A 107,489-nucleotide genomic window follows, 5' to 3' on the forward strand; every position below is an offset into this window, starting at 1 on the left:
GCTGTGACTGGATCCTGGATGGGGTGTGAGCTGAAACTGACCCTAAAAGGCAAAGCTCCTGCAAAGATATCTCAACTCATCTTTTCCTGAGATACCTCAGTATATTTTTCAAGGTTTTCTCGGAGAAAATAGCATGTCTTAATGGTGCCAAAAAGTAACACTGCAGAATGAGTGGCAGAGAGTGAGGTACATGGCTGGGAGACAAAGACCCTGGGCCAAGGCAGATGGGGGGAGTTTGACTTGATCCCCGGACTGATTACACCCTCGGTTACCATGACCTGGCCAAGGTCCCCTGTCCTCTGATAGGCACCACTCATGGACAGGTCTGACCTTCACAGTACTTTGCCTACATAGTTTTGGAGAGCTACAGGGCAATGGGAGAAAGCATGTGCATTTTGGAAGATTTCTCTTCTTTTCTAGAGGGACACAAAGTAGCAATTCCAGGGCATGCAAGGAGGAGTTGACAAGAGCTGGCAGCAGAGCAGAAGGTGTGCAGGAGTCCTGCCACTAGCTCTGCAGAGCAAGGCAGCTACACAGCTGTGATGCCAAAAGTGGAAGCCAGGGCGTGTAGTCAAATAGGCATGCACAATAGGGAGCCAGATGCTCTGGGGCCAGGTCCTGCTCAGGGGTTACAGCAGGTAAAGTTAAGTGTTAGCTAGTTTCAGAAGACCAGCTCCATATCTAGCTAGTGACACTGGCAGCAAAGCTTGCTTCCTTGGGTTGGTGTGGTGCAGCAGATGAGGAAGAGGCACTGGAGAACCTCAGAGCACAAAAAAAGAAAGATCAGCTCAAGCGTGGCCAAGGCTAACTGCAAGATATTCATCCTCATCACCTGCTTTCTGTTTCCTTCTTGGTGCTGCGCTGCCCATCCCTCCCTGTCCTGGCTGCCCATGGCCTCCCTGGATCTCCTCTCACTGTGCCCTGAGCTTGTGCTCCTGTTGCTTCACTTTCTTTACCCAGGTTCATTGCTCATCTCAGGTCTTTGCCTGTTGTCTGCAAACGGTGGCTAACACGCGGCACTGGATGACCGAAAAGAGGAGCTAAGATCCCTTTGATTCCTCTGCTAAACCCATGCTAACAGAGGCAGCCAAGCAGCTGTATGCATGCAAAGCCCCCTCTTTCCAGCTGGCAGGGGAATGGCTGCACTCACTGGACTGTCACCCCATGTTGCAGAGATGTCCCTTGCTAGAGGGCCATGAGCAGCAGAGGCGTTTTGCCATGGGCTGGTGAACCCCACAACAGGTGCCATCAGCACATGCTGTCTGTATTCCTCCTCCTGCTGCTCTTCTTGGGGTACCTGGACACTCCTTGGCTACCCTCTGCTCAAGGCTGCCCCTGATGCCCTGTGGTGATCCCTGCCACCTCATGGTGGTTCCTGCCATCCCGTGGCAGTCCCTGCTGTCCTGTGGTGGCCCTTTCCTCCAGGCATTTTGGCAAGCTAGGGGTTGGTACTGGTTTCCAGGGAGGACCGAGGTCTGCGTCAGCCCAAGACTTAGATGTGCATCGCTCCTGGCTGGAGGGGTCCACTGGCCGTTGAGGTGGGGTCCGGTGGGGGACATCTCTGGTGGAGATGTAAGCACTCCCCAGGGGGGTAGATGGGGCACAGGGCAAGAGGTTGTGCAAAGGGAAGAAACACCTAACGGATAGTTGTCTGAACTGGGGAACCCACTCTGCTTCCCGCTCCGGCATTGCTCCAACATAGAGCATTTTACCCATTTTAACAGTGTAATGTGAAATCCATGGGCACTGTAGGACCCCACTTCACAGTTAGAGGCAGAGAAGCTGGCTGACAGCTGCAGTAGTCAGGGGGACAGCAACCCTCATATATCAAAACATACAGAGGCACTGCTTCCAGAAAACTTAACTGTAAGTATATCTATTTGGTGAGGTGGGGGAGCCTCAATGCCCAAAGGCAACCAGTGCTGTCCCCACGCCAGCCTCCGGCTCCTGCCATCTGTGCATCTCTGCAGCCCCAGGAGCCAACAGCTGCTGCCCCACACCACAGCACAGAAAGCTGCTCCCTCCTGGGTTCCTGCACAGCTCCTGCCAAAGCGCGTGCTGCCAGCGGAGGAGGAGGAGGACACTGAAGCAGAGCCGAGCTGGGAGGTAGGTAGTGCTCACACGTGTGGGAATTTGTTTTACCTACCCAGCATTGAGAAAAACTTGCCCAAACCCTGGCACTTTACTACAAGGGGACTGACTGGTGGCGGTATTTTATCTTTAGGACAGCCTGTTGTTTTCCTTCTCGTGCTCGCCTATTGTTCTTTGGATTCCATGAAGCCTAATTGCTGCTCCACATCTCCTCCTCCCACGGCTGCATTTGCACTGTCTCGGAAGCTGTGTTGAAAGTTGGTTGTTCCTTCCCCCCCCGCGTTGATTCCTGTATTTTTGCACCCATGGCTCTGAGTGACAGTGACCTGGTGCATCTGTCAACTGTGACTGCTTCTCACCTTTGGTAATCCGGTCCCTAGCACCTGTGCCGGAGATGAGAGAGGATTTGAAAAGCAAGCATGCTAGGGAGGGAGCAGCGTAGAGGATGTTTTCAGCTCAGGTTTGTGTGTTCACACTTCGGTGGTGGCCGAAGGGCTGATAGCTTCTGACCCAGCTAGTTCTCTGAAAACCTTTTCAAATGTATAGCCCCTGGTATCCCTGACTGCCAGCAGCGTTGGCTTTTTATGAGAGCGTGATCTTCTTCTCCCTGTGCTGGCAATTCCTTCCCTGCTGCTCTCACGCCGCAGGTGAGTCCCCTCCTTTCAGTGTACTTGTGGAGCAGGAGTGGGATGTCAGAGCAGGGGCAGCTTGCCCAGCCGTCTCTCCTCCCTCCAGGCCTGCAGCTCAGCCCTGCACCGTGTCTCCCTACCGCCGCTTCGCTGATGCTGCTGAAAACTTTTTGTTTACTGAAAGATTGGGTGACTTTTCTTTTTGCATAAGACTGATTCACAGCCAGAGCAGGCAGACCTCTCAGGACCAGCATTTTGGCGGAGGGTGGTAAATGAAAGAAGGCTCCTTCTGACGTGGTTCTGTAACACCTGAAGGCCATTTGCATGAACTTGTTGGCCGCCAGCACCCTCAGACTGTAGTTTACGATTCTGGACCTAAGATACACTAAACCCCAACTTTGTATTCAAAATGTTTCTGGATGTCGGGCTTGTAGATGATTCCTAGGCCCAAATTCTTAGCACAGCAAGTGATTTAATGACCTTTTTTTTTTTCTAGAGAGGCTGGAGACAAATGTGTGATTTCCCTATGCAGTCACTTCCTTGTCTTGTGCAAGGGGGGAGCAAACAGGTGTGTTTTCTACAAAGCTTAACACTGAAAGCATAAATGAAATCATGCTGGGAACAGACTTGCATTATTGAGTAGCATGCTTTACTGGGAAGTACATTGAATGTTAACCTGTGGTATATGTGGTCAGCAGCTGTTTGATGTCTTATCAGAATACATATTCACATTTCAAAAGGCAAAGAAAACCTTTGCATCTCTTTTTTTATGATGTGATTTCACCTTGCTGCCTTGGATAGTGGATCTATTTTATTACATTACAGTAGAGAATTTCTGTTTTAACTTTCTGTTTTTAATTTGTCAAAACTGAACTGAGACATAGCAAGAATAAACGAGGGTTGTTCTGTTCCCTCTTCAGACCTATGTTACTGATAAAAGTCCGAAGTAATTAGAACGGCAAGCATTCTTTGTCCCAGCTTATGACAATTATCGTTGACAAAGTGAAGTGCAAAGGTTTCTCAGAGCTGACTGCCCCCCCCCTATGCTCTGGGCTCTTCCTTAAGGAAACCTCACACTGGGAAGGGTTTTCTGAGTTTGAATTGCTGGTTTTGCACATATTTGGTAGAATAAAGATAAAGTAAGCAGAGCAGCATTTTGGGTAAAAGAAGTACAAACACCCAAGCCGCTATCTTGTGTTGTTGATTATTCAGTATTATTTAAGACTAATTTCAAGAGCTTTCTTTTTTTTCAAAGATTGCCTAAAGCACTGTGGCTCAACTATTGACTTCAGGGTTTCTCAGATGTCCATTGCTCTGTCCAAGAAATGTGGACGCATTACTATTAATCTTGTCTATAAAAGCTGGTCTTGTGTTTGGGCCTGGTCAGAAAGACATGTTCACACCTAGTAATTTCAATAAGTTAATGAAACGTTTGACTTTTTACTCTTCTGCCTACAAACTTATAAGAAGGGGACATATGAAATCTTGAAGGTTCTTGGAATTACTGGACTGTATCAAAAAAGAGTCAGCAAAATAAATTCTGTGCATTGTAAAAGGAAATACAGATTTTACCTATGCAGTGGCAAAAGTTCATCTGTTTTGTCCCACTCATTTGAAAACCACAGGAGCCCCTCTTGTGCTTTCAGTACACCAGAAAAACATGAAACTGCAGTTTGGTAATGAGAAGAAAACCTGCCCCAAGCATCTGCATACCGCAAAGACATTCCTCCTCTTCTTGAACCCAACTTCTTGCCGGATCTGGTATTTTTCAGAACTCGTATTTCTTATCTTCACTGAGCTGCTTGTCCATCGCCAGCCCACAGGAGAGGTCAGTGTAGGTGGTGGGAGCACGAGCTGCTTTACCCTGGCTAGCCTAAGGGATCCTCCTTGCTGCTAAGGCAAAGAGAGGGTGAGAAGGGCTGATGCATAAAGCAGACTCCCTCCTGTCAGTGCAAGGTCTGCCGTGCTGCATCCAAAGCCAGGCTTGCAGCCCCAGGCTGTGTTGGGAGGAATGCCTGCCTCCATGCTCTCCACACACCACCACCACCACCCAGCTCCCTATGGCTTCACTCTGTCCAGTATTACTGCTGGCAAACCTTGGCATGTCTCCCTGTAAGCAGCACCACGCGAGATCAGGAGAGAGTATAAAGATGGTCAGCATTGATTGATCCCTGCAGGTTTTGTACCTGCACTGCCGCCTACATCCTAGGACAAACTGTCCTGCTTGCTCCTGATGTGTCTGGATGACTTGCTGGGTCCACGCTAAGGTGCTGAGCATGAGTGGCCTTCCCTCTTCCCCAACAAGCTCTGGCATGTGGCCTCAGCATGGCTGCACTTGTTTGCAGCGGCATGCATGGTGGATGTGCCTGGTATGGACAGCATGCTCCCTGGTGGGTCTTTAAGGTTGAAAACGAGAAATGAGTTCCCCAAGAGCCTGGTGCTGCAGCTCTCCTGGCTGTCTTGATCAGAAACATTTGAAAGCTTCTTCTGATACCGGTGAAAAGCCCCTGAGTTGCAACATCTAATCATAGCACAAAAAGTATGTAAGCATCTTTATTCTGCATGGCCAAATTCTTTTAGACTTACTTTCACTCTTGTGAGCTTGACCCATGGGCTTCTAGCTTTTTCCAGTGCAATTGTGTTGCCTTTGTTGCCCTCCTTGCCAAGCCCTTTGACTCACCACCTCTCGTACAGCAGGTTGAGCTAACCATGAGGTTTTCAACACTTTTTGTATCTTGCACATTTCCTGCAAGAGGTGGCAGAAAAATGTTTCCTGAGATGAAGTAGGTGAAAAAGAATAGCTACAAAATCCAGACCAAAAGAACCTAAAAACCCAAGAAAAAGCGTAAAGCTGTTCAACAGGTTCCTGTTTACCAGTGGCTCAGATAAAGATTGATAAGTGGCATTGATGAACTCTCCTTGCACGTTCTCTCAGACCACAGCAGCACAGGAGGTGTGTGTTACCCCAGCAAAGACTCTCTTCACACATCTGGCGAGGGTAGAGGTCTGAGGGAAGATGTGAAAGACACGACAGCTCTGTGCAGATGCCTGCTTTGAGATCACAGCCACTGCAGTCTAGATGGGAAACACCATCAGGACCGGACCATTGCCCAGATTTTGCTGTGTGATGGTCTCAAGCTGAGAGCTGCCCTGGGGAGGCATTGCTAAAGGCACACGACCACTCTAAGGGGACCTGCTGCCAGTGGCAGGGTGCAGGCTTGAATCCAGGGTCCCTGAGTCACATTCCAGTCTTAAACCACACAGGCTTCCCTGTTTTAAGAGCATGATTTCATACGCTGAAAATATTTTTTCCTTTTAAAGTCTGGCAAGTGTGCAGAGCTGCTTCCAGGGGAGGCTCCTGTGGTGAGAGCTGAGCTGTGCTCACAAGGCAGACATGGGTGCCAGCGGCCACACAGGGAATTTCCTACCCTGCAGCACCCCAGTTCCTCACAGCCCCCAGGCTGGCATGACCCAAGGCCAGCCAGGAGGCAGAAGTGGCGTGGCCAACACAACATGGCAGTGAGCCCTCACAGGGGTACTGCTGGCACCCAGCCACGGGCAGGCACCAGGCTTGCCACCCAGGAGTAAGTCTGGCAGTCTGCACCATGCGCCACTGCTCCCAGGGGGCAGAGAGTGAGGACAGGGCCAAGCCCAAACCCTGCCAGGGACCACTCTAGCCTTTTCGCCAAGTAGCTCAGTGCCCTGGCCCATGCGCCAGCCACGTGTGGTTCATCTGCATTCACAGAGGCAAAAAGTGCTGTGCAGGGTTAGGTGGCATTGCTGCGGTGGGAGCAATCCTGCCTGGTTGCTGTGCTGCAGCCCACAGACTTCACACCTGAAGGGTCAGTGAGCCCTGAGTGCTGGCAGTAAGGTGTGCTGGGGTTTTTGGTGGTCTCCAGCTGGCGCCGCCTGGCCGGGCGCTGGGAGCAGAGCTGTGCTCTGGCTGGGCGGTGAATTTGCCCCCTCTGCAGACTGGGGCAGCTGGGACTGGGCACTACTGGGGCAGGGCATATGCTCCAGTGGCCCTCTGCTCCAAGCCACTGTGGCCAGTGCCAAGCTCAGGTGGTGAGTACTGGGCAGCCAGCCAGCACAGGTAGCTTTGATCATCTGGTGGGGAAGCATCAGTTTACACCAGAGAGGGAATCCTGTGCCAGTCAAACTAAGTTGCTGGAAAGCACTAGAAGAAATAAGCAGCCTGCAAGAATATAAAGAATTGGAGCCAGTACAGGTTTGTCAAGAAGCAGCTGTGTCAAATCGGCCTCAATTACAGCATCAGGCAAGCCGGGCATAGTGGAGGTATCCCATACCTTGGAGCTAGCAAGCTTTCTGAGCACATCAAATAACCTTAACATGGGTGCACAAGTGGTCAGACGGTCAAAATTCCTGAGCAGTTGTGGCTGGACAGAATTGCTGCCCAGAAGGGTCCTGCAGCCAGGGCTGTGCTTTGCCCCGGCACAGGCCAGCGTGCACATTACTGCTCTGGATAAAGGGCTGGTGCACATTTTTACTATTTTTACATACACCGTGACCTTGGGAGGGGGTACAAAAGTACTGGTGGACAGGGTGGCTGCTCAACTTGACCTTGACAGATTAAAAAGCCTGAGAGTGATGGGCTTTGGTTCATTAAGGACAAGCGCCCACTTCTGCACATGGGCGGGGTCAGCCAAGGCCACAAACACAGGATGGGGAAGGCAGCACTTCTGGGGAAAAGGATCTGGGGGCCGTCATCCAGCACCAGAGAAGCGTGAGTCACCAGTGCTGCGTGACTGCAAAAGAAGACAACTACCCCAAGACAGGTGGCTCCTCCAGTCTTCTTTGCCAGGGCTAAGGCCACAGCTGGGGCTGTATGTCTAGGTTTGGGCACTGCAATGCAAAAAAGATTAAGGAAAACTGGACAGCCACCAAAAGAGAACAGTGGTTATGATGAACAATTTAGAAAACATGACCTGAAAGGAAAAAGATGATGGAACATGGCCTATTAAGATTGAAGGGAAACATGGTCTTAGAAAATTTTAATGCAGCTAGAAGAAAGCAATTGTTCCTCCATGGATAATGTAAATAACCTACTCAAATCATACCAGAACAGTTTTAGATTAAGTCACAGTTACTAGGAATGAATCTGGAGAAGCACTGGCATGGTTTGTAAGGAGAAGCTGAGGGGAATGCAGAGGCTGTGGGAGCAGGCTGAACAACTGCGTGGCAAGAATAACAGTGGGACACTGCTGCTGCCTTCAAGACAGAGGATGGGCTACATGATCTCCCAGTGTCCCATCCAGCCCAGTTTCCTGTGATTTCTCCATTCCAACTCATTCTCTCTTGCATCTTTCTCTCTTCTCCACCCTTAGGCAAAGCAACATCAGATGGCAATCTGAGAGGTGCCCATGCACTGGTGGACTGAAGGTGTGGGACAGTAAAGACTTAAAAACCTAAGTGCTTTGGGGTGAGGAAAAAAGCATCAGATAAGGGACAGATGGAAAATACTCTTGTTCTCAAAGACTCCAGATGTATTTTTTTACTTCTATCCCACAAGTGCCCTGTGGTAAAACATGAGTGAGAAAAACCCACTCACTGCTGACATTGTTATGAATTAGTTACTGTGCTGGGAGTTTTGCAACACACTGATTTTTCTGCTTTAGTGAGACCAAGCGATTGTGCAAGGCCACAGCTGTCAAAGCCATAATCTGTGTGGCTTTGGTGCCAGCTGCGAACAGCAGAGCATGGAGTGGAGTGAGCTGATCCAGGCCTCACCAAGCACCTCCAGCTGCTTCTACTGTACAAACTCAGCAACAGTTTTTGGAGGACTCTCTAGCTCTCAGCATTTTTTTCCGCATTGAGCATCTGCTGCAGGAGAGACAGAGAAACACCAAATAGGTCTTTTGGATGCACATTTGTATATGTCTACATACACAAACATTTTGTTACAGTAATACCAGTCCACTTTGGTGGAGGGTATCAGTATTTGACCAAGCTGAAAAGAAAATAAAAAAAAAATCTGTCTGCTATCAGCAAAACAGACACATCCTAATTCTACTGGAAATTTGTTGAAGATATGAAGTCTGCCTGTTTTTGAGGAAGAAAGGTTAGAAGAAGAGGTTATTTAGTTAAAAAATGCGGTATTTGAAAATGACACATTTAAAAATGAAAAATGGCCACGTCTTGTCTGGAACTTTTCAGAATAAAGTATTGTGACTTCATTTCTTTTTCTCTAATTTGGAGGGGGGAAATCCTCCCCAAACAATTTGGCACTTTCAGAGATATTTTAGTCAATCTAAATATACTTTTTTGATGACAAAAAACCCAGATTACTCAAAATATCACCTGCTTACAAAATCTCACCCACCTCTTTGTACACAGGCATACAAATATGTTATCCCCGTTAAGAAAAGGAAATGAACCATTCTGCCATATGGCACATTTGTACCTCTACACTGGCAATGGTCTGATTAAACAGTTTTGATTGATGTGGTCCTACTAAGACGGTGTGTTGACAGCTGATGTTGATAGAGCCGAGCATTGTGGCATTAACTGAAACAGGCAAGGATTTCTCAAAAGATAGCTCCTATGTGGGGTTTCCTCTTGTATCCCCCAGGTGACTGCCAGCCCTGGGCACCCAGGTCTCGGTGTCCCCCTTACCCATCCCTCCTGCCCTTTGGGAGAGGGGTGCAAGGGATTCGCTGAGGGTACTACAGCCAGGGAAGAGACCTTCTGGTCCATGCAGGAAGCAGAGGCATTTGGGAGAGGGCTGCTGAGACAGAGATGGCCAGGAGGAATTCAGGGTGGGAGGTTCATCAAAGTGCTACCTGACACACTGCTCCCATGCTGCAGAGGCCATGCTCACTGTGACCTCCTGCCTCTACCTTCTCCTGCAAAGCCAAGCTGTCATCATTGTTCTTCCCATCAACAGTGACGACTGCTGGTATTTTACAAGCCATTTTATCTGAGCAATCCAGCCTGTCTGAAGATTGCGTACTCCCTACTGCAGTTAATCCCAGTTCTGTTTCCTCTGCTGAAGTAAGCCCTCTGAAATGTGAAGTGAGAGCTGATTTGGAAGGGAAAGGCCTCTTCTTGATGAAGAAGCTGCTCTTATTTTGCTGTTGGGCAAAGGCAGAGGAAAGTGCTCTTCTCAGATAAGAGCACCTGACTCAGTTGTTTACCATTGCTTTGAGATGGGTGGAAGCAGGGCATGGCATCGAGGCAAACTTGTCCTCCACTTTCCAGCCAGCTGCTATGATAGCGAGCAGATCCAAGAAATACTTTGTCTTTTCTTGGGAAATACTCTGCCAGGTAGGGTATTTTACTCTGCTTTCCCCCCCCACCCCGTCTTTTCCTAATGGCTGCTGCACCAACATTGGAGCCTGTGCTGTCAGAAAGGTGCCTCCCATCCACCTTACCAAACAGCCAGGGCCATACTAGGGCTCACAGCTGGTGCTCCTGAGGCTGAAGCAAGTTGCTGGTGGTGTCTTCTGTTGCAGCCACAGTTTCCTTTCTGTGTTCAAACTCAATTCATCTAAACCATCTGTAGGAGGAAGGAGAGGTTTCTACAAGAGCAGGCAGTTTTGCAGCAGCTAAGCTGGCCCTCGCCCCCAGGCTGAGGAGCTGCAGTGGTGGCATGGGGTAAGAAAACCCTCTGTGACTAATGTCAGAGGCTGAGCTAGCATGCATGGGTGGTTCTTCGGTGCAAGTGAATATGTCTAGCTGTAGAAGCTGCAGATGTGGCCATGTTGTTTCCCTCACAGCAAGATTCGTTTTGGTTGTGGCATTTGCCACAGCCTTTCCGTTTAACATGGGGCTTCAGTGGAGTATCACTCCCCTGACCTTGGGGCTTCAAGGAGTTCAGGGGAGTAGAAGTCTGCGTTACTCTGATGTGCTGGTCACTTTTAGGCTGACAGTGTCTTCAGCTATACGAAGTGTTGCATGTGTTTCTTCCCCACTGAAGCAATTTTACTGACAGAAGATAAAAGCAGAAACTAACTTCAAAGGTAAATACAAGAACCACTGTGGTAGCGATGGCAGCAGCTAAAGGGGAAGTGTGAATGAATGGCATAGTGCAGAGTTTTGTGGAGACTCCCCTGCACCCACCAGCTGCCTGGGGCCACTGTGGCCACTGCAGGCTGACCCTAACAAGCACCATCAAAACATAAAAGACAAACCAGAAGGCTCCTCCGACAGTGACATTTTCCCTGTGTTTTTTAACCTGAGTGGTGACTGAGGTGCCTGTGCACCGGCATTTTTACCAAGGTGGTGATGCCACATGGCTCTTCTCTCCTGCCGCCCACAGCCCTGACTGGGTGCATAGTGTGGCGTGTGGCACAGCTCCTGCACCCAATTCCAAATTGGCCATAGGCTGGAGCACTGGAGATACCAAATCAATTGCTTCTGTTTTGCTGTAAGGCATTTCTTTCTCACAGGAAAGTTTGCAAGAGTTTGGAGAGACACAACTAGCCCTGGTATCAGTGTCCAGCTAAAACTCAACCACAGGGACACTGCAAGGTAGCAGCCAGGGCTGCTGAAGGGAGCTCTAGGGTGGATTCTGGATGGGTTCTTAGCAAACAGATCTGAGACCTCCCTGCCCCCTGGCTCCCACCCAGCACCTTGGGAGCACCACTGAGGCCCTGGGAGAGAGTGCCCCGTGCCTGCCGTCCTGTCCCCAGCTACGAGAGCTCCTGGATCAGGTGTCCCCTTTGTACACTTAACCAAGGACCACTTTATACCCGCTGGCTTGCTCTCCTCCTGCAGGAAGGGTGCTCCACAGCCTCAGTGCCACACTGGCAAGCTCCCTTCAGCCCAAGGGACAACCTGTAAATATTGTTTTCATATGCCTGTGCTTTCTGTAAGGTGAGACAATCCTCCCTTTCCCCTGGCCATTTCCTCACTGCATTGTCTGTATGTGGCAAAAGTATCCCTTCCATGACTTTGCTTTACCAGGCTGAGCCCAGCTCTCTTGCACTGCTCCTGCCACCTCACAGCCCCTCTGCACCTCCTTCCACTTCAGCACTTCTGAGTGCTGGTGACCTTTAACTTCTGTGTTCATTTTTTTACCACCTCTTGCTGGTTTACCACATTTTCTACTTTGTTATCTTCCTCACATGAACTTCAAAGTGCTGTTTGTTGGCTCAGTAGAAAATCCCTGTTTGCCTGCACGGCCCTTGTGTAACTCAGGACAAGGTGAATGCTACTCACAGACTGAAAAAGTGTCAGGAAGGATACAGGTCACCACAGCCTGGATCATAGCTGGTGGTGGAGAAAATCCAGAATGCATATCGCCCGTCCTCCTCCTGCCAGATATCTTCCTCTGAGCTTTCAATGGAAATTTAGCATACCTAGAGCTTCCATCACCCCACATCTGTGAACACACCAGTGGTTACTTCTATCGCACTCCAGCCCAGCAGTGCTCTGACTGCCCATGCTCTCCTCCAATTACCTGTAGGAGAGCAACTAGGGATCCGCATGGAGAAAAGAATAAAAGCTGCCTCCAGTTCTTCCCTGTCCCCTAGTCCAGGCATCTTCCATTAGGTTTCCTCATTGTAATTATTGCTCTTTCAGGCAATAGTTCCTACAATCCACCCCTGTGCTGTGGGCCTCCCCTCCTGTCACACCCACATACACCCAGGGGCAGCACCTTTCCAAAGCCATATTTGTCATCTCCTAAACCCGTTTGCTCCCTTCCTTTCACTGCCTTCAATAAATCACATCCTTTCTTGCCTTTAATGAATTTTCTTCCTCTGTTGAGAAAAGCTCAGGTGACAGCTATGTGTCAGGAACACCGACTACCCCGAAAGTGGTGCAGGCGCGTAAACCTTTCTGAAAGACAGGCAGATCTAGGGACTTGAATGTGTATATCACTTCTCAAGCCACAGCAAAGCTGCTCCTGGAAACGTTACATCAGAGACTGTAATTCTGCTGTTTCCTTCCAAAACACTGATACCACCACAGTTTTTTCCTCCCTCTCCTTATTACCAGGCTGTTACCCATATCCAAAGTGCAGTCCTCTCTGGTCTTCCTAAAGTACAGCAGCCAGCTGTCTTCCAACCACAGCAGTTGTCAAGCCTGCTTACTTGTATCTTATCTTTTTTTCACTTGAATTCAAGCTCTTTTCCTTGCCTTTAAGATCCTCTGCATCTTCTTGCTTGCTCCAGCTTTTCACACAACAGCACTTCCTCTGATGTTTCCCTGTCACATCCTTCCAGCTTCATGCCTCACTTTGCCTGGGTGTGCAGAATTGTGGCTGGAATTCTGCTGGAAAAAAAACCCAACCAGCTGGAAATTTCTCAATTAAAAAAAAAATTAAATTAATGAACGGAAATCTTCTTGCAAAATCAGAATGTGTAACAGAAAATAAGAAAAAATATAAGATTTTTTTTAATTTTATAGTATGTATAAATGTTTTAAAATGCAGATCTGTTTCATTATTTTACAGGTTTCATGTCAAACTATTGTTTAAATTTTTGTTATATGTGTTAATAACTTATCAGACAAACTAATGCAAAAAGCATCCAATGGAAAAGCAGGAATCTTTAATAGATTGATGTTTTGTTCATAAGAAGAAATAATGAAAGTTGACCTTATTGACTTCTAAATGAAAAAAAATAATAGAATGGAGTTACATTATGTGGTACTGTATGTCTGTAACAGGATGTACTATTGACATACTAATGAGATAATTAATATATATAGACAGAATAAAATAAAGTTCTATTACAAAAATGTTCAAAAGTTAATTCTGAAAAAAACACCCCAACCAAAAAAAGAGGAGCTGGTGTCTCTTATGTAATAAGACCGAGTATTTAGAAGCAGGGTGATGCTGTGGTCATTGGTAGCGTTTTAAATACCTCAAGGGACAGGTCTTGGTAGCATTTTAAATACCTCAAGGGACAGGTCTTTTGTTTCTGACTGTGCTACTACACTAGTGCCAGGTCTTTCACTAGGTTACTTCTTTTCCCCAGCCCATTATCTCACTTTTTTTTTTTTTGTCTATCTGAAGTATTTAGCTCTTCTCTTCCTTGGGACTGTCTTTCACCATCCATTTAGGCAACAGCCACCAAGCTCGAAAGCTACTTCAAATTGGAGCTGATAGCTGCTACCAAAGAACAGGGCTGTAATTTTAATAACAGTCATGCTTTAGATCCACATGCCACACATTTATTTGGGGCTCTTGGACAAATCCCTTGTATTCTCTGTGCTCCTATAAAACAGGAACGGTGCTTGTTGAGAGTAATGAATGAAAAGCATATAATTTGGCTGACTTATAAAGCATCACAGTTTACAGTATTACACAAGACAAAAATAATTTAAAACTATTGAATAAGATAAAAAAATTCAAGCCTATTCTTGTTTCAATTTTTTTCCTTGACCGTGTACCCTAAATGCACTAAAATAGACTTTAAAAAAACCCAAAGTAGCAAAGAAATCCTGAAATATCTCCACTTGAATAAAAGCTGCTTAAAAAATGATTGTAAAGAGGTATCAGTAGGTGTGAGTCCTTATTTTGCTCAGAAAGTTAATACATTACTTAATAGGGAGGGACATAACTAGACTGCAGTATACAAGTTGATATCAGCTGAAGGAAATGAAAATCTAATATAATGCAACTCAGAAATTATATGTCAGCTGCTGTAAAAAGTTGCAAATTTATTAGGGTGTTTTCTGTGATGTAGACATCTGAACTTTTAAATTTTTCACTTAAATCTGGGGTGGCTGTGAAGAAGGGGGGGTTAGTAAACACATTAAAAGAACACCTGTCCATGTGCTACCTTTACCATCTTCAAAAAGAGCAGTGTTTGGTTTTTGTTTCACAGAATGTGTTTGTAAGCCCTCTCACTTCTTTTTCCTGTTTACTGCAGCTACAAAATTTTCTGTTTGCCTCAAAACCTATTCTGTAACTGGCAGATGCCCATTTGACACCTGCGTATCACCAAATCTCAGCCATCTCCACAAGTGAAGGAGTAAACTTGGAAACTCCCAAGAACGAGACACAGGACAAGAACGCAGAAGAAGGAGGAGGAGACTGAGGCCAACTGAGAGAGTAGAGGCTTCTTGCTGTCAAAGGTAAAGAGTCCATTTACATTTAATGTGCTGCTCTTGAAAGCAATAGGCTAACTTTGGCAACCAGAGGAAAGGGACCTGCAGCAGTTGTCTCTCATTTGATAGCTTCTGGAAAACTGCTTTTTTAGTTTGGCTGTTTTGCCAATTGATGTGGAGAGAAATGGAAAATGCTGGGCCCTGGTCAGAACCCGTCGAAGTTATAAAGGTGTAAAGGCAGTCTGAAGTGGAGCATCACCAGTCTCTGTTCAGCCTAGGAAAAACACTTCTGAATTTTGCCAAAATCAGATTCATCATATCTATAAATCTGTATCTATGTATCTGTATCTATCTACATATTTACGTATCTATATGTCTATGACTCAGTATTGAGTATTTTTTGAAAATTGTTTACTTTTGATTGTTGAATCTATGGACTGCTTTTATGGGGCCCCTGACAGGCAATTAAGAAAAGCAAGCCATTGCTGCCATGCTTACACTCAGTGTGTTGGGGTCACACATCAAAAGCATTAGTATGAAATATTTTCTGCCCATATCTGTTACTGCATGAACAGCCATTATGTAGCGACTCAGCATCTTGAAATTTAGGGGTTTATGCATGAAAACAAAGTTGAAATTAATAACGCAGGTGTCTGACCTACAGCTGAAAACTCAATATAAGAAAGTATTACGCCATCAATGTAGATTGCAGCACTGCTTTTCTCTCATTACTTATTTCTGAACAAGGAACTCCTTGGGGTTGAGTGCTGTATTTGTAACAGGTTTCTCCGCATTGCATGTGCCAATTGACTTTGACCAAGAAACAGTCCTGGTGCCTCAAGAAAAGCTGAGGCAGATCAGTGAGCCATGAGCAGCACCCACACCTGCAGTGGAGAACAAACACTGACTCTAGCACCCCCCTGTGCTGCACATACGGATCCTCCTGTTCCTCTGCACAAGGTGGCACAGACAGGCAAGAAGGGGTGAATTTTTATTCTTTCCTCGCCAATGTGAAAATTTTCACTGTTGTCTTTCTTTTCATATACCCAAGCAGCAATTTTTAACTCAGGGGAGCATGTCCTTTACTTTTAATGAATTGATCACCGTGATTCATATTATTGCTACAGCTTAATAGCAATGATTACTACAAATGATTCTTAACTCCTGGAAACCCTGTGCCTTTGAAGCTCTTTTCAAGATGTGACCAGCCTGTAAGCAAGCATAACATAAGTGCAGTGCATAATGATCATGCAGATGTTAGGGCAGCAACAAGGCAAACTCCTTTGAAATAGTGTTTTTTGAAAGAACCATTACTTCTTAAAATGTGAACACTTAATTCTGCAAACCAGAACCCCTTTTACAGGGGCCATGAGGTAATATCGGATTAAAAAAAGAGGTGGCTAAAGCACTGACTCACCTTTGGAGAGCAGGTCAGACTATTTTAAAGCTGTCTTCAAAGCGATTCTGAAATTCATTCCGAAATGACAGAAGGGAAACACCCTAGATTGTTTTGGGTTTCTCTAAACTAGAAAACTGAAGTTCAGCAGAACAGGCAGGAGCAATAAATTGCTGTGTTTTAGCAACAGGCACAGCCAAGCTGTTACCAGCTAACCTGGAGGTAAGTGGCAGCCTTGCAGCAGCAGCCCAGAGCTCAGCACTGCAATGCTGCTGTGTAACCCTGCTAACTCCTTGCTGCTGCCGAGGTTTTCTGTATGCAATCCTGCACTCACCCATGGAAAGCTAGCTTACATACCTCTGCACTCCATGACAGCATCTAGCTCGGATCAGCCCAGCTAAAAATGTGGCTATGCTGCTGGGTGATGGCTTCTTCAGTCAACACACTTTATAAGGGCTCTTACGCTACAGGCAAAAAGCTTCCCCGCCCCAGGGAGCACAAGAAAATCCAGATTCTAAGATCAGATGTAGGTTTTGTACCATTTTGCACCATTATGACAATTCAGAGCATGAATTTTTCCCTGTCACTATAATGATGAGGGGCTAACTTGCTGGCGCTGTGGTAGTTTCAGGGAAACTTGAGAGAATCCCAGTGCTCATACTTATGCATATATAGGAATGACTGGCAGGCTGCAGGTAAAGTTTTCGGGGTGGTACAGCTACTCTTGTCCAGCCAGTAAGACTGAGACTGCATTCTGCAGTCCTTCTCTGCCTGGAGGCTGACCCACAGGCTCAATCCAGCACAGAGAGAGGCAAAGACCCCTGGGAGTCCCGTGCCCAGCCAGCCATTTATTCCTTGCTTTTTCCTGCACAGGTATCAGATGAATCCCACAAGCCAGTTCCTTGGCACAACAGAGTATGACTACGGATATGATGAAAACACTGCTCCATGCAATGAAGGAAACAGCTTTCGCAGGTTTAAGTACCTCTTTCTGCCCATTCTTTACTGCCTTGTGTTTGTCTTCTGTCTTCTGGGAAATTCCTTGGTCCTTTGGGTTCTCCTGACCAGGAAAAGGCTGACAACGATGACTGACATCTGCCTGCTGAACCTCGCAGCCTCCGATCTCCTCTTTGTTGTGCCTCTCCCTTTCCAAGCCCACTATGCTTCAGACCAGTGGGTTTTTGGCAATGCTATGTGCAAGACAATGGCTGGCATTTATTATACAGGGTTTTATAGCAGTATTTTCTTTATAACCCTCATGAGCATAGACAGGTATATAGCAATTGTCCATGTTGTCAATGCCATGAGAATACGTACAGCCTCTCGTGGCATAATTACAAGTTTAATCCTGTGGCTGGTAGCTGGCTTGGCTTCTGTACCCAACATAATGTTCAACCAGCAGCTGGAAATTGAGCAGTCTGTCCACTGTGTCACCACATACCCCCCAGACAACAACACCTGGAAGGTAGCTTCTCAGTTTGCAGCCAATATCTTAGGTCTCTTGATTCCCCTTAGCATCCTCATTTGCTGCTATGCCCAGATACTGAAAAACCTGCAAAAATGCAAAAATCGGAACAAGATCAAGGTGGTCAAAATGATTTTCATAATTGTCATCGTTTTCTTCCTCTTCTGGACTCCCTTCCACATCGCGCTGTTCCTAGACTCTCTGCAGAGCCTGCACATCATCAATGACTGCAAGGCAAACTACCAGATAGCCCTGGCCCTGCAGCTGACAGAAACCATCTCCTTCATCCACTGCTGCCTGAACCCCGTGATCTACGCCTTTGCTGGGGTGACATTCAAGGCCCATCTTAAAGGACTACTGCAGTCCTGCATCCGCGTCCTCTCCAGCCCTGTCGGAGGTGCCAGGTGTCAGTCATTTTCAGTGCCCACCCAGCTCTCTGGCTGCTCTGACAGCACAGGGGTCCTGTAAGCCCACTTGACCTGCCTTCTGGTGTGAGTCATTGGCCTAAGGTCTGGCATGGCACTGGAGGTGGTACCACCTGCAGCATCCTCTTGGGAAAACCAGTATACCTGTATCTCCTTTCAGGATAGCTGTGAACTATGACATGAAAGCAGCAACATGAGTTTCCTGAGAAAGAGCACTGGTGCATTTGTAAATGGTGACCTTAGAAGCTTGCCACACAATGATTTTTAATTAAGTTTTAGAGTTCTTTTAATAAATTTCAGCAACCAGGGTGCTTCCTCTAGTACTTATTTTCGCCTTTGATGAAAGCATTGCTTACACCTCACCCCCAGATATGCTCTCCCTGGTGGAAGCTGTCCATACATGAATCACTACATCCCTGGGACAGGCATGGGGCAACCCTCCAGGAAGCAGGGAAGAGGACAGGCATTATTACTTCACACTGCAAAGAGGACAGGCATGATTACTTCACACTGCAAACAGGGAATAATCTCAGCCACTGTCACCATTCCCACTTTGCTTCAGCTCCCGGATAAAGAGGCTCCTCAGCTCAGGGCCCTGTTGCTTTGCTGTGGGGCATTCCCAGGGGCACAGCCATGGGGTCCCTGGAGCTGCCGCCACCCAAAGCATGCCTTCAAAAATAGCAGAACAACATCTCCAGGTGCCCCCTATACTGGTCACTTGTAGAGGCCCATACACTTGAATATGTCATCATCAAAGCAGCTTGGTAGTCTGCTTCACTGCTGAAGGCTTGGGACCTCCAGCTCTGTGCTCCTAGCTCTCTCTGCTAAATGTAACCACAAAACAGCATGTAGCACATAGGCTCTGTTTCTTCTTCCATACATCATTATTTTCTGCCATTTTAGAAATGTTTTCTTTGAATAAACATATTAATGCACCTTTTTGTCTTGGCTTCTGAAAGTCTTTCTAATGACTCACAAGCCTAGATTAGGATAAGAAAAGGATGTTTTTACAGATTTTTGAGGCAATATCATGCAAAATACATCTGATGGAATTGAGAGGCACCCTGGAGCTCTTCAGCAAAGTAAGTCTTGCCTCCACTCTCCTGTTGCGAAAGATTTATTCTTGAAACCCCAATAAAAATTCACAGTGAAAAAATAACATTTATGTTGAGGCAATATTACTGTAAACAAAATTTTAAGTTAAACAAGAGAGTACCTGAAACCAGGAAAAACACAGGCTGGATATTGTCAAAGATTGTATTTTCCAGGGCAATAAAAAAATCTTTTGTTTTCTTAGTTCTACCTTTCCTTCTGAAAATATAATTGCTTTTTTTTTGTTTATTTCCTAAACATTTCAAATACATTTCTAACCTCAGTACCAAAAAAAGCCTCATAGTATAGAAAATACTTTTTTCGTTTATGATAGCATAATTAAGATTTCTAGGTTTTACTCCTCAATGGATAAGAAATGCCCTGCAGCTCCATTATCATACTAGTTTACTTCTGAGAAGACTTCTAGGTATTTAGAAACAAACCCCTCTGTGTATTTTTGTGGGGTTTTTTATACTGCACTGGCATTTTAACAATTGAAAAGAAACATCAGTCAGCATCTCAGGGCAGTTATCTTGCCCCTGTGGTCAGACTTTTGGAGTTTGCATAGAAGTATTTCTGTTTAAGATGTTCAGTAACATTCACCATCATTTTACCTGTAATGTTTCAGATGAAAATGGAAGGGAGAAGACACAGAAGTGTTTTTTATATATATATATATATATATATATATATATATACACATTTTTTTTTTCGTTGGTTGGTTTGAGTTTTTAATTGGCATTTTGAGAAGAAGGAAAGATGGAAATGTTTTCCAGCCAGTTCTCACACACTGACACTTTCCCAATGAGCTGCATCGCTGCAGCTTAGAAAGCAGAAAACCTGGCAGTCAGGAGCCAAGTTTCCTGGCTGCAAGGAAGAGATGCAACTGACTGATCAAAGAGGGCCCCCCCCAGTCTAATCCAGACTGCATGGGGCTTAGGCCTTCAAGGATATAAAGTGTCTATGGAGAGGCCCCTGCACTTTTTTAGGCCTCTAGATTTCAGGGAATAACTATTTCATTCCTGGCAGCTTTTTTTTCAGAGTTTTTTCTTACTGAAATTGGGCATGTGTGAAACAGCAAAGAATTTGCCCTGATCACTTTGTTTTACACAACTGTCAAGAATTGTGTAAAAAAGACCAAAACCAAGCAGAGACTGCTTTTCGGTAAAGATAGTATTCAAGGACTTTCTGGTTTTAAGACACAGATTTGGATCATATCTGCAATCTTGTCAATCAGAACAAATAAGACATAAGGTCGCTAAATTCCTATTATTTGAGTAATTGTTTATGTGCCTTGCTGAATTTCAAATTTCAAAAAGACAAGATGGTCAAAAGCACTGCAAGTTTTCAAAGATTATGCCCGTTTTCAGGTTGCTATGTCATTCAAAGTGATATGCACCAGATATGCCCCAGCCATGCACAATCCTTTCCAATACCATGACAAAATTCAGGAGTCTCTCTGGGTTACAAGGGCCAAACTCTTTGGTTTCTATTTTCTTTTTGTCCAGCTCCCACTGAATCATGCTGCGTATGTGCATAATAGCAGAATTTCACCCAAATGTGTGAGGCATTAACCAAAGAAGTAAAAAAGTAGGTTTTGTTGGACTCACTTCAGAGTTTCTTCCTCCTCCTTGTCTTCCAATGCTGTGTTTGAAAGATTGGTATTTAAGAATCCAGAAGCATAGATCCAAACGCCTTGTCCTCTGCTCAAGCACAGTCGATCTCTCACAGGTTAAGATTGCAGATTCTTAGGACACTTTTCCTTCAGAAGGCTCTTTCTCTGTCTAATGTGGCTGCAAAAAGCAGTAATACAAGTAGCTATTTTGCCCCTTTTATGAACTACCAGAATAGAGACACAAACATAGCCAGCATCACCCCAAGTACTCATACACAGCAGAGCTCTCAGAAGTATTGTGCCTCTTCTCTGAATGTGAAATTCTATTTTTAATGTAGTAAATCCATAGGATTTTATGCTACTCTGATATGTGATAGGAAGAATCTACAGAGGTATGATTATATATGTAAGCAATGTTCAAAAATTTTTGCGCTTGTATGCACTGAAACAGTTCTGGATAACAGCACTACACTTGTAGGATACTATTAAGGAGCAGGTGCTGCCATTTTTTCCATTATACTTTTTTTTAAGGTAGAAACTTGTCAACAACAATCTGCTTTCTTCTGCAGACTTAATATTCTCTTTGGAATAAAACAGGTGGCAGATGCACTATTTCTGCAGTTTCAAGGATTCTGAAACAAAGTAAAATTGGTAAAAGAATTTTGCAATCTACTCATAACCAGATCAGCTAGTTTTCCTGTGCTGAGATGTTGTCCACTGCAAATACCACTGCAAAAGCACAAAGGAGCATTCAAGTTTGATGTCACCTGGATTTTCTGCTGCTGTGTGTGGTAACATGATGTCATGGTTTAACCCCAGCCAGTCACTAAGTACCATGCAGCCACTCACTCGCTCCCTCCACAGAGGAATGGGGAGAAGAATCAGAAGGGAATGGAAAACTCAAGGGTTGAGGTAAGAACAATTTAGTAATTGAAATAAAATAAAACCAATAATAATATTTATAACAATTATAATGAAAGGGAGGAAGAAGGACAGAAGAACAAAATCCGAAGGGAAGGGAGAAAACAAGTGATGCACAATACAGTTGCTTACCACCTCCTGACCAATGCCCAGCCAGTCCCTGAGCAGCAATCAGCAGGCCCTGGCCAACTCTCCCCAGTTACTGAGCGTGACATTCTATGGTATGGAATATCCCTTTGGCTTTGGCTAGTTCAGGTCAGTTGTCCTGGCTGTGTCCCCTCCAGTTTCTTGTGCCCCTCCAGTCTTCTTGCTGGCAGGTCATGAGAAACTGAAAATTCCTTGACTTAGTATAAACATTACCCAGTAACGTCTAAAAACATTAATTATCAACATTATTTTCACACCAAATCCAAAACATAGCACTGCACCAGCTACTAAGAAGAAAATGAACTCTATCCCAGCTGGAACCAGGACATGTGAACATACATGCCAAAATATCTAGCCCAATCTTGTTCCATTAAATTAGTTGAAAGTTGATTGCTATTCTGACGACGATGGTATATGGAAATTATTGCTATTCCTAGAACAGATCTCCTAATCAGATGTTGCACAACTAAAGCAATTAATATCTCTGGAAGGACCAAGATGTAACACCTACCATTGATATCAGATTGCCAGCTAACATTTCCCTAGCTAGTTCTAAAATGTGTCTGAATCTAATTGAACTTTCTAGCTATTTTCATCTAACATGTTTCACAATTCTCCACTTTCTTGTTTCATGTTTGCTTGCCCCTTTGTAGCATTATGCTTATGACACTACAATAGGAAAATCTAGACCTTATTCTAGTCCAAGACCACTTAGCAGTGTGCAACAAAACATCCAGATGTGCACATTCTCAAAAACACCTCCCAGACCTTTAAAATAAATAAAGTATAATAAAAGTGTGTGAAGCCATGCAAAGGAGAACTGGAAGAGTTTGAAAAGCAAGAGTATCATGTGAGATGTGGTGCTGTTGGTGATTCCTTCTGGCTTTTTTCCAGCCTGCAGTGGCCAAGTTCACAGCTTTTGTAATGTACCTCAGTCCTACTGACTCACCATGGGACAGCTCAACCTTAAGAAGACATGAGACTGAATTAGAGGCAAGTCACATTTGGCCCACCTCCCCAGGCTAGGGTCATGAGAAATCCGATTTGATGAGGGCTCCTGGGAGGCTAAAAAAGTGAACATAGGAGATTATTCTATAGGAAGAAAAATTCCTTGAAGTGACGTTCTGCTTATTGAGGAAAGTACTTGGAGGCTGTGCACACTCTTCCTCTCTACCTCTTTGGCCCCATGAAGCTCCCCTCTTTCCCTATGGAGGAATGACAAGCTGCACCTGGTGTGGGAGCAGGGTAAAGTGCTGGTTTGTTCTGTGTCGGCATCTGGATTTGCCCCCATCATCTAGCAGGTGTAGAGGTCTGTAACCTAACTAAGGGGCTATGCCCTCCCAATGGGAACAGTGACAGAAGGTCAAGGGAGACAGCCCAAAGAAGCTGTAGAAAAGGTCTATTTTCCTTGCCTTTTCCACTTCTAGGGAGGAAAACTGGATGTTAATTTCTGACTAAATACTAGAATTTCATTTATTCAGGGGCTTTTTGGGTGCTTCTGCTCAGGCTCCTAGATTAAAACTAAACAGAAAAACACAGGTAGAACTCTAATTTAATATGCTTAAGCACTATGGAAAAAGTGGGAATCAACCCATAGAAACCACCTGTTGAAATCAAGCAATCCTTCAGGATTATACAGCTCAGGAAAAAAACCCCACATTAAACTTCATTTTATAATACTGAATTACTGAAGCTAATCTTCTCAGTGAGTTTGGGAAAACATGAGCATATGCTTTGAAAGAGCTGAAAAACTTATTTACACTCCTACTGGTTGTTCTTTGCTGCCCATTAGATGCTGAGGGCAGTGGTCTCCAGGCAGAACCCTGTCACTGGCAGTTCCAGGCAGCCCTGGGACTACACACTCTCAAGAGGTTAGACTATTTGGAAAATGTGTGATATACAAAAGACATTTCAGATTATTTGATATCACAAGTCACACACAACACTAGATGGCAATGAGCTAGAAAAAGTGTGCTTTAGGTACTACAAATAACTTTTTTTTCAGTGCAGTTTCTACAATGGACAGTTCAGGGTCATGAAGAAATAACAAAGTCACTTTCAAAATAAGAAATGTGCCAGCACACTAAATAGAGTATCACATACAGAGACTGCTCCAGAGACACAAATCTGTGAAGTCAAAAAAGCATTCAGCTTGCTCAGGCTAAATAGTAGCTGAGAGCTATGACTCTATGTCATATATCTAGGTCATATGGCTGCTGGTCCTGGACCTAGCTCAGATCTATCTGTAACTGTGCAATATAAACAGCTTTCTCCACTTATTACAGCTTGTGCACCAAAACGTGCCCAGAACTAGCTTTTGGAGAGTCTCTCAGGTTCTCCAGCTGTTCAGGGACAGGGACATCAGTAGTCTGTGACAGTAGGGGAATGGGAGATATGAAGAAGCCTCAGAGTCTGTGACTGGGATGTGAGATTTGTGACAAAACCGTATAGTGCCGCCAACTGCTCGGAATCCAGCACAGGGTGTCTAAAAATATCATGGAAAAAAAATGTCAACAGTTGTATGGTAGAATATAAAATTGTAAAGTGAATTGTTATCTCATCTCTCAGTGGGAGGGGGAAATGTGAAGTTATGACTTGGCACTGCTCTTGATTCCAGGAGCTGTTTTAGCCACTCTCCTACTCAGAAATTTCAACCCACTGTAACATATTCTTGAGCTTTCAATTTCCTTGCCCCTTTTTCTTTCTTCTGGGGCAATTCCCTTAGCACAGCCTTCCTACTCCTAAGGACTACTTCCTCTCTTTCAGGAGCCTCTAGCACCTTGATTTTTTTTCTGCTGTAAACATGCTAGAGGTTAAGTCTGTGCCTTTGTCCCCAGTCCTTTCCTCACAGCACACCTCTTTGCTTCTCCATATCAACCTGTCAGTTTGTTGGCTCTCAAAATCTGGGGCTGAGCAAAGCTGCCCTGTGTGGAAGGCTGGTGAGTGAGAGACATTCTTGAATTCCTTTAGGCTCACTATCTCCAGCTCAGAAATTTAAAAATTTCTGGAAATATATTACTGTATCTTCTTAGTATTGTCTTCTGAAGCATTCACTGAGTATTACCTCTTGTTACAAGGGGATGTAACAAGGGAGAGACTTCTGTAACCCTGTAAACGGAGACTGCTTTCTGAGTGTCTTCTGTAGCCCAGTCACACAGCAATACAGTAGATGTATTGCTATTGCTAGGCCACAGTCTTTGTACCAAGTGTGCAAGGCCTCAAGGCTGAGGCTTGCCAGCCTGGCTGTGTCTGAACTCATCTTGACCTGCCTGAAGCTTTATTGCAACAGCAGTTCTTTTGAGCAGGTGTGTATATTTAATTTGTCCTAGTTTTGCTTATCTTTGTGTGGCACAACCACAGTTTTTATACATCTAGTAGTAAAAAGTTATTCTTTCTAACGTGACTCTAATGTGAGAAATACAGTCCCAGTATGACAGCAGAAGCCTTGAGAAGTAGGGACAGAGCATGAGGTGCAGAGGGACTCTTTCACGGGGGACCAACAGGCTGAAGCCATTTAACTTCAGACTCAGAGGAGCAGTGCAAGAATGAAAGCATTACACTTAGAAAAGGGGTATAAACTAGGAAGTGTATATACAACAAACTATTATTATTATTATTAAGATGTTTCTGCCCAGAAGTATTAATGTCTTTTTTTTTAATTTATTTATTTCTTTTCCTGAGATAATTAGATCTGAACTAATAACAATTGTTGGATTTGAGTGTTAAAAGTTCATTTATACTAACAATAAATATTTGGATTGATGTATAAGGTGTTTCCTTTTTGCCCATAACAGAATTGTGAGCATTACAATTGCCCCACAGACCAGGTCAACCAGGCGGCATTGAGCACCTTGGTAGACAGGCTAGGTTGTGGCACTGCAAATTTATGAGGTACTGCACCACTTTGGGGAAACCCTCACTCTGAAAGCCTGAGATTTCAGAGCTCTGTATATGATAATCACTTTAAAGCCAGATTCTGTCATATTTGAGATCCACCACTGAATTCAGTGAGGCAGGATGCAATAGTCACTGGGATTTGTAGAACATTTTCCTAGGGCACTTAACATCAGTGTTAAAAAGATCCAGGTAAGAACTACTTATTACCTTCTCCTGTTATTTAACACAAAGATATAAAGAAGAAAAGTTGGATCAGTCAAAATTCATATTGTTCATTCGTGGCCACACACTATAACTACCTGTAGTCCTTATTCTAGAATCTTGGCTACAGAAACACATCTCACACAGTCTTCTTTCTGATACCTTGTGTGGCTTTTGCTCTTCTTAATTAGAAATGCATTATAACCCAAATACATTATCCAATGCAAACCCCAAATGCATTATTAACCCAGAAGTGAGATACAAAACTTTCTGTGGTTTAAAATTTTCTGCTGAAATGACCTCATAATGCCAATAATTTCTGAAGCTTGCCTGAGTTCAACTTTCTTTAAGAATCTGAAAATCTCAGAGGTCTGCTGCAACTCTGGTGGCCCTTAAATAACTTCCATGCCCAACTTCTCTCTCTCTGTCAGCAGTTCCCTTGTTTCTCTTGAGCTGGAGAACATAATCAGGTGTCCTCTCTCATCCATCCCAGTGCACTCTGGTGTCAGGTGGTAGTCTGTGTCTGTTCCTAATAGGTTGGCTTGTTTTTCTCCTCCTTCACAGTGATTCTCTAGCTAGCTGATAAATTGTGTTTTCACTTGTCACAGCTTTCTGATACAGCTTTTCCAGGTTGTGGCTGATGTCCAGAGCCTTTGGCCCTAATTTTTCTAGGCTTTTTTCTCTGGTAGAGGAAGCTTTAGGCTATATCCCAGGAAAGTCTCCCTGATTTCAGGGAAAAAACCCACAGGCTTGTGGGGCTTGGACGTACCAGTCTTTTCAGTTAAATGAGGGGAGGGAGGGAAGCTGGAAGTGTCAATGGTGAGCACTGTGTAAGTATTTAATGTTTAATGCATTAAACATATGAACAACTAGGAGATAAAAAATGGTCCCTTGTCAGTGTTGAAAACAGTAACAGATAATAAACTACTCCACTATCCAAGGACAAGTGCTAAAACTGAAAATATATTGCAACTTGAAGAAGTCGTGTAAAATGGAGCATCAGTGTACGATGTTACTTCCCCAAAGAAACATGCCACTGATAGTTTGGTTTTGAGATTTCAGGTGAATCCAAGAGCACTTCAGGCAATGCAAATACACTTTTTTTTTACTTAAAGCTTTTTGTAGGACTTTATCCCAGCATACTTTAGTAGAACTTATGCTGAAATACCAGCTTTTCTTTGAATTCTCTTGTTTAGATGGCTTTTCAGTTGAAGTTATTTTTACCACTTACTTGTGGCTTGCTTTCGTCTTAACACTTACACAATCCCTTCCAAGAAAGGCAAACTAGTTTGCGTGTGCGAAATATACTGGCATAAAACTACTATTGCAATGTTCTCTGAGAGCTTCACAAATACCAATGGACTTGTCTTCACATCACACTTAATAAAACCGATACCGTTTTGCACAGTGAAACAAACAGCCTATCCACAACTGTTCAACTAACCATTCAACTATCAGAGCAGGTGTAAAATATCTCACTTGTGGAAAAAGCAGTAAGCTAGCTCTTCCATTTCCATTATGAGACAGAAATTAGTACTGCCTTTAAAAAGAGAGAGAATGCAATAAAATTTACCACAACATAGTACAGAAGTTGCTGGGGATGGAGAACAGCATGTACAGCCTGTGGTATTACAAACTCTGTGGTGTGGTTAGTTTGCTGTGGACTGAAAGAAAGGAGGTTTTGCTGACTTACCTAAACCCCAATGTTTTCAAATAGCTTCTCTACTGAAGTTACTAAGGAAACAGTGTCTCCACCCTGTAAATACCTGTCGGAAGATGATTAGGGTCAGATTCAGCATGTCTATTAGTTGGTATAGTATGGCTACCATGCTAGCTTCAGGCTGCTGGAGTCTCCATGTGGAGTTTTCTCAGAAATAAAACAGGCTTTACCAGACAGGTGCACAGGAATATGAGGCCAGTCTCTGAGAAGGCTGAAGACTATCTGGGACTGGTTGTGTCTGATTCAGTTTCACTGAGCAGTCCCACAGATACCTGGGAAGCAAAGTCAGGGAAGATTTACATTTTAGAGATGCACAAATACTACCGAAATCTGCAGTCTTGTCACAGGGCTAGCACAAGTTCCATCAAGGGATTTAGACACTAAGGCCTGAATTTATCCTACTTACTCCTAAGTATCTTCTTCTAGCACATAAATTAAGCACCTTCCCATGGCCTCTGAGGTTGTGTTCTTCATGTTTCAGGACCAAATACAAGGACCAGCAGCTACAACAGATGGGAACCATGCCCCAGCATAATACTCTGGTTTGCAGAATAACAGTTCATCCACCAGGTTCCTCAAATTAATAGATGCTTGACAGTATTATTCATAATCCTGGCACTTCAGCACCCTCACTGCAAAACTGAGGTAATTGTATTGATTCATCTTATAAATGTGGTGAGAAGACAAATGCTGTAATATCTGTGAAACACTCAGATATCACCCTAACAGAACTAGAGACATGGTCATGAAGGAAAAGAAAAATTCTGCAGTCCAAGAAGGGTCTGGATGGTGTATATTAAATAAGGCCTGGTCCTGCATGCTAGTGAAGTGCAATAAAAAGAATGCTGAATAACCAGTCCCTCAGCTGGGAGGATGGCTCCTGCAAACTGAATGAAGCATTGTGATGGGTGTACTCAAGAGGTTAACTTGAAGGGCAGACTGCATTGATATTTCCTCGTGTAGTTCTTCCTGTGAGCAACTCAGAGTATCTTAAGAATATGTTGAACTCCCAGTTTATTTACATCTCCGTTGTTGAGTCTTATTTCTCCTAGGTTCTGCAAAATGCCCCAAAGCTGTGAGGAAGTACTGTGACACCTGAGCAGCTGACAATGCAACTTTCATATGCCATCAACAGAAACTGTGTTTTGCTTTTATGTATCTTCCTACCTCTTCTAAAACACAGTGCCCCTTTGGAACACCTGCATGGGTATGAGGACATAGAGGAAGAGGAGGACAGCCTTTGCAGCCTTACTTCTGTGACACGATGGGGAGCATATACAGTTTTCATGGGTGTGAGCAGGTTGCAGTCCTCACTGCGCCAGTAAATCTGTTCCAGCTTCTGGGTGGGTCATCAGCAGGACTGGTCTACAGATCTACAGTATAGGTCTGTTCCTATTCAGCAAAGGATGTAAACAGCATTAGGATTACCTGCTGAAAGAAGACCTCAGCCCTGAAGAACAGCAAATCGGAAATATTTGGCTTGATTTTCTTCCAAAATAAAGAATGGTTTCTCATTACTAAAAGCCCCAAAGCTTTCATTCAGGTTACCTGAAGCATCTGATTGGGCTACAGCTCAGTTTTATCAATGTACAGGTTAGCTGTCTATCTGAACTGGCTGTCCAGGCTCTTTCTGTTGCTAATGAGAGCCCCCTTCATATGGTGATTCATTCTAGCCCAAGGTGGAGTAGCTTAAGATGGAGGCAGTTACTCTCTGTCATGGTTTAACCCCAGCTGTCAACCAAGCCCCATGCAGCCACTTGCTCACTCCCCCCCACCCAGATGGACAGGGAGGAGAATCAGAAAGAAATGTAAAGCTCAAGGGCTGAGATAAGAACAATTTAATAGGTAAAGCAAAAGCTGCCCACGAAAGCAAAGTAAAACAAGGAATTCATTCACTACATCCCATCAGCAGGCAGGTGTTCAGCCATCCCCAGGATAGCAGGGCTCCATCATGCTTAATGGTTACTTGGGAAGACAAACACCATAATGCCGAATGTCCCCCCCTTCCTCCTTCTTCCCCTAGTTTATATGCTCAGCATGATGTCATATGGTATGGAATACCCCTTTGGCTAGCTTGGGTCACCTGTCCTGGCTGTGTCCCCTCCCAATTTCCCATGCCCCTCCAGCCCTCTGGCTGGCAGGGCCCAAGAAACCAAAAAGTCCTTGATTTAGTATAAATATCACCCAGCAATAACTAAAAAAATTAGTGTCCTATCAACACTGTTCTCACATCATAGCCAAAACACCGCACTGTACTAATAGGAAGAAAATTAACTCTCCCAGCTAAACCCAGGGCACTCTCTCCAAATACTTACCTCTAGTTAGCTACCTCTGGCTAGCTAGCCAACTACCAGGTAAGGGTGGAAAAGATTATTCCTACAGCCTACAGCATAAAATTTGAAGGAATCTGGAATTATTTTCCTACTATCAGACTTTCAAAGTCCTCCTGTGTGCTCTTCCTTGTGCTCAACCAAAGTTGCCACATGCCCATCCCTGTAAGCTTGAGGGTCAACAAATTGTCTGAGAACTAATGTGGATAAGACACTTACAAGGATTCTACTGCACAGGACTCAGTAATAAGTTTACTGAACTCCCTTTTCAACAGAAAACATCCAATTTCACCATAAAAAGGCAAGCTGAAGCACATGACAGGAATAGGAAAGCAACTCCGTTGGTATGCACCTTCTTTCCTCGTGTCCTGCTTTGCCTGAAATTCTTAAAGATGTTTTGACACAGAGACTGTAGTCAGCATTTGCCCTTCCACGTGGGAGGCCTAGAATATGAGATAAACTGCAAGGCCATCACTTAATCTTTGCTATGGTTTTAGTGGTAAATGGCTGAGGCCCAGTCATTTCTACTTAGGTAATCTGCTGGGTAATTTTACCAATATTTCGGCTGACACTGAACTGTCTTTAGCTCTCCTTCCTCCACAGGAAGAGACCTCTTCAACAAATCAGGAAAATTATGTCAGTTCCCTTCGTGTATCCCCATGTCTTGACTTCAGTATCCACATAACGTTCTAAATTTAAGGCAATGGTGTTATTGTCAGAAAAAGCTAGTTCTCTCTTATGTGCAGCAGTTGATGCAGTAATAGAAGTACATCATGGTTTGGTTCCCTAGCTTCAGTTCTGTCGGTGGCAGTGTTGTGACAGCCTGTAGAAAGCCCCAGCTGAAGAAAGACAGTTTTGTTGCAGAAACTTTTTGTTCTTTTTTGATTCTTCTCTTTGGTACAACCAAGTGGTACTTCCCTGTTTATAGAATTTCAATTGCCTGGTGAAGTTTATATACTCTTTTCTTGCTCTTTCTAATTTTATAGATGGAGAACCTAAGCAGCTCTTTTAATTTTATAAGGCAAGCAGTCTTCACCTGGGAAACTCTCTAACTTTGGGAGGCTTTTCTCCCACTGCTTCCTCTGCTTCTATCTGCTAGGCAGTTCTTTTGATTGGTTAATGTTTATAAAGCTCACTAAACCCTTACAGGAGAGATGTTAAGAGTAACACCATAGAATGTAAGTCTGAGACAGCTCTCCAGAGATCATGAAATCCTTTACTGATCATTTCTCACAGGCCATTCTTCCTAGACCCATGAACACTTCATTCCTTTCCCCTGGATTTCTTCAGAGTCCCAACAGTCCTGAAAAAGGGAATTTCAGGTGGTTCTGTCCTTTCTAACAGGCCGTATCCTGTATAACATAATAATTATTTAGCTATGATTTGAAATGTAGCCTCAGGTGCCTAAAATTAAGTGTCCAATATGAGATATTTCTTCTCTTTTGAATCTCTTTATCTGTATTTTAATCTCAATCAAACTTTCTGAAGTAGCTTCTAATTATTTGCATTACCATTTTGGAAAGAAACTGTCCCTAATTTTCAAAGGTTAGAACAACTGGAGCTCAGGCAGCCCAAAACCATTGTCCACTTGTCTTCAATCTAAGCACCCAGAGTCGAGGCACAAAGAATTAAAACTCTTTCAAAACAGTGTATGCAAAACTGTGTTTTCTTTCTCAGAAGTGAGTCATGAGTCACTCATTCCCATCACACGGATCCAGCAAACCAATTATGCCAAACTCAAGACTGCTGCTTACCTCACAGATTACGAAACTAGCGTGTACGTCTTCCAAGGATGACTTCTTCTGTGATCTTTCCTAGGACCAACCGTTCTGTGTAAAGAGTGAAAATGAAAACAGTTTATTCATTCCTGAGAGACTTCAAATATTAGAAACTCTATCAATATATGGATGTTTTTCTCCCACATTTATTTAGAAAGTACTGTCTGCATAGGCTACTTGCTATACATGTAGGTCTTTTTTCCTTTCCTGTGTGGGAGGGATTCAGTCCCAAAGGACCACATTTGCCAAGTTTCCAAAACTTTTGCCGTCACTTACAGGTTGGCTCTGCTAGTTTCAGCTGTAACTGCTTTTTGCTTGGTCAAGCTAATAGAGCAAGCAAAAAGGAGCTTGGTGACTCCATAAAGGCCCTGAAAAAGGCAGAAGGAAGTCCCAGTATCACAAGACAGGGAGAGAAGAGGTCATGGATTACTTCTGGTACCCCCAGACAGTCACACCCACCCACAGGAGTCCCACTCTTGAGAGCTGAGACAAGCCCCTTCTCCAAGCAACTGCCCCTTTTTTTCCCATGAGGCAGTGAAAATGAAGTGCCTTAGGCAGGATTTTTGATCCTGCAAGCCAAGCGTGTCTTGTAGCTTAGTAGCACACAAAAAGATTAAACCTGCAAACAAAATTGCTGAACTAGCAGCCTGTACATTGATTCGTGAGAGATGTCCTGAGTGGTAAAACCCATAATTTTTCAAACACAGACAGCAACTCAGAGAGAGATGGTATAGAAAAAAAAAACGTGGATTGTATCTCCCTGTTACCCACTGTGTCCCTGTAGGGAAAGCCCTTTCTGCTCAGGCTTGAAGGTTTTCAGTGGCTTGCAGTCTATATTTAAAAGCAAAATCTACACAGCCCCTTCCAAATTAACAGGAAGTGTTTATGTTCTTTCAGCCATCAGAGACCACTCTTCCTAAAGGCTTACTTCAGCACTCCCTCTGAAACAGCTCTGTAAGTCTTTTTCATACTCTCTGGAACACATGTTCAGGTTATGTATGCCCGGTTTTATTGAAACTCCACATAAGGTTTCTAGGAAATGACACAATCCAGCTATAATTGTAGCACAAGCCAGTATTACAGCTTTTCAGGAATACTATAGGAGATCAAGCAGTCTTAAGAGAAAAGGGTGAACAGCCGCTGCCAAAACCCTGCAAATTTGAAAAATGTTGCCTTGCTATAAAATTGTAAAAACACTCCTCAGGGAGTGTTGCAGCACAAGCAAGCTATCAGGCTGCAACAAGGCTTCACCATTGGTCAGACTACTGTGCATGCTGTTTCTGCTTCCTCCAGAGGTCAGACCACACTGCTCCTCCTCCAAACAGCCACCCATTTCCCCCCCCCCCCCCTCCTTAGGGCTATTTAACCACTTAGCAGGAACAAGCCACAGCTGCACATCATCCATGTCAATCAACAAGGCCACAGCTGCATATTGTCAATGCTAATCAACCCACTGCCTTCATTCCTCTACAAGGGAGCAGCTAAGTGGCTATATTATTCATCAGTCCTGTTTATAATAGTCACTTACATAAGGCATCAATTTTCACTCCAACAGCTGGAGGCCATTGCAGCTGCAGTGTCAATGGCATTGGTGAAGTGTTTTAAAAAATTAAAGCCATAACACCAGCCTGTACACTCGACTATACTCCCTGCCTTTGAAGCAAAAATATGTTTCAACCTGTTATTTTAATCTTTATTTCTATTGCTTTCAGTCCTGCAATGTCACATGAAAAAGGCAATAAGCTGCAGGTCCCAGCTTGCCTCATACAATGGCTTCTTAGAAATGTAAGATTATTACAAATGGTTTTACAGAAATTGCAATAGATGTTCAAGGAGGATGTCTACACTACACAGTGCGTTGTGGTGTGGACTGCGTGAGCTGGTCACATAACTGCAAGCCAGATATCAGGCAGAGCACTGTGTTGCTAGAGCTTTTATTAGCTCTGAAACGTCTGGACCTTGTTTTGTCTCTCTTCACAATGCTCACTTAAGACAACTGTGATGTTGTCTAACATGACACTGCTTTGCATAGTATAAACATACCCTAATTTTTCTTACAGATTCTTTTTCACTAGTGACGATGAAAAGGAGAAATTATGTAGAAGCCAATGATAATAAATATGAAGAATACCTTGGTGGGGTTGTTTCAACAATAATTTTGGAGACCTGAATTTCATTTTAAAAGCACACATTCTCTATGCCAGGTATTTCACACCACTTTCTGTTGAGCTGCATAAGTGTCTACAGCAGCTAGAAATACTTATTGTCCTGAGAACAGGATTATATTGAATTTAACCACCCAGTCTTAACCCTGTAGAGATGCAGTAGGTCAGATACTGACTGCTCCAGTTCCAGCTGGAGCAGAACAAGTAGACACCCATAAAGTCCTCATCTCTCAGTTCTGAACTCAGCCTGGAAACTGAGTGTTTTCAGAAAAGAAGAACCATACCCTTGATTGTTGTAATAACATTTTGCAACAGATCACACAGGAAGTGCTGTTTCCTATTTTCAGATCTAGAGTTTAACTATGTGTTTGTTCACAAAGAAGAAGACACGCTCAGACAAAACAAGCTTGATAAATCAGTGAGTAGCTAATATTTTCCTTTTTTACGTGCAAATGTATATATATATGGATTCACTCAGTGGGGAGGTATATGTGGCAGCAGAGCTACCATTCAAGCAGACACTATCTTTAAGAAAAATTGGGTCTTCTGACTTAGCTTACAACTTGGGATAAGGCTAGATGTGCAAGTAGAGAACTGAACTGGACAAATGGTGTAGAAAATTGTATAATCTTTTTTGTACAAGACACTGGGTCTTGGTTTCAAAGCTATTCCAGGAGGTCGGTAGCTTGCAAATGCATTCTGCGAAGGATATAAACTGATCAGATGTGAAATCCTTCACACTTCATCTAACCTCTCTAAGCCATATCTTGCTCTATCAGATGGAGATAGCAGATATTCTTCATCACTATCCTATCATATGGTTTCTTTGTATTATTCAAGCCTTTAATCTGTTAAAGGTGCTGTTTCAGTATCATGTTATGAAGGGATATGTTCTTTGGGATTGGTTCCTCTTTTTAACGTGATGTCTCTGACCCACCACATTAGGAAGCCTGTACTCCATATCTCAACTAGAAATACCAGTTTTATGGTCAGTCACGATCTGGCTTGCAATTTTTGTTAATGAGGTTTTACATTAATAAAATTCATCAGTAGTACACTGGAATTGTACCATTCTCACCCACAAGGACTGGTGAGCTCCTCTGCTTGGATAAATGAGACTTGCTACTTGGGTATTAGCAAAAAAGCTACAACAGCCTAAGTTTTGGGTTTTGGGGTGGGTTTTTTTCGGGTGTGGTGGTTTTTTTTGTGGGTTTTTTTTTTTTGTAGTTCATCAAATATGCAGCTATAGCAATGTTTGCTTTCATGGAAGAATTGTACTGTCATTTGCCAGGAACAGTTGACAGTATCAGAATAGTGGGCTTGAACTTCTTGTGTGGAGACCGTTATAGCAATAACAAGATAGAGCCATGATCCTATGACATATGTTGGCAATCTCCACTCCAGACTATTATCCTTCTTTTTTATACTCAAGTTCATCCCTAGAATGGTTGTGACTACAACTGTTGTTGGAATTACTCTGAATTCACTGTTTTAGCTGAAGCAGTTTAAACAGAGGCACTGAAGAAAAAAACCCCAAACAGAACCGGGATACTAGTACAGGACTTAGCACAGAGAAGAGAAGAGCCCTCTTGCACATACACTTGTGATCTGGAGTAAGACATTGAATAGCTGTCTCAAGTTTCTCTTTCTCAGGGTGCTTATTTTCACTGCTTATGCTACTCTTTAACTGTACGTTTGTTTAGGTAAGACTACCTCCTAATTCTCTTGTCTTGCAACTACATAGATGACTCTATTTAACTGCAGAAAAGCTCAGAATTGTAAGACTGCCATTCTTTTTTTGGTGAGGAATGCAAACAACTGGATTCTGAGGGTTCACAGAGGATTAAGCCTGTTTTTTGCAGCCCAGAACATATTTTTCCTTGAAAGTTCTGCAGGGATGGGAAAAACTCATCAGTTAGGAGGCAAGCAATTCTGAAGAGATGTTTCTAATGCTCAGCTATTATAAAAGAGGAAGAGGTTTCCAAAGGAAGGTTTAATTTTGAAGGTACTGTCTTTCCCTAATCATATCCTGGAAAGAAATCCTGTGGTTACTACCACAGGAAAAGATGGGTGTGAGGGGAACTATCAGCTCAGAGCCTTACATACAGCATTTAGTTTATGCTTCCTTCTTTATTGGTAACTCAAGAAAAGTATGTACATATATGCTTGCTCTCCAAGATGTCTTTGGTGTCGGCGTACAGTCTTCTCTGCAGTTTTGCCTGTCCACAGACTCCTTCTGCAAATCCAAAGGCAAAGTTAAAGAGATAGAGCTGTTAGCAGGAAACATTGGGCACCTCTCTTCCAACACCTGCTATCAGGATATGGGGTATTATTTTTCTTCATTTAAGTTTCACTTTTACTCTGTGCTACATTGTACTTCTCTCTCTTCGTAAAGTTCCCTAGATGCTGCTGACACATGCTTTTAATCTGAATAAGAGTGATAAATCAGTTTCTTTTCCTGTATGACAAACACTGCCATTTGTGAAAACAAGGAGAGCGAGGGCAGGAGGAGTAGCACTGTGTTACCCGTTCATACATTTCAAAAGAGAAACCTTGTCTTAGACTGTAAAAAGAGGACTGGAGCTTTGGTCATCATTCAGTTTTGAGTAAGTGGCTCTGTTAATGCATGGATGCTCTTCTAACATGTAGTTATCAAGTGTTCTGATTTCCATGAGGAAACTTTGTCCAAATCCCCTTCAGGGCACAGCAGACTCACTGAGCTGTGACAACTGCCATCCCTGAATAAGTCAGTGTAGCAACTCAGGAGCCTTTTTGCTTGGGTCTGTTTGTCATACCAGCACCCAGACACTTCTATAGCTAAAGGTGACACACTATAGGTAAGAGCTACTACTAAAAAGCTAGCAAGGCTTCTCTCAAAGCAGCCAAAATACAATAATCTGCAAACACATGATTCACAACTACATCTTCATTACAAGAATCTCTGATGTTGTTGTGAAGTGCAGCTTTGTTAAAACTTAAAGAAATGAAATTACATTTATTTTGGCTTACATTACAATTTTTAAGAAAATAAAATTTTCTCCCATCCAAGCTGTAATCCCATTTTCTCTGCAAGAACTCTTCCTGGGGTGCAGGTATTTGGCCCTGGGTTTGGTCATACTTCTCTGTACCAACTTCTGGGGAGACTCAGAACATAACTAGTCCTCCAGGGGGAAACATGAGTAGCCTCTTCTTGGACCCCTCATATATTGAGATGCTTTTGCATGATAAGCACACAGGATAAATTAGAAGGGAAGGAGGGCACCAAAAATAAAGTTTGCCTTCTCTTATATTTCTACCTTAGGCTTGACTTGGTTGCCCATTTTTGCAGAAATCATCCAAATTTCTGTTAGCAAACAAAACTACCCTGTGCATGCAGAAACTGTGGGTGTGTGGGAAGGGGCAGGACAGTGGGCGCTGATGGCCGCATGCAGTCCATAAAGTAAACAAAAAAACCCCAGAAATGAAAAGCATTAAGACTTCCTGAACATTAATTTGTAATTTTGGAAGGCAAAGAAAAGAGAAATGAGCCAAATAATCGCAAGTTCTGAAATCAGAATCTCTCAGAAAAGCCTATTTATACTTATAGCACAAGGTCAGAGACAAATGTGGAGATTTCTTTGTTAACGCATTCCCACCTTTCTGAATGTTCATGCCTAGGTATTTTTTAGAGCCAAAACCAGAACCCTTGTCAAGGGCTACAGCTTCTGCAGAAAATGTTCCTTTCTGCATGAAAATTAAAATTGAAAAAATAATTAAAGACAAATAAAAAAAAGCACACAGTAGTTTCCAATAGAATTTGTTAGCCAGATCAGTTTTCTATAGCTCTTTGTGATTAACATTGCTTGTGTGCAAAGAGTAAGGATTTTTTTAGAAAGCATTTCAGAAAACACTTTTAATATTTTGTGCTCATTGTGAAGAGGAAGATCTGACTTCTATCCCATGCAAATGCTCAGAGATTTCCCATCAGGTCACTGACAGTTAAACAAGATAACCACAGTGCATACTATCTTTCTAGACAGCATCAGTGTGAATTGTACAGGGCAGGAGCTTAATTTTAGTTGTGGGAAGACATACTGAATCTGGCTGGGATGGACTTAATTTTCTTCATAGCAGCCCTTATGGTGCTGTCTTTTAGATTTGTGACCTTGGCTGGGACAGGTGACCCAAACTGACCAAAAGGATATTCTATTCTGTGCAATACAACATCATGCTCAGCATAAAACTTGGGAGGCGGGGCAGGGAGGGAAGTTTTTCAGAGTAGGTGTTGCTCAGAGACTAGCTGGCCATCTGTCTGTTTGGTGGGAGTTGGCAAACATTTGTCCTCGTATCATCTCTTATGCTTTTTTCCATTTCCTTTGCTTATTTGACTGTCTTTAGCTCAACCCACAAGTTTTTCTTGCTTTTGTCCTTCTGATTTTCTCAACTGTCCCACTGTGGGTGGAGTGACTAGATGGGGGACAAGCTGCTGCTGGTCCCATCCCATCACAGGAGATAAGACTTGGAGAGCAAAGGAGACAAACTGGTAAGAAATCAGTTACCTTTAGTTCTGTTACTCCAACAATTATTTCTGTTGTTTTCAAGACTCAAAATAAGTTCCAAACTAGATTTAAAAAGTTATTAATTTCTTTGTATAAAAATATAAAAATTCAAAAATGCTAAGTGTGCCAGAGGAGGCTTAGATTAGGCATTAGGAAAAATTGCTTAACCAAAAGGGTTGTCAAGCACTTGGAACAGGCTACCCAGGGAAGTAGCTGAGCCACCATCCCTACAGGTATTTAAAAGACATGTAGATGTGGTACTTAGGGACATGGTTTAGTGGTGAACTTGGTAGTGTGAGGATTATGATTGGATTCGATGAACTTAAGGATGCTTTCCAAACTAAATGATTCTATGGCTCTAAAATTCTGATTTTCTCTATATATGTATGTATACTTGTGCATATACACACACAGAAAATTGTTTTAAAACAGTATAATCAATAAAATCTGTTCAAGATGATTATTTGTATTATATATATATCCACTGAAAGACCCACATTAAAACTAGATCCTCTGGATCCTGAATGAACTGTAATTATGTATTAGGATGTATAACTTTCTTGATACAGCTTAGTACGCTGACACAAGCTGAAGACACTTCAGAAATTTAATGTACTAAGGCTCAGAATGGCCCACAACATAATTAAAGTGGGTTTATACCAAAAGGGAGACACCAGCTATGGGCTGAGTTTCTTCAGTTACATTTAGTCTTGCAGAACTCAAGTGCAGAGAGAATGAAGTGGTGTTTTTCAGAATGTGGGCTCTGAAAAAGATGCCTGCAGTCACACAGGCTAGAGGTTGCCATTGAAAAAAGCGTACGGCAGGGCTGTAAGCAGGAAAGGAGCAAACACAGCTGTGCTCATGTATGTATGAGTGGGCAGGGATCACACAGCAAGTTGGGGCAGATGTACCACCTGAAGTCTTCTGTGTCAGGAACGGTCCTTTGCTTTTGTCAAGAGAACATCCAACTGCCTTGGTGAAGGCATCAAACTGGCAGGAAGATGCAGAATTCAAACCCATAAGCCTGCTAGGAACAGCCACCAATCTGCAATGAAGTGTCTGATAAAAGCAGTCGTGGTGACACAGGAAGAAAGAGCAGCCCTTTTACCAGACAGCAAACAGCTCTATTTGAGTGGCTGCCACACGCATCAATTTCACTTCCCCACTAAAGTGACCAGGAAGCACATTGGTCCCTCTGAACACCCGTCTTCACAAAATCTTCTTCCCAGCTTCTTAGGGGACACACAGGAGTTCTTCCATTTTCTCCGGGGGTCTGTGAGAAGACAGTTCTCCTCAACTTGTTCACAGACCAAACTACACAATGTTATGCTCCTGCATCTGGCTCACAGTCCTACCCGGCACTTGGGAAAGGGGAAGAGTTTGGCAACAGGAAGGGCTGACACCAAAGTCATAAGCCTTCATCTGCTCCCACTATAACAGAACCCGCCTGAGGGCTTTCATAGCTCTGCTGCCCACTTACCTCCCAGGCTGGGACTCCTTCTTGCAGGGGTAGCCCAATCCCTCCAACAGTCCCCAAAACAAAAATGGAGGGACAGAGAGTTCGGGCAAGCCTTACACTTCCTCAGTTACTGTGTCACTTCACTGGAAACATCGATTGACAGGATGAAGGACGATACCAAACAGCCGCTACACGCAAAGAACTGCTAGTGCACACTCCTAGTGATGGCCATATCTGCCTTTTGCCTTTGTGCCCTCTCCAAGACACTTAACCAATCTAAACCTTGGAGCTCCTGAACCACAGCTGCTAAACAGCTACTGAAACATGGAATCAAAACTTTCTTCATCCCCAAGCACTGGGGAGGTCGTCCAGTTGGCAGGGAGATGCGCAACACTGATAGCAACTGTCATCTTTTATGCCATTTGACAAGGTGGTTACCTCTCTCTTCTTTCTACAGGACTGCGCACCACTTTCATTCCAGAACTCCCTAACACCAGCACGCTTCCATGGCCTGCGCCTGACCCAGACTCTGTAACGGCACACGGCGTTTGCCATTTTGACCCAGACCAACACGGCCATCTTGCTGCTCTGCAACACCCAGGACAGCAGGTCCACCAGGTGGGTATGCCTAGGACTGCGCAAAGGTCATTTCTATACCTCCAGTGACCTGATTCCCAGAGGCATTAAGACTCCCAGGAAGTCACAACCTGAACATGCACCACTCAGTTGTCTTTGACCCCTGTCACAGTGCCTTTGCAGGCACCAATTTATTGCCAAAGTGCCTGGCCGTCCCTGGGTGAGGGCTACACTACGGGTTGGCACGACGGGAAGGTGGCCAGGTCCCAGGGAGAAACATGGCTACGCTCTGCGAGCCAACTGCTCCGCGTTCCTGTTGCTGCCTTGCTGGCTTGCTCTGCCCCTTTGCAAAGCCACTGCTGAGCACAGCAGCCCTGAACTTCTCACTGCTGAGATGACATTCATCATTCCTCTGCTTCTGGCTGGGTCAGTTAGCTGACAGGCTCTGCTGAGGAGGAAGAACGCTTCAGACCGTGTACACGTAGGAAATGACACGCACCACACTTCCCAACATGCGGCAACGTGACTTCATAGGTATATAGATGGGTTTGCTGGGAGCTCTGCAACTTCATTCACTTCCAGACCTTGACGTAGTAATGCTTGTGTGCTCAAAAGCAAAAACCGTTCCAGATGAGGACGCCAGCATGTTTCATTCCCCTCACTGCCAAGCTTAGCGTTTCCTCTAGTTTAACATCCTTTTCTTCCTTTCCAGACAAACAAGCCATGGAAAACCATACCACAGACTTAGCCGACTGGTCACTGACAACAGAATTTGACTACGGTGATTCAGCACCATGCATGGGAACGGAGGAAAAGCACTTTGCAGCAAACCTTTTGCCACCGCTTTATTCTTTAGTGGTGATATTTGGCCTCATAGGCAACATGCTTGTTGTCCTTATCCTGGTAAAATACAAGAGACTGAAGAGCATGACTGACATCTACCTGCTTAATTTGGCAATATCTGATTTGCTGTTTGTATTTTCTCTCCCTTTTTGGGCTTATTACGCTGTTCATGACTGGATTTTTGGGGAGGCGCTGTGCAGAATTCTCTCAGGCGTCTACCTCCTTGGCTTCTACAGCGGCATCTTTTTCATAATCCTGTTGACCCTAGACAGGTACCTGGCCATAGTGCATGCAGTGTTTGCCTTAAAAGCTAGGACAGTTACCTATGGCATCCTCACTAGTGTTGTCACTTGGGCTGTTGCTATTTTTGCTTCTGTCCCTGGGATAGTATTTCACAAAACTCAAAAGGAAAATTCACGTTATACCTGCAGTGCTCATTATCCAAGTGATGCCACGATAAATTGGAAGTACTCCTTTACTTTAAACATGAACATTCTGGGACTTATTGTTCCTATGTTAATTATGATTTTCAGTTACTCACAAATTCTAAAAACATTACTGCAATGTAGGAATGAGAAAAAGCAGAAGGCAGTGAGACTTATTTTCGTGATCATGGTTTTTTACTTTATCTTCTGGACACCATTCCATATTTCTTCTTTTTTGCATACATTTCAAAGTTCACTTTTTGTCCCAAACTGTGAAATCAAAGGTGAACTGGAGAAAGCAATCCAAGTGACAGAAACAATATCAATGATCCACTGTTGTATCAATCCTGTGATTTATGCTTTTGTTGGAGAAAAATTTAGGAAGTATCTTTACGCCTTTTTCAGAAAGCATGTTGCAGCCCATCTCTGCAAAAAATGTCCAACTCTTTATCGCGAAAAATTAGAAAGAGTTAGTTCCACATTCACACCATCCACTGCAGAGCATGACATCTCTACTGGACTGTAAAAATACATCAAATTAGTTAGTAATATTGCATCACTTGCTTTGCCTTAAGGACTGCCTGATACTATTTAAGATCTTTATGTTAACTATTACTGAAAATTGTATGACCCTCAAATCTTTTGGTTAACTGTTCCTTGGGGTTACAGCATTTTCCATTCTTAAACTAATAGAATCAGTGAGCTCTCCAGGAAGCATTAACACCATAGCTGGATGACGTCAAGATCTGAATGGGGCCCAGAATAGTATGATTCTATCTCTTCACCCAAATTCTATTCAATGAACAAATGCCAGTGAGATATACCTGGGGGGAATACACTGTTTAAGAGACTAGGGAGTAATATGTCATCTCACAAGAGTCATTTATTGTTATGTAAACATTGTAAGAGAAACACTGGGAGGAAGCTTTGAGGATTGATGTACCTGTTTAGTATTCAACATTAATGGAGCACCTTTTGGAAGTGACTGTATTCTTTCTGCAACATGGTCAGGCATTTGATGAAGGGAAGCTTTTAGTTTTCTTCATTTTTCCCCCCTACCCCTAGTTTTCCCTACATGAATAAAAGGTATTTCCATACAAACAAATGTGAGGATGAGTATGACATATATCAGGATAGTATCTCCCCTCTGATAGGAGATAAGACTGACCTTTATCTTACTGGGGCCATTTAACGCAAGGATTTTTCTGTTAGCTAAGAATGTAGTAATTTTTAAACATAATCCTTTGGACTCTAGGCTATGTTATAGTATTTTAATTTTAGTTCTTTAATTTTATACCTGTCATATTATTCAGTTGCTAACATTTTCCAAAGTGGGCTTTTAATTGGCAACATTGTGATTTTTGTGGGTGGAATTTTGCAAGTAACTGCACACACCAAGTCTGCTGACTGCACAAGACAACGATGCACTCCCAAACATGAGCTTGTTTCTAATAAATCATATCCCTCCAAGGAAAACTGCACTTAACCATTAAAAGCACATCACCAAAGATCTGCAAGGCCAGAATGAAAATCACCTTGGTATTTGCTATGCAAGATTCTGTATGAAAAAAATATCAGGACCCACTGAAGAATTTTGGAGATCATGAGCACAGTACTGAGTGGAGGCCTCCCTAGTTTTGGACAGGTGCATCATGTGTAGAGGAAGACTTTACATGGCAGATGCAGTTAAGTGTGTCAGGCTACGCTCTTGCATGAGAAATTCATGCTCTTCACATACACAGCAAGTCTGACATTAGGGATACACTTCCAGGCAGACAGTAGCCTTGGAACTGCAAAAGCAACCAACTGCAGAAGAGACATACCTGCTCTGCCTTCCCAGGAGAAGAGTGCCCACAGCTAACTGGTACCCCAACTAGAACTGCATACTAATTGAAGACTTTAGACCATTAGCCTACTGGTGTCCTATGGCCATACATTTATGCCATTAATAGGAGTGATGTATTTCCCTGTAAAACAAAGTAGTATTCTAGGGACATGATGTTTGCAAAGAAGAGAGAGGGGCATAGTGGAGAACTTTTTGCTTCAAACTGTAAGAAAGCACAGGTGAGCATTCCTTACACAAGTGAACCGTCCTTCTGGTTTTTTTCCCATATACTTCAAAGGGGGCCTTTCATGAGGTCTTGCTCATGGAAGTGTGGAGGGGCAGGTTCAACCAACCTTCAGGCAACACAAGGACACAAGAGGGCATTCCGTGCTACTTAACTTTAGGCATGTGATACAGATACCTAAATTAACAGTGAATTTCTTCAAGGTCCCTCAGTGGTCAGCAGAGAAAAACAGATGCCCGAGTCAGAAGCAGACATATGATTTAAATGGCCTCTGGGGAAGATTACCTGTCAGACTGTAGAAGGAACATGGAAATGCCAGCCTCTTAATTTAGGTATTAGATGCCTTAATCTAGGTGGTGCAAATACTCTTTCCCCTCTAGAAAGGGGATGTGCCTTTTAACATCAAAGCACTGCTTCTGTAAATAGTTACTTTTTATCCTATCAACTATTATAATCAGGCCACTACCTTGTGAGGTTAATAGTCACAGACAGACTAAAGAAAAGACCAAAAACCTATCCTCACAGTAAACTTTCTTGCTTGGAAATAATACTTTTATTTCTTTTGTACTTTTTTACTGCACTAAAGTAGAAGTACCTTTTTAATATTAAAGCATAAATTAGTTCAGTGTGATACAAATCCTGTTGCATCTGTGATATTTTTACTGCTGCGTTTTATTTTAAATCTTTGTCTTGTTGGAATTTTGTTTCTTCCTTTTTCATGTCGGTGCAGTGAAATGAATAAAATCTGTGTCTGAAAAGCCACATATACCCTGTAGCCCATGTTCTCCTCTATAAGCGAAAAGGCATCAGCTCTGCTCTGAGAATAAAAGATGCAAGCATGAACTTAAAACACCCACAATACCACACTCCAGCAAAAGAAATGAAACCTACCAGGCAGAGAACTGTCTGCTCAGTCCAAAAGCTACTGTTGCTGGCACAGCTTTTATCCACCCACAGCCTTGAGAAGAGTGCATTGTAATAGCTTTGGGAAATGTTTGGGACCACAGTTTTTACATGAATGAAATTTGGAGAAACAGGGCTGCATATGTTATAAATAGAGGAGGAAGAGGAATAAAGGAGGGCAATAAAAGATGGCACTCTCTTAATAGTGGGACAGAGACAGGATTCTCCATAGACTTTCTGCAGCTAATTTCAGCTCTCCTTGCACTGTATAGAGTGACCCCAGCCAAGTGATATGCATGATCTCCCAAGTTTTATCTATAAGGAACTTTCAGCATTGAAGTTCAATATGGAAATATGCCTCTGCTCACCATGTCATTTTCCCTATTCCACTGTCTCAGTTCCTTTTTTCAGCCTACATTCCACACCTTCTCACCCCTATACACTCTTTTAATCTGTCCACAAAGATATAAGCTAAATTCAATACCCACTGCCTTTGTTTTCTGATTTTCATTTTCTATTTTGTGTTGTCAGGAACACAAACAAACTAAACCTAAATATTAGCTTATTGTTATGCTATGTGTCCAGGCAGGATAATCCTTGGTTCTTCATTGCATCTTTGCACCGAGACAAGCAAGGCTTTATGGTTTTGCGGCAGATATTGAGTCTTTACTAGTCAGATGTGGCTGCAGCATGGTGTAGTTATAGGCCAGGTAGCTCCAAATTAGCAGGACTTCAGGCAGACTAGTCACAGTGGGATGGAGCTACCCACGGGGAAGATTTAACAAGATCCCTAATCCTTATGAAAGAGAATACAAGTCACCTTGGCAGAGAAGTGGGGGAAATTTTACATATGGGAGACAAGTATTCCATAACTCAAGGTTTGCAGGGAAAAGCATGGAGATAAAGATATAGTGTGGTTTTAAGAGCTAAAGAAGCAGGCAGATATACAGAAACTGTGTGATGAACAAGAGGTATGTTAAGAGTATGGTAAGGCACACCAGGATTGTAATTACAGCAGAGAAGAAAGTAGCACAAACAATGACTGCAGTGCTTGGGAGACATCTGAGCCGCTCTGGTGAGATATTGAGGAGATGAAAAAAAGTGTTTGAAAGAGTGTGCAAGTAGCACCAGAACACTAAAAAGATTCAGGACAGGACCTCTGTGCACACAAGTAAATTGCTGCTTTACAACGAACGTTGAACATCAAAGTGAAAATTGTTTCAAGTTCAAAACTTTTGGCAATGAACTTCTGAGAAGATAATATGTTGACTGGGCTTTCAGCATACTTACGAAAAGAACGTCCATGTGCCATGGACAAATATCTATGCACAGCCTTTAAATCAATCAAACAGTTTATTTTATGCACAGAACAGGACAGAGTCTGACATTCTTGTCAGAAGATGTTACTGCCACATGTTCAGAAGCATGTGGAGAGGAATGCCCTACACAGCAAAAGATAACTCTGCCATCTGTCGAGCAGACTTCCTAAGGGGCAAAAGGAAATGTAGCAAAAGTGCATATATGGTGTTGGTGAGTACTGAGCAGTACTCACAAGCAACCACCTGATTTATAATCACCGCCATTGGTTTGTCTGTGGTAAGTATATAAAGAACAAACACAGAAATAGTGAAACTTCTGGTAACCAGTACATAGAAGTGTTCCTGTCATAAGACTTTTTTGTTTGTTAACCCAACTGTGACTTTACGTATACATGTTTTAGAAGAAGATACAGGTAAATGCAGTATAAATGGTTAAATAGGAAAAAGTAGTGGCAAAAAATGAGAGAATTACTTTATTAGCCTTAACAGAGACTAGTAAAGTGATAGGTAGAGTAATGGGAAGATCAGAGATAAATACTTCAAGTAGAACATTAAAACATTCAGGCAAGTAAGAGACTTTCAGTTATGTGTTACTCAAATACCACACCAAAATAAGTATCACCCCTTCCAGTGAAAATTACAGAAGGGATGAATACAAAGAACATAAGGACAAATGTACATGGTATGTTGTTCCAGTTAACAAAAAATAAAGAAGTGCCAGGAGAATTACATGATGTTGACCAGGTTAATCAGCACAACAGGCTGATCCTGCTTATTTTGAAGCTTAATCTTGCTGCTCTTTTCAACCACTGTTGCCTACTGGACTTCTGCTAGCAGCACTGTGGCCTTAGAAGCATTATGCTTTAGTATAGTAATAAAAAAATTAAGCTAGCAGAGGAAACAAAACCAAACAAGTAAATTCTGGTGCATTTAGAATATCAGCAACAATCAGGCCAAAACAAAGAAGGATGTTTGCCTAGAAATAAGGGGTCAAGGCATTGCTTTGTACCCATGTTCTGGTGATACTTGCCTATCAGGAGCTATACTTCATTCAGAAAATTTAATAGTAGGGAAAATAAATGTTGTATAAATTTGTATAACTGCCAAGCAGTTTTTTAATTCCTGTGACAGTGATAGCAATCTCAGTTTGAGTGTTTCAAGCCTGAAATGACTATTTCAGGGAAGGTGGGGGGGCACAACACTGAACTGGAGGAAGACAGCATTATCAGATACCCCGGTCAATGTGCAAATCTGCACAAACCTTCAAGTGGCAATCAGCTTTGCAGAACTGTCTACAAGGTTGTGACAGTAGGACGCTAGCCACATGACATTAACAACACAACCTATCCTGATACCATACTTTTTGAATGGAATGAAAACGAAGTGGATGAAAGTGAAGGAGCCATTTGGACATAACTTCCAGGGATGCTATCATGAGGTATGGACAATTACAGACTACATCTAATCTTTAGCATGCTTTTAAAAGTACTTTCTGGTTCCTGGGTCCTGGCACACACCTTGTCATTATACAGACTCTGTCCATACTTTCTGTGACCTAGTTTTCATTGGGAAGAAATTTGGTGTGTGATTTTCCCAGCCTGCCTGATCAAAGGCCCAGGATCTACATGTAGAGTGAGGAGTATTTCCAATTCACGGTTGATGTAGTATTGATATAGCCCCAAACAGCACCTCTAGACCTAGAATTTATGTATTATAAATATACCTGAAAACTGAAAACTCTGAGAATTAAAGGCCTACGTAAAAATTATATTCTGAGAGTCAAAAATTTGTGAAATGCATAGCTATGGGCCACAAGCAAGGTCTATTGTACTATGATAAACCCTTATATATAAAACAGGGCAGCACACATCAGAAGCCTGGACAAAAATGGTAAAAGGAAGCAACGCTCTCTTCCCCCTCACTGCATGAGGAAACACAGCTAGTTCAGTTAAGAGCAGCCTGGGGGAAGCCAAAACAAAAATAATACCATGACAACACCATTAATATGTGCTGCAATGGATAATTATGTGTGTGCAAGATTTACAAGAGAGAAACAAACAGAAAACAGAAGAATTACAGAGGGGAAAAAACCCTTGATCTTACTGCCAGTAAACAACCATGTAGAAGTGCTTTTGTCTTCCAGAGGTTGTTGTTTATTTTGTACCCCAGCTTATTCAAAACTGTGAAATGTTTTGCTGGCTTCTTTTTTTTTACCAATCTCCATGACAGAAAGCTTAGGGTATGGTATATAACATTCCCCCCCCCCTCCATTTTCTCCCCCCCCCCCCCTTTTCCTCAAAAAAATATAGCTCACAGATGTAAGATTGTGTGTGATTGTATGACGGCAGCAAAAGATTAGTTACAAGAACTCAACAGCCTGAAAGAAAAGCTTGATAAAAAAAAGCCCTAAGCAACAAAGTAGTTTTAGCTGGATGTCTTTATTCAGCCTCTTCAAAACAAAGACTTTTAACTATTACTGATATAATGAAGGATATGTTTATACTAACATAATCTGGACATGGATTTTGTGAATGTAACAAGTAAGAAAATGAGATACAGTTGGGGGAACCAATGGAAAAAGAAATGCATCCAGTCTGTGTTCACATGTCTTCATTAGACCTCTTCTCAGATGAAAAGTATGATCTGCTTTGCTGTAGCTATAGAATTTGATTAAGAGTGTTGTGCACTATTATATTTTGTACCTCTAAGAAAGATATCTGCCATTCTGTCCTAGGCATTTTTTTCCCCAGTCTTTCTTCTTCAGGTGGTACAAGTTTGTACTAACTTGAATGGAAACTGTTAGTTGCAGTTTCAAATTTCAGTACCCATAATTCTGCTTGATGACATTGGTATGTCACAGTGGTATGTGAGCATCTGGTTTATGTCCTAGTAGATGTTTCAGTACTGGTGCAGATTTCACATAAATGATGACATCTCCTCGGGGGAGTGCCATACCATTTATATACTGGATACATCAGTGTGATGGCCTGATTACTGTGAAAATGAATCATATAATCAGTCACTAGATAGAACAGACTGACAAACACAGTTTTACTTGACAGTGTACATGGTTGCATACTTGCTGAGTACAACAACTTGAGCCCCATAGGCAAGGAACAAAACCCACTGCCATTCCAGGAATGTCTTTATGGAGGGAATGAGTGCCACTCTACTAAACATAACTCCTACTCATCTCTGAAAGTAAAACTGTTAATAGGTAAAATACCAACCTATATTAACCCACTGTATTATTCCTTCTGATACTGGAACAATAGCTTCAATTTCTTGGTAAAATTATGATGCGCATCTGTAGGTGAAGGTTCTTAAAATCTGCTGTAGTTCATGGCAAGCAGCAGTGCACTTTCTCAAAGTGATGCTGGGCAAGGGATTGAGAAAAGCTGAAAAAAATCTGACTTGTAACAATGGATGTGCTGCTTGCATTGTCCATACGTCAGTGTTTACACACACACTGGATGGAGTCAGACAGAGGGCAGCAGGGAAGAGGGGGTGACGCAGCAGCAAGACTGCCAGTCCCAGGCTGGTGTGATGGAGCTTCAGACTGGATGGGGGACCAAGTCCCGCAGGGGCCCATTGAGAGTGGGGAGTAGGCGAGTGGAGAGGGAGACAAAAGAAAGATCTTGCCCTACCCACACTGATGAACAACACACCACGAGCACCCCAGTGCCCAGCAAAGAGCACAAGGGTCCCAGACACGCCTACAGCCACTGTAAAGCTCTGCTTATCTGCAGCTGGTGTAGAGCTAATTGAGCATATCATGTAGGTGCTGATAATCAAGTCACAGTCCAGATGCCTGTTGCCAGAGTCTGTCCCCATATTTGAGCTGCCAAGTGTCATAGCTATTCACGCCTCTGTGGGGAGTCTCTCATCCAGCTCTAAGAGCCAGCTGGTGAGCAGAGCAAAACGATTCCCCTTAGTAAGCTGCTATAACCATGAATGGCAGAGGCCCTCTGTTGGCATACAACACCTTATAGTGCTCATCAGTAAATGAAATATCCAGCTACGCTTGCTGATCACTGTGCTATGAGAATGAAAAGCTATAAGCAACAAAACCAAACATTAATAAAGTCAATGAATCTGTGGGAACAAGGGACTATTTCTGAAGACCAGCCTACCATGTCTTAATTTTAAGTTGTTGTTAGTTCAAAAGTTTGAGAACAGTTTTGTAAGAGCATATTTCAGAATCAAAAGCTTGATGTAAAATGTGCAAGTCCAGCAACAGGTTTAAGACAGTTTCCCTTGTTCATATAGTGTGAGATTATGAAAGGTATTAGTCTCCAGTAGGTTCAGTAATATGTAACAAACAGTGAACAATGAAGCACACTTCAGAAAGAAATCCTTAAAAGTCTTTTAAGTTCAGTATATAGACTGTTGAGGAATTACACATTGAATACAATTGATACAATACCTTGTTTGCAAAGGATTAATGATGAAAATGCAGGTTTTTGTCAGCAAAGTGCAGCAGCAATTAGGAGCTTGATTTAGGTGTAGTGGAAACATTTTCAGAAGCAGCTCTTTCCACTGACTGTATAGGGGGTCTAATATAGTCCATTAAGTAAGGCAGTGTGAACGTACCCTTAGAATACTCTACGGTGGCCATTGATTTTGATATTGAGACTCCAGCTCATCAGAACAGCTGATTAGGATAGGAAGAGAAAAATCTATCTAGCCTACAGAATAAAGACCTTGATTAGTCCCTCATGCAAAGACAGGTTCAGGAAAACAGGCTGAGCTTTTTGCTTTTTACTGTCTTCTCCCAGATGTGAGATGTAATTCAGAAGTTGTGATTCCCTTGACTTCCATTAAGGAATGACAGCATCCGAAGCAAGACATCTCAATGGATTTTGGCATTTTAAAATCTTTTAAGGATACTAAGGACTGAGTGCAGGAAAGACATGTCTTTAGTGCCTTCAAGGTTGACAGGATGAGATACTCCAGAACCCTCCAAAGAGATATCAAGGGGAGGCAGGGGGTTGCACTTTATTAGTTATCTCCTCAGGGTTTCTCTCTCAAGGGTTCTCAGGCATCTGATAAGGCACCATCTCTTTCTTGCTTCCTCTGTACCTTTCCTACCTCCTGTGTGGTTTCTCTGATGTCTAAGGAGGATCTAAAAAGCTGCTCCCAGTGCAGCATCAGTTTAATTCTAAAAGTCACGGGGATCACCCACATGGAAATAAGTTGATAAGAAATGAGATTCTATCAGGCTTTTCTGAAGCTTAATTCCAAAAAGTAAGCAACAGTGTTGCTTTAAAAGAAGGTCAGAACTTTCACTGAACAGACTAAGTCACAGTCTTATGACAGGGGTTAAAATAATAAAAACCCCACAGTCCAAATGACCAGTTAGAGAAAAACAGAATCAATCATATCTCCTAAAATATAAGGACTGCAACTCAGAGCAAGCCAAAAGAAAGCACAGGTAATTCTGAATAAAAGTGGCAGCTTTATTCAAAAGGTCCCACTTCAGGGACAAAAACCATAAAAGAAATATAATTACTGAGAAATGTAAAGGGATGAACCTCATGTAAACTGCTCTTGATTCAAAGATGTTAGCTAAATGAAAAAGAGAAAACAATATAAAAGCCTTTTTCTAAAACTACAGCTGTGGGTTGTGAAACCTTGAGTTCAGCTCCTAGGAGGATCCTCCACAATTTCAACATCTCTGCACATCTCACAGTTAGAAAAGTAACATCTGATGAACCATTTTTAGAAAAAAGAGAACTGCTCCTTGATTTTTTTTAAATGAACACAGTTTTGTTTGCTAAAAGTTTTCAAACTGATACATCCTTCTTGAGGCAGGAAGAGGTGTTTTTGACCTTCTTACTGTGACTGTCAAACCAGTTTGGTGTTACTCTTGATGTAAATCCAGGCCATCACTTGCACCATAAGAGATATGGTAAGTCATCTTTGCTATTTTTTTTTCCTGTTACCCCCCCCCTCCCCCCTCAGTAATTAGTAGTTGCTTAGGTAGTCTACTGCCTGAGGTGTAAAATACTTATGGAATCTTGCCAGTGTACTCATCTTTAAAAAAATACCCTGGAGAAATATACAGGATATGTTAAATAGAATACACTATTTTTAAAGGGCAGAACCACTAGAAGACTTGAGCAGAGGGTCCAGGTAAGCAAAGAAATATATCTTCAGAGATTGATCTAAGTAAGAACTATAATAGAGTATGCCTCTTTGATTTTTTCTCTAAAGATGATATATAATGATGGAAATCTGCATGTTAAAACTGTTACTGCAAAGACAAAACAGCTTATTTGAGTGAAGAGTACTTATTCTTCTCACAGGACAACTACAGAAAATCTGATGTATTTTAAATACTCTATCTTATGGAACCTGTTTACATGCAGTGTGGTTTAGCATTTTACCTCCATCCATTACACCTTTTTAATTGTTACCATTTTATAGCACTGTGCAAATGAACTTAAACTCACTTTAATAAAATCTTTGCCTCTTTAAAAACAAAGAGCTCTGACCTGAAACTCAGTCTGATACAGAGGCATGAATTTGCAGCTTTTCTATGGAGAGCTCTTCTTGAAAACTGCATGACTGCTAGTTTCAACCAGAGCAACAGAATTTCTATAGCAGATTTCAGATTTCTAGAAATACTGCATTTATATAAACTGTATTCAAAATAATACAGACCTCTTTTTGAAATATTCTTTCTTCAGAGATCTTGCAGGGATATCTTTGGGTTTTTTTCCTCGCAACCAGGAAACATAAAAACAGTCATATATCTCTAGTTAGGTAAACAAGCCAGCTTGATTAACCCAGTGAAGCATTCTAGCTAATGGCCAATGCTGTTTCCTAAAACACTGAGATTATAGGATAAAGCACAAAACTTACAATTCCTTTTTCTGGTTTCCAAATTAATACCTGCAGTTCCCATTGTCAGCATGTGCTGTATACTATACACAATTCAGGGTAGTAGGTACTTTTGCAGACAGAGGCTTCTGAAGCAAAGGCTAGGTTAGAGGAATGGGGCTCAACTAGCGGACGGAAGCACTCAGAGAGGAGAACACAATTTAAGCCTGCAAAAAGGGTTGAAAGAAAGAAAATAAGATGCAGAGAAGAGGTGGTTGTCATTCCAAGAAGGCAGTGGAAAAGGAGGGAAGGCACCGAGACAGCAGTTAGCAGGAAAAAGGGACTGTCGTGACAAGAATTACCACAGTAATATCAAGGCAGCATTTTGCAATAATATTTGCATGAACACTATCAATCACATACTCATAAAATCCCACTCTGGGTTTATGACTCAGGTGTTTTTCATACCCATGTTTATGCATGACCATCACACAGGTGCAGGATCATTAAGACAGGATGTTCTGGGTTTGGCACTGTGTTGTAGCCACATTCCATAATCCCAGTATACAGCACAGCTGACTGACACATAAGAAATGAGGATATTTAGCTATATGCAGTACCAGGGACTGGTATTGTTAGGGCATGCAACATAGACTTAGCAGATCTAGATGAAGGGAATATTAAATATTGGTGAAGTGCCCAATTCTTGGTAGTTCAGAGATAAAGAAGTTAATGCTTTGGACCAAAAAGGGTTTTATTTTATTTTTTTTTTTTTTTAAAAAAAAGGGTTGCTGAAAGTCCTTAAGAAATATAAACCCTTAGATACTTTAAAATCAACTTACTGTCAATACACCTGAACCACAGCCACTTCCTTTACCAACAAAACCATTATCTCAGTATTGTAATTACTATGTAGTTAGCACGGCTGTGGAAAAAAACTGTTTCACAGAGATTGCCATAGCTTCCTGAAAGCTGGTCTTTGAGGAGTTTGACAGTACTTATTTTCTCCCCAAGAAATTGTATCTAGGCAAAGCTGAGACACAAACTATTAAAACACACCAATTTTCTCTTATTCCTTGTTCTCCAGAAGAAGACTTCATGCCATACTCAACATGCTAAAGTAAGGTCTGAACATGGATGGTCTCATTCCTGATACTGTTAGGAGCAGAGTTGACAGCCAGATGTGGAGAAGGGGTGGGAAAAAAAGTCTGCAAAAGCAGCACTTATTTTTGTTTAGAAGGTGCAGATTTTTCTTCAATAAAGCTTCCTCCTTTTTTGGGGGGCAGATTCATATTTGGGGGCAGATGGACTCAGATCCTCATTTGTAAGGTCATGGGAAAGTGGTCAAAGACCTAGCAACCAGTCCCTTCCACAAGACCTCTGCTTAGGTTTAGCTAAGTTAACCACTCTGACATAATCAAGATATGGACATTAGCATTTCGAGAGATCTGTGCTTACATCAGAAAATACTCCCTTCAACTGGGCAGTTTTGTCTAGAGAGACACAAAGAGACACTTCAGAGATTTCACAGGCTGTAAATCAAAATGGACCATTGTGAGCTTATACCAAAAAAAGAAGACTGAGGGCCTGCCCCTGTGTCATACCAGCCATGGGCTGAGTTTCTTCAGTTACATTTAGTCTTGCAGAACTCAAGTGCAGAGAGAATGAAGTGGTGTTTTTCAGAATGTGGGCTCTGAAAAAGATGCCTGCAGTCACACAGGCTAGAGGTTGCCATTGAAAAAAGCGTACGGCAGGGCTGTAAGCAGGAAAGGAGCAAACACAGCTGTGCTCATGTATGTATGAGTGGGCAGGGATCACACAGCAAGTTGGGGCAGATGTACCACCTGAAGTCTTCTGTGTCAGGAACGGTCCTTTGCTTTTGTCAAGAGAACATCCAACTGCCTTGGTGAAGGCATCAAACTGGCAGGAAGATGCAGAATTCAAACCCATAAGCCTGCTAGGAACAGCCACCAATCTGCAATGAAGTGTCTGATAAAAGCAGTCGTGGTGACACAGGAAGAAAGAGCAGCCCTTTTACCAGACAGCAAACAGCTCTATTTGAGTGGCTGCCACACGCATCAATTTCACTTCCCCACTAAAGTGACCAGGAAGCACATTGGTCCCTCTGAACACCCGTCTTCACAAAATCTTCTTCCCAGCTTCTTAGGGGACACACAGGAGTTCTTCCATTTTCTCCGGGGGTCTGTGAGAAGACAGTTCTCCTCAACTTGTTCACAGACCAAACTACACAATGTTATGCTCCTGCATCTGGCTCACAGTCCTACCCGGCACTTGGGAAAGGGGAAGAGTTTGGCAACAGGAAGGGCTGACACCAAAGTCATAAGCCTTCATCTGCTCCCACTATAACAGAACCCGCCTGAGGGCTTTCATAGCTCTGCTGCCCACTTACCTCCCAGGCTGGGACTCCTTCTTGCAGGGGTAGCCCAATCCCTCCAACAGTCCCCAAAACAAAAATGGAGGGACAGAGAGTTCGGGCAAGCCTTACACTTCCTCAGTTACTGTGTCACTTCACTGGAAACATCGATTGACAGGATGAAGGACGATACCAAACAGCCGCTACACGCAAAGAACTGCTAGTGCACACTCCTAGTGATGGCCATATCTGCCTTTTGCCTTTGTGCCCTCTCCAAGACACTTAACCAATCTAAACCTTGGAGCTCCTGAACCACAGCTGCTAAACAGCTACTGAAACATGGAATCAAAACTTTCTTCATCCCCAAGCACTGGGGAGGTCGTCCAGTTGGCAGGGAGATGCGCAACACTGATAGCAACTGTCATCTTTTATGCCATTTGACAAGGTGGTTACCTCTCTCTTCTTTCTACAGGACTGCGCACCACTTTCATTCCAGAACTCCCTAACACCAGCACGCTTCCATGGCCTGCGCCTGACCCAGACTCTGTAACGGCACACGGCGTTTGCCATTTTGACCCAGACCAACACGGCCATCTTGCTGCTCTGCAACACCCAGGACAGCAGGTCCACCAGGTGGGTATGCCTAGGACTGCGCAAAGGTCATTTCTATACCTCCAGTGACCTGATTCCCAGAGGCATTAAGACTCCCAGGAAGTCACAACCTGAACATGCACCACTCAGTTGTCTTTGACCCCTGTCACAGTGCCTTTGCAGGCACCAATTTATTGCCAAAGTGCCTGGCCGTCCCTGGGTGAGGGCTACACTACGGGTTGGCACGACGGGAAGGTGGCCAGGTCCCAGGGAGAAACATGGCTACGCTCTGCGAGCCAACTGCTCCGCGTTCCTGTTGCTGCCTTGCTGGCTTGCTCTGCCCCTTTGCAAAGCCACTGCTGAGCACAGCAGCCCTGAACTTCTCACTGCTGAGATGACATTCATCATTCCTCTGCTTCTGGCTGGGTCAGTTAGCTGACAGGCTCTGCTGAGGAGGAAGAACGCTTCAGACCGTGTACACGTAGGAAATGACACGCACCACACTTCCCAACATGCGGCAACGTGACTTCATAGGTATATAGATGGGTTTGCTGGGAGCTCTGCAACTTCATTCACTTCCAGACCTTGACGTAGTAATGCTTGTGTGCTCAAAAGCAAAAACCGTTCCAGATGAGGACGCCAGCATGTTTCATTCCCCTCACTGCCAAGCTTAGCGTTTCCTCTAGTTTAACATCCTTTTCTTCCTTTCCAGACAAACAAGCCATGGAAAACCATACCACAGACTTAGCCGACTGGTCACTGACAACAGAATTTGACTACGGTGATTCAGCACCATGCATGGGAACGGAGGAAAAGCACTTTGCAGCAAACCTTTTGCCACCGCTTTATTCTTTAGTGGTGATATTTGGCCTCATAGGCAACATGCTTGTTGTCCTTATCCTGGTAAAATACAAGAGACTGAAGAGCATGACTGACATCTACCTGCTTAATTTGGCAATATCTGATTTGCTGTTTATATTTTCTCTCCCTTTTTGGGCTTATTACGCTGTTCATGACTGGATTTTTGGGGAGGCGCTGTGCAGAATTCTCTCAGGCGTCTACCTCCTTGGCTTCTACAGCGGCATCTTTTTCATAATCCTGTTGACCCTAGACAGGTACCTGGCCATAGTGCATGCAGTGTTTGCCTTAAAAGCTAGGACAGTTACCTATGGCATCCTCACTAGTGTTGTCACTTGGGCTGTTGCTATTTTTGCTTCTGTCCCTGGGATAGTATTTCACAAAACTCAAAAGGAAAATTCACGTTATACCTGCAGTGCTCATTATCCGTCAGAGCAGAGAAATGTATGGAAGCAATTCTTGACCTTAAAAATGAACATCCTGGGACTTGTTATTCCTATGTTAATTATGATCTGCAGCTACACACAAATTATAAAAACATTACTGCAATGTAGGAATGAGAAGAAACATAAAGCAGTCAGGCTTATTTTTATCATAATGATTGCCTACTTTTTTTTCTGGGCACCATATAACATTTGCATTCTCTTGCGTGATTTTCAAGGTGCATTTTCCATCACTACTTGTGAAGGCAGTGGTCAGCTGCACAAAGCAACCCAAGTGACAGAAACAATATCAATGATCCACTGTTGTATCAACCCTGTCATTTATGCCTTTGCCGGAGAAAAATTTAGGAAGTATCTTCATAGCTTTTTCAGAAAGCAGATTGCATTCCACTTCTCTAAATACTGTCCTGTTTTCTATGTTGACACAGCTGAACGAGCTAGCTCCACCTACACACAATCTACTGGAGAGCAGGAAGTTTCTGCTGCATTGTAAGTTGTGTCTAGCGAAAAAGTGGAATTGACTTTTGTTAAATCCAATCTTTGATGAAAGCCTGCAGAATTTGTCCTGGATACTGGCTCTAAGGCAGCTGCAAAAATCACAGAGTACATATGTACCAAAGCTTGTATTTGCTCATACATTTGGGTATTTGTAGGTAAATTAAAAGGATGTATGAAACTAGATACCTAGATATGCTAATGTGGGATTCGGTGGGAAAAGCGTTCTCTTATTTTCTGAATGTAAAAGCATAGTTTTGTACTATAGGGCCCAAAGCCACACAAAAGCTGAGGGACTAAGCTAGCAGGCTCATAAACTAATTTTTTGAAGTGAACTAGAGGTTAGAAATTGGCACTGGTTCTTTGGAAATATTTCTTGACTGTACTTTACACAAGGTATCTCAGTCATTTAAACCCAGTCTTGGTCACATCTTTCACTAGCCTAGTTGTGTATCTCTATAAATAACACAAAATCACTGAGGTCTGTGATACAGAATATTTACAAGTAGCATGTGAATTTTTATTACATTTAGAATAAACTCTGATATTTCAAGGTATATTTTTCTTTGCTTATGGTTGAATATCAACCTCTTGGATCTTTCTCTTAAGAGTTTTAACTGTTAGGTGTTGCTATGTCAGTGACTTGAGAGTTTGGTATTTCAGAAGGCTCTGTTTTCATCAACTGCTTTTTTATATGCTATTCATACTAAAAAGCTAATATAATGATCTATCATTGATCAGAAAATCAATGTGTTTACAATATTTTAAAAATAAAGTATTGCACATGGAGCTTTAACCAGGTTACATCAAATGTGGACAATGAGTCAATCACACTTTAGCTTCTTAGTACAGTGATTTTGCTTGTCATTTTTCTAGCCTACATAAGAGAAAAACTTCAAAATATAACACAAATGAAGTTGTAATGGCTGCAAAACCACAACAGCATTAGAGGTGTGAAAATGATTTCTGAACAGGGTTCAGCCAGATGTTTTTAGAGATAAGCATATGCTACAGACATTTAAGTTATCAAAACATATGAGTAAGTGAAAATAATTTCTGTTCTAGAGAGTCAAGGGCACAGTGCATCCCTTTTTATGTTTTAGAAGCAGCTATCATATGGGGGCTATGACAAGGATTTTTTCTGCCATTTAGGAGTTTTACAGAGAGTCGAATCTTCTATAATTACTAAGACTGATGATCAAATATGACTGGGCTTCCCCTTAAAGCTCAGATCCTACAAAGCACTTGAACACATAGAAAAGATGAAATAAATATGGGGATACTCACACACTTAAGATCATACCATAATCGCACTATTAATCAATTTAGGTTGAGTTGTCCTTTCTAGCATTTATTTCCCCTAAAACAGATGAGTTTGAATAACTCTGGAGACAGGAAATGAAAAGTGAATATTTTGATTGCTGTTCTTCTCCAGCAGGGCAATTTCTGTTTCCCAATTCCCCTAGATAGCCTTTTAAATAATATTTTCAAAGAAGCAAATGTTTCAAGCAGCCTCAAAGATATTTTACATTGCCAAGTGCATATGAAATCAGTAAGTGAAATAGGGAAATCTTGCTTATCAAACCACTTGTTTTAAGTTACTCAGTTTTGTCATATTAAGCACCACTTTTGGACTACATCCACATGGGAAGTGTAACAAAAGTATACTACACCTTCTAATTTACAAGATTTTCAGCTGCAGTGCTTTTTAAGACCCTGTGCATCAGTTACTTTCTGGACTTTGTTCTTTTAAAACAGGTAACTATAACAGTATAAGCAGAAAATGGGTAATTTCAGCATAAAATTATAAATACATGCATTTATTTTTTAAACTGATAGAAAGCTACTTGCAGTAACTTCTAGATAGGCTGGCCTTTTCCCCTCCTTCTAGAATACCTTCATGAAAACATTTTTATATTTTATTCTGCTCTGGACAAGAACTTCCATTTGACCCTTAAGACACCTTGTCTTTAAGAAGTTACTTTGTAGGGCTTTGATGCCAGGCAGTGTATGTATCTTGACCAGCCCTGCAGGAACGAAGTACAACAATCAAACATGCAGGAGCACACTGACAAGCTTTCCAAGAGGCATGCCAAAAAGCAGCATGGATCCTTCACAGTGTTCTCTTTTACAGCATGGACCTTTCCAAGCAACAAGCAGCTTCTAAAACAGATGGAACTTAAGAGATTGGTGGCCCAGTGGATCAGCAGCTTATCAAGAGCTGCTATCACCTCACCAAGAAGGGACCATGCTTCAGTGAATGAGAACAAGCCAGAACCCAGCTACTGTAGTGAACTGTGATCCACATTCAAGAAGGTAATACAACATAAGGCATTTGGTAGCATTGCTGGTGCATTCCATTAAGGACTCTGCTAATAGATTGTAATATTTTGTATCATTATACAATCCATTAAAGTTGGTTGACTTTTGTGTGTTAGACTTCTTGATCCTCCCCCTCCTGCCCTCCTTCTTTTTTTTTTTTTTTTAAATAGCCCAGAAGAAGGAAAAAAGAAGAGAATTTCTTTGTCATAACAGGTTGCTATGATGCTGAAAGAGTATGTTGAAGGATGACTCAGAAAATTTAGAATGGTATTGTTTTGTGCAAGATATACTTTATACATGTTAAGTTGACAAGTTTGTGCTGTAATCAGAAAGGTACACAGCCATTCTTTGAGCAAGGACACTCTGGAACTATTAGGCTTTGAAGAGACAGTCAAGGATACTTGGAGGATGTTTTGTGTGCATTACCAACTTGGCAAGAAAACTTAAAAGTTCATGTATCCTTAACTGAACCACCCTTATCATAATACTAAAAATTACACCCCTAGGTCAAAAAGACCCTTGCCCGAGTGAAGAATCCTCCCCGAGCATGCATGATAGTAGAAACATATTACAATTATATGCAAATTAGTAACAAATCAGTGTAAAAAGGAGGGATTTTGGCATTGACTAACTGCTGGTTTTGTGCATATAGTGAAATATCCCGTTTGGGGTGCTTGCTTTGTGGAATACCACCATCTAGCCCCCAGCTTTGTGCAAACCTGAAATAAATAAGCAATGTCTCCCTGTGTGTGAAAACTGACTTACTGCACACCAGGCAACGAATCCACTTTTTGCACAAGCAGTCCACTTTTAATACCCTGAATTTCTCCTGCCTAAGAGTTAGCATCATCAAATAACACAGGGCCACCAAGATAACTCCAGTGTTCTTAACCCTTGTCGCTAATAATCTAATAATAAATATGCTAGTTTGGTTGTCATTACATTTGATTTTATTTTTACAGATGGGAAAAGCACTATCTCACACAATTCAGTTTGATCCTAGAAGATTACTATTAAGTGATTTTAAAGTAAATAAGCATACAAAAGAATTTTTAGTGTGTTTAGGATCCGCCCTAGTGACCGAAGAGCTAACACCTAACAATTCCAGTAGCCTTGCATGCACGCTTCCCCTTCGGTTCTTAAGATTACGGTGCCATCGTGTGGCATGTAAGGTTTCATGCTACCGAACAGTCACTACCCCGGCAACGCTTTCGGTATTTTCCTTTCGAAACTTTTCCTAAGAGGGTCTTCTGTCAAAATGACTACCTCCACGACGGGCAGCATCAATATTACACAAACAGCAGGGAGCCTTAGAAAACACTCACGGCCACTAAGAACGGAGGTCCACTGGATGAGCGGGCATGGTCACCTCGTACAGACTCAGGCAGATGGGAGAAGTGAGGCTTACTCAGCTCCTGCACAAGTTTTGCACACAACTCGTGCCCGGATTCCAGCCATCTGCTCTGAAAGGAGCGCATTTGACGTTCTTTTCCATAGCTTGGAAATGACAAGAGTAAAAATACATTCCACACCGCATTTCCTTTGGAAAGCGATAAGGTTTGAAACGTGGATGGGAACGGGATGCTCACACTCCCAACCTCTCCCAGAGCCTGGCAGCTGCGATACCCCCCCCAGCAGAAGACGGCGGCACCAGTACCCATGCCTGTAAAGGAATTGTGTAACTTTTAACCGATGAAGGTTGGTGTCTTTGCTTGCTGAACGGTATAAACAACGTAAAGTTTTGACAGTCGAGGGGCGAGGCATTGGTGGGTGGCCACCTCACCCCCTCCTCTGCACAAACTATAGAATAAAGGAACAGAAATACCTCGACTCGGTGTGTGAATTGGCGCTGCGCACCGGATAACGAGCCCGTCTACAGGGCAACAGGAGGCCGGTCACACCGGCCCCGTTACTCGATCACCACAGATCACCACAGATCACCACGGGCCGCCGAGCGCCCTCCCCGCCCGCCGAGGACGCGAGCGGGAGGAGCGGGGGGAGCGGGGGGAGCGGCGGAGACCGGCTGCGCGCGCCCTCCCTCAGCGCCCCCTTCCCGCGCTCCGCGCCCCACGCCGGCAGCCCGCCGCAGCGCACGCGCCGTCACGTCACGGCGTGGAGCCGCCCCCCGCCCCCTCCCCACCCACATCTCCGGCGGCGCATGCGCCTCGCCTGCTCCGGCCGCGTAGGCCCCGCCGTGCGCCTGCGCAGTGCCAGCACCGCCGCTTTCCCGCCCGCCGTGCAGGCTTTGGGCCGCGGGTGAGAGGTTGTGGTGGCGGTGGGGTGCGTGCGTAAACCGGTAGCGTCAAGCACCTGCTGTGGAGCTCGTGGGTGTGTGGGCGGCAGTCGGGCCCTGACGTGAGGAGGGGGTCCTGTGAGTAAGAGATCTCCCGGTGGGCCCGGCTTCCCCCGCCTCTCTCCGGTAGAAGTCGGCGCTGAGGCTGAGCGCCGTGGGGCAGGCCCGTGGGCCGGCGGGGACAGGGACAGGGAGGAGAGCAGTTCCGCAGCTCCTGGACGTGGCTGGTGTGCCCCCTCTGCGCGATTCCGGGCGGCTCCGGCAATGTCAGGGCATTTAACGGATTTTGGTTCTCAGGTAAAAGATGAAAGGTAGTAAGGAGCCACTTTTTGTGAAATTCATAAAGTCTTCAGGGAGCTCGGAGTATTTTTTTAAAGCCCTTGAGGTAAGTAAGTAAAAAAAAAGGCTTGATCACCTGTTTCAGTGAGCTTGGTGAATTGTTCAGTAAATGACTTCTGTGGTTGACTTAGATATACCATAAAAGTATGCATCTGGAAATAAAGCTATTTCTGTAATAGGTGTTTAGTGTTTAATAAAGTTTGTCGAACAAGAACAATTTTGTTGAAGAAACTACTTCTTGTTCAAGAAACAGTTATCATCTCAAAATTTGTTGACGTTGATGAAAAGTGACATGTAGCTTGGGAGGTCTGGATGGTGGTCACTCATCTGAGCACTAAGCAAACTTTGGAAGGGAACTGGATTGTTTCCCACCTTGAGAGGTTGGCGGGAGCTGAAGGCCCAGTGTGACAGGATCAGGTCCTGAATGGTTGTGTGATGCATGTTTAGGTCTCAGTATTGTGAAGGCTTGGAGGAATGAGGGGGACACCATTGAGGTATTTTAGCCCTTTATGTCGATATGTTCTTGCATGGTAGCTTTGCGGCGAACTGTCTGAAGTAGATGCACTTGAGTTGTTTCCACAGGATTGGCTGTTTGTGATTTGTTAATATAAATGTTGTACACACCGTTTACCTGCAGTCTATAGGAGAATTTCAGTCAGAAGAACATCTTCAGATCCTTGAAGAAGAAGCAGCACTCAATATAAAACAAAATGATAAATCACTTTACATCTGTGATCCTTTTAGAGGCGTTGTTTTCAGTCATCTCAAAAAGGTACGCTACCCATCAACTTAATTCTAGCTACATTCTTTCTTTTCTAGAATCAGTCATGTCCATACTTGCACTCTGTATGCTCTCTCTTTTTGCGCTGAATATAGCAGTATGGAGTACTCACAATAAAATCTTTTAAAACTTCACTGTATCCTGTATTTAGGGAAGAAGATGACTAGCAAGGCATAAGGATTATTTTTGTAACACATGGGAAAATAAATAGTATGATCCGTTCTGATTCTGCGAAGTAGTTGCTAAGCTTGCTCTCACACTTTTTTACCTCCTGAGTGATGCAGTTTTCTTTGACCTGCAAGGAATCGTCCAGCAGGCAACGATGGTCTAGCTGAAATTCTCTGGCATGTTAGCTGTAGCATCTGTTGCTTTTACTGAGGCCAGAAAACCTACAGGAAAATCCACAGTTGAAAGTGAAAGCAAAACTCTCAACTACCTGGAGATGCTAGAGGAGGAGGAGGACAGACCGAGGGCCCTGCCTTTCTCAGGATTCAGGGACAAGGAAAGCCTTCCTTATACCGGTGTACCTTCTGCTAATTTTCTTTGGGTTTGGTTTTTTTTTTTTTCTGTTAATTTATTGCAGCTTGGTTGTAGAATTGTTGGACCACAGGTAGTCCTGTACTGTATGCAGTCCCAGCGCTGTGTCCCAAGAGCCGAGTATCCTGTGTACAGTATGACCATGGCCGATGTGACAGTATCCTGTACCAGCCTTGAAAAAGATGTTAGGGTAATGCATTGTAAAAAATGGATTGTTTAGCTGATTATTGTTGACATTTGTTTCAAGTGGCTTCATTACTAAGGCAGCAGTCACACTAATACATCTAACTGTGCTTGTGTCTAGATTTATGTATCTTTGGTAGTTTGTAGACTGTAGTTTATGTAGAGAGTTGTATGGAGAAAGAGGGAGGCTTATATGTAGTGGTGCATCTGCGCGCACATGTATTTATTACATAAGCATATACATACATAATCATACATACATAATCATATAGGATTTCAGCTTATTACTATGGGAGTAAATGTATGGTTTAGGGATTTTTAGTAACTGATCAGAATACTTGCTAGTTGGTCTGCAGCTATAATGCTACGGACAACATGTATTTCTGATTACTCAAAACTACATAGTAAAGATTTAATACACAGTCAGCTATGGTTTAAATAGTTTTATCTTAGAAGTTTACTTTTTATGTGTTCTGATATAGCTCTTTCTAATTTATGCCGCTTAAAATGTCAACCATCTGTGAAATTTTGCTCTTACTATATGATTGCAGTATTTTTATTAAGGGTGTGTTATATTCACCTTGTCATAAATGCAAATAAAATGGAAATTATATTTGATTTTTTTATGGCATCCATATATATCCACTTTTTATTTTTGAATATGTTTTTAGGAGAAGCCATGGACAATACAAATCCATGATTTTGTTTTTTAAGGTGACTATGAGTGTGATGTAGGTTCATTCTTCTTTCTTGGTAATTTTCTGTAATTTCTTTTCACCACCCAGGAAGAAGTCCATAAATATGTGCAGATGATGGGTGGATATGTGTGCAGAGACCTCAGTCTGTCAGTAACTCATCTTATAGCTGGAGAAGTTGGCAGCAAGAAATACTTGGTAGCTGCTTCTCTGAAAAAACCTATTTTGCTTCCCACTTGGGTTAAGACACTGTGGGATAAGTCTCAGCAAAGGTATAAAACAAAACTTATTTTGGTGTGAGGACTGGTAATTGTTATGTTGATACAGACTGCTTTCTTTTTCTGATTGATTTTACTTGGAAGTAAAAATATTTCTTTTTTCCTCTTTCATTCCTTTAGCATGATGAGATACACTGATGTTAACATGGGAGATTACGCTTGCCCTGTGTTCCTTGGCTGTACAATTTGTGTAACTGGCTTAAGTAGTTCAGACAGGAAAGAAGTCCAGCGCCTCACTACTGAACATGGTGGGCAATATACAGGGCAGCTCAAGATGAATGAGTGTACCCATCTCATAGTTCAAGAGCCAAAAGGTAGAACTTAAAGAGTAAATATTATTTTCACTTCTTGAGTTGAAGTAGTGTAAATATGCATAAGGATAAGAGTTGAACTGTGTCTGCTTCAGTGTTGCTCTTACTACCTCTGTTTAGGGAATCACTGTTGATGGGAAGGTTAACACAGGGCACGCTTACTTTTCTCTAAAGGCATGAGAAAGTGAAAAGAAGAAAAAAACAGACACCCAGATGGTATTTAAGGGAAGAAAAAGCAAAAATCCTAGAGGGAAGGAAAGAATAAAGAAAAACTAAAATTTTTGAGAGTTGGATAGGACTTATATGCTGATTAAAATTGGACTGTGGACTAATTAAGTGATCTGTTCTTTGTGCCTTCTGAACTCCCTACTAAGATAATATGAAAACTCCCTTTCTTTCCTCTTGGGAAGATGAAAGGATTGTAGTTTTATAATTTGAATGGGAAGAGCTTTCTTTTGGCCCCATTTTCCCTTCCTTTCCCTATGGGGAAATGGCCTGGAACTTATTAAACTTTTTCTTTTCCCCTGTGCTTGCAAGCTTTAAAGCCTTTTTTTTTTTTTTTTTCCTTATTGCCCTGCCATACTGTACCCATGAGCTAGCCATCAGTGAGATTTTTTGCTCTTAAGCTGCTTATTTATTCTCTAAATAAAGTTATCAGAAGAGTCAAGGGTAAGACAAACATTGAAATTAGTTATTTGAATTTTAAAATTTTCTTAATGTCCAGTCCGCTTTCAGCAATCGCTGTTTGAAGTGTTAGCCTTTTAGTGACTTGTGATTTTTCTTTTGTTTACATTTGAAAGGTCAGAAGTATGAATGTGCCAAAAAATGGAACGTGCACTGTGTGTCTGTGCAATGGTTTTCTGACAGCATTGAGAAAGGCTTCTGTCAGGATGAGACAATATATAAAATAGAGGCTGGATCAAAAATGGGTAATACACCTGCTACGTCAACACCTACAAATCATGCCAGCGAGGCCAATAGTAAGACCTTTTAAAATACGTTAAAGTAAGGTAGGAAACATTTGTAGTAAGGAGGAAGAACTGTTTCAAATTGGTAGGGTGCTGCTTGCTTTTGCAATGCTGGTTTGGCAGTTTGGGTTCTGATTCTGCTTACACTTGAAACACAATGTGACTTTTATGCACATTGAATATTCTAATATGTATAGACTTAAAATGTCAATAATTGTTTAAAAAGTAAACTTGAATTAGACAAATGATATTCTGCTTAAGTGTCAGTGATGTTTATTTCTTAAGTCCTAAAAAAGCACAACTGTTTGCAGATTTTAAAACAAGTGTCTTATGAATTTAATCTTATACCAGTCTTAGGGGGGAAAACAAACGCTGATTTTTTTTAAATATTTTTTTTTTTCTCCTTGATACTTTTTTTTTTTTTTTTACTTCATGCTATTAACAGAAGGAAAGTTAAAAGCATTTTGTAAACAAACATGGTAGTGTGAAAGACAGCCAGCTTTAAATGTGTCTTTCGGAATACCTGTTACTACTTCAGGAAATGAGTAAACCAGTAAGACCATACTTGGTCTGTGTGTAAATAAGCCCCTTGGTTGAACCAAGCTTATACTTATGTATTATATTCTGGTTTTCAGACTCTGTATTTCCTTCTAGCACAACAAAATAATACGTGGCAGTTTTGTATTTTGTTCAGTGAGGCAGCGGAGAGAGATGAGCCAAAACTAATGGATCTTTTTTAATTTTAATTTTATTTGAAGATCATGCCCTTTCGGACGTCAGCCACATTTCCAATATCAATTCAAGTGGTGTTAACGAAACTGCATGTAGTTCTGCTATGAGCAGCAGACTGGATCCCGTTCCTGATGAGCTGGAAAACCTGAATATAAGTTCTTTTCAAGGCCTTGAAGATTTATTAGATGGGTGTCGAGTATGTTTAATAACGTATATTTTGAAATGTTCAGTCTTAACCCTGTGGAAGCAATGAGGTTGAAGCACTGGCAGTGGCTGCTGGAGTAAATTGTTTCTATTGTAAGCAGCAAATGCCAGGTTTATTTTGTGTCCACATGCTGTAGCTTGCATGTGTGTCTACATACATACACAAGTGTGTATAATTTTATTAAATATGTAGTATAAATATATATATTTATAGACGTATATATTTAAAAACTATAGTGAATGGGTTGTGGAATTGGTGTGTGATTTTGGGTGGGGTTTGTTTTTGGTTTTGTTTGCATGACTTCAGCTGGGGGTTCATTCCATTAGTAAATACTGAAGCTTTGCTAGATTAATTTGCAAAATAAATTAATCCAATTCTAAATGCTTAGCTTTCTGGCTGCTTCTCAGAAGCTGCACCACTAGTTTCTGTGTTCTGCAGCAGTTAAACAAAAATAAAGAAAACAAACCAGGATAGCCTACTTTTTTCTTCTTTTTGACTTTTTTTCCTTTTTTCAAAAGCCTTTTTTGTTGCTCTGTTCTCTTTGTAGATCTATCTGTGTGGTTTCAGTGGCAGAAAGTTGGACAAGATGAGAAGGCTTATTAATTGCGGTGGTGGTATTCGATTTAATCAACTTAATGAAGATGTAACCCACGTTATTTTGGGGGAGAGTAATGATGAGCTGAAACACTTTTTGGACAAGACGACTCACAGGTTATGATAACTGTATTGCCTTGTTTTCCTGTTTACAGGGTGGTGGGAGAAAGAAAACATAATTGATTTGAAAATTCTAAATAGTTCTCAACTTAAATGAGAAGACTTACAACTAATGTTCATAAGTACACCCCAATGTATTCTTGAATACTGTGGTTCTTTGGGTAGCCATGAGTCAACTCAGTGAAGTGAAATACTGCTGAAAAGAGGTGTTAACATTAATTTGTTAATATATTGAGGATGAAGGATTTGGCAACCCAGCAGTGGCAGATACCATTTATATTATAGAAAATAAGTATGAAATTCTCTGTTCTCAGATCAAAAGAATTAAAAGAATATGTTTGTAAAGTACCCGAAGTTTGCTTAGTATTGGAGTTAGAAGCTTCAAGTGTGTGTATATACTAATACTTGCAGAGCGGGAAAGAAGAATCACAGTTCTGAAACCTGCTGTAACTTGTTTATATACACTTTATTTTATAGGCCTCATATAGTGACAGCAAAATGGTTGCTGGAGTCATTTAGTAAAGGTTATCTACATCCAGTGGAGCAATATATCCCTCTAAACTACCAGCTGTTAGAGAACCCAATTTTGGAGCAATGTGGCATGAAGTCAGTTCTTCCCAAAAATAACAATCTCTTGAAGAAAGAAGTGAATGCTATAAAGCATCAGAAGGCTGCTGAAGATGACTTCCTCTCTCAATATGTAAATAATGATTCTACATTAGGTATGTTCTAGGCTCAGCATGCCATAGAAAGCGTAATTACTCATAATTAGCATTTGATTTTTTGCAGCATTTGCTTTTCAAAAAGCTAGCTACATCTAGTATGTTAAATTCTGTACTGGTTTTTAGAAAACAAATTTAAACAGGCCTATATAGAGCAGTTTTTAGCTATAACCTGGCTGAAAACAGCAGAATACTGTCATTTCTTCATGAGCCTATTTTGAGTTGTCTTTGATGGTCTTGTCAGGTAACTGCTATGGTTGTGGGGTTGGGGTTTTTTTTTTTTTTTCCCTTTCAGATGAAACCGAAAAGCTAACATCCACAACCTTCAAGGATGTTACTCACTTGACTGCTCAAGGAGAGAATCAGTTTTCCATCTGTAGTGATTCTTTAAGAGAGTCTTCTGCACTGGCTGAAGGAGGCTTATTTGTCAGAAAGAGATTTCTTCTTTTGGGTTTTGGTGAAGAGGAGGAGTCCTGCATTACAGATATTATAAAGGAGAATGCTGGGAAAATTCTGTCGCTGCAAAGCAGAACTGTTGCAGACTATGCTGTGGTACCTTTATTGGGGTGCATGGTGAAGCAGACTGTTGGTGATGTTGTCACAAATACGTGGCTGGTAAGGAAGTTACACTTTCAGTTCCATGAGTAAATGGGTACCTATGTTAGAAGCATGTCTTGTCCGAATGCTGAGTTACTGTATGAGGCTTAGGAGACTTAAATGTGAGATACTGAGATTTTAGCATTGTTACATTTGAAATGTACTAAATGAAAGCATGCTTTAAAGCCTTTGCATCTGTAAGATGTCTTTTACCTGTTTCACTTCATTTTCTACAGGCTTGTTAAATAGGACTTCATTGTCATGACTCGGAGGCTTCTTGTACGAGACTGACAGCGTTCTCTCTAAATAATGAATTGTAGAAGGAGCTAGTTGACTAACAGTGATTTCATTTGGTGTCTTTATTTTTTCATACTTTTTTCAGCTTTTTAACTGGTGACAGAAGAGCAAGTCAGTCTCAAAGTCAAAAAATAACATGTCTGCCAAGAGTGGACAGATGATATAGACTAACTGCTGTTAGTATTTTCAGTACTAGGTAACTTTGCTGTGAAGTAAATCTATACAGACTCTCAGGTCACACCATGAACTACTTTAAGGTAACCTCTAGGGTTGAAAGAGAGTCACTGAAAAGTTCTGAATAATGCCTCAGTATGTCAAACCTGACAAAATTAAAATGCTCTAGAAAAGAATTTGTCTGATTCAGTGGGAAATAATTTGTGATGGAAGCAAGATTGTTTGTGTTGAGACCATAAATGCTATTGTACTGTTGCTGTAATATTGTTGACTTTGTTGCTGTTTGGCTTGATCTGGGTTTTCTCTCTTTCACCTTCTTTTAAGATTACATGTGTGGAACAGCAGCTCCTTTTAGATCCTCAGTCCAGTCCACTTTTCACGCCAGTCACAGTAATGGAAGGAGTTACCCCTCTGGAAGATTGTGTTCTTTCTTTTAGCCAGTTCACTGGTGCAGAGAGAGACTCCCTGGTTTATCTGGCAGGACTGCTAGGAGCCCGGTATGTCTGTCTCCTGTCACTGTTTCTTCGTGTTCTTAGACAGCCGGTGTGATGAAATCCATTATGCATTTTCTTTCTTCTTTTACAGAAGTAACAAATATTAGCATTAAAACTCTTCTGGATTCTATTCACTTACAAAGCCTAGTGCTGAAACGTTGAGACATTATTATATGGTACTTTTACTTCTCTTTAGACAAAGTTAGTCAGTGTTCATACAGCCTAATTTCTACCCCAGAATACCCCCATTCTCACATTTCTCAATGACTGAGTGTCAGTACCTTTCTGCCCTACTCTAGAGCCGAGTGTGGGGGAAAAAAAAAAAAAAAAAGTTTTTCATATGCCAGGTCTTCTGAGTTAGGCTTCCTTGTCCAGGAATGGACCATCTTTTTCAGTATTATCTTGTTCAGTCTCATAACAAGTGATAGTGTACCATTTCTTAGGAGCTGAGGTGGTGAATTATTTGCTCGCAGTTCATCAGAATCTTTAAAAAAAACATGCTTAGTCATGAAGTGGCAAAATTGTGTAGCTTGAAGTATCATTTGATCTGATTTGTAGTCCATTTGAACTAAATTCTTTGGTGGTGAGTTCTCAGTCCTGCCTTCTTGGAAGATTGGGTCCTTGATGATAAGAGAAAAATTGTAACATAAAGAAAACTTCTGTTCATTTGGAAATGGTGCTTGTTGGCTCTAGAAAGTAATCCAGCCTGTCCCATTTGTCTTGCAGAAGAGTGTTAGACCCAGTGTATTCGAAACGAGGTGTGTGAGGACCTCTGGAATATGAGAAATGTTACGTTTTCAATACTGATAGAAGCAAAACGTTGCTCTCTGATTTTTTTTTATTTTTTTTTTTTTTGTTCTGTAGGTATAGGTTAGGCTATAAAATGCAAAGTGGATGCCCTTAGATAATTCTACTGGTTCTTTTTCTGTTGCTTGAATGCATTTTTTAGTAGTATAAATGTGCCATAGCATAGTTTTGTTTATGACTAAATGAATCTTTTATTAATCTAACTTTAGCGTCCAAGAATTCTTTGTGCGGAAAGCCAATGCAAAAAAAGGAATGTTTGCCAGTACCCATCTTGTGGTGAGAGAACCGGATGGTTCCAAGTATGAAGCTGCGAAGAGGTGGAATTTGCCAGCAGTCACTGTAGCTTGGCTTTTGCAGTCTGCGAGGACGGGAAAGAGAGCAGATGAAAGCAAGTTCTTGGTTGAAAATGCAGAGGCCGAAGGTTGGTTATTAGCAAGTTAGGGAATATGATTATGTCGTTGTACTGTTTATTCATCATAAAGCAGGTAACGATGACAATTTATTTTCCTAACACCTTTGAAGTATTAGAGCTAAAGGATATTTTTCTAAGTATCTTTCCCCCCTGTTTTTTTCCTGCTGTTGACTTGTGATTGTAGAAATGATAATGTGTTTGCTGCAAATCTCTTGGAGCTGGTGGAGTCTTGTGGTTATCAGTAGTTTGGAATCAAGGTCAGTGTCTCAGCTTCGTCCTTCGACACACATGCTGCTCTGTAGATTATGTGGAAATTGATGATAGATCCACCTTAGAACTTCATACTTGTTAGTCTGCAATGACATGATGCCCCTCTCTTCATATCTACTTAATCTTCTGATGCTTCTGCTCCTTTTCCAGTTAATTCACACATTTTATTTGGTAATATTTCTTCCATATTGAGATGCACACTACAGTGATTTAATACTGAATTTTAGCAGACCTGTTTTAACAGTGCCCTTGTGAATTAGTTACATGGGTCACTAAGAGGACAAAAGGTATGTTGTTGGCATAGGCATGTCTCACCTCAAATTTTTAAGGAAAAAAGGGGCAGGGAGCAGCAGAAGCAAACAGTAAAATGTAGAAGCAATTCTTATGTTAATCTTTTTGAGCTACGCAGGTGATGAGTCATGCTTATTTAGAAGTGTTTATGGTGGATAAGCTTTAACGGCTTATTCCTGGCTAAATCTTGGTTCTGTTAATCCAAAGGCATAAGGGGCTGGAAGAGTACATAGTGACCTAAAGAGGTATGATTCAGAGTCATGAATACAAAAGAAATTTTATGTTGTTTGGGAAATAAGGAGCCAGGGAGGAGTTACCTTTACTATTGAAAGGAAAGGATTTGGTGTGTATTACATCTTTTTCTTGGGATTTGTATTTTCATAACTCATCGTACAACATAATAAGCCCTATACAGGTATGTGTGGAACTGCAAACTGTGAGCAGACCAGGGGTTGCTCGCTGCTTTTCAGAAATTGAAGGTCAGGCTCAGTACCAATGGAAATCAAACTAAGCAGTTAACTGGAAGAGACACTTAAGACACTGGCTTTTAAAATATAATTGTCGGTTTAGGGCATTTATTGGGAGGATGTGAATTATTTTTTTACAGAAAGAAAGAAAGGTCAGATGAACTTACATTTGTATAAACAAGTGTATGTGAAATCTGTGTGCAAAAGAAAAATCAGGTTTTGCCTGCTTATGTTTTCTTTGTTCCTTTTAAAGGTACAGAGAGTTCCATTACTCGGCTTAGCATGACACCAACAACTATTAAATCTACTGATTTAGAACAGCCTGCTTATCTCCTTGAAGCGGGAAAAAAACCAGCTGTGACCCCTCTTGATGTCAACAAGTTCCGGAGTAAAGCTTTCCAAGCTGTAATGTCTCATCATACTGGGAAAACAACCCCTCTTGCACATGGAGGACCGCCACAGAAAGAACCATCTCTACATCTTGATACACCATCAAAATTTCTTTCCAAAGACAAGTTATTCAAGCCTTCTTTTGATGTAAAGGTGATCATCTTTGCAAAATTTTTAGTCTGTAGAGCCAGTAAAGTTAAAAGATGTGCATAAACTTAAAAACAGCACAGAAACCTGTGCTTACGCATTTTTATGTGTTAACATACAGACTTTCCATTTGAATAAAGCCAGGAAAACTGGCTCCATTTATTTATATATATACTGAATTCTTTGACTAGTAGATGCTAAAATGTCCTTAACAAAGCTCCTTTGTGCTTATTGCATTATATGCTCATGTGTTCTACACCTCACACAGTACACAATCTGTGTTCTTTACATCTCAAGACTGAGAAATGCAACAAGAAGGCTTATAATTGCTCCAGATATTAGGAAACAAGTGTTTACTTGTTCTGTGATGAAATATTACTTTAATGATATGCTTTAATGTAATAGCTTTATGGCAATTGCGAAACTGTTAGTGCAAATTGAAAAAGGCACCAGGGTTTGGGGTTTGTTGTTTCATTCCGAAGGCCACAAAAGGCTAGAAAAGCTACTAATTTTAAAACAAAGCAAAGAAACCCCTGACACTTAGGGAGTGTCTGTGCTGGAATAGCTCTTGAATGACTCAAGTGTGCTTTGGAAGTCTTCAGGATTATTTTTTAATTTTTGAGCCCTTAACTGAAAGAGCAGTGATTTAATTCTTGCAAAGTTAGGTTGTTGGTTTTTGGGTGGGGTTTTTTTGTGAGGTGGTTTGTGGGTTGGCTGTTCTGTTGTGGTTTTCTGGGTTTTTTTAAACCTCCCTGCCTGCAATAGAACAAAGCATGTATTACAAAACCAGAAGAATCCAATGTTCTCTTTTTAGGTAGCTTTGGTTCATGAAGAGAAGGCTCCAAGGAGACATTATATTGGCCTTCCAGTACTTAAAGGGGGCCTACAGGAAAGATGGGGAGGGACTCTATTAGGAAGTGTAGTGATAGGATGAGGGATAATGGTTTTAAAATAAAGAGAGGGTAGATTTAAATTAGATAATATTAGGAAGAAATTCTTTACTGTGAGGATGGTGAGACACTGGAATAGGTTGCCTAGAGAAACTGGATGCTCCATCCCTGGAAGCATTCAAGGCCCAGTCAGATGGGACTTGGAGCAGTCTCCTGATCTAGTAGAAGGTGTCCCTGCCCATGGCAGGAGTGTGTGGAGCTAAATGATCTTTAAGGTCCCTTCGCACTTAAAGCATTCTGTGAGTGAGTGAGTCTGTGATTCAGTTGTTACTCTGCTTTTTGAAATCTAATAGTTCACTGCTCTGAAAATTTTCAAGAGCAAGATATTCTAGACCAAAATGTATGTGTGTGTGTCTCTCTCTCTTTAAAAAAAAAAAAGGGTAATAGGAAACATTGTTTTAAAGGTGTAGATAGAATGGCATATGAGTATGTGATATCTAAAGTAATTGGTTGGAGTTAGGAATACCTGTGTTTGGCTACTGGCTTTTCCATTGAGGGCAGTTTCCCTTGATAGCAATGTAAAGAGATTAATAATCCATTTTCCTGGCTTGCTTATGTGATTGAGATTGTCTTGTACTGCTTTTGTGCAGTGGTACTACGGTTGCACTTGCTAGCTGCTGCTGTAGCACACCATCCTGGCTTAGGAGTATGAAATCTTACTACAGAGCATATCTGTGAAACTTACACTTGAGTGAGAATTTTGTAATGCATTTGTGCAAGTCAGTTAGTTGCTTCTTTTTTTGGTAGGATGCTCTGGCAGCTTTGGAAACTCCAGGAGATCCTGATCAAAAATCCAGGAAACTGAGCACACCCCTCTCTGAAGTCATCGGCAGAAACTTGAAATTGGCACTGGCAAACAGCACAAGACATACAGTAGCTCTTACTGCCAGCCCTCAGTTGACTGTTGCACAGCCAGAAGTGGTAGGAAATTTTGGTTTTGAGTTTCTGGAATATAGGCTTAAATAAGAAGATGCTATTATCATTTGTGATTTAAGTTATGAACGAGTTTGTGAATTGTGCTTTGTGATCTATTTGTGTAGAGATCCATATGATTATGCATTCTTCAATGACAGTTTAAAGGAAGGTAAGACAGGAGTTTCCTCCTGGAAGGCAAAAACTTTTAAAACCTTTTTCTACTGTCTGTACTGTCGTCTTGAGTATTAAGCAGTTGCCAAGTAACATGACATAGAAGTATGTACCAATTTAGACTTAGTATTGGGATGAGAGAATTCAATCATGCTTAAGAATTTCTCAGGCTCCAGATGAACAGAATTAAATGCTTTGGACTGAAGTTAGGAATTCTTTTTTTTAATGCATGTGGGTTTGAGGTTTTTGTGTGTGTGTGCGCCTATCTTCCTCTGTAAGGTGCTGCTTTCCTTTTTACTAGGAGGCACAAGATGTGATCAGTTGCTTACCCCTTTGTAAAGACATGTTATGTTACCCTTCCTTGTAGTCATCTTGCACCTTCTGTCTAATGTACCCGAGTGAGACAAAATGGAAGATATAGGAGGAAAGGAAGCATTTATATGCTGCTTGCCATGTTAGTACACTGTTTACTGTAGAGGAGGGCCAAGAAATCTGATGGCCTTCAGCAACGATAGGCAGTCACTTCGTGTTTTGTGGCTCCTTATTACTTTTCACTCCGATACAGGAATACACTCCTGTGGCATCAGGTTTGGTAATTCCCTAATTTCAGTATTTAGGGAGCACTTAGTCTGTGATGGAAGAAGTAGAATGTATTCCAAGGAGACTGGCTGAGAGTGAATCTTTTGTCTTTGGATTCCTGGTGCATGGAATGATAATAGTGCTGGGTTTTGACCATGGAGTTTGGGAGCGGCAAAAATAGAGAAAATGTGTTTGTCTTGGTTTTGTCGTTATTGCGTATTTTACTGCATACTACACTAAATATTAAAATATTTTTGTTATTGATACAGAAACCTTCCAAACATGACTGTCCTGTTTTTATCCCTTCTGTTTGAACAGGAAGAAGAGCCCAAGCTTCTAGCTGATGTTGTTATATATGTTAGTAAAAAACTTAGTAGGAGGCAAAGTGAACTGAATACAATAGCAGCTTCTCTTGGGGCAGACTACAGGTATCAACTGATACAAACAACTTCTAAGCTTCTGCACTGATATGTGACTTCTAATAAATATGAGTCTCTGCGCTAGTATGCTTTAGATTTGACCATCTTAAACAATTTCTATTGCAAAATAAGACCATCTTTCTCTGCCACATCCCCAGTCTCTTTGTCTTAATTAAGTCTATCTTGGAAAGGCAGTCTGTCATGAAGTCTTCCCAAATTGCAGAATGTTGTTGGGTTTTTTTTCCTTCTCTTCTTTTTTGAAGAAAACTACAAAACATTTAGCTTTGGGGTAGTTTAAAATTTGCTTTATATTTTAGATTTTGAATCTGAACTGAATTTGTGTGTGTTTCTCCCTGGCTCAAAATTAATTATTTTACAGATTGTAAGCATGGCAAATTTAGCATTTGTAGAAAAACTTAGGAAAAACAGGTTGTCACAAAGAGAAACTAATGTTTGTCGTTTAAGACAGAATTCTGTTCCCACTGAATCAGATGTATGTATTTTATACTGACTTCTATAAGTGTTACCATTCATGGTGTGGATGAGGAAATTGCCCTTACGTTTGATAGTAGCTTAGAAATGCTGAAGGCTTGCATGAGAGAGCAAATGCTGGGTTTTTTATCAGTTTAAATGTTAGAATCTCACGTTTTGTTTATTTTGAGCTTGGAGGATCAGTATTTCACTTGCATCTCAGTATGTCAACAAAAGAAAAGCTCTCTCATCCTGGGTCACACATTATTTTCAGAAACTGATTTGTAACTCCACTTAAAAACAGAACAACAAACCTAAAGCAAACCCCCTCTTCTTTCATATGTTTATGGGATTTAGTTTTGTTTACTTTGGGAATACTTTCAAAAAACATTGAAGATGTTCTATCCTGAATCTGAATGCTGTCTTTTTTGATGAAGAAAGCAGGCTTACTGCTTATTTAGGCATTACAAAATAGGCAAAACAATATTTTAACATGGACAAGGGATAGGACAGTTTCGAAGCTGGATTTCTGATACTTTTTGATAGAAATGATATCTTCAATTAGTTGTATTGTTTTCTTTTCTAGATGGTGCTTTGATGAAACAGTAACACACTTCATATACAAGGGAGGACAAAATGACAATAATAAGGAGTACAAAGCTGTTAAAGAACGGGGTATACATATTGTTTCAGAACACTGGCTTTTAGAGGTATGGAGCTTGCTTTGTTCCATTATTAAAAGTGAGGGGAACATGGGCTTAAACCAGTTACATGGCAGTGGCTTTTCTGTTTGCATTTATACTGAACATATGTAGGAACTGATGTTTTACATCCTGCTTTAAATTTATGAGTTGAGCAGTCAGTTTTCACTGATGTACTTTTAACTCATTCTCTATGAGGAGAAAAGAAATTCTTTTCCATTGAACATTTCTGCTGTGTTTCCCAGTATAAGTGCCACGTTTTTCTGTTGTGTAAATTACTTTTCAGTGATATCTAAACATAGGAAAAGTACAGTAAGAATGTGAAATTTCTTTTATCTCAGTTTCTCATCTGTGTTATGTTAACTGATCTTACTACAGAGTGCCCAAGAATGCAGACGGCTTCCTGAATCTCTCTTTCCTCACACTTACAATCCCAAAATGAGCCTGGACATCAGTGCAGTGCAAGATGTCACACTATCCTCCAGTAAACTTCCGTCAACTGGAAAACCAGCAGAGGAAAATGAGGTATAATGTGTGATATGACCTCATGTTCTATGAAGCAATTTGGATTCAGTTAACTTAATTGGTATATTAATAAAGATAATTGGTGCTTATTCAGTGATGCCGTGAATCAGGTTTAGCTAGTAATTAATAGTAGGTATTGCAGATGTTCCTTCAGGTTTTTCTGCATTTGTAATACTCCTTTTCTAGGGTGATGGAGGGAGACATAGGCATTTCAAGATTAGAAGTGCTTTCCAAATTTGAAGTGATATAGGTCCAGCCTTTGCTTTCTCTTGTAGGTAATGAGATTCAAGGTGTGAACGTGCCTTAGCAGACATTTAGACTGCAGTTTAGGTGTCACTGATGCTGCTGGTCACTGATTTACTGTAATTTTAATAGCAGAAAGGTTAGATTTACTCTAAGGCAAGATTATAATCTTCAGAATTTATACAAGTGTTGAACATGGGTAAAAAAGCCAAAAATGTTGGTTTTGAGAATTCTGACTCGTCTTAATTGGTTTTAGATTATTCCAGTGGACGAAGATGATGCAGAAGATGATGGAACTACTGACCAAATAAAGGAAACTGTCACTACAGGGGAAGAACAAATTGTAACAAGTGAATCCAAAGGAGGTAAATGTGAATCTGTTTTCAAGGGAGTTGTGGAATGTCAAACTGTCAATGTAAAGCTTTTACAGTTTCAGGTGCTGAATGTTAAAATCCGGAAGCTTTAGGTACTCTATTTATATAATGGTCAAGTACATGTATTGTTGCTGAATGAAAGGAAAGGGTTTTGCTCTCTGTTTTAAAGACTTTGACAGCCTATAAGAAAGTAATGATCATCTGTTGCAAATTATTTAATTGCAGCTTCTTTGGTTTTAAAACACTGAAGTTTGTCTTTAACATGATGAATCACTGTCTTAAGAATATATGTTTTTTGTTACGTAAATAAACGTGTTGTGGGATAATTGTGTATATGTTAGGTCATGCAAGGAAATTCACAGATGAGCCAGATGGAGATTTCTCCTTGTGTCTAGGGATAGGGGACTTGGGCATACATAGGTTTCCTAGATACTTTTTCACAGATATCTTTTCCTCTCCTTAATGTATTGTCTTTGTCCCAATGTGAGGGTGCAGGGGGGAGCTGACTGGAATTGCGGTTACTTTTCACTTGTTGCAATGTAACAGTCTTGATCTTATGAATTTTTTTCCTTCTCTTAAGTTTTAACCCAAGCACTAGAAATGAGGGAGAACTTCCAAAGGCAGCTGCAGGAGATCATGTCTGCCACATTGCTAGTGAAACCACAAGGGCAAAGAGGATCCCTTTCAAGGAACAGTTTTGATGGTTCTCCAGCCACTCCTGCTAGCGCACGCTCAGTGCGAAGTGGCCGCAGTAGGCTCTTGGAAGCTCTAAGGTACTGATTTGTGTTTCAAAGCATATTATTTTGTCCTCTGTGTACATACTTCGATATTCATTGAAACGTGAATAGGTCCCGAGGGTTTTCAGGTGTATTGGCTTTCTCTACTGATGTACTTCAGTTGCTTCTCCTGGAATTCAGAATCTTTAAGTGGGCATACTAGATAAAGTCAGAATGTTATCTTAATCTATAGTGGGTATCTTTTGTTTTCCAGAAAATCACAGAATAGTATGATGGCTTTTTTTCTTTTTTCTCTTTTCTTTCTTTTCTTTCTCTTCAGATTAGTTAGTGTTCTTACAGGTTTTGAAGAAAGCAGTGCTGCAGTATTTCAACACAGAGATCATATACAAATAGTAGGTATTTCTGCAAAGTGCCTCTATGAATGTTTCTCCTCTCTGCTTTTTCTTTTCTCTCTAAACAGAGAATAGGATTTGAACTCTTTAACAGTGCTGAGCTGCAGTGAGAAAGTAATGGAAACCTTGCAAAATTATTCCTTTAGCTTGGTGTTTATTTGCAAATTAATAGGTTCAGTAGAGTACACTGATTTTGGAATAATGGTCAATACAACGCATAATAAAAGCATCTCCTGATATTTTGGTTGTCTTTTTATCAACCATGCTGACACTTTAGCAGCCTAGCTTTGTGAGCCTGAGTTGCATTTATACTGAAATATTCCCCTTTCCCAGTCATGCTTTTTAATAACGAGGTTGCTTGGACATTAGAGTTGATGTGATCATTAATGCATTGCCTTCTAGTATGGTAATCTTCTGTAAAACAAATGAATACTTAAGATATCTATGCTTTCTTCCTTAGGCAATCCCGTCAGGCAGTCACAGATATAAACACGGAGCCATCCCAGAGTGAGCAGATCATCTGGGACGACCCTACTGCAAGAGAGGAGAGAGCAAGACTTGTCAGCAACTTGCAGTGGCCTAACAGTCCTTCCACTGAGCAAGGTCAGAGTAATGCCAATAAGAACATGGATGAGCCTGCTTTTACAGCTGGATGCAGAGATTGCTGGTACATGTAAAACCAGAAACACCATATCCTTGTCCTTTCCTAAAGCATCCATTTAATATTTGGGACTTTTAAAATACAGTATTATTTGAATTCTACCTTTTTTTTTAAAGTGAGCATTGTTGGCACTTCTTGAACGCCAAAAATACAATTTTACATCTTTGAGCTCCATTATGTGTTGCTGTTTTTAAAGAGAAGCTTTCCTATCCATTTGCCATTTGTGGTCAAACACCAAGTAGCGCTTGTCTAGAAATAGTCTGAAGCAACTTTAGGAAACCCTCCAAATTTATTTTTTTTTATTGGGAACCACAGCTGGTTTCCAGGTAACAATTCAGGTAGGTGTAGTGGAATGCAAATGGGAATACCAGTAGGAAAATCTTTTTAATTGTAGTGGAAATATTCATAGGTGAAGAATGGAGATATAGGAAGAAGGTAACACATGAGCCTGAAAAACAGATGTCAGAGCTGCAGATGGATGTGCTTAGGTCAGGATTTTGTGAAGATACTGTATTTATCTTTCCTGTTCTCTTTGAAGTTCTTAGTCTACTGCTAGGACTAAGGAAGCAACATACTTAGTTTTTTCATCACTTTTTGCTTTCTTCCCATTCCTGCCTCCTGAGGGATAGTAAAATCCTTTATTTCTCCTTCCCTCTTGCCTCAACTCCTTCCCTCAGTCTACTCACAGAGTTTCTGCTTGCAGCGATGGTCTTCCTGACCTATAGTTGACCCTAGCCTAGAGGTTGAAGAAAATCAGCTAAATGCATTCAGTTGATTTTTGATTTTGCCCTTCCCCCCTCCCCCGACCCAAGCAAGGCATCCAGGGATGTGTCAGCAATATTGCAGTTGGTAGTTTGTGTTACAAGGAAAAGCATCTTTATGAAAGGCAATGGTGAAATGTTGTACATGCTGTAGCAGCAGTTGTATTTTGTCCTTTTAGGATAGTTACTTCTTTTTTAATTTGTTATTTTTTACTTTATCTGTAATCATATTCAGCCAAAGACAAGTCATGCAACAATGCTTTACTTTCACAGCTGTTCCTGAGGCTGGGGTTGGAGATGTGACTGAAGGGGTAAACAGTCCTGTATGTAGAGATCCTGAAACACCGATTAAAGATGACTTGATCCCCACTCCACAAGCCCCCAGCATTGCGTTCCCACTGGCTAACCCTCCTGTGGCACCACAGCCCAAAGAAAAGGTGTGTAATATGAAGAAGTAGTTATGATGATTGAGAGATCTAGTGACACTTTTAAGAAGTTTTGAACTTGATGACAGATACAAAATAGGTCAATATCTGCAATTAGAACTTTGAAGTGGATTACTTTTGTGCAGTTCCATTTCTTTTGCCCCCCTTTCTGTGAGAGTTTGATCAAATAATGTTTGTTCAGACAAGTAAAGCTTTTTGTCCTGTTAGTTCCTGCTGGAATGTTGAAGTAGGCCTTGGAGTGCAGTTACTGTGTGTGTTGCCTGGAACTCCTCCAGCCACGTTAGGATGATGGAAAAAAGGTTAGGCCTTTGTTTCCTTGGTGGTACCTGGAAATTATGTTTAGGTACAAACAGAAAAATTTTCTGCTGAAAAACAGATTTAAAATGTTACTATTTTGTAGTGAACTTGGAAAGAGCTGGGAGAATGAGCTTAGTCTTTTTGCCTGCAGTGTATCACCTGATGCTCAGACTTTCAGCAACTATGTGTCTTCGAAGCCACAATGTGTCATGTTAGTAAATAAGCTGTGGTGGAAATACATAAAGGCCCTTGAAATCATAAAAAATCTGAATGAATGATGCAGTGTGATAGATAGATGATGATTTCTTAATGTGTTTGACTTGGTGTTCAGTGGATATGAATGAAGGATTAGTTTTTGACAGATTGGTTCAGTTGTGCCCTGAAGAAAGGGGGAACCAGGAGGATGTTAAGCAGGAGCCTGAATTTGATTTGGTAAGATCCAAGCTTTTTTTTAGGTGACTGACAAGTTTGGTTCTGCTTTTCCATGATAAAAGAAAACTCAGTATAAAAATAACCCAGAATGTTTGGCAGAAAAATAGTCAGCTGTCTACCTAATCTTTCTGTCATATATTCAAAATCTGTTACTGTATTTCCAGGCTGTTACAGAAGATGAGAAGGCTGAGGAAGAACCAGAAAAACAACGTAAATTTCAGCTGTCTTCTCTTAATCCTCAAGAAAGATTTGATTACTGCCATCTGATTGAGGAATTAGGTACCAGATACTTGTGAAATGCAAAGAATAGTATGTGTCTGTGTGTGTCTGGTCAGCTGTGGCCCACTGGGGGAACGAAAGGGCTTCTGTTAGTGACTCATGAGATTTGAGGTCTCAAATTTATAGCTTTCTGTGCTTGTGAGTGATTCTTGGAATATATTATTATTATGTGAGCGCTCAGCTTTGCCGTAAAACAGCAATGGTTTTGTCTTCTGGCAGTTTTCTTTTAGTTGTCTCCACAACAGCCTCATTCTTTACTGTTCAGAGTGCCCAGTATCTGCTGTCCTCTGGTGTCTCTCTCTTATTCCTGTCTGTGTTACAGTGGCATTTTATTATCAGAACACTCTTGCCTGGCAGCTTCTCCTTCCTTGCCAGCTTCTGCCCATGTCACTTCAATGATAATATTTTCAATGTAAATTTGAGTTAATTTTTTTTTTATCTGAATTCAAATAATTCTCACTTTGGGTTGATCCTTCCTGTGGTACAGCATGACCCTTAAATAATTTGAATCAAATTAATTCCTCAATTCAAGGTGGAATAGTACTTGAGAAGCAGTGCTTTGATCCAAGCTGCACACATGTTGTTGTGGGACATCCTCTTCGAAATGAAAAATTCTTGGCTTCGATGGCAGCTGGAAAGTGGGTGCTTCATCGTTCCTACCTGGAGGCATGTAGAGGAGCTGGCTGCTTTGTTCAGGCATGTGACATTATTATTGAGAACTGAGAATGTTGTACCTTTTTGCATTTCTTTTTTTTTCTGCACTACTAGGAAAGGACTTAACCTATCAGAACCAATTAGTGGTTTCAGGTGCCCCAAGCCTTGGGAGTTTTAGAGGATCTGAAGTCTGAGAAATTCTTGGCAAGCTTTTCTCTAAAAAATAGCCCTGCACCAAACTCCTAGTATAGGATAAATGAGATACTTCTTATAGTTGCTTTTGAAAATTAACACTTGAGTACCTTTTGGTAAATTCTCACTGGTATCAGCTAAATTTACGTGGATCTTGTTACACCAGGAGTTAAATCTTGATCCTTTCAATAAATGAACATATAATAGTTTTAAATATTCCAACTCTATAACCATGTACACAAACATTTTTGAACACTATCTCTTCCAACTCCTCACCTCCTGTGCTATTATTTCACAGTTCTCCTGGGTCTAGAAGTTCTTTTACATTGACCAGGCTAACTCTGAAATAATGTCTGTAGAGTGGTTCATATCTTTCTGTATCAAAACCAACTTCCATTGTTTTGGAAGTAGTTGTTGATGGTGTCCAGAGTAGTGAGTTGCTTTGCTCTGCTGTTGAATTCCATTGTAGATAACTGCAAAAGGAATCTGGTTGTGTACATGACACAATGTCACTGAAAACATGATATGATTTAGATACATATGTGCAATTAAGAGCCATATAGATAATTTTACCTAGAGCTGTTTTGGCCAGGTAAAATCAATATGTAAAGCTAGAGTGAATTGCCATTTGTTCTGGTTTTTTTGGTTTTGTTATTTCTTTTTGGTGTAGTTTTTAAAATTTATTTTTCTGCTGGTAAAGTTGGCAGGACTGTTTTGTAATTCAAGCTTATGATTCTTCTAGGAAGAAGACTATGAGTGGGGAAGTAATTCCATACTTAATGTTTTGCCTGGAATCAATGTAAACCAGAAGAAACTAGCACTTGCAGCATTGAGGTGGAGGAAAAAAATTGATAAAGGGAGACAAGAAACTGGTGTTGTTGAGGTATGGTATTGCTGAGGTATTTAGATGCTCATGCAATGTAAGTTGCACGGTGTGAGTGGACAGGACAAGTATCGTCACCAAGAAACTCAGAAATTTAACTGGCGAGGAAAGATAATCTGCCTTGGTATTAAGAACAGAATGGCTTAGCTGGATATATTCTATAAATTTTTATATATATATAAAAGATACATTAAGTAACTTTGTTTTAAAAAACCTTTTAGTGCTGGTGCATTAAAAAGCTTAATCTCCTGAACCATTGTTCGTGTTTTGCAAAGCTGGAATATGGCTACTTATGTATGTAAATGTCCCTCAGCCAGGGAAGATGATGCTTAAGCATCAGAGCTCTGACTGGGGAGCCAGCCGAACTCAGCTGTACTAGGGAACCACAGCTGGTGGTTGCAGTAATGGAAATAGTGTGCTGTGCTGTATAGTGAATATAGCTCTCTGGATAGCATTTTTATAGCTCTAGTACTGAGCATACTGTTGCACTTCAAACAGGGCACAAGTTTACACCTTTCCTAAAGCAGCTTCTGTGATTTTTATGGTGCAAGTTCTGTAGTTTTTCAGTGAGATTTTTGAAAGTGGGACTTGGGTTCCCCAAAGCCTTTTAACTCCTCTCTCAAATCAGGCATTGCAGTAGAATACTAGCTGAAAGGTAGAATTACTGCTGCAGTTTCAGTGACATCAGGATAAATCTTGACTTGCATGTATTTTACAATAACCTTTTTAAAATGAATGCTTGTAACAAATCTTCTGTACCTCTTGCCTACTTGGAAGTAGAATGCTTGTAGGAGGCAACCAGTTGGTCCTAGGTGCTGTTGCTGTAACTGAGTAGATAATTGTAGCGCATAGGGTGGGGGAGGAAATGTTTCCAAGCAACTGCTTTTTCTTAAGATGCTTTCCTGTAAATGAGTGTCTGGTGTTCTGGAAAAAATACTTATTGCCAAGGGTCTTTTCATAGATGGGTTTGCCAATCTTGCTATGCAGGTGAAAGGGCTTGGTGGCAAGCTGCTTGACTGTATGGTGTTGGTCCAGTAGTTGTGTTCTGGGTTGGGGGTTCTGCTGTTTACACCTAAAGACAAAACTGGGTGGTAACAAATCTTTATCTGATGGATATTCATCAGAAGGGAAACTATAGATCCCTTAAGTCTTTATATTTTTTTAGTACCAACATACTTGTGACTAAATTGAGTTTTTTATCTAGGGAGCTTTCAGTGGCTGGAAAGTGATCCTGAACGTTGATCAAACCAAGGAAGCAGGATTCCGTCGCCTTCTTCAGTCAGGAGGAGCAAAAGTATGTAGCTTTTCGGAGAAGAAAAAAAACCCTAAATACGTTTTGTTTTGTTTTTTCTGTTAAACTCTGTGCTGGGCATTTTTCATGTGAATAAAAGGTTTAACCAACAAAATTGCTTACACAAGGTAGCTGGTCAAAGGGTGGGAGGAAAAAGCTATGTCATCTTCATTTTGCAAGTGGTCAGCTTGTCTGTGGTTGCACAAGTCAGTAGTGCTGGTGGGAACTGAGGATAGAATTTCTGTGCCCTGCTCTGTTGAGAAGGATCAGCCTTCTCGAAAGGTACATTATGGTACAGAATGCAGCTGTAAATGGTATTTCATTTCCAATTGGCTTGCTAGTTGATTTGATGAGTGACAGTATAGGTCATGAACTGCATTTGTCTTGGGGAAGAAACACAAAAATAAACTTGTTTTTGTCTATTGTGTTTTAATCTGTAGGTGTTTTCTGGTCACTCCATGTCTCTCTTCAAAGAAGCAACTCATCTCTTCGCTGACTTCAGTAAGCTGAAGTCAGACGATACCAGGGTTAACATAGCAGAGGCTGCAGCCCAAGGAGTGAACTGCCTGAAACCAGAGTACATTGCTGACTACCTCATCCAGGTGTGCATGCCTCAGGGTGCTCTCAGGGTGTCATCGCCAGCCCCACAGGTGGATGGGGCAGGCCCGTCTCCTCTGAGAATCCCAGCCACCTGAAGTCTGTAAATGGGACAGCTGCTTTACTGGTCATGTGCCTCCTTTGCGAGGAATTGTGGCCATGAGTGCCTATACAGAGTATTTTGATCTGTGAACTCAATAACTGCTATAACATGACTTGTTTAGTGCTGGCAGTGGGATCTGTTGCAGGGTAGGGAGCTTGCAAAACATATATTCAGAATGTAGATGTGCAATGGTTGGTTGTTTTAAATTTTAGAAATCTAATGAGCTGTTTCTTCTCAGAAGCTTTTTGAGATAAACAAAGACTTGAGCTAAACCATTTTTTTTTCTTTTTTTTCCTCTATTGAAGGATCCACCTCCCCCAATGGACTCTTACTGCCTGCTAGAAGCTGAATCTTACCTTCAGAATAACACAGAACTTAGACTTGGATTATCCCAGAAAAGAAAAGCACTGGGAGAAATAAGCGGAGTCAAACGATCCAGAACACACTGAGCAGATTATGTGCTTTTGATTTGTACATGTTTTTAATTCATAATTTTTTTATTCTCACCACAAAAATGAAAAGCTTTGAGTTCCACTTCCGATTTGTCCTGAGATTAAAACAACTTTACAGTAATGCTCACAAGAGATTGCTTTGGTTGACAGTAGCATGTAAAAATATTCATGCAAAAAATACTTTGTTTCTGAAATGTCCTAAATATCCCACTATAATTTTGTTTAGGGATGTCATTGTACAATAATAGTTAAGAAATACTTTGTCAGGCACTTCCCACAACTTTCATCTTTGTGTTGTGGGGAAAATACCAGTTGATAAGAAATCTTTTGCATTTCCAACACAGTAAGGGAGTTAGGTTTTACACTAATTTTTCCTCTTTTGCTATTTTATCTTGGAGGGGAAAAGGGGAACTGGACAAAAAAACTTGTGTATTGACAGATGTTAATAAATTTACTATAAAACAGAGGTACTATTGAAGTGCTGCCATTGTGAGTGCTCCCAAATCTGTTCAGCAAACATTGAACCAGCTCTGTTATACAGGAGCTGAGGTTTGTCTGACCATGCTCCCTCTTTGGGTCTGTGACAGGAACCAGAGCCAGAACAGACGCTAGTTCCCAGCAGCTGGAAATGTTCTTAGTCAGACAGTCACAACGTTTGACGAACTGCTTGATGCTTTAGCTGCTGTGGGGTCTGGATATTGTATGTGAGTTGTATTTCTCTATGTTAAAGCATGTGTATGAAATCTGAAGAGCTGTATTTAAGCAGCTAGAATTGCTGCAGCCTGCTTGAACAGAAAAGCACAACATGTAGTTGCACAGGCCCAGTGGGCGTTCTCTGGGGAATAATGTAACATCTTTAAAGTCTATTTAACTTACCTCTTAATTGGGGTGTGTGTGTGTGTGTGTGTGTATTCTACTTATTTTCTAGCTGCTGAATACTCGTATAGAAAGTCTTTGCATCAGTGTCAGTTGCAGACAGAAGACAGGAAGAGCCATGAGCATCCAAGTCCTATGAAACCTGGAGAATCTTACTTTAGGCTGGGGAGAACTGGCACCTTACTGCTGGCAGAAGGGACAAAGGGACCTGAGCTGTGGGAATGTCCAGGTGAGAGAACAGGAAGGCAGCTTGCCTTTATGTCTGAGGCTGTACTTTGTGCTTCTGCTTCCTTCTTCAGTGCAGTGGATGTTTTGTCAACTCCACAACATGTTGGGATGACCTGAAGGAATTGTCAGGAAGGATCAAAAGATGCCAGTGAATGTGAGGGATTTGATTCTTTTTAAAAGTGTTTTTAAAAAAAAATCAGTGGGGGTTTAGGCTGGGGCAAGATTGCTAGGTTGAGCTGCAGCAACTGGAGTCTTAAACCTGCTTTGCTTTTCTTGGCTTGGTGCCATTTGTGGATGCTGAACATCTCCAACTTGCTCCAAGTCCACATACTGAAAAGAATGCTGTTAATTCAAAATGTGATTTAAGGCATTAACTTTGTTGTCACTGGCAATTTTCTGTTCTGCCTCCAAAATGCTGCTTTGTATTACAGGCAGTTTCAATAGGTATGGATATTAGTAGGTGAGACCTGAAAGTCCTGACTTTACTGTTGTTGTTTTCTTCTTCCCAGTCCTCAAGAAACTGCTATGGAAGGGTAGTGCTGCTATTCTCACTCAACAGATAAGAAACCACTCCCTGACCCACTTTAGCTAAGCTTTAAGGAAGTCTTGGAGACATACAGTTCCTGCAGCTGCTGCAAACCCTGGGGGGCAGGGCAGAAGGGGAGCAGTGAAAATCAGACACATACCAACCCCCAGTGGAACTAGTCATGTGGGATCTGAGCATTAGCTGTTCTCCAGTCAGCTTGCGTGTAGGCATATACCACAAATAGGCCAGGCCACAGCCCTGACGTGGGCTGTGAGCCAGGGGCAGCAAGGGGGAAGGAAAGAAGGAAGGAAGGGCAGACAGCTAGGGAGCACTGGGGGATCAGAGGCAGAAGACAGCTGTTAGAGCCAGAGCCAGACCCTCTCCTGTGCTGACCCTAGAACAACACCCTGACAACCAGCATGTTGCTGTCTGTCACTGACGGCTGTTGCTGGAGAGAGGCGTGAACACAACAAAAGTGAGACAAACTTGGAGGTATAAATTCAGTTGGTGCTGTTAAGATAAATTTATTTCCTTCAGCTTTCTTCACAGGAAACATCACAAAAGTGCTTTACAGAGTTTGATACCATTACTCTAACATGGGAAAAAAGGACAACAACAGGTGTGTGCACTGCACAGTTAGAAGTTGTCATATGCAGAAGCCATGATAGGTAAACAGGGTAAAAAAATCTACTGACAAAAAATATATATTTATTTAGTTCAGGTTTTGAACTTAAATTATGACTATAAACATATAATTATATAAATATACAGGCACCATTAGGTTCCTGTGTTAATGGTGGGGGCCACACAGGGATTCAAATAGATCACATTGTACTCTGCTGAAAGAGTTTCTGCTGTGCTCAGTGGGCTGCCAGCCAACCATTTTCCCAGCCAGACAGTATAATTCTTCCTTTTGCGCTACAATAAGCACTCAAATGGCTTTATCTTTGTTTCTTCAGGTTAAGTCTGGTGGTGAGACATTCTGGTAGATTGTTGAAAGCAAACTTTCGTATTTTTTCACTTAAAGAGATGTCTTTACTAGTCTTCACTCAGTCATCTCTTCATTAGAAAACAAAATGCTTTAGACTAGACCCTGCTGTCCAGGTAAGACAGTTTTGTTTGAGCTAGCACGTTACCAGTCTTGCAACGCCATTCCTTTTTGTAGCTGAACTGTGTTGTACTGCAACCAGCACTACTGCCTTCATTTTGCTGTATTCTATGGGAATTGGGCTCCTGTGTAGCCTCTGAGTGTTTAAACTCTTCAAGGAGATCACATTTACTTGCTAAACAATTTTGCCACAGGTGGAGCCATGTTTGTGATGCTAGAACCCTGACTGAAGAAATACAGCGTGATCAAGAATCAGGAGTTCTTGCTTTTAAAGCTGCTTTCTAAGTAAGTGGTGAATAATTCAGGCCCCTGACTAGAAGTTCTTGGTACGGAATACTCTAGGGTGAAGAAAGGTCAAATGAAGAAATTTTTTGCTGGGCTTTTTTTTCAGAAAAAAACCCTTAAGAATCAATTATCTAGAAAACACTGTTGTACGAGTTTACAAAGCCAGTTTGCCTTTTACACAATTCCCAGATTAAAGACAGTGTACAGCCAGAGAACTGGTCTGTCCTGAAGGTTACTGAGTGGCTAGCAAAAAACACAGTAAGGATTTACAGTGGCAAGACAGGGCTTTGGTGAGTGCAGCAGCACAGAGGTATCTTTTAGATGTGTGGGAGAGGGTGCAAAGTCCTACATTCTAACAACTATCAGATATTGCTGCATCTGCTTTATTCCCCCCTACACCCCCTCAAAATTAACAAAAATCCTCAGCTGCAATTTGCCAACTTTATAAACCCCAGAGCAGCCACAATTTTTTGACAGAATACTAGTAAGTGCTTTAATAGAACACCTAACTGATACAATTTATTTGGATGCAAAATCCAAGGTACATTCTTCTCAACCTCCTGTCATCGTTACTACTGGAAAGCAGCTGATCTAGATGATACAGTATTCTGATACTCGGACAATGCAGCTCTTAAGTGGTAGGCTATACATCCTAACAGGCTTGAGTCTTGCTTTATGACACCCCCTCTGTATTTATAAACTTAGCATTACTGGTAAATGCAGTCAGCATTTACAGACTTAACCTTATTTACAGTTGTACAATCTTTAAAGCACAAGATAAGAATGCAAAGAGATGAAACAAACCACAAAGACTAAGCCTGCCCTCCGGTGTTGCTGCAATCATCTTCATCTCAAGTATTGCAATTTAATTTCAGTGTCCAGTTAAATACTACAACAGGTATGTTAGACACCAAGCATGGCTGAGCCCATGTGGTTGCTGGCCAGAGATCAAGTAATAAATCTGCTTCATCTCTGCTGCAAACAAAGGAGCAGAGTAATGCAGAATTTAATACAAGTTTGCTGTGGGGCTTGTTCACCTGCACTTGACTCTGGCTGTTGCATCTAGACTTCAAATGAGATCTCAAATCAGGTTTTAATGAAACTGATTAAGTGACAGAAATAACTCCATAGAAACCAATGAAGTTAAGCTCTGGGAGCTCACATTAATCTAAGTTTTACGTGTTTCTCAATGCATTTGTTTTATCAGCCTGTTTTTATGGTTTGAATCATTTTGTTATGGTTGTACATAGTCTGAAAAAGATAGAGAATAAGTGACTTAAGTAAAAAAAAAAAGGAAGCTTGTGGTAACACTTTTAACTATCAGTTTTCTGTAGGCAAATTATTTGAAATAAAGCAGACAGTCGTAACGCAGTGACATCAATGCCATAAATGAGCTAGAAAGAAAATTCAATACAGAAGATAGGAGACAAAACCAGAACAGATTGAGTAAAAGTTAGTAAGAGCATGCCATGCTTATCAGTGATAAGAGGAGTGAGTTACATAATACTGAAGACTTCGGTCTATCGGATGACAAAAGCCAGTGCCCATAAAAAGTTGTTAGGTTTGTCAGCACTGGGAAAGATGGAGATTGTCAGGGTAAGCTAACTAATTCTGTAAACTTGGCAGTTCAGTAGCAAGCGAATGTCAACAGAAAATAAACCCAAGGCAATGAATACTGGAAAGGCTTTAAACCACTCATACATGCTCTGGTGGATTCTGAATTAGTTGTGATCTTTCAAGGGGACGATCTAGGCATCACCATGGACAGCTTGATGAAGACATCTGCTCAATGTGTAGTTGCAGTCAAGAAAGCGAGTAAGATGTTAGGCTGTATTAAAGACAGAACAATATGGAAAAATATTACAGCATGTATTTCTCTTAGAGGTCCCCAATGACTATTTGCTGTTTCATCAGCATCTTAAGAAAAGTGACAAACTAGAAAAATACAGGGAGGAAAGTGATAAGAGAATGGCAGAAGCAGCCCTTTGTAGCTGGAAAGACAGTAAGACCAAGGTAGTTTATTTGTTAAGGTGGGAAAAGAATAGATGATATACATTCTCCCCACCATGTAACATGACATATAGCTCAGTCATTTTAAGCTATGTACCAGTCTGTTAACCTCAGTATCATTCATCATCACTACCATAATTATGCCAAAAAGCTCCGTGTTAGTCTTTAATGCTCATTATTCAGCTAGTTAGATATCTCTTATGAAGCAACTGCAGTAGTTGTTTGAAATTGAACAGTAGTAATTTCTGGAAGAGAATTGTCACAGCTGATGTAACAACTGCCTCAGAGGTGCTCAATGATAAAAATACCAGTAAGAAAAGATAGCTGCTGGGCCTCATCTCTGTCCAGTACCCACCAGAGGTCTAATTTGTCTGCATGCATGCCACCATCACATTCTCTGCTTCTATCTGGAGGTCTACTGTACAAGCAGAGTGATGAACCTTGAAAACATCAGCAACAGCAGTAAAGGGCATATTCATAAAAAAAAATATTTCTGCATTTTCAGCTGTAGTTAACTGGTAAAACAGGAGATAATACTGAATAGGGGAATCACCTCTTCTGTATCTATTCCTTCCTTACCCACCCCACTCCTCTCAGCTCTATAATTTCTTTGTTTCATAGAAACCACTCCTCCATGGGCAACTATTTCCCTTTGGTTTATTCATCTTTTTCCTCCACAGCCTGCCTTAATACTAGATTTTAAAAGGTTTGATGTTAAGATTACTCTGTCTCCCATCTCTCCATTGTACCTGCATGCTACTTCAACTTAAGTATGGGAAAGGATAAAGAACAGGATGGATGTGTTTACTGTGAAGAGGGGAAGAAAACTCTGTTCCTACTACAAAATGCAGCTTGGTAGCCTGACACAAATACAAGCTTTCAGGAGTGAACATTTCCAGTTCACATAGTTTGAACAAACTTTAAAGCAGCCACATAAGACATGGCTATCAACTGTGAGCACAATTTTATTTGTCATGGGGTTTACAAAATGTAGCAGTATTGATTTTAATGGATTCCACATAAAACCAAAAAGCCTCATATTACTATACCATTTGGGTCACACAGATAATTAGAGAGGAAATAGCAGTTTAAAGTACTCAGCCTGAACTTTTTCCTTACTCATACATAGTAAAATGTCTGATGCCATAATACTTAAACAGAATGTATATTACACTCAGTAGAAATAAGCCTTTCCCAAAGTAGTATTAAAATACTGTAATGAAAGCTAATATAAAGTTCTTTTAATAAAGATTTTTAGTCCTCTTTAGCACCTTCCATCAGCCCCAGCCCTTGACAAAGAACAGCTTTGGCCTCACAACATCCCTGTGAGGTAGGTTGTCGAGGGGTTTTGGTACAGCTGGGGAAACAGAGGATACTGTAACTAAATTACTTGGAGTTAACACAGCAGCTCAGTGGAAAACCAAGCCTGAACACCAACTCTCTTCATCCTCTGCTCTTGCTACAAAATGGGCTTCTTTTCAGTGCATGCAGTTGTCTTAGATGATACCTTCCATTCCAGTATTCCAGATGCACTACTTTCTCTGGTGACTCATTAATACTGTGATATATTTTAAATATTTGTATTCAGGCTAAGCAGCCCACTGAACTTCATTAACCTTGCTATATCAACATTATTCTAAGCAACTGAACATAAACCATGATATACGTACCATTAAAAGATGCAAGGGGTAATATCTTCATAGCAATTTGAATCAGTGTCTTAGCTTTTTATCATGCAGGAGTGAAGTTTTCTTAAATATAAACCTAGTTCTTTCCTAATAAGATTGCTGAACTATCTTGGAATCTGTCCTTTCCCAGTTCTCTCTTTAGGCAACTGGTTAGACAGCTTTGTACCAGTGCAAAATTCTACGTTCTCTCTGGACAGGTTTTCCAGATTAATTTCTTTTAAAGGGGAAAGATAAAGTGGCATGCCTTCCCCAAGTACTGAACTTCAAACGCTTTTGCTGATCTAGTCAGATGGATTTGTCACTTGTGAAAGCAGTGCTTACCCACGCAGAACTTATATCCAACCACTTAACGCCCTGCTCCCTACCTCAGGCTATGCATTTAATACTATCATTTAGAGAACTGCCTTCCTAATCCCTCTTTTATACCTCCCGTGTTTCATTTGCATAATTTCCACTCTCCCTAATATAAAAACAAAAACAAAAAATCTTCCTTCATGTTTTATTTTGTTTCAAACAGAACATGGCAGAACTACACTTGGTGTTTCGAAAGCCAAACTCTAGATACATGATAGTTACAGCTTATCCAAATTGATGAAGACATCTGCTCTTCATCATGCATCAGAAGATTCATTTTCTAATACCAATACAAACTGGTATTAGACTCCTCAGTTCTGTTTTCTGCTGTCATTTCTTCTTCCATCTGTTAGAGCCTGCAGGTTCTTATATGAATCTCTATACAGACAAGCTGACTTTTTAACTTTTTTTGAAAAATTTATCAGCAGATGTCAGATTTCCTCCCCTTTTTTACATACCTAATGTACGTATCTGAAATTTAAATATGCATGTTACTATTTTCTTACATTCCCAAATAAACCCACTATCATTAAAACCAGTTTGTGAAAGTGTAAGCTGAAAACAGAGGGACAATTCAGTAACTAAATTACAGTCAGACAGCAAAACCTGGGTTGTGGCTATTCGTAAAAACCTCTTAAGTACTTGAGGTAGTTTTGGTAAGATTTAGTTTCTTGGGCCTCTGATACAAATTGCTCATGTAAAATAGGAGATATTAATTTGTCTGACCATATCAATATTGGAAAGAATAATATTACTGCCTTGTAAATAAACACTTTTTAAGGACATGAAGCCTTCTTAGTTTAAAAAGGAATTATCTGCTCTATTTTAGTTATGGTATTTGACAGAAAATCACAAGCAACTTCGTAACTGCTCAACCAGGTTGAAACAAGACAGACAAAGATGTAACTATTGCAAAAGCTCCAAGATGTGCAGCCCTGTCAAGTTTACATTGTTTACTTGACCTGAACAGCACAGGTGTCTCAGCCTGTTGTGGTGAAAGTTTCCAAGAAGCCAAAAGATGCAGTCAGATACCAAACCCCCTAGTCCCTGTGGTGTCAGGTGTCTTAACACAGTTTGTACCATTCATCTATTTGTAAGTTTTGTAAGAGAACTACTGTGGACATGACTGGTAAAGCTAGCTACAAAGACAAAACTGAAATAGGAGACAGTCACTTTTAGTTGTCCCATTTATCTTCATTTGTGAGTAAGATTAAACATGGCACAGCTAAACCAGGGAGGAAGGGGAGGAAAACTAATCCTCTCTTACATTCATCATCGGCTCAAGTAAATACAGATGCCAGATTCCTACGGCAGGCATTTGAGAAGTCCAACTTCAATAAAGCTACCTAGTTTTTGGCATTTTAACATTCCTTAAATACAGACTGTATCACCAAGAACCACAAATCCAAGCTGTTCCTTTCCCAGTAAGTACTGGACATTGGAAATTAGTAACTAACCCACCGTAACAGCATGTTACAGGTAAGGAAGTTCCTGAAGCAGCAAACTGCATTTTACTGACTGGTATCAAGAATCTCATTTCTACAACTGATAATCCTTCATTTATGGCATGAGCCCTCAACAAGCTTTTCAAAGGAATGAAATGGACATTCTTAGCATGCCTTGAATGAATGCAACAAACCAGATAAAGTTGGACTTCAGAGTCTCAAAAGCATACTGAACTTCCACAGAGAACCGACTTTCAAAATTTCAGGTATGCAGAACAATCAATTGTTATAAGGAAGATACTGACAACTGGCATTTTGATAGTTGCTGGCAGCAATATTTAACACAAGAAACACTTTAAAATAGTTTAACATTCTGTATTATGGAAATTGGTGGCATTTCTGGCTGGTTTTTTTTTTTCTTTATGCCTCCAGAAAGAACCTGGAATGATACACTTCAAAAAAGCCTCCAGAATAACACTTCTAGTTATCAGTAGCTGATGGACTCCAGTGACAGCAACCATGCAGAAGTTTGGTTTCTTTTTTTTTCCCCTCCTTAATTTAGCAGAGCTACTTTCAAGTGAAAAGCAAATCAAAGCTTCATTCATACTCAATTCACAATCTCAAACTAGTCCTAGATGGTGGGAGTAGGAAGACACTCTGAGAGGCAGCAAACTAAACTTCTAGGTATGAATAAGTCCTATTAATATGCACTGCTATAAGCTCTTAAACATAGGCCACCTGACCATAGGGCTGACTACCCACCCCATGGCCTGTCCCTTAAAGGGATCTAAATGTTCTGTTTCCTCAGCTGTTGTATGGTCATAAGCTAGAACTTAAGGTAAAGATTCATTAGACTCCAGAATCCATGTATATTTCCATTTTATTTGATTTGAAACTGTTACAAGGTTGTCTTGAACTGCCAGAATTCATGCCCAAAACCTCAAATAAAGATGGTACAATGGACAGTCTCATCTACCCTTCATACAGTAGACTAAAACTAGATTCATGTGCATTGGTGATCTCAATAGCTTTAAAGCATCAGGAAAAGAGTTTTTAAGATTTCACATTTCTACCATATCAAGCGACATGTCCATTTACCACAAATTCCACAGAAATCTTTAGTGACAAATCAACAGGTTTTGCTGTTGAATTTTCAAGGAAGATACATGGCTCAGAGTCCAAGATATCGGTATCAGTCTTTCAGTGGGATTTTGTTTCCAAATGAAGTCTCCAACTTTAAGAATAGTCTTTTGAGCCCTCTCTTTAATAGCAGCTTCTAGCAGAAGTTTTAGAGACAATTAACTCTGCAAGGCCAAGGCCAGTTTTAGCCTGTGCACAAAAGAACCAGGCGGAACCCCAGCCGCACTGAAGTCAACAGCAAAATTCCCATTGGCCTCAGAGAAGTAGATTTAAAGCAAGTCAGCAGTTAGTCAGAGGGAACCCAGCTAGGCAATTCCTGCACTATCCTCATCTTCTGCACATACACAGTACTCCCACACATGTAAGCAAGTTTTGTTCCCTTGTTTTTCTTGCCATTGGCAACTCTTACAGATGTTGGGTCTATTTTTTGGCATTTACTCTTGAGAAACCTCAACACTGGAGCACGCCACTATTTTACTTCATTTCTGGTGCAATAATTCAGAGAAGAGAAGTTACAGCAGGACACTTTTGGTACTTGACAGATTTCATTCAGTGAATCAGAGTTACGGACAATGTCCTGTATTTTTAGTGTATCAGTGCCATTTTGCCTACTTCCACTAAATTAAGTCAGAGATGACAACAACTTAAAGAAGTCACTGCCTTCCACTATTACTAAACTTCCTGACTGAATAAACACCATCTATGAGTTTTCCTTAGAGGATTTCTGCCTCAAAAAGCCTGCATGCTTCACAGAAGTAGCCAAACAAATAAGGCTTACCAGCTTCAGTTATCCCTCTGCATACTAAGTTATTCTGGTTATCAATTAACCATTACCCTTCAACAACCAACTACTTTTAGGAGAAAATTTTATCTAGTATCGCTACTGCCATGTATCTCATTTTTAAAGATAAATTCTGAAGACTAGTTGGAATCTGGATACCTCTCTGTCAAATCAAAACTCTAAAGTCTTAGTGCTTTAGGGTAAGAAAGACAAACTTATGATAAAAAACAAAATAAACCCTATTTCATTACAACATCTCACGTTAATATACTGCAATTTGATACCAGAAACAAGGCAGGCTTTTTTTTTGTGGAGAATAGAAAAAAACATTTAAACAGACAAACATGAAAATGGCTAATGCAAACAGACCATTCAAACCCATCATTCCTCAAATCTGATACTGAGTTTTCGTTTGTTTTGCAGTTATCAGCACAGCTATCTAAAAAGGTAAACAAACTACAGCTCTGTTATACTTTGATAGTATGAGTGGTATGGTACGCTCCAGAAGTCTCTAGTAGGCTATGGCTACACATGACAGGATTCCTCAGAAGGGGAACAGAACAGGTTTGTCATTAAGGTCACTTAAATCTTTGTTATAGCAAATTGGAACCAAATGGCTGACTTCTGCGGGATTTCTGACAGGAATCCAGTAGAGCTGGTTTCAAGTTTCAGATGGCCACTAAAACAGCTGTAACCTTCTCTTCCAGAAGTTGTGATCCACATGGTGTCCACAATGAGTGCAGCAAGTCTGAGGTAGTCAACCTTTACGAAGGCTCAGTATCTGAACATAAAAAGATTTTGAAATGACCACTGGCTGTAGGTATCTTTCTGAGCAATTAAAGAACACTGATGACTCTTGTTCAACCATTTACATTAATTTGCCCCATATCCAATGAAGAAGTTGTAACATATTATGCTTCCATAGTGCAGGAGAACCAATCACTTATGTCAAAAGTAGTCTGCACTTGCTGCAGTAGATCCAGCAGAAATAAGGTGGCATGTTCATCATAGCCGTTAGCTGTAGTTTAGTTACCTTAGTAGAAGGGTTACCATAAAAGCATTCCTTAATTGTAATGTGTATGCAGCTCTACTGATCCCCAAGCACAGCATACTGGTTGTCTAGCTGAAGTTTAAGTGCCTGGTTTTTTGAGACCTCATCCCTACCTCTAGTTTTGTGTTTTACTACTTCAAAGCTCTTCTCCATTTCTTTATCCCTAAGGGAAAATAAATGTAATCAGTAAATATCTTATCACTAGCTTGTGAACTGAACTTCTAGTCTATTTCCACCCCATCCCAACAAAAACATTATAAACAGAACACTAAGGTCTAGAGATAACAGAACAGTCAAACATTCCCAAGCAAATCTTGTAAAACCATCTCCAGAATCAAGCTCATCACCCAGTACAATTCAGGTTACATTCTAAATTTCAATATTAACAGTCTCAAAAGTTTAAGTGCATTTATGAAAAACAGGTTTTAGAAAGCAGAAGTCCATTTCTAGAATGCTCACTCGGAATTTCATCTTAGCTCAATTTTCACCATTCAAACCCTAAAGCATCAGTGACAGCTTATCTCATTTGCCAAGCAAAGCTACACCAAAAAAAACTCAAAAGAGAAACAAAAAGCTTCTGTCAGGCTGTTATAGTCAGTAACACAGCAAGCAGAGAAAATAACTCAAAAAGCCCCCAAACCCAAGTGAATTACATTGGCCTAGCTATGTCTTCTAATTACATAAAGGTCAGGACTTAAAAGCAGGGCGAGACTCAGGTCTTCAGCACCACAAAATACAGATCACGTCAGTAAAACCAGGGGGGTTCATCATTGTAAACCACAGCTCAGACAGCAAGTTTAATTATTTATATTTCTATTAAACCCCGTTCTTCCACTTAAGTTACCTTTACATCTCTAATGAGAGGACAGTGCGCTCAAGACATCCTACTGACAGTATTAACACAGAGCCCCACTATGGCTAGTAAGTATCTCAGGGAACCAGATGCTGTCAAGAGCAGAAATACTCTGCTTCAGGGAAATCCTTCAGCAAGTTGAAGAAGTTAACTGGCACCCTTGTTTGGCTATCTTACTGGGCTACATCCTGTGAAAGTTATTTCATTGGAAGCCCTTCCTAGATTTGGAAAATACAGTTGAGCCCTCTCCCATATCTCTTTGGGAAACAGAGTAATTTCTTAGTTATTTCTTTCCTCTGTGGAAAGATTCAGGCTTAAGCTCTGAAACAAAATAAAAACTTAGAGAAGGCAGTTAAAATATGTCTCTTAGGAAATTAATGAAATGCACTTACTTTCGACTGTCTACAAGCTTGGCGGTGGACTGCAGTGATGGAAACTGCGTATCACTATAGATTTCTGGTGGTCCTTGCTGTGCTCTCCGTGGCCTGCCGCCCTCCCTGGCACCAGGCGGCCTGTATACACCACCAGTCTGAACTGGTTCTGGGGTTTCTGTTACTGGTTATAAGAACAAGATACAGACAAGAAAGTAAGTTTGCATTCACAACTGAAAAAACCCACAATATTTTTTTTTTTTTTTTTAAAGTCTTACAAAGTATGGTTTTGCACCTTTAAAAGCTCTGAAAGTATTTCAGTCAAGGCAGGAAATCAGGCATCACAGAATTTAACCTATACTTTAGCAGTCAAATTAAAACGTGACTCCAGTGTATTACCTCAAAGTTCAGGGAATCAAAATCACTGATGACAACTTTGTGTTTCTTATTTGCAATTTAGTAGCAGCTTACATTTAAAACTAGAGATTTAAACACCTAACTGTATATTCACCAAATTTAAAGCACTTCTCCAGATGCAGAATATAATATCCAAGTAGTTTGTATTTAAGGTAACAATCTACAATGAAATAACACTAATTATCTTTACCTCCTTGCCTGTACAGGCAGGAAAAACCACCACAGGCCACTTTTCAATGAATTTCTCAATGGAAGAGAATAGTCTGAACAGGTCATGACTAAGTAGTTTATCACCACTGATGCTAATAAATTGCAACATTGCTAATAAAGAAGCAACACTGATTTGCAAAGCATACCACTAACTATGGAACCCTACTCAAGAACTGCCATATTGGACATCAGATATTGTCTCAACATCCACTTAATTGTCAAAGCAGTATTTTTAGATCAATGGAAAAAGCTTCCAATTGATATATTGCAAAGCACAGAAATCTCCTTCCAAGATTGAATGCTTTCCCCACCCTCCACCAAAATCAGAAATAAAACCCCTCCACTTGTGTTTTAAGTATCTGACAGTACTATCAATTCAGTTCCTTAGATCCTTTCACGGGACAATTTCCTCATTCGCTCACATGTCAAGCCATTAGTATGAAGGTGCCTGAATAGGAACTGTTCCTTGCGCTCTGCCCTCTCTGAGTAGCTTAATTCAACCTGATACACTTCCCACTGGAAAAAGCAACAACTCCAAGTTAAATTTACCAATTGGTTCAACGACAGGTGCTGGTGCAGGAGCTGACTTGTTCCAAGGACCAGATGATCTGTCTACACCACCACCAGTCTCCTCCCAGTTGTCACCAGGTTCTTCTCTTTTTTCACTTTCATCATCTTCTTTTTCACTACAAAAGAGAAATGCTAAGTAGCATTTTAGAACCACAATCACCATAGACAAGACAGACTTCATAGCTACTGTACTGAAGATACCAGATTTAACCGGACTATGTTAGTCCTGCAATCACTGTATTAGTACTTCCATCTGAACAATTTCTGGCACACTGCTACATAACTTGGCAACTGAGAAGGAAAAAAGTTCTTAAAAATAAGACAAATTCAAACTGTACTAAGTGATCAAAAAAGTGATTTCATATTTTAAACTTAAAGACTTTTTTCTTACTAAGATAGTCATGCATTGGGAAGTGATAAGAAGATAAAGCAAGAATGGGCTACAAATGCTGTTTCCATAAAATGCTTTAGTCAAGAGAAAGAAGTTGCGGAAGAGGAGTGATAGAAAGCAAGTCCTGAGCTCCCTTTCCGTATAACCACAGCCACCTGAGAAACACTCTTATACTACCCATACAAATATAATCTACAAACCAACTCAAGATTTTTTTGAAGCAATAAAAAAAATACAAAGAGAAAACCAGCCCATTTTAAAAAGGTAAGGAAGTCCTATGCCAAAGCCTGACTATTTTATTTAGACTCTTCTATTTTACATAGAAATAGTCGGAGACTCAAAATAATTTGCTAGACAAAGCTACTACAGAAAGCTGTGCGCTATAATGAGACATACGTGGAGGGTGAGGCTGTTAAAAAAACCCAAGACATTGATCTTGACAGCAGTAGCAAAGTACGAATACAGAAGTTCATAATACAGCAACCCCTACTAAGCATGATTGGATAAGCTTTCTATGTAAGTAATTATCAGGGAACAGTTAAAAATACCTATCGTGTCTGAAAATGAAACAGCCTTTCACTGTTCATCCAAATACAGTAACACTCATAGTAAGCTGGACCAAGTGCCTAGGCACACTACTATTCTGTTTTAAACTACAGTCAAAAGCAGATGCCTACCAACTAACTAGAACAGAGTAAGTACACGTAACATCCACCCCCACAAGATACTCTGTGTCTTACTTTCAGCATAAAGATCTCCAAAGCTGGATAATTTATAACCTCCAGTGGGTTTTTCTTCCATTTGCTCCTCCACTCTCTCCCAAATCCACTACCTGAGTGGTTACAAAATCCTGTGACAGAAACTTCCATCTGCCACAGCATCAAAAGCATTCAGAATGTTGGCCTTTGTCTGGAAAACCAAAGTACTTGCTTTTCAGTCAAACAGTACCAGTAGTCAGTGAAGCAGCAGCCTACTCATTTCTTGCCTATTAAGACACGTGATTATCTGCTGTGACACTTCAAAGGTGTGGAGAGCTTGTGGACCAAATACGTGCAAATGACCTAAAAGGACTAGTTAACTGAAATGGAGCATGTGTTAAAAACAAACAAATCAAAGAACATACAGGACCTGCTCAAACACTGAAGAAAGCACCTATTGCAGTGGTTACAGGCGAGATGATAAAACATCATTAATACCTGGACAATGAGGATTATGTGACATCTTCAGTCTAAGACTGAGGATGTAAAAATCCTTTTTCTGACCTGATGAAACATTCCTCTTACATTTTTCTTAACACTAGTTTTACCAACTACATTTTTGTTCTTTTGAAATACAAATGCAACTGTTCAAGAATTCACTCCCCAAACTGACATGCTGAATACACTGCGTCAGATTCACTTGACTGCTGTAAGGGTCTCTATGGGAATTACTGTCCTGCAGTAATCTCTCATAGAAATTACTACTTTACTATCTTTATGGAGGGGAATGTTAAGTATGTGTAATAAAAATCTTAGTTCCAACCAAAACAGACCTAGAATATCAACAGAGATTTAAAAAATGAAGAGGAAATTGGCAGAGAATAGTCAAACCGAACTTGCCCCACAGCAGACTTCTACACTAGCAGAACATACCAAACCACTGTTTAATTGGACTCCAGGGAGGCAGCTCTGAAGAAAGAACATGCTTTTTAGACATAGGTAATGCTGATACTAGAGAGAAAAAGAAAAAACAGTAGTACCTTATTTGCATGGACTGAACTCTAAGACCACTATAATCGATTTCTTCCTTTTGCTCAAACTCCTTCCAATCATCCTCTTCCTGTAAGAAAAGTGTAAACTGTTACTTTAGACAAAGTAGACAAGAACAACATTAAGGTAATACAAAGAAAAGTAAGGGTGAAGGTACAGTTCCATGGGAAACCAATCTGTGTGCACCACTGCCAACAGGGCAAAGGAGTCCATTCCCTCCTCCCCTAACTTACTATATGTGATCTAGGATGCACTTGTGAGCCGACTTTAATTCACTAGAACAGCTAAGAAATGCCCCAGCAAAAAAGTTGTTCAAGCAACAGAAAACCACATCACCTCAGCAAAAACCCAGTGGGAAGTCAAGGGACAACACAAAGTAGGGAACAGGACCATGCAGTCAAGACTAAGGAATACAAGGGCAAGACCTCTCCCTTTTACTAACAGTAAGTTTTTGTAACAGTTTGAATGCACATGAAGCTTTAGATTTACTTTTCTGTCGTGTATTTCATGAGCCAAAAAGCAAAGAACATGTGGAACAGCTTACAGTGGATTTATGACAAAGATTAGTATCATTACGTTTGACTTTTTCATATTCACAACCACATTTATAGCCTTCCTTGTTTTCTTAATAATGTTCTTATAATAGTAAAAAGGTCAGCTTCAAAACCATAGTGATCTTGGTACACAAAAATAGAGTACCAGCCTTTGGAAAGCACCACTTCAAGGCTTTAAAACAGGAGTTTGATTATGTGTTCTGGGAAAGAGGAACCCACCCCAGTGGTGCCAATTTTGCCCTAATATGTAATCAGCAGATTCTGGGGTTATTAAGAAATGGAACAGAGCAGATAAAGCCGTGACTAGGAACACATGGGAACTGCTTAAGACACACACAGCCTAATTAGTAGTCTACGTAATTCCTATACTCTACGTGAAATGCAGTTATTATTACTCTACATCTGCCAATGGTATAGCCCCCCTTCTACTGAACAGCTGGCAATACAGCTTCTTTTAAAGCCCTGCCCTAAGCTCTTCTACTTATCAACCTCTAGCAGGAAAACTTTGACCTGCTTTAAAGGAACAGCAGCAGTAGAAAGTGACCTGGTGTTATTGCACCATCTGCTCAAGACTCAGTCTTCTGGAATACAGAAAGACTTTAGAGCTGTAGACTCACTGATTTCTTGTATCCCCATCTCCATGGAAACATCAGTTTCCAAACTGATGTACCTTTCACATTTAATGATCTTTATTTCTAATCCAAGTACAATCTCCAGTCAAACCCAGGTATTATTTTACAAGCAAACGAGCAGAAGAGCAGCTGAAAGATTACCGCTGACCTTGGTCTACTTAGAAAGCTACTGCAGGTGTCAAGCTCCCGAGGGTAAGCAACATTAGGAAATAGCAAAGTATTTCACAAAATTTATTTTAATATATACAGCACGACCATCTATAAGATGCTAACTCAACAAGCATCTCTTGCACTCATCGTTTCACTGTAAAATGGTACAAAAAAAATAATAAATTCTGGCAGTAAGCCCCTTCCTGGCAGAAAGGCTGAGCACGCAGCGTACTTTTGTCTGCAGAGCCAAGCGTGATCCTACCGCCAAGGCCCAAAGGCCACGGACCCCGGTGGGCTCCGGCCGCCACCGAGCGCCAAGGCCAAGCGCGCGGGGCGGGCTGGGCAGCACGGAAGGCGCAGGCAGGGACCGGCCCCGCTCCCCTCGCCGCGGACACGGGGCGCGTTTCCCGGCCGGGACCCCGCCCGGGCCGGAGCCGCCGAGTGGCGCCCCCGCCAGCGGCGCCCTGCCCGAGGGCACCCGCCCGCTGCCGTTGCGCTGCGGGGGACCCGGCCCGGCCGCCCCGCCAGGCCCCTGCGGCCAAGGGCGCCCGCATGGCCGTGCCGTTCCCCGGGCCGGCGGCGGCGGCGGCGCCCCCTGCCGGCAGGAAGGCGCCGCCCGGGCCGGCGGAGGAAGCCCTGACCCTTCCCCCACCGCCGCCCCGACGGGGCGGCCCCGCTCACCCCCCCTCCCCCCGCACCTCCTCCCGGCCGCACCTTGGTCGCCGTCTTGGCGGAGCCGGCGTTGGAGGCGGCGGCCCCAGAGCTGCTACCATCAGCCGGGCGGGCTCCCCCGGCCGCCGCGGCCGCCCCCGCGGCGTTAGAGGCGGCGTTGGAAGCGCTGGAGGCGGCGGCGGCCCCTCGGCTGCTCTTCTCCTTCCGCTTCTTCTTGTCCCGCTTGGCGAAGAAGTCGTCGAGGCTCCTCTCCTCGGTCTCCGCCATGGCGGCGGCGGCGGCCGGGCCCGACGGCGGGGCGGGGGGGGGGGGATGTGCGTGGGCGCGAGAGCGCAGCGGCGGCCCGGGCCAACAGGTGAGCCCCCGCGCGGCGGCGGCGCGGCCTCCCGCTGCCTGCCGCCCCCCGCCGAGGGGAGCGAGCGCGGCCGCCTAACGGCTGCGGCTGGCCGGGACCGCGGGAGCCCGCCCGACGCCCGGCGGAAGAAGGCCGCCGCGCTCCACGTTGGTGGCCGCCGCTTGACACGGCCCGAAAAAGAGGAGGGGGAGGCGGCCCGCCGCGGGGCTGGGCTGAGGGAAGAGGGGGCGGGGCCTTCCGGCCGTGCCCCCTCCCGCGCCTGCGCCGCAGCGTTCCGGCCAATGAGCGGCCGGGAAGGAAGTGCCCGCCGGCCAGTCACAAGTCTCCAGGGGCAAGCCGCTGACGTCGCGACGTGAGAATGCGTGGACGGACGGGGCGGCGGCGGCGCGGCCGGGGATTGGCCGAGGCGGGCGGGGAGGGGGGGCCGCAAGGTGCGGGTGAGCGGCGCGGCGCGTGCGCCCTAGGGCGGTTGCCCCGCGTGCGGGGGGCGCCTGCGTTCCCGCCCGCCCCTGAGGGGAGCCGTGCGTGGGGCCGGTAGGGCGGGGCTCACCGACCGTGGCTGCTCGGGAGGCTGATGGCTGCTTCCCGCGTCGGGGGCAGGCCCTTCCTGTCAGCGGTCGCCGCGGGGCGAAGCAGGGACAGGGACGGGAGCCCGGGGCGGGGGTGCTGTCGCCACAGAGCGCTGCGAGAGCCGCTCCGCGGGAGGCTGAGAGGGCTGCTGGAGCGGCCTCGGCCGGGCCTACCGGCTCAGGGGGCTTCGGCCTGCCGAGCGGCGGCTCGGTTTGTGCCCGGCTCCCAGCCCTCGCGTTCCTTTAGCGTGGACCGAGATGACTTAAGACTCTGCCTCCCCGCACCCTGGAAAGCGCCGTGCATTTGCACTGTCGTTGTAAAGGTTGCAAGGAAGTAATTTAACTCTCATCTTGGAAGTGGTGTGGTTGAGTGAGTAAAACTTGAACAACCACTCTGTCTAGGATCTCCGATGGGGGTGTGAGCGTTCCAGCTGCTTTCCTGCCTCGTAGGGAAGCCTAGGGAATACCTGCTGGAAAACAAGCTTCGCAGTGGGTACCTTCAGGTACCGTAGTGACCTTTAGCTCTGGAAAAGAACATAGGTGTTTTTAAAAAGTTCACCGTGGCTAAAAAATGCATTGTCAAAAGTTTTGAGGCAGGATATTTTGAATAAACAGCCTCAGACTGTCATATGAGTCATACGTAACTGCATGAGACATCATTTGTGATTATTTCGTTGGTCAGCCATCAAAAGGAGACAGATGTTCCTACTGCTGAGGTGTGAGCCCAAACAAGAATTACCCATCAAATAATCATTGGTTTCTATTATAAAAGTAAGCATATTTGTGTTCTTGATATATTTAGTATCATTTTGTTTTGTGATACTTTCTCTTGAAATTACATATGTTTGTATACGTTAACATTTAAATGAAAAGTTTTTGTGAACTGTTTGACAGGCTCTTTAACTTGTGTCCATAAAAATACGTTACTTAGTGTTTTCATCCATAATTCTCACCTTGTTTGAAAAAAAAGGTTAGATACCATTGTCACATTAATCACAGATTAAATACTCTTTGTCTGTGCAAAGCATTTTATAGCAGTGACTGAATCACTGTAGTTGAGTGTCCTGCATTTGAGAGATTTCTTGGAATCCTCTTTTTATGTTCTGCCATGCTGTGTTCTCCCTGTATTTCTCTACTACCGTTGACATTCTGTGCGCTTACAGGATCTGATCCCGCACAGAGATCCCTGAGAACTAAAATTTGCAAGCGTAACAGTTCATCTGGTAACACCAAGAATGCCATGTGATCAATGACACTTTCCCTTTTGTGATAGGAGTAACTACCAAAGTAGAGAGAAAATTCAGTAGCAAAGTCTCATTTTCTGTGCCTCCTTGGTGCACCTGGGCGCCCCTCTCCTACTGCTGTCCCCTTTGGTTGATAGAAGGTCGCATGGAAGATGTGACACAGGACAGTTCAGTGTGGAAGAGTGATGTTCCTTTTGTCATAGTGCTGCTTTCCCTTGCATTGGTACTCCATTACTGCCCAGAAAGCTGACATACCTCCATGCTGCACCATGCTGTGACTTGCAGGCTCAGCATTGATAATAATATGCCACTAAGCAGACAATTTGTATGCCTCAGCTTTTGTGGTAGATAAGTTAATAATGGCAGCTAAGTACAGTGCTGTGCCTGATTTGAAGCTAAACTTTTTAAATTTCAGCAGCTGGTAAAATACTTTCATTGCATTATTATGGATAGCCCCGAGTATCAGGCTGCAGAATGTGAACCCGATACCTTTTTGCTGCTTTTAGCACCTGCGTCACTTGTCCCTTGCAAACACAGTGCTGTAAGGCTGGAATGACCAACTCTGGATTAGAAACTTAATACCTGTCAGGAGCAGAGTACCAAGAAACATTTCAGCTGTTAAATCTGGAACAGACTCGGTAGAAACCATGGAAAGTAGCAGCAACATTTTAGGCCTCCGAAGGCTTAGATCCAAATTTGAAG

The 107,489-nt window shown here is 41.8% G+C and overlaps 5 protein-coding genes and 1 long non-coding RNA gene across 16 annotated transcripts; 4 read left to right on the forward strand and 2 right to left on the reverse strand.

Annotated features, from left to right (window-relative positions):
- Positions 1-1,250: 1,250 nt before the first annotated feature.
- LOC102049613 (C-C chemokine receptor type 8-like) lies at positions 1,251-18,335 on the forward strand. 4 transcript variants are annotated; one of them, XM_055709162.1, is made up of 4 exons: positions 1,251-2,106; positions 3,217-3,288; positions 14,561-14,765; positions 17,008-18,335. In XM_055709162.1, the coding sequence occupies exon 4, from the start codon at positions 17,015-17,017 to the stop codon at positions 18,065-18,067; it is 1,053 nt and encodes a 350-aa protein (XP_055565137.1). In that variant the 5' UTR covers positions 1,251-2,106; positions 3,217-3,288; positions 14,561-14,765; positions 17,008-17,014; the 3' UTR covers positions 18,068-18,335. The 4 variants fall into 4 exon arrangements, with proteins under 4 accessions (XP_055565137.1, XP_055565136.1, XP_055565135.1 ...); XM_055709161.1 differs by lacking the exons at positions 1,251-2,106; positions 3,217-3,288 and adding exons at positions 4,929-10,334; positions 10,602-10,699; XM_055709160.1 differs by lacking the exons at positions 1,251-2,106; positions 3,217-3,288 and adding an exon at positions 4,929-10,699.
- LOC114017718 (uncharacterized) lies at positions 17,547-61,887 on the reverse strand. The gene is made up of 6 exons (XR_008732043.1): positions 61,756-61,887; positions 31,702-31,776; positions 27,591-27,663; positions 21,785-21,980; positions 20,727-20,909; positions 17,547-17,686 (listed from the first exon to the last, which is right to left on the reverse strand). It is a non-coding gene; the product is annotated as an uncharacterized LOC114017718 (long non-coding RNA).
- Positions 34,149-44,566, forward strand: LOC102058232 (C-C chemokine receptor type 2). 2 transcript variants are annotated; one of them, XM_005445885.4, is made up of 3 exons: positions 34,149-34,308; positions 40,345-40,505; positions 41,176-44,566. In XM_005445885.4, the coding sequence occupies exon 3, from the start codon at positions 41,187-41,189 to the stop codon at positions 42,255-42,257; it is 1,071 nt and encodes a 356-aa protein (XP_005445942.1). In that variant the 5' UTR covers positions 34,149-34,308; positions 40,345-40,505; positions 41,176-41,186; the 3' UTR covers positions 42,258-44,566. The 2 variants fall into 2 exon arrangements, with proteins under 2 accessions (XP_005445942.1, XP_014140999.1); XM_014285524.3 differs by lacking the exon at positions 34,149-34,308 and adding an exon at positions 38,207-38,412.
- On the forward strand, positions 51,775-60,047 carry LOC102058061 (C-C chemokine receptor type 5-like). 2 transcript variants are annotated; one of them, XM_055709158.1, is made up of 3 exons: positions 51,775-51,933; positions 55,694-55,854; positions 56,525-60,047. In XM_055709158.1, the coding sequence occupies exon 3, from the start codon at positions 56,536-56,538 to the stop codon at positions 57,604-57,606; it is 1,071 nt and encodes a 356-aa protein (XP_055565133.1). In that variant the 5' UTR covers positions 51,775-51,933; positions 55,694-55,854; positions 56,525-56,535; the 3' UTR covers positions 57,607-60,047. The 2 variants fall into 2 exon arrangements, with proteins under 2 accessions (XP_055565133.1, XP_055565134.1); XM_055709159.1 differs by lacking the exon at positions 51,775-51,933 and adding an exon at positions 52,010-52,157.
- A 232-nt stretch (positions 61,888-62,119) lies between the features above and the next one.
- On the forward strand, positions 62,120-87,037 carry TOPBP1 (DNA topoisomerase II binding protein 1). Of its 2 annotated transcripts, XM_014285530.3 has the most exons (27): positions 62,120-62,608; positions 63,200-63,334; positions 63,927-64,070; positions 64,849-65,030; positions 65,157-65,350; positions 66,148-66,327; positions 67,074-67,243; positions 67,800-67,963; positions 68,444-68,688; positions 68,984-69,303; positions 70,081-70,253; positions 71,267-71,478; positions 72,751-73,040; positions 74,732-74,905; positions 75,968-76,077; positions 77,126-77,249; positions 77,619-77,765; positions 78,265-78,373; positions 78,963-79,155; positions 79,972-80,114; positions 81,207-81,370; positions 82,273-82,387; positions 82,920-83,083; positions 83,976-84,116; positions 85,321-85,410; positions 85,848-86,009; positions 86,413-87,037. In XM_014285530.3, the coding sequence occupies exons 1-27, from the start codon at positions 62,528-62,530 to the stop codon at positions 86,554-86,556; spliced, it is 4,470 nt and encodes a 1,489-aa protein (XP_014141005.2). In that variant the 5' UTR covers positions 62,120-62,527; the 3' UTR covers positions 86,557-87,037. The 2 variants fall into 2 exon arrangements, with proteins under 2 accessions (XP_014141005.2, XP_055564513.1); XM_055708538.1 differs by lacking the exons at positions 85,321-85,410; positions 85,848-86,009; positions 86,413-87,037 and having other exon boundaries at positions 82,920-83,087; positions 83,980-84,102.
- A 1,638-nt stretch (positions 87,038-88,675) lies between these two features.
- On the reverse strand, positions 88,676-105,142 carry CDV3 (CDV3 homolog). 5 transcript variants are annotated; one of them, XM_055708543.1, is made up of 6 exons: positions 104,662-105,142; positions 102,602-102,681; positions 100,452-100,588; positions 99,297-99,459; positions 98,165-98,214; positions 91,256-91,410 (listed from the first exon to the last, which is right to left on the reverse strand). In XM_055708543.1, exons 1-6 carry the CDS (start codon positions 104,884-104,886, stop codon positions 91,406-91,408), a joined length of 660 nt encoding a protein of 219 aa, XP_055564518.1. In that variant the 5' UTR covers positions 104,887-105,142; the 3' UTR covers positions 91,256-91,405. The 5 variants fall into 5 exon arrangements, with proteins under 5 accessions (XP_055564519.1, XP_055564518.1, XP_055564517.1 ...); XM_055708542.1 differs by lacking the exon at positions 91,256-91,410 and adding an exon at positions 92,538-97,781; XM_055708544.1 differs by lacking the exon at positions 98,165-98,214 and having other exon boundaries at positions 88,676-91,410; positions 104,662-105,141.
- Positions 105,143-107,489: the final 2,347 nt, after the last annotated feature.

This window comes from Falco cherrug, chromosome 4 (assembly GCF_023634085.1).
Source record: "Falco cherrug isolate bFalChe1 chromosome 4, bFalChe1.pri, whole genome shotgun sequence".
In the NCBI taxonomy this organism is placed as follows: domain Eukaryota; kingdom Metazoa; phylum Chordata; class Aves; order Falconiformes; family Falconidae; genus Falco; species Falco cherrug.

Excerpts from the sequence above, each read along its gene's own strand:
- LOC102049613 (XM_055709162.1), top strand. The coding sequence starts at position 17,015 with ATGAATCCCACAAGCCAGTTCCTTGGCACAACAGAGTATGACTACGGA.
- LOC102058232 (XM_005445885.4), top strand. The coding sequence starts at position 41,187 with ATGGAAAACCATACCACAGACTTAGCCGACTGGTCACTGACAACAGAA.
- LOC102058061 (XM_055709158.1), top strand. The coding sequence starts at position 56,536 with ATGGAAAACCATACCACAGACTTAGCCGACTGGTCACTGACAACAGAA.
- TOPBP1 (XM_014285530.3), top strand. The coding sequence starts at position 62,528 with ATGAAAGGTAGTAAGGAGCCACTTTTTGTGAAATTCATAAAGTCTTCA. Across the intron at positions 71,479-72,750 it reads TGAAAATGCAGAGGCCGAAG|GTACAGAGAGTTCCATTACT; the intron begins GTTGGTTATTAG and ends TTCCTTTTAAAG. Across the intron at positions 83,084-83,975 it reads GAGCTGGCTGCTTTGTTCAG|GAAGAAGACTATGAGTGGGG; the intron begins GCATGTGACATT and ends TGATTCTTCTAG.
- CDV3 (XM_055708541.1), bottom strand. The coding sequence starts at position 104,886 with ATGGCGGAGACCGAGGAGAGGAGCCTCGACGACTTCTTCGCCAAGCGG. Across the intron at positions 100,589-102,601 it reads GTTCAGTCCATGCAAATAAG|TGAAAAAGAAGATGATGAAA; the intron begins GTACTACTGTTT and ends TCTCTTTTGTAG. Across the intron at positions 99,460-100,451 it reads ACCTGTCGTTGAACCAATTG|TAACAGAAACCCCAGAACCA; the intron begins GTAAATTTAACT and ends TCTTATAACCAG.